At 45.1% G+C, this 127,488-nt stretch overlaps 4 protein-coding genes across 18 annotated transcripts; 1 reads left to right on the top strand and 3 right to left on the bottom strand.

Annotated features, from left to right (window-relative positions):
- Positions 1–6,926: 6,926 nt before the first annotated feature.
- On the bottom strand, positions 6,927–93,520 carry NHEJ1 (non-homologous end joining factor 1). 7 transcript variants are annotated; one of them, XR_008546694.2, is made up of 9 exons: positions 91,457–91,896; positions 89,645–89,821; positions 88,939–89,151; positions 79,126–79,264; positions 78,149–78,207; positions 26,919–27,000; positions 9,690–9,807; positions 8,848–8,966; positions 6,927–8,065 (listed from the first exon to the last, which is right to left on the bottom strand). XR_008546694.2 is itself a non-coding variant. In XM_063790792.1 (9 exons), exons 3-9 carry the CDS (start codon positions 89,819–89,821, stop codon positions 7,991–7,993), a joined length of 900 nt encoding a protein of 299 aa, XP_063646862.1. In that variant the 5' UTR covers positions 90,628–90,789; positions 92,109–92,214; the 3' UTR covers positions 6,927–7,990. The 7 variants fall into 7 exon arrangements, 6 of the variants coding, with proteins under 6 accessions (XP_063646862.1, XP_054535369.1, XP_009442621.1 ...); XM_063790792.1 differs by lacking the exons at positions 26,919–27,000; positions 91,457–91,896 and adding exons at positions 90,628–90,789; positions 92,109–92,214; XM_054679394.2 differs by lacking the exons at positions 26,919–27,000; positions 91,457–91,896 and adding exons at positions 90,628–90,789; positions 91,899–91,944.
- SLC23A3 (solute carrier family 23 member 3) lies at positions 93,170–101,685 on the bottom strand. 5 transcript variants are annotated; one of them, XM_016950548.4, is made up of 12 exons: positions 101,191–101,685; positions 100,889–101,046; positions 100,677–100,774; positions 100,397–100,470; positions 100,020–100,201; positions 99,563–99,686; positions 99,298–99,412; positions 96,550–96,803; positions 95,617–95,722; positions 94,783–94,950; positions 93,694–93,789; positions 93,170–93,599 (listed from the first exon to the last, which is right to left on the bottom strand). In XM_016950548.4, the coding sequence occupies exons 1-12, from the start codon at positions 101,551–101,553 to the stop codon at positions 93,304–93,306; spliced, it is 2,034 nt and encodes a 677-aa protein (XP_016806037.1). In that variant the 5' UTR covers positions 101,554–101,685; the 3' UTR covers positions 93,170–93,303. The 5 variants fall into 5 exon arrangements, with proteins under 5 accessions (XP_016806037.1, XP_003309538.2, XP_016806038.1 ...); XM_003309490.6 differs by having other exon boundaries at positions 100,653–100,774; XM_016950549.4 differs by having other exon boundaries at positions 99,298–99,686; positions 101,191–101,379; positions 101,526–101,630.
- Positions 101,686–103,262: 1,577 nt separating this feature from the next.
- CNPPD1 (cyclin Pas1/PHO80 domain containing 1) lies at positions 103,263–109,614 on the bottom strand. Of its 4 annotated transcripts, none has more exons than XM_009444350.4 (9): positions 109,491–109,614; positions 108,124–108,211; positions 107,587–107,695; positions 106,954–107,035; positions 106,349–106,469; positions 106,139–106,267; positions 105,508–105,569; positions 104,713–104,830; positions 103,263–104,494 (listed from the first exon to the last, which is right to left on the bottom strand). In XM_009444350.4, the coding sequence occupies exons 2-9, from the start codon at positions 108,190–108,192 to the stop codon at positions 103,952–103,954; spliced, it is 1,233 nt and encodes a 410-aa protein (XP_009442625.1). In that variant the 5' UTR covers positions 108,193–108,211; positions 109,491–109,614; the 3' UTR covers positions 103,263–103,951. The 4 variants fall into 4 exon arrangements, with proteins under 4 accessions (XP_009442625.1, XP_009442623.1, XP_001160526.1 ...); XM_009444348.5 differs by having other exon boundaries at positions 108,468–109,526; XM_001160526.6 differs by having other exon boundaries at positions 109,068–109,500.
- A 101-nt stretch (positions 109,615–109,715) lies between these two features.
- On the top strand, positions 109,716–114,851 carry RETREG2 (reticulophagy regulator family member 2). Of its 2 annotated transcripts, none has more exons than XM_516104.6 (9): positions 109,716–109,996; positions 110,285–110,391; positions 111,099–111,129; positions 111,476–111,611; positions 112,035–112,119; positions 112,426–112,569; positions 112,730–112,824; positions 113,001–113,136; positions 113,375–114,851. In XM_516104.6, the coding sequence occupies exons 1-9, from the start codon at positions 109,716–109,718 to the stop codon at positions 113,989–113,991; spliced, it is 1,632 nt and encodes a 543-aa protein (XP_516104.4). In that variant the 3' UTR covers positions 113,992–114,851. The 2 variants fall into 2 exon arrangements, with proteins under 2 accessions (XP_516104.4, XP_063646861.1); XM_063790791.1 differs by having other exon boundaries at positions 109,858–109,996; positions 111,564–111,611.
- Positions 114,852–127,488: the final 12,637 nt, after the last annotated feature.

A 127,488-nucleotide genomic window follows, 5' to 3' on the forward strand; every position in this document is an offset into this window, starting at 1 on the left:
AGGATTCTTTTAAACTTTAAAAAAGAGAGAGAGAGAGACCCTGTCATGGTTCTCACTTTCTCCTTTGTACACTTAATTTTTTTTTTTTTCTTCTGAGACAGAGTCTTGCTCTGTCGCCAGGCTGAAGTACAGTGGCACTATCTCCGCTCACTGCAACCTCCACCTCCTGGGTTCAAGTGATTCTCCTGCCTCAGCCTCCCGAGTAGCTGGGACTACAGGTGTGTGCCACCACACCCAGCTAATTTTTGTAATTTTAGTAAAAACGGGGTTTCACCATGTTGGCCAGGATGGTCTTGATCTCTTGACCTCATGATCCACCCGACTCAGCCTCCCAAAGTGCTGGAATTACAGGTGTGAGCCACCTCACCTAGCTCCCATACTTGAAAAATTTGAGAGGAATGCTGGGTGTGGAGGCACTCGCCTATTGTCCCAGCTACTCAGGAAGTTGAGGTAAGGAGATTGTTTGAGACCAGAAATGTGAGACCAGACCGGGCAACTTAGTGAGACCCCGTGGGGGAGAAAATAAAAAAAGAAACAATTTGGGGGAAAGAATCTATCTTTTAAATATCAACTTTGGGCTGGGCCTAATGGCTTTCCTTGAGCCCAGGAAGTTGAGGCTGCAGTAAGCCATGACTGTGCCACTGCACTACAGCCTGGGCAAATGAGTGAGATACCTCGAAAATAAATAAATGGAAAATTTAAAAATAAAGGGGAAATTTAACACAGTGATATTTTCAGCAAAAGGCAGAGAAGACTCCTCACTAGGACACCCAGCTTGTGAGGCGACTGACTTCGAGTTTGTACTTGGCTGTCATGCACCCGGGATGCACCAGGCACAAGTCACAGCCACACTGTTTTCGGAGGTGTCACCAGTCAACGAGGTGAAGTACAGTGAGGCCCCAGTTCCTGCACTATGGACTAGTGAACGGTCAAAGTGTGTGTGCATTTTTAGGGTTTGACAAATGAAAATAGCAGAACTGTGCCAAATGAAACTATTTAATCTGTTCATATAGGGTAGGGGTGGAGCAACAGCAGAGAACACTTCAGGGTTTCTCACCTAGGGTGCTCTGTGATGACTCAGGGACTGGCCTGGCTCCTTTGGGTCATTCATCAAAGCCATTTTGAAGCAAGGACTGCTTAGTAGGAGCTGAGCTTTCCACCAGAAAGACAACTTAGGAAATAGTTCCTGGCTGTGAGAACCTAAGAGGTATGCATGGTTCTGGATGGGAATCTCAAAGATGATGGCGGTCATCAAATGGAACTGAAGCAGGTAGAGAAAGTGGTTTCAAAAGGATCTAAAGATGACGGAAAACATTTCAACAGTTAAACCACTTAGATAACTAATAGGAAGAATTCACTGGGAAGAAAAATCCCCACGGGAAGCTCCAGAGAATGGGCTATATTGCTGACCAGGAAGGGAGATATAGGAAACCTATAAAGTTGGCTTAAACCTCATGTTGATTAAACCTCATGGTGTTCACAGACTTGAACTGCAAGTGAGAAAATCCGATGGGAAAACATTCCAGATCGCTATAAAGCAATTCAAGGGAATGGCACTGGCTTGTAGGAAATGTATTGGGAATGAGATAGAGAAATCCACATTCAACAAGAAACAGGAATCATTAAACATGCATTAACTCAAATTATATACTTATTGACTGCACTGAGTGCTTATTCACTATCACCACCAACAGGGGCATTATGCTCCTTGCTGAATGGCCACAAACTGCCTGTGTTCAATAAGCCCACAATCTGCCACAGCCTCTGGAGTACCTGGGACTACAGGCGCACATCACCACACTAATTTTTTTTTAATTTTTATTTTTGAGATGGAGTCTTGCTCTGTCGCCCAGGCTGGAGTGCAGTGGCACGATCTCAGCTCACTGCAGCCTCTGCCTCCCGGGTTCCAGCGATTCTCCTGCCTCAGCCTCCTGAGTAGACTAGCTGGGATTACAGGTGTGCGCCACCACATCCAGCTAATTTTTGTATTTTTAGTAGAGATGGGGTTTCACCATGTTGGCCAGGCTGGTCTCAAATTTCTGACCTCAGGTGATCCACCTGCCTCAGCCTCCCAAAGTGCTGGGATTACAGGCGTGAGCCACTGCGCCTGGCCCACCACGCTAGTTTTAAAAATGTTTTGCAAAGACAGGGTTTTGCCATGTTGCCTAGGCTGGTCTCAAACTCCTAGCCTCAAGCAATCCTCCCGCCTCAGCCTCCCAAAGTGCTGGGATTACAGGCGTAAGCCATGGAGCCCAGTCTTAAATTTCCCCTTTAGCACAATCCAGACACTCAATCTTTTCTTTTTTTTTTTAATTCAAAATACCATTGTACAGCTTATCCTTCTGAAATGATCTATTCCCTTTGTCTTGCTATTCTAACTATGTAAATTTTCCTGCCAGATTTAATTCACACCTATGAAAGAGGGCAGCACAACAGACATTACCACTATCAGAAAACCACTCAAGTAGGGCCATCAGTATCACCTTCAAATGTCATCACACCGTTATTAGTATTGCTGTTATCTATGAAACAAAATCTAAATTATTACCAGCTCTGCCTTCCACAACTAGTGCCTCCCCATTCCTCCCACGTGACAGGACGCCCTGAAATCCCCCCTAGGCAACAATGCTAAATGAAACTGGCAGTCTTCCCTTCTCATGTGGCATCAGGCTTTTTCTGTCTTGAGTAAGGGCTGTCTTTACCATGCATGATTCCCAACAGCACTGCTCTTGATCCCTGAGTGGAGACCCACACCCTGTGGGGCTTCCCTACCAGCTCCAACCCCTTTCACCATCCCCTGCTCAGCCTTCAAGGCCTGAGGTAGGAGGGAAAAGCCAGGATGAAGTGCCAGTCAAAAGGATCACCCTTCCCCTACTCCATTCTCCCCTCTCCTGTCACCCATTTCTGACTGGCCGTCAATCCTATCAGGGGTCCATAAAGCTAGGAGGACTCTGGCCCGGGAGAGGGGGGTAGGGGTTAGGCAAACAGGCCAGGGAGGCCGTTGGTTGAAATTTAACCACAATATTCTCGGTCTCTATTGTTTTGAGTGAGGCCCAATATTTCCACAGCAGGATTATAGGATCTGATTAACCATGTTAGACAACAATGCCGAGCTGGGATGGGCTTCCCCTTCCAGCTGCCAATATGAAAAAGTAAATACAACACATTTCAGAAGGGACTCCCAGCAGCCCCTGAACCCTACTCCCCAATTCTAACTCTGCTACTGTTTTGGGCCCCAGAGTAAGGGCAGAGAGGAAGAGTGTGGCACTGCATGCTCCTTTAACTACTGGCCCTTGGCCCAGCAGGACAAGTAATCCTAGCACAATCTTCCCAGGTGAGTCAATGGCTGTGTGCTCCCCACACCCTGGAGCTCTTCCAGTGCTTCTTCCGGGTTCCCCTGGTAGGCTGGCCCAGATTCTTGAGAACCCATAAGAGTTGGGTGCTGAGTGGGTGGAAGGATAGCAAAATCTGTTGGGCTCCAAATAGAGAAACTGAGTGGGGTGGGACTTAATAGCTCAGAAGAGTGATGAAGCCTTTGCTAGAATACTTGGGTGCTACCTAATGACTTCCTATGTGCTAGGACAGAGAACTGAGAGCCCAGAGCTGAGAGGATACATAAAAGGTCACCACAAAAAAAGTCTCAGAAGATGGGATGAAAGATCAAGAAAGATGGACTTCTAGATGTTCAAATAGAGAAGGATTCCCTATGGTCCCTCTTCCTCACATAAGACAAGCTACCTCATACCCTCCATGCACTGGATGTTCCGCTCATGGTGAGATCTTCTGAGGCCTTGGCCAAGAACACAAGGAAAAAACATAGAGCAACGAGCTGCCCTGGACAAGAGCACCCTGTAGCAGCTTCCAGGGCATCAATGCAGCTGGGAACCCCCCTCCTATAAAGTATGGGCTTCCTTCTCTTCCTGCATTCCCCTCTGTATCTAAGGGCCTAGTGTAATCCATTACAATTTTGCTAGCCCATACATTTATGGATATTAGTAACAGAGACGAGGAACCAAGGTTCTTGAGCTCTGAGTTTGGTGGCTTCCTTGCAGTATGTCATTTATTCCTTTCGAACAGTTTTTTCTTCAAGAAAAATTAGAAGACAGAAACTACTTCACAGTAGAGCTTAGAAAAACATATCCTGATTGTATCAAAACCTAGTTGACATAAAATTATATTTGTTAATGGTATAATACCCCTGAAGTGATATTTTCTGAGTTAGGGTTAAAACTGACCCTGTTCTCAAAGAGTATAACCTAATGAAAGGATGAAAACATAAAAGTGCACAGGAAATGTGTCTATTAACACAGTCTGCATTAACAGCATAAGCAGAACAGACAAAGTGAGCTTACCATATCATGAGGAAGGGCTATTAAGAGAATTTAGGCTTCCTCTATACTCTTTGGAGCGAATCTGTGTAGTTTTCTAAGTAGGAGAAAATGAGAGACAGAATAAACAGAGAGAGGAAAATGCTCCTAGTGACAATGTAAGGAACGAAACCAGGAGGAGCAGCACAGCCTTTTCCATTCCCCACTCCTCCCGCCAGCTTTGTACGGAGTACACAAGGGGCCCCTGCTTATCTCCCAACAAACGTGGGCTAAGGAGGAGGTAAGGGCTTGGGAAAATGGGAGGTCTAAGTGAAAAGGAAGGAAAGAAAACGGAGTCCAAATGTACCGCTGGATAAAAACGAGCAGCAGTAGGGCTGAGTATCAAGAGATGTGAGCATCTCTCCTTCCCCCAGTGCTCACTGTGGGTGCGCTGCACCAGGCCTGTGGAAGGATTTTGGTCTCAACAGGCTAGACTCTTTCCAGTTCAGAGCATAGAAGCACAGATCTCACTCTTCGCCACCTTACACCATAGGAATTCGCTTCTCAGGAGTCAGGGAAAGATGGAGACTAGAAGCTTTCTTCCTGCCTTCTCAATAACTTTACTATCCCTTGGAAATCCTCCTTGATCTGGGAGACTGGCTGCCTGGTGACAAGAGAAGAGAATGACCCTAGTGATATCTTTTAGGACCCAGCCTGAGCTCTGCTTTTAAGGGTTGCTGGGGAAGCCCCCACTGAGGCATGAGAAAAGGAGGTGCTACCCAGCTAGAGTGGAAAGGGATGAGGCTTTCTCTCCAAGCAGGGAGCATGCCTGTCCTAGCTAACTATGGGGGACCAGCCGGCAAGGCCAAGTAGGCCTTGCAATCTAGGTGGCGCTATTTCTCTACTTTTTAGGTCAAGTTCCTGCTGGAACTTCCTCGAGGTCCCAAGTCCTGCTCCTGGTTTGCTGGCTTGCTCGTGTAAACCACCTTATATTATTTTTTTTTCTAAAAATACTCCAAAGCAATTCAAAGAGTCCCTTCTCCCACCAGCCAGCCCTGGCCCCAGCCCCAGCCCCGGGGAGCGGGCGGGTAGGCGGGGAGGTGGGCCACTGCTTTATTAAACACAGGGAAAACTAATATTTACGGAATAAAATTTATGGAGCAGCCACGAGAATTCGACCCTTTTATGTGCATGTAGAGTGGGGGTTGGGCCAGGCTGGGGGCCTCAGGGAGGGGCCCAAGCCAGGGGGCAGGGCTGGAATACAGCCTGGCTAGGCCAATTTGTCAAAGCAGGGATTTCCCTGGAGTTGCCTTAGGATAATGATTCTCAACCACTACCCCTAGCTTTGGGGGGTAAGGGCTTCGGGGCAAGAATGCCTGTGGCAGGGCCTCTGGTAGCAATGTTTCTCTAACAACATATTTAAGCAATACCCCCATGGAGACAGCAACCTTTGGGGATGATGGGGGCAGTGGATGGAAGGTTACTAGCTATATTCTTACTTAACCTTTTTAGAAAGTCACACATTCTTTTTGAGAACATCAACAAAATTTTGCTCTTAAGATTTTACCTACAATTTTGAGGGATTCACAGGCCTCTGGCCCCACTGTGATGAAAAATGTCTTGAGTCTGTGCTCTTACAGTACAGGGAATGCCCAGGGTGAAGAACCGGTATTTTCTCCAAGCTTGCAGGGGAAGCCTTTCCATTTTCCATGTGCCTTGTAGATACTGAAATCTGACTATCTAAATTATGCTAAAAAGAAACGAAAGATCGGCCAGGCACGGTGGCTCAAACGTGTAATCCCAGCACTTTGGGAGGCCGAGGGAGGTAGATCACCTGAGGTCAGGAGTTCGAGACCAGCCTAGCCAACATGGTGAAACCCTGTCTCTACAAAAAATACAAAAATTAGCCGGGCTTGGTGGCGGGCATCTAATCCCAGCTACTCGGGAGGCTGAGGCAGGAGAATCACTTGAACACAGGAGGTGGAGTTTGCAGTGAGCCAAAATTGTGCGATTGTACTCCAGCCTGGGCAACAAGAGCAAGACTCCATTTAAAAAAAAAAAAGTAACGAAAGAGCAAAGTAAGCCAGCTGATAGGCTGTTTTTATATAGTTCCCAATTCACTTCGATGACAGTCACTACCACAGCACAGCACACTCTAGGGTCTGGGGGTAAAGAAAAGTTATCAGCAGTGACTGGGAATGAGCCTTGGTGGAGCTCTCAGACTCTGCTAGCAGGAAAAAGCATGAGGGTAAGTCCTGGAGTCCTCAAGAGCTCCTTCCCTGAAGAGCCCCTGGGGAGCAGACATCCTATTGAAAGGAGGCAAGGTCATGGGATAAGGAGGTTTACAGTGGGAGACTGGAAAGAAGAACCTAATGTCCTTTCTGGAAAATAAATGTTTTCATTAGTGTATATAATAATGCTGTTAAGAACTCAGCTGTCTGGGCTTAAATTCTGGCTGTCACTTACTAGCTGTATGACCTTTGATAAGTCACTTACTCACTTCAAGATCCAATTTCTTAATGGGTTAACAGCATCTTCCTCATATGATGCTATGAGGATCAATGTCAAGTGCTCATTAGAGTAGCTGGTATACATTAACTGCTCAATAAATGTTAGCTATTTATTATTGTTGTTCTTATTATAATTATTTTATTATTGTTTGATCATCTTCTCTCGAGACTTGACATCAGGACAGAAACACCAGTATATATACAGGATATTTGAATAAGGAGGCATTTAACCATCAAAAGTAAATAAACCAGAAATGGGATAGGCTTGGTAGCTCATGCCTGTAATCCCAGCACTTGGGGAGGTTGAGGTGGGCAGATCACTAGAGTCCAGGAGTTCAAGACCAGCCTGGGCAACATGGCAAAGCCTTGTCTCCACACACACAAAAATACAAAAATTAGCTAGGTGTGGTGGTGTGTGCCTTTAGTCCCAGTTATGCAGAAGGATGAGGCGGGAGGATCGATAAACTACCCCACGTGGTAGTTTAACCTGTTGCCTATACTTTGGAAACAAAGAGAAAAATGCATCCAAGTTTGGCAAAGGAAAGCAGCAATCATCTATCTGTCTTGTGCCCACCATCAAGAGAGTTCTTGAGATCGAAGTTTCCAAATGGAGACTTAGCTCTGGCAACTGCAGAAAAGTTTATGAAGAATCTGAAGGACCGGAGTGATGGCTAGACTTCATCCAGAGACAACAATGGGGTGGGACCCAGTGAAGGAAGTGAATTGGGTTATGAGTTCCACAGCATAAGTAATCCCAAAAGCAGGGACTGTGAGTCCTTTTTATTCCATGCAAAAGAGAGAAGTGGGTCTCTGAGGAGTATCTGGGGCTGGCTGGCTAGAGACGCTAGGGAAAGGTAGACAAGGCTTCCTGAGTGTGTGGTGCTTTCTTGCTGACTTGCCCTATATACCTAAAGTCCATGATAGAAACCTGAACCTACAGAACCTCCACCAAAAGAGAGGAGAGCACGGGATTCTCAGAGACTGGCTTCCACTTGAACAGGGAAGGCCAATTCCCTGTGGGCCTGTCAACATGAACTTCAGTTCTCTCGCCCTTACAGGAGGCCTCTGACTGTATCACTATTTTAGAAATATTGCTGCCACGTAAGCTTCTTTCAAGGTGAAGCTTGGAAGCTATTCTCCAAGTCCATCCTCAGCAGCTGAGGCCACAACAGATTAACTGAAGAGACCCCTTGGCTTCTTCCTCTTGACCTTTGACAGCTGAGGTCTCTGCAGAGGGCCTGAAGTACCCTAGAAAAAAGGGAACCCAAGTTAGTAGGGGTTTTGAAATAGTTCCACTGAAATTAGGAAAGGAACTTTCTTCCTCTCATGGCTCCTGGTTAGGATGAGGCCTTTTTTTTTTTTTTTCCACCCAGGCTGGAGTACATGGGCACAATCAGAGCTCACTGCAGCCTTGAACTCCTGGGCTCAAGCAATCCGCCTGTCTCAGCCTCCAAAGTAGCTGAGACCACAGGCACATGCTGCCATATCTGGCTAATTTTGTTTTTTGTAAAGATAGGGTTTCACTTTGTTGCCCAGGCTGGTATCAAACTCCTGGCTTCAAGTGATCCTCCTGCCTTGGCCTCCCACAGGTTGTGATAACAAGCATGAGCCACCATGCCCAGCTACAAAGAAGAGGCATTCAGGAAGTGTCTGACATAGGTATTTTGAAGTCTATGTCAGACAGCAAATGCGATATAAGACCCTAAGCAGGAGATGTAGATTCCCTTCTCCCCCAAGGAATAGCCTCGCTGACTATCACTGGTCATCACTGGCCATCACCGGAAGTGGGATAAGGTGAAAGAGGAGTCAAGGCACATCATTCGTACAAGACCTACAGAGAAGGGACACCAAGGGAAGATGTGCAAGACCATGACTCTCCATCTAGACACCTACAATTTGGAGCCTGGTCACAAATATCCCTCAATATTTTTGAGGCAGTGCCAATGAAGCAGCAATTCCAGGGACCACTGGCTTGGGGGCTATAGGTGCCAACTCTCAGAACACCATCCAGGAAGCTGCTCATGACTCACCGTGGACTCTTTCTCAGGTGCTGAGAGGGTTGGGGCTGAGGAGACCAGTTGTTCTGGCTGGTTTACACATTGGCTATCGATTCCTTGCAGGGAAGCACTGTTTGAGGTATGAGGATCTCCTGAAATCAGAAAGATCAAGAGAAGATAGTGATAAATGCCTTCTTCTTACCAGGAAGATATTAGCATTCACCAAGCATTCTGATAAAGGCTAGGGTTTGGTACAAATATATAAGCAGACAGAAGTAGCCACAAGTCCAACTTCCAGCTGACTTTCAGAAAGTCCTGTTTCTGCTATGAAGATTTCCCCAGGCCCACTTTCAGCAGGTAGGATGAGAGTTTCCTCGACTCAAAATAGCCAGCTGTTCTTCTACATATTCCCTGACATGTCTCAGGTATGGAGATTAATTTTTTTTTTTTAAAAGAGATGAGGTTTTTGCTGTGTTGTCCAGGCTGGTCTCAAACTCCTGGCCTTTCCCACCTCGGCCTCCTGAAGTGCTGAGGTTACTGGTGTGAGCCACTGCGCCCAGCCAGGGAAACTAATCTTTCTCCTGGTTCTTTTGCTAACCCTTCTAAGTACCTAGACCAGTGCCACCCAATCGAACTTTCTGCAATGATGGAAATGTTCTGTGTCTGCACTAACTTGGTAGCCACCAGCCACATGCGGCTACTAATCACTTGAAATGTGGCTACTGCAAAAGAGAAAATGCATTTTTAGTTTTATTTCATTTTTATTAATTTAAACTTAAAGAGTTATATGTGGCTAGAAAACTATCATATTGGACAGCATAAACCTAGATCCTAATTGTATCCTCACACAGACCGGGTACCTCTGGAGTGCTCACCAGTGCCTTGATGCTTCTGTCCCACTTGGACCTCTTGTTTGGTGACTGCCATATACAGATTCTGCAGATTCATGACAAAGGGCTTTCCATCACCAATGCTGCATGCCTCTGGCAGTTTCTGTAAGAGAGAGGAGATACTGTCATTGGTTACACTGTATTGCTAGAGAAGCGATCTAATACCCCACATGCAGAACTGGCATCAACCCCAAATGAATTAATATAAAGCAGTTAGATCCAATAGGGGGCGTCCATATCCAAGCCTGGTGGCAACCAATATAAAGATTTCTTGGGGCATCTCCTCTGAAGGGCAACTCCAAATGTATATCTTATTTCCCCTAATCCTTAGGTCTATTATGTTTTCCCATGAATACCCTATAGATTTCTAGGCTCTTTTTCCAAAGGGATGATTTCTTAGAAGGCTATTTTAGGAAATTATTTCCCCTAAATTTTCCCTGAGCTGAACAAATTACTATTTTCATTAAATTCATTCATAAACTAGAGAAAAATGATAAAATTCAGGATAAAGGAGAGAGAGCAAAATGGTAATGACAGACTGAGAGGCAAGAAACAATTATGGAGCTGTGATGTTCAGGCAGAGGAGACAGGAAAAACAAAGCTGACAAAGCTTTTGAGGCCCCCGGCCATTTTCCATTCCCCACTGCTGTCCCACCCTCCTTTACTATCACCCACATGCTCACAGTGGGCTGGCTGAGATTCCCCCAAGGGAGTGAAAACTGTTCTTGAGGGGTAAAAAAAACTGACTCTTTTAAAGTATAAAGCGTGTGCGTGCGCGCGCACACACACACACACACACACAGTACATAAATAGATTTTTTGGTATACCTGTGGCATTAAAACTTCCTGACAGGGAGTGATTAGGCAAAAAATGTCTTAAAAGGTTCCTTAGGGAAGTGATAATTTTTAAAAGGCTGAGAAACACTGCTATGATTACATTATATTTATCTGTTTCCTTCACTACAGAATGAACTGTGGACTTACATCCACAGCAAAATACTTTGCCTAGTTGTAGTTTCATACACTTGGCTGAACTGGGTTGAGGTAATGGCTGAAGACTGAACAAAGTGCGATAAAAATGAGATGAAAGAGTAGAGTGTCTAGTGGTCCCAAACCTGGCTGCACTTCGGAATCTTGGAAAGGGCCCAGAACTATTTCACCTGTCCTTAGGCGTGCAAATCACCATGGTTCCCAGCCAAGTTAGCAGGTCCCCAAGAGCAGCCATGCCAGCAGCTCACATGGGAACCAACCCAAGAATCCTGGATTGGCCCATACCTTGGGTCAAGGGCACCTTTTTGTGCTGTAAGGGCATTCATTTCTGAAAGCCCTCTCATGGGAGAAGAATAGAAAAGAGAAAGTGTGAGAAGCAGGAAAGCAGGTGCTGAACCAGTCAGGATAGCTGAAAACCTTGTTGATTACCAGGAAATGTCACATGCATTTCTACTCCAACCCTATCCCCATAAAGACTATATCAGGCCTGGACTTTCACTGGAAACCACAGGCAATGAATCAGAGCCCCGAGTCCAAACTTTGCCTCTAGCCAGTAATCACACTAGAGTCTAACAGCCCTCTGGCAGCATTCCCTGAGGAATGAACTGAAACAGGGAAGGTAAACTATCAGGCCACAGCACCTCTACCCTACCTCACTCTCCTTCCTAAGTTCAGCTCTCTAACTCCCAAGACACCGCCTTCAAAAGAGGGTTCTCTCCTCCACAGCCAGAGAGCCCTGATGGTGGGGAGGCAAACAGCTGCCCTCCTTCCTTATATATTGACCTCTAGCATCTCCCTTCATACTACCCAAGAAATGAAGCCTCTCTTAGGGTCACTCATACATGACTTGGTAGGCACTGTGCTGTCTACACAAATGGGTTAGGCAGAATGAGGCAGTCCAGAGTCATTTCCTCCTGCCCTTTCCATGGAATCAAACAGATTCATCAATTTTTCAGGGCGACCTTCACTCAGCTCAAGTATTTAACCTCAAAAAGAAGTGCCAGAAATGCTGCACCTGGGTCTAAATGTGGAACCTAATCTAAGCCCTTCCGCTGTCCTTCCCCTTCTCAGAGAGATCTGGTCCTGCAGTTGCTGGCAAAGTTATTCCACCTGACTATCTATTCTCAGAAAAGTCCTAGGAACAGCATATTGCTAGAATTGTCGAATACTTAATATATGCTAGACATGGCCGGGCATGGTGGCTCACACCTGTAATCCCAGCACTTTGGGAGGCCGAGGCGGGCGGATCACAACGTCAGGAGAACGAGACCACGGTGAAACCGCATCTCTACTAAAAAAGACAAAAAATTAGCCGGGCACGGTGGTGGGCGCCTGTAGTCCCAGCTGCTCGGGAGGCTGAGGCAGCAGAACGGCGTGAACCCGGCAGGCGGAGCTTGCGGTGAGCTGAGATTGCGCCACTGCACTCCAGCCTGGGCGACAGAGCAAGACTCTGTCTTAAAAAAAAAAAAAAAAAAATATATATATATATATATATATGCTTATATATATATGCTTATATATATATGCTTTTATATATGCTTATATGTATGCTTTTATATATACGCTTATATATATGCTTATATATATGCTTTTATATATGCTTATATATATGCTTTTATATATACGCTTATATATATGCTTATATATGCTTTTATATATATACGCTTATATACATATGCTTATATATATGCTAATATATATATATGCTAGACATTGCTCTAAGTACTTAAAATGTATTAAACCATTTTTGTGTTTTCTACTACTATTTCCCTGGCATCTAGAAGAACCCTGAGCTCACGGTAGAGGCTCAGTTCTATGTGTGAATGAATGAGCATGGTAGGCACTAGCATGACCCTGTTTGGCTGAGATGGTCCCAGCTAGTAAGTGGTGGCACAGGGTTAGAGGCTGGGCAGTCTGGCTTCAGGGCCCACACATATAATTACTATCCTATTTACTTCCCTGAACAGCAGAATTTTGGTCAAAAGAGCAATCCAGCTTCTCCCAGGATCACAACCTGCAAACATCCCAGATCACCTGCCATCCAGCTGAGGAACAAGCTCCCCAAGGTGACAAGAAAAGGGAGCAGATAAAAAGGAGACAGGTGGACCAGACTGGACCCCTTGGGGGCTGAGAGACCATACTCTTAATCCCATTCTAGCCATTCCCCATTATCACGGATTCCTTGGGCCTCATTCTCAGAATATACTAGGGAAGAGAGGTGGAGAGGCAGGAGCTTGGGAAAGAGAAACATTAGCTCCTGGGGCAGGACAATGGTAGTGGCTACCTGGGGCAGGCGGCAGAGATCAAAGGGAGAATGCTGGAGTCAGGAGTAAGTAAAGTAAATAGTGCCCCCTGCTATAAGTGCGACTGAGCCAGGAGCACGATGTACCGGCCACAATGCGGGTCACTGCCCAAAGTGGGGAGGGAAAGAAGAGTCAGGTCAGCCTACCTGTAGAACGTGTTCATCTGATTAACCCAGAATCAATTCTAGTAAGCAAAAAAGTTACTGAGAGTCTACTATGTGCCAGGCATTACAGGATTCAAGGCAGTGGAAACAGATGCATCAATCCTTCCCTCATAACAGGTCTGAGTTAATACAAAGATAGTAACTCAGAGTCCCTACTTCAAAGAGTTCATATTTGCATGTGGGAGATAGGCAGACATATGTTGTTTTGTTTTATTTTTCAAGTGATTTGCTCTAACAGAATTCTCAACAAAGGGTAATAGGGAACCAGAGAAGAAGAAAGGGATGAATTTTGACACAAGAGTTCTGCAAAAAGCATCAGAGGTGGTGACATCAAGACAAGCCTTGCAAAGTTAGACTTTGGATGTGCTGGAAGTAAGTGAAGCATAAAGGTGTGAAGACAGGGTATGTGGATGTGTCTCATGGGAAGCAAGACTAGAAGGCTAAGTTCACATTCACTAGTTTGCAAAGCACTTCATTTTCTGAATTAAATTAAGGTTATGCCCATGGGAATTTCTTTTTGTTTCATAAAGTGGCTTTCTCTACTCTACAACTGTTTGCCAAAGCTTCCTTGGCTCCAAACTAGTATTGATGGAACAATGAGGAATCCAGAGCTGCTTCCAGGCTTCCCTTTTTAGACTCTCTGTTACATTTACCTAAACTCTTAGTACTTCCTCATTACTTACTTATAGTAGTGTGATTTTTCAACAGCCACAAGAGCTATATTACTCTCCCATCTCCAATGCACTGGGACTTTGGACCCTGGTATACAGCCATATCAGAAACTTTAGGCAAACCAAAGTGACAGAAACCCTGTAGGGCATTTTATTTCCCCTTCTTGTCCCTACTGCCGCCCATCTTGGTTCTGAGGGTCCAACCTCCCCTCTTTAGAGGTAACTCTCATCTTCATGAGGTCTAAACTCACTCCCAGTGGTCCAGAAAGCCCAAGACTCTCTCAGGATTTGCTGGAGAGCTTCCAATCAGCATTTTCAACTACAAATACGTAATCTGCCTCTCCTCCCTGCCTCACCCCTCCTTTCCTCTGAGACTGTTTCAGAAAGGAAACTTCTAGAATCCTGGGTAAGAAAGGCTAGATCTGATCTACTGCTCACCCTATAAATATGGGCCCACAGTCTGAGGATACAGGTTTAATGAAGAAAAAGGGAAAATGAGCTAACTGGAGCTCTCCAGAGTCAGCCTTTGAGCATGTCTTTGGTTCTGGCACCCGCCCCAGAAACTGGCACAGCCCCAAGACCCTGGCACTGACCATCACAACATCACAAGGGCAGGGCCCACAACACGTGACTTCCCTAAGAGTAAGAATTCCGCTCCTCCCTCTTGCGATGTGGTAAACATTGCTGGTCTAGATACAAACTTCCTTCCCTCGGGAGCCCAGGTCTCCATTCAAAGGGAATCATGGCAATGTTCACCATCAGCTTCCCTTAGGAATAAGAGCATATTAGAAAACTCTTCTAAGGTCTCAAATGGCCAGGGGGTTTGCCAGAATAAAGAGAAAGGAACAAGAAACGTAATTTAGGAAGAAGACTCTAATGAGAAGGACTCTTCAAGAAACGTAACTCCCCCTTCGTCAATCCATTCATATTTAACAAATATTTGCTGATCATCTACTGTGGTGTTTGGGATTATTTAGATGCTGGGAATATGGTAGTGAACAAAAGAGATAAAATTCTCTGCCCTCTTGAAGTTTACATTCTAGAGGGGAGATCACCAACAAATATATAGCTAATTAAAATGTATACTCTGTGAAATGGTACTATTACCATCCAAATGAAATCCCTAAATCAAAGATAACCTGAAATGGCCCTGGGTCCATGACACAGACCCAACTGCAGTAGTAAAAGGCTGAGAGTCAGAAGGAAAGATGAACCCAACGTGCGAGGATAGTATCAAGGTTTAAAAAAGAAAGTCCAAAGTAGGTTCTCACTCAAAGAGGAAGAAGCAAGGCTATTCAGGAATTAGAAAAAAAATTACTAGAAAAAAAAAAAAAAAAGAAATACACTTTAAGTTCTGGCCTTAAGGTCTCAAAGATGCGGATTTGTACCTAAGGTGGTCTTCTATTTGCTAGCTGTGACACTGTGGGAAAGCCATCATACTTAACAGTTTATTTTAAGAGAGAGAGGAGGGAAAGGAGAGAGACACTGGGAGTCAGGCACTGAGGGATCAAGACTAACAACATTTACATCACAGAATGTGTGAAAGGATTAAATGAGAGAATCGAGTAAGTGCCCAAGAAATGTCTGTTCCTTCCCTTTGCAAGGCACACTGAGACTTCTCTTGCCTGACCCTACTCCAGTGAGTGCTAAGTGGACTCATGAAGTGCCCTAATGATAAAGTACATAGAGAAACTAGGTCTGATCTAATTACAGATGGTTCCTGACTTAGGATTTTTCTATTTTACTGATGATGTGAAAGTGACAGGCATTCAATACACTCCTTGACCTATGATGGGACTATCTCTGGATAGTCTCATAAGTCAAAAGCGCACTTTCAACTCAGGATATTTTCTTTCTTTGCTTTTTTTTTTTTGAGACTAAGTCTTGCTCTGTCTCCCAGGCTGGAGTGCAGTGGTACAGTCTCCGCTCACTGCAACCTCTCTCTCCCCGGTTCAAGCGATTCTCCTGCCTCAGCCTCCCGAGTAGCTGGGACCACAGGCACCTGCCACCACACCTGGCTAATTTTTGTATTTTTAGTAGAGATGGGGCTGCACCATGTTGGCCAGGATGGTCTCAAACTCCTGACCTCAGGTGATCCACCCGCCTTGGCCTCCCAAAGTGCTGGGGTTACAGGCATGAGCCACCACGCTCGGTTCTGCTATTTTCAACTTAGGATGGATTTATTGGGATGCGGCCCCATCATAAGTTGAGAAGCATCTGTATTAACTTCTCTTCACTGGCGTCCCAAAGCATACTATTATCTAGTAATACAGTGACCAGTCAAGGTCCAGATCAGGGAGACACAGAAATCTACCCAGTAACCTGTGGGTAATTCACTGTCCCCCATCACACTAGCCAACTCCTCGGTCTCTAGTAATGACTGAGGCAGCATGGCTTTTGCATCAGAAGGTCCTGGGTTTAAATCCTGGCTTTGCCAGTTACCAGGTGTGTTACTAACCCCTTTTAGCCTCTGTTCCCTTACCAGAAAAATGAGGAGACCAACAGCTACTTTGATGAGGCTGATGGAAGGATTCCATGGGATGATATGTTAAAGGGTGCCTACTCAGTTGGTATAGTCTTCCTACCTCCCCAAAATAGCCCCTGCTTCTCAAAGCTCTCCTTTACTCTCCAATTCTTCAGGACCTACCCAAGAAGCCAAGGTTTCATCTTCATTCTCTCCACCCTCTTTTTTGGGTGGCAAGTATAACAGTGAAGAGTAAAGCTGCTACTCTCTCCAGAAGCACACAAAGCACAAACAGCTTGCTTCCAACAACATTTTAGCAAGAGTATTCTGCACAGCCCAAATGATCCTGCAATGCTTGAACCAAGAACTCTCTCACCACCATTTCCTGCTTCCTAATGTGGCTTGTGCAAATGCTCTGCTATGTCATTTCCATTTTTAAGTAATATACACTCAATAAGGGCTATCTGGAAAACACAAAAATATGACCTGCAGATATAGGCCATAAAAATAGCTAACAGTCAAATGGTTTTTGATGGGATTAATTTCACAGTTTCCTCAGAGTCTGAGAGAAAAAACTACTAGGACAGAGAAAAGAGATAGGGTGGTGATATCTAGACTTTTAGAAGACAACTGTTTCATTCTCCTTTCTCCTCATTTCAAATTTTCCACAGCTGATCACTTGGATGAGCTACCTCTGAGTTTCAGGCAATATCCAACCCTGATACGGGGTCTCTCTCTTTGTCCTCACAGAATACCCCTCTATCAGTTCACTGATCAGAAACCTTGGTGATCTGGGAGAAAATATAGTACCTTAAATACACAAGGCACACTGCCCTTGAAGGTCCGAATGTGAAACTGAAGACAGAGCTAACACTGCCCTGTGTTTGGTCTGATTTAGCTTTGTTTGGGTCTGTGCCTGCAACAAGGTCTTCCCTGATCATTCTGCCCTGCTGCTGCCGACCTCGCCATGCTCTATGATTAGCCTCCAGCTCCTGAGCATCCACTCAGTGCTGGGCTATAAGGAAAAAGAACACAGAGAAACCCAAACTTAATCTTGTGTTTAGGGACCTTGCAAATTAATTAAATCATAGTCAACTCACCCCCACCCCCACCACCTTTTAAAACAAGATGGGAGAATAGATGCAGCCATACAGTCATACACGCAAACATCTATGTATGCAATCTAGTCAAGTTACTGAATCACTTTCTTTGTGGCCTCCCTTCAAAATGAGATAATTTTGCTGCCTCTCTCTCACGATGCTGGACATGCAATGGAATAAGATAGGTGCAGAGTTCAAAACAGTTTGAGACAAAAGTCCAGGTCCTACGTATACTATTCAGATTTTTCTGGTTCAGTCTGAGGTCTGGCTAGCTCTCTGGACTGCAGGGTCAGAAGAGGAGGGAGATGTGAAGAAAGACTATAAAAAGAGGTCCAAACAGAAGGCTTGAATAATATTAGTAAAATTAACTTTGTAAATGCTTTCTATGTGCTAGGTACTAGGCTATGCATTTTGACACATTACTGCAATTAACCTCCACTGTTACCCTATCAGTTGGGCTCTAAAATCATTCTCATTTTATTTATTTTGGGGTTTTTTTCTTATTTACTTGTCATGACTTGAAGCCCAATCTCATTTTATATATAAGAAAACAAAGGCTTGAAGAGATTAGGTAACTTGACTAAGGTCACAGCAGAATGGGGAAACAGAAGGCCCAGGAAGTTGAACTCTAGAACCTACACTTGAATCTCTACACTATAATGCCTCTTACCAATGAGACATCCATTTCTCCCTCCCATCTGCTTCCCCTGTAAGGAAGTTGGTCCCTGTTCTGAGGTCTAGTGGTACTAGAAGCTGGCTCTCACTTCCCTTCTTAAATCTCCAAAGAGCTCAAGAGGCTGAAAGAGGGAAAAGACAAAATGCCCTCTAGAAAAGGAAAGCCTTACTTCACCCCTTGAGTGTCCTCCAAGTATACTGGAAAATAGGAAAAATGAATCTCTGGTATGGGAAGTCTCTAGACTTGAATCTCCTTTTAAAATAAGTACAGCCCCTCAGAGTCATAGCAGGAAGGCCCCTCAGCTCTGCCCCCAAAGAAAAATAATGGTAAAGGGAGTGGAAGTGAAGGTGGGGGCGGGGCAGCTGCTCTCATAAGAGCCCTTTGTGGTGGCTGCCTCTGAAAGGAGGTTTTGCTAGACAAGGTGGAACTTCTCAAGGTGACAAGCAAATGGTACAGACTGAGCTGTGACCCTCTGCTTGCTCTATAACCACCCCTCCCCTTTGGAGGGCCAGAGCCTAAACTGTCCCTGGAGCCCCACCCAGCCCCAGCACAAACCACGGCTTTCTAGTCTGGAGGGCAACTAACGAGCAGCAGAGGGGCTCGGGGAACGCAAGTGGTTTCCTGGGGGGGACAGATCCTCAGAGCCCCTCAGAAAGTGTAGGAGCAACTCTCATTCCTTCTTTTCTCTACTCCCACTCCTCCAAGAAGAACAAGCAGCTCCTGTCAGCTCTGGCTCAGGGAAGGGGCTCCGACCAGCCTAGCAGGGGAACGAGCAGTTTGAACATTATTTTAGCACCTCTCTCAAATTCAGCCACCTCAACATCCTCTTCCCAAATCGAAGTGAAACAATGTGGTAGAAACTGGAAAGAACAAAAGCATCAGATTTAATAACAAAAAGAAAATCACAGCTATAAGGCAGATAGTCTGGCTCTGAAAGCTCTTCATCCCTGCCCTGTGCTACTAGCACTGTGCAGGAGTGCAGATTCCTTTTTTTTCCCCCTGACTTAGTGAGAAGAGAGGACAGTCAACGGGTGTGTAGGGCACAAAGTTGATTTAGAGTACCCTGCAGTATTCTCTGTAGGACCTCCACCACCAAAAGGATTCTCTTTCACTCCAGATTACACGCTTGACAGCTGGGAACACAGCCCACAGCAGTCAGGTTCTCATGGACTCCCTGCCCCCATCCCGCCTGCTGCCTGCCTCTCTGGAGGGTGACAGTGTCTTCTCTGCCCTGAGAAATCGTACTCTATAGGGTGATGCACCACCTCCCCCACCTGCCACACACACTGGAAATAAGGTACTGATCTTCATGACCTTGAGGAGGTAAAGATTTCTTAATAGGACACAAACCATAAAGGAAAACGTTGATAAATTGGACTAGATTAAAATTAAGAACTTCTGTTCATCTAAAGAGACACTTAAGAGAGCAAAAAAGCAAGCTATAATGTAGGAGAAAATACTTGCAATACATATAACCAACAAAGAACTCATTTCCAAAATATATTAAAAACTCTTAAAAATCAGTAAGAAAAAGACTTAGTCATACCTAAGGCTTAGTCATATTTAAATGACTGATAATTACATAAAAATGTACAGAATCTCATTGAGAAAATTAAAACCACAACCGGGTATCTCTCCATCTTCATCATAATGGCTAGAAGGAAAAAGGATGATAATATCAAGTGTTGACAAAGACACAGTACAACCAGAATTCTCCTAAACTGCTTGTGTGGTTATAAATTGATACAGTCATTTTGGAAAACAGTTTGGCAGTATCTATTAAATCTAAAAATATACACAACTATGACCTAGCCACTCCACTTCTATGTATTTCCCCAACACAAGTAGGTAAATAAGTTGTGGTATAGCTTTACAATAAAATATTATACAGAAGTGAAATAAAGTATGGCTACAAAGAGCAACATAGATGAATTTCATTAATATTTCGGGCCAGGTGAGTAGCTCACACCTCTAATCCCAGCACTGTGGGAGGCCGAGGCAGGAGGATTGCTTGAGCCCGGGAGTTCAAGGCTACAGTGAGCTCTGATCATGCCACTGCAAGCCAGCCTGGGCGACAGAGTGAGACCCTGTCTCAAGAAAAGAAAAAAAAAAAAATTAACATTTTATTGAGTAAAAGAAGTCATACACAAAAGAGTATATATTATTCCATTTCTATGAAGCTCAAAAACAAGCAAAATTAATGATCATATTAGAAGTCAGGATAGTGGTGTTACCCTTTGGAGGTGGTAGATATTGGTAGATAACAGGGGGGTACTTCTGAGTACTGGAAATTTTCTAGCTCTTGATTTGGGTGCTGGTTACACAGCTATGTTAATTTTGTAATAATTCTTCAAGCTGTACACTTCTGATATGGGCACTTTCCTACATGCATTTTATACTTCAGCTTTTTGTTTGTTTGTTTGTTTTTTGAGACAGAGTCTCACTCTGTTGCCCAGACTGGAGTGTGGTGGCGTGATCTCAGCTCACCACAAGCTCCGCCTCCCAGGTTCATGCCATTCTCCTGCCTCAGCCTCCCAAGTAGCTGGGACTACAGGCACCCACCACCACACCTGGCTAATTTTTTCTTTTTGTATTTTTTAGTAGAGATGGGGTTTCACTGTGTTAGCCAGGATGGTCTCGATCTCCTGACCTCGTGATCTGCCCGCCTCAGCCTCCCAAAGTGCTGGGATTAAAGGCATGAGCCATTGCGCCCAGCCTATACTTCAATTTTAAAAGTTTATTAATAAAAGATGAATCACTATGGAAAACAGCGAGGTAGTTACTAAAAATGTTAAGCATAGAGTTACTATTTGACCCAGCAATTCTACTCCTAGGTACATACCCAAGAGAACGGAAAACATAGTTAACACAAAAATGTGCACACAAATGTTCATAATAGCATTATTCATAAGAGCCAAAAAGTAGAGACAACCCAAAAGTCCACCAACAGATGAATGGATAAACAAAATGTGGTATATCTGTACAATGGTATATTGTTCTACCATAAGAAGGAATAAAGTACTGATATTCGCTTTAATACATGAACCTTGAGAACATAATGCTAAGTGAAAGAAGCCAGACACGAAAGACCACATACTGTATGATTCCATTTGTATGAAATATGCTGAATAGGCAAATCCATAAAGACAGAGAGTAGTGATTTCCAGGGGATAGGAGACAGGGTGAATGGAGAATGACTGCAAATAGGTATGGCATTTCTTTTTGGGGTGATGAAAATGTTCTGGAATTAGATAGTAGTTATGGTTGCATAACCTTGTGAATACACCAAAACCACTGAATTGTATATACTTTTGGTATATACTTTTTTGTATATTTCATGGTATGTGGATTATAGCTCTAATTTTAAAAACAAGTTTTAAAATAGATAAAGTCTCTATTCTCCCCATCTTTTTTGCCTATTCTCCACTCTATTTCCTCTTTCAGGAATAGATGCTTAGGCTCCCAAAAGGCTTGGACAACTTTTAAAGAACTTTAAGGCAGTCAGTGGAGCAGATACCTACCAGTGGCTGAGAGACTGGAGGTGGCATGGAATGTTGAAAGACCACAGGATCTAGAGTCAGACAGACCTGGTTTTGAAAATAAGTCCACCACTTACATGTTTGTTTTATGATCTTGATCTTGGCCAAGTGACTTAATTTTTTGAGCCTCAATTTTCTCTCCATGAAATGAGTAAAGGAATTCCTACTAATGAGGGCTGTCCAAGGATTGTTAAATGAGACAACGTAGGTAACATATTAATTCTGTTCCCTTGAGAGTTCCATGCACTCTCTACTGTTTGAAGGCAACTGGGAAAATCACTTTATTCCAGCAAAAACAGTGTGGGCTCTGGAGTTAAATTGCTTACACTCAAATCCCTGATCCACTACTTCATCTTCATCTCTAAGCCTTAGTTTCTTCAACTGTGGAATGGGAATGATATTACTGCCTGCACTATGGAGTTATTATGAGGATTAAATGAGATAATGCTTGTAAAGTTCTCCCTATAGTGCCTGGCACATAGGAAGGGCTCAATAAATATTAACTGTTATTATTAATTCAATCATTAAACAAAATTGCCAAGGATACGCTATAGCATGCTGTGTCCTAAGGATAAGACAGGGTTCACTGCCCTCAAGGAGCTCATAGTCTGGTTGAAGAGTGAGATACATAAACAAATAATTGTTCTTCACCTCTAGCCACACATGGGAGCCTTTGATTCCCAGTCAACAGCACTAGGTCTGAGGCCTTACTAAACAAAGCTGGATATGTAAGGAACAGCATGGGGTGGGGACAGCAGTTAACAGACTAACCGTGAATCAACAGTAGGCCCTTCTTTTCCCACAAATAGCCTACAAAAATCTAGATAGGCATAAAGACTTTCTCCTCTGAATTACTACTAAGGGGCCATCTGTGTCCCCCAACTTCTTCAAGTGACTGGTTTCTTCTCATCTTTCAAGTCTCAGTTTAAATGTCACTTCTTCTGGCCCCCTGACCATATCATCTGAAGTGCTTTTACAGCACTCTATTCATTTTCCTCAAGTGATTATACTTTTTAGTTATTCATTTACTCATTTCCTGTCTTCCCCATTAGGCTGTGAGCCCCTAGAGTTCAGGGACCATTCATCTAGCAAATATAAGTATCTACTATGTGCCAGGCACTGAAGTATGTGCTGGGAATTCAGTTTGGGGGTAGAGACATGGCCACTGCCCTCATAGAGCTTACAGTCTGTATCTGTGGAAAAAGTTTTGGGATGCAGGTTTATCCCAATTCCAGCTGAGGACTCTCTTAGGACTAGCCCAGTTAGATAGGAGCCTTTGGCTGCCAATCTCTCACTGAGTTCAAAAAGCCAGAAGCTGAAACTTGGGCGACTTCTCAGTTCTTTTTTCTGCAGTCCTAGATTCCTGTGGAGTTTAAGCTAGGGTAAACAGCATAACCTCAGAGCCATTTCTGCAAGTTCTTTCCTTATAAAGCTATTTCTATCAGCATTCTAAGGGCAAGCATGGTCGGTATCAGGCAAGAAACACATTGGCTGGGGTGGAGGGTGGGGTAGGGCATGGGGATAGGGAGGCAAGAGTCTCCCTAAGTCCTGTAGAGATGAAATGACTGAACTGGAGGGCTGAGCCCTCAGTGCCTTTCAAATTCTATGCCCTGAATTTCTCAGATGGCTGCTTCCCACAGTCTAAGCTTCTCTACCATTGAGTCTGACTTCGTCCTAAAGGCTACTTCCTGCTAAGCTAGCCTGAGGTCTAGCAATGTTGAATTCGACTCTAGGAAATACATTCTGCTGCAAACTCTCTGAGGAAACGCCAAGGGGACACTGTTTTCCAGGACTGGGAGATAAAAAAATTCAAAGGATTGTTGAAAAAGCTTCTTTAAATTTGTTATTAAATGAACAAGGGTATGTGTATATATGAAGTATGTGTGTATATAAAATTAATGAATAAATCTTTGCTTAATAGCAGGAGATAATGTCCTGAGAGCAGAATCCGGGACAAAGTTTCAAGCCACATAAGCAAACAGACCTATTCATTCAAGAACTATTTACTTGACACCCTCTCTGAGCCAGATTATTCTAGGTACAAAGAAATAAATGACTGATTGTGGGTTTAGCAAAATATGTTCAGTTCTATGATACAGGTCTATGTACAGTCTGCTTTGAGAGAAGAGCAGACCAGCCTGGGCAACATAGTAAGACTCTGTCTCTATAAAAAATGAAAACTTAGCCAGGTGTAGTGAGTGGCACATGCCTATGGTCCCAGCTACTCAGAGGCTAAGAAGGGAGGATTGCTTGAGCCTGGGAGCTCAAGGCTGCAGTGAGCTGTGATTGTGTCACTGCACTCCAGCCTGAGTGACAGAGTGAGACACTGCCTCAAAAAAAAAAAAAAAAAAAAATTATAGGATTACAAAGGAAACCAATTAACTGAAATGTTATTCAAATATTTTAAAACTAATCTGTAATATTATAACATATGAGCTTCTTTATTAACACATTAAATCATGAGATCTAGCAATGAGTCTAATAACCATAATTTCAAGTAGTAATCAGCAAAAGCTGTATTTCAAGATATCTGCAGCAGTATAAAATGATACGAAAGTATCTGTGATTTCTACTGGTGACAGATACTTCTAATATACAGTGTCTTTTGCTTACATTTACAATTGAAGGAAATGCTAAATTTCAGTTACAGGTTAATGAAATAAAGATGCAACTTTCCCTCTCGTTCCATTCACGAAACCCTGAACTCACGAACCCAGGGTAAAAACCCCTGCTGTAAAGATGTAAAGGCTCTCATTGGGTAACAGTGGATGCATAATCAGAAAGACCACGTAGAGCCAGTTCAGAGTTAGCAGTAAGGGGAGCCAAAGCCACATGCCAGTCAATGGTCTGCAGGAGTAGAAACAAATTGGCTGTGGGGGGCAGAGATAAGAGATCTTGAGATCCCAGAGAAAGAAGCTGCCTGTCCAGTTTCTGTGAGGCATGGGTAGCCATCTGAAATTAGGTACCAAGAGACCTCCCTGTGCCTATTCAGTAAAACCCGTTATTATTTAAGCTAATTAATGGGATTTTTCTGCCTTACAATTAATTGCTGAGATAATACTTTAAACAAAAGTGCTCACTGAAACATGTTTGTAATAGACTATGTATATGTGTGTATATTAACAGCCTTCCAGATGAGAAATTCCTTAATTTATAATCGGTTCAGGGTATGTATACTCTAGATTCTGTAAAGCCCACAGCTGCTGATTTCCATAAACCTGCTGTAGAAGGTACCACTGTCGAACACCTTAGGGAGGAGGGAAAGCCACCTGTCCTCTACCCTGGCAGGCAGGGCGACTAATCAACAGGTAGACAGTGAACTCGTAGGAGCCAGAGGAAATGGAGCAGGATGAACAATCAGTAAAGAAGTCAGGGCACTATCTGAAACTGTGCATCTTTAGGTTTAAGGAGGCAAGGACAAGAGGGATATATAAATGGCCAGAAGAAGAATCCTAAGCTATCAGAGGTCCTCTTGCAAAATGTGTCTTAAACAGATTTTCGATATTATTGGCAGGGGAAAATTGAGAGGGATAAACTGTGCCCTGAACACAGAATGGTCAGTGCCTAAACTCCCACAAGACAGATGTAGATCTGGGGCCACTTCTGTGGAGAAGGGAACAGAATGACCTTCCAGGCCTCTCCAGCTGCTCTTCCCACTGTTTTTAATACCACTAAGGGCAAACAGGAAAGGAGAAGTGACTGGGAAAGGAACTGAATGTTACTATTAATTAAATGTTTAAAAATGCAGTTGAATAGTGGGTATATAGTGTTTGTTTTATTATATGGTCTTTTGTGTGTATTAAATATTTTATAGTAAAAATATTTTTAAAAGACACAGTGAAACCAAATCAAACCAAACACACAAATGGAAAATGAAATTACTTAACACAACATCAGCAGTGACTACCGAAGTCCAAGCACGGAACGTGCGTGGAGGAAATCTCCAGCCTGTGTCAATGCCTGGTCCCACTAGACTCCAAGTTTAAAGATGGGCAAGGATTCTGAGGAGAGGCTCTAGAGAAAAATTAGTAAGTTCTGGATACAAAGTCACTTTCCAGGAAATCAAAACTGGCAGGTTTTGAGGTGAGGAAGTCGAAGGGACAGAAGGTCAACTGCTAGGCTTGAGTTATCGGCCACCAGTTTAACTTAAAAGACTCATTCTCAACAGGGTACCTGCCTAACCCATGGCTGGGGTGGTGATGGAGGGATCTGATCTGATCTAAAATGTTAGGATGACCCTAACATCCAGTGCCTGGGGAAAATTAAGCAGGACTTACTAGCCATTAAAAAGATCCCAGAAAAAGATGGAGGGTAGGGAGAAAAAAAGAACTGGAAATTAAGATATACTTCAATTCAGACCTCCCACTCAGAGCAGGAGTCTGGCAGTACTGTGGAAGCGGAGGTTGTGGCTGGGTGCTGGGAGAAGGGGACTGGAAAAAGAGAGAAGTATGAATCTGCAGAGGAGTCAAGATAGGCTTGATTTGGAAGAAGTTTTCCTAAATGGATATGATCAGGCTTGAGGCTAAGAGTTACTTCCTGAGACTTCTAGTTCCCCGGTTCAGAATTTCTTCATTCCTGTCCTCACTCCTGGCTATAGTCCAGGTACTCTAAAATGCCCAGATCATTTCTAGGTGTAGTACATCTCACACTCTTTTGGGTCTAGGTTTCACTAAGCAGGGGAGAATGCCCTGGTTACTTAATTTAGCATTTCCTAACTGATAATCTCTCCACTTCCTTGCAGGAAGTTATAGCTGTGGGTGTAGGATTCCCACTGAGTGTGCTAACCCCCTATCCTCAGGCTCACTTAGGAGGCACAAACAGGCAGCCCTGACACCGGGCTGACCCTACGCAACAGAACAGCACTCCAGGGTTCATCTCCAGGTGAGGCGATGAAGGAAAGACCAAATCTAGGCTCTGGTTACAGGGCATCTTGAACACCTGCTAATAATAAAACATCATCTGTCAAGGCCTTGACCCTCCAAACCACCAAAACAGAGGAAGAGGGTGGGAGAGGAATTTTAGTCCCTCTGATTTTCACCCCAGGTAATAACAACACCCCACTCCATCCCAAAGGCCACTAGCCAGAGTAGAAGAGCACCTAGGAGGATCTAAAGAAAAGACTGACCAAGGTATGTGGAAGACTGTATTGGTCCCATCCTAGAAGGTGGGCAGTGGGTGTGGCTAAGGAAACACTTGGCTAAATCAGCTTTCTTCCTTTCCCACTTCCATTCAGCCTAACTACCGAGGTGGCTTTTGTAAGATCTGTGAGACAGTATGTCAGGGAAGACAATGGAAACAAAAGCTTACCATGATAAAAAGAGACCAATGCAGCGTGTAGAGTTCTAGGCCAATATGCCGGGTCTCCAGTTTTGATGGGTATATCTTTTAACTAAGAGATGATAAATTATTTAGTTAGTAGTAGTCCTGACTGTTAAAAGATCTCACCATCAAGTTCTTAGCATGTGTTTCTGGGTGATATTGTACAATGCTTTAAACCTAATGGTCACTTAATAGCTGTCTCCTTCCCATATCATTCCCCATATAACTGAAACCTAAGTTAAAGACTCCTTAGCCTCTGCCAACTTCTTGTGGCCAGGCCTGGACTACTTCAAGGAAGCCCTTACCACAGGGATGAGAGCTCACAGCCAATGGGGAGAGCACCATCCATAGCAGGGATTAGTTTCTTGATTAAATTCTTAAGAGCCTAGGATCTAGTTCAGGGAGGAGGGGTATGGGTACTATTATAAATGCAATCAGAGAGCTAAGGGGCAGGTTTCAAAGTACACAGGAAATTCAAAACATTTTCCCGGAGGTAATGAGGAGGACTGAAAGCAGAAAACCAGATAAAAGCTGGCGAAGCAATAAATGTATCCATTTGACAACATCTGAATTGGGCCTAGGTAGAGAAGCTTTAAAAAAAAACTGGCAAAGGGTAAGAGGCTTGATAAACCAAAATTTAGATTCAGGGAAAGAGGTGGAGACTCATATTAAGGGGCTCCTAGATACAAAGCATTCTACATCATCAAGAAACATTTCCTAAAACTCAACATCAAAGCCCAGAAATCAAGGAATCAAACTTAGAGAGGGCCACTTGGAGAAAGGATACATGGTTTTCTAAGATTTCCTTCTTTCTAAATAATTCAAGGCAGGAGGAAAGTGAGAGGACCTATCTCTTGCTATTTACGTATTTTTTAATTCTTTGAATTTTTATTGTATAAAGTTGATAGAACTTTGCAAGACTAATCCTTCAGGAGAAGAATACTTGAGGACGCAGGAGAAAAAGAGTTGGCAATGACCTGGGAAAGATTCTGTAAACATAAAGTGCTGTAGAGATATATGAAATTACTACTCAATTGACTCAGATTTTCAGTCATTTTTGCTCCGCAATCATGCCTAAAAGTAGACAAGTATTAATTCAACAGGTATTTATTGAGGCCCTGCTATGTTCCAGGTACTGTTCTTGGCTACTGAGAAACAAAAGTCAACAGAACATACAAAAATCCCTGCCCTTGAGGAGCTTATATTATAGCAGTCAAACACCATCAATATTACAGTTATGTTAGGAAATGTTCAATGCAATGGGGGAAAAAAGAGTAGGGTAAAGGATTGGGAATGTAGGGATGAAAAGGTGGGATGCAATTTTAAATAAAGTGATCAGGGTAGGCTTTGATGAGATGACATTTAGCAAAGATTTGACAGTATGGGAATTAGCCTATGGATATCTGGGGCACAAGTGTTGGGAGCAGAGGGCATAAGACAGGAGTGTGCCCAGGGTGTTAAACAAAACAGTAAGATGACCAATGTAGCTAGAGTGAAGTGAGGGAGACAAAGGTGGTAAGAGATGAGGTCAGAAAGATTATAGGGATCAGATAAGAAGGGGCCTTGTGAGCCACTGTGACAACTGTTTTTACTTAGAGTAAAATGGAATCCCTTGCAGAGTTCTGAGCAAGGAAGTGGCATGAACTGACTCAGAACTTTAAAGAATCACTCCAGCTTCCAGGTTCAGAAGAGATTATAGACAGTTCCTGGCTTATGATTTTTTTGGCTTTACAATGGTGTGAAAGTGATATGCATTCAGTAGATATTCAGGGATATTCAACATTTCATTATAAAATAGGCTTTGTGTTAGATGATTCTGCCCAACAGAAGGCTAATATAAGTGTTCTGAGCATGCTTAAGATAGGCTAAGCTATAATGTTCCATAGGTTAAGTGTATTCAATACATTTTCAACTTATGATATTTTAAACTTACGATGGGTTTATCAGGATGTAACCCCATCATAAGTCAAGGGACATCTGTATAGGAGAACAAGGATGGAAACCCAGAGACAACTGCAGTCCCCTAAGCAAGAAATGATGGTGGCTCAGACCAAGGTATTAGAGCAGAGGCAGATTCTGTATTTATTTTGAAAGAAGGGCCAATAGAATCTCTTGATGGATTGGATGTGGGGTATGAGAGAAAGACAAGAGTCAAACATGACTCCAAGATTTATTTGTTTCAGACACAGAATCTTGCTATATTGTCCATGCTGGATTCAAACTCCTGGGCTCAAGAGATCCTCCTATCTTGGCCTTCCAAGTAACTGGGACTACCCATGTGCTCCACTATGTCTGGCACAACTCCAAGATTTTTAACCTGAGCAAGTCTGAAAGGGTGAAGTTGCCATTAACCAAGGAGAAGGCTATGGAATGAGCAGGCTTGATGTGGGGGTTGGGGGTAGGGGAGAAGAAATGAGAAGTTCAATATGAATATGTTGAGTTTGACCTATTAGACTTCCAGGTGGAAATGTTGAACAAGTAGTTGAATATACAAGTCTGGGGTTTGGGAGAAAGAACTGGGCTGAAGATACAGGGATAAAGATGATGTTTAAAGCCATGAGACTGAATGTGATCACCAACAGAGCAAATGTGGGTAGAGAATAGAAGAGGGCCAAGGACTGAGCCTTGGAGGTAGTGCAGAAGAAAAGAGATCAGCAAAGGAGATTGTGAAGAAGTAACTGATGAAGCAGAAAATAAAGCCAGGAAAGTGTATTGCTCTGGAAACCAAATGAAAGTATGTCGAGAAGGACTGGGCGACCAACTCTATCAAATGCTGTTTGACCAAATAAGATGAGAGATGAGAACTATTTACTGGATTTTGCAACGAAAAAGTCACTAGTAACCTTTTCAAGAACAATTTCAATGGAGTGATGGGACCCAAAACCCCATTTAAATGGTTTTAAGACAGAACTGGAAGAAAAGGAAGGTAAGATCACAGTAAAAATAGACAACACTTGTAAGGAGTTTTGTAGTGAAGGGGAGTGAAGATGTAGGGTGGTAACTGGTGGGCAAACTGGGGTGTCAGAAGGATTTTTAAGGTGGAAGAATAATAGTACATTTGAATACTAATATAACAATCTTATAGAAAACAAAAACTTAGGGAGAGGAGAATTACCAGAGCAATTTCCTTGATAGGTGAGATAGAATCTAATGCACAAATAGAGAGACAGCCTTTAGACAGAGGCATGGCTACTTTATCTTTGCACACAGGTGGAAAGGCAGTGTCTGAGGGTACATATGTTAGTAGGAAGTAGAAGTATGGTTTAAGTCTGCAAGAGTTCATTTCTGACTGATTCTTCTTTTTTAGGGAAATTTAATTGCCTGGCAGCATTAAGGCTGCATTTGAGAGGCAGGGTCAAGAACTTAAATTGAAACTAGGCAGGCTGGGTGCAGTGGCTCACTCCTGTAATTCCACCACTTTGAGAGGCCGAGGTAGGAGGATTGCTTAAGCCCAGAAGTTCGAGACTAGCCTGGGCAACACAGTGAGACTCTGTCTCTAAAAAATTTTTTTAAATAAATAAATAAAATGAAGAAACTAGTCAGCATGGTTTTATGTTTTGCTTTCTGACTACATTTGACTGCATAGGTATGGAGGAGGTAGAAAGTTGAGTTTAACTATACACAAGAAATGGGCAATAAAATCAGAAGTGTGTGCAAGGGAGTGATTACAATTGACCATAGATGCTGGGTAAGGAAGGGAGGCAGAATATCACAGGAGTCAGGACAATGAAAAGGAAGGTAAGGTCAATGGGCTGGAGCTCTCTGTAGGATTAAAGGAATGTTGAGTCAAGGTAGAGGAAGAAAGCCGGCAAAACAGGATGGGGATGTGCTCGGAAAGTGGGATGTTTAAAACTGAGAATATGGAGAAGTGCAATGATTGGTGATTACAAGGCCTAGAGCAGACTCTAGAACAGAGCTTCTCAACAGTGGCACTACTGCCACTTTGCGCTGGACAATTCCTCATGCTGGAGGGCTGTCCTGTGCACTACAGGATGTTGAACAGTGTCCCTGGACTCTACTCACTGCACCAGATGCCAGTAGCACTTCTCAAGTTATGAGACCCAAAAATGTCTCTGGACCTTGCCAAATGTTCCCTGTGGGCAAAACCTCCCCTTGTTGAGAACCACTGCTCTAGGGTATGTCCAGAGAAGTCACTGAATGAGATAGGGCAAGAGTCAACATAATTAGAGAAGTACTGGAGAAGGCAATAGTGAGTCAGGAGCTAAACTCCTCAAGAAATGAGTAGGAATTACTCAGAGTCAGTGCATTTCATAACAGTGAAGAGTCCTGGGTGATAGGTTCAGATGCATCAGACTCAAAGCTGGGCTTTTTAAAGAAGAGGGAGGAGACATGGTCAGAAACCAGCAATTAGAAATAAGGAAGACGTGCATCCCAGCTCCATACTCACTAGTAAGAGGACTATGAAAGAAGAAACAGCCACCGTGTCAGAGTGAGGCAGAAAAGACATGGGAAAAGGCAGAAAAGACATGGGAAAAGTCTTTAGGGGAAGGCCAGCTTTCTCATCAAGAAGGAGAAAGTAATGCTCGAGGAAGAGACTGAAGATAAAGAAGATTTTGCTGATTATAAACTATGAATTTCAGAAGGTACAATGGTAGGGCCCAGAAACCGGGGAAGGGTAGGAAAAGAGGACAGAATGGGGAAATGCAAGCTGTATTTCTGAAACTGGTAGGTGGCATCCGGTGGGAGGTCCACTGAGGGGAGGGGTGGTATAGTGGAGGCAGATCTTTAATACAGGAGAAGAAGGAAGCCTTCGGTTATTGTGGCAAGAAGGTGGACATAAAGTAAGAATCTTCTGGGAACATGGCACATGACATATTCACACAATAGTCAGGAATCACTCTGTAATTACCAACCCTAGGCTAGAACTAGTTTAGAACAAAAAGGATAGTTTTCTAACCTTCAACAGCTTTAATATGAGGAAGTCGACCAAACAGATACAAATCTATCAGGACGTGAGAACAGGGTCTTCGAAGGTCCAGGAGCTAAGGAAACCTTCAAGAATGGTGAAACTTGGCTGTGCATGGTGGCTCACACCTGTAATTTCAGCACTTTGGGAGTCTGAGGCAGGTGGATTGTTTGAGACCAGTTCGAGACCAGCTTAGCCAACATGGCAAAACTCGATCTCTACTAAAATGCAAAAAAAAAAAAAAATAGCTGGGGATGGTAGTGCACACCTGTAATCCCACCTACTTGGGAGACTGAGGCATGAGAATCACTTGAATCCAGGAGTCAGAGGTTGCAGCGAGCTGAGATTGTGCCACTGAACTCCAGCCTGGGCGACAGAATAAGACTGTCTTTGAAAAAAAAAAAAAGCAGCAATGAAATATGACTAAGAATCCAGAGAATCTGATCTAGTGCTTATACACGCTGGAAGAGAATTAGAATGCAGATTCCCACAGGAACCAAGAATCCCACCAAGCCAGACAGGTTGAGGAAAGTAATCTGGACCCACGAAGCTAACCAACTGAGCTAAGAAGTAGCAAAGAACTCTATCAAGATAAAGAATTGGTGCTGGGAAAATTCATCCATTCATATTTCTTCCTCTATGGGCATTTTACAAAATTATTTTTTAAATACTAATCAATGTAAACACTATAGATGTATATAAATAAAAGACTTCTACTCTTTAACTCCAATCCCCCCCTCAGAGGAAACCACTGTGAACAATTTGATGTGTATCCTCCCAGACTTTTTTTCTATTTGGTATAAACATCCCAAATGGGATCACATTACATATATTCTTATGCATTTTGCCTTTTTTGGGTAACAGTGTATCATGGCCATCTTTTCAAGGCTATTTATTTACTTATTTATTGGGGATGGAGTCTTGCTCTGTCGCCCAGGCTGGAGTGCAGTGGTACCATCTTGGCTCACTGCAACCTCTGCCTCCCGGGTTCAAGCAATTATCGTGCCTCAGCCTCCTGAGTAGCTGGGATTACAGGCGCGTACCACCACATCTAGCTAATTTTTGTATTTTTAGTAGAGATGGCATTTTGCCATGTTGGCCAGGCTGGTCTCAAACTCCTGACCTCAGGTGATCTGCTTGCCTTGGCCTCCCAAAGTGCTGGAATTACAGGGGTGAGCCACCGCGCCCGGCCTATTTATTTATTTTTGTGACAGGGTCTTGCTCAGCTGCCAGGCTGAAGTGCAGTGGTGGGATCATAGCTCACTGCAGCTTCAAACTCCTGGGCTCAAGCAATCCTCCCACCTCAGCCTCTTGAGTAGCTGGGACTACAGGAACTTGCCACTGTGCTTGGCTAACTTTTTAATTTTTTGTAGAGATGGAGTCTCGCTATGTTTCCCAGGCTGGTCTTGAACTCCGGGCCTCAAGTGATCTTCCTGCCTTGGCCTCCCAAAGTGCTGGGATTACAGGCCTCAGCCACCGCACTCGAACTACCTCATTCTTTTTTTTTTTTTTGAGACAGAGTCTTGCTCTGTCGCCAGGCTGGAGTGCAGTGGCGCAATCTCAGCTCACCGCAACTTCTGCCTCCCGGGTTCAAGCAATTCCCCTGCCTCAGCCTCCCAAGTAGCTGAGATTACAGGCATGTGCCACCACATCCAGCTAATTTTTTGTATTTTAGTGGAGATGGCGTTTCACCATGTTGGCCAAGATGGTCTCGATCTCCTGACCTCGTGATCCGCCCGCCTCAGCTTCCCAAAGTGCTGGAATTACAGGCGTAAGCCACCGCACCCGGCCCTCATTCTTTTTAATGGCTTCATTGTATTATATTATATGGATAAGCCGTAATTTAGTCATATTTCCATAATGATGGACTTTTAAACCATTTCCAATTTTCTGTATTATAAACAATGCTGCTGGTGTTTTTGCATGTTTAATAATTTTATAGAGTACATTCCCACTGGCTAGATTAAAGGATATATTTGACACTGCCAAAAAAACGCCCTCGAAAAATGTACCAATATACCTTCCAACCAAAATTGCATAAAGTACCCAATTCCTCATACTCTAGTCAAAGCTGTAATAATCTTCATTTTTGCCAACTAATAGGAGAAGATCAACTCATTCTTGTTTTAATGTGAACTCTTTTTTTGGTTTTCTATATTTTAGTGGCAGGGGATATTTCAGTTTAAGAATACTGAAAACTTGCTGGGTGCAGCGTGTGCCTGTAGTTCCAGATACCAGGAGGCTGAGGCAGGAGGATCGCTTGAGCCCAGGAGTTCTAGGCTGTAGTGCGCTATGCCAATCAGGTGTCCGCACTAAGTTCAGCATCAGTATGGTGACTCCTGGGAATGGGCGACCACCAGATTGCCTAAGGAGGGGTGAACCAACCCAGGCTGTTAACAGAGCAGGTCAAAACTCCCATGCTGATCAGTAGTAGGATTGTGCCTGTGAATAGCTACTGCACTCTAGCCTGGGCAACATAAAAAAAAAAAAGCTGGGCACAGTGGCTCATGCCTGTAATCCCAGCACTTTGGGAGGCCAACACAGGCAGATCACTTGAGGTCAGGAGTTCAAGATCAGCCTGGCCAACATGGTGAAACCCTGTCTCTACTAAAAATACAAAAATTAGCCAGGCGTGGTGGTGGGTGCCTGTAATCCCAGCTACTTGGGAGGATGAGGCAGGAGAATCTCTTGAACCTGGGAGGCAGAGTTTGCAATGAGCTGAGATCACACCATTGCACTCTTTATTAAAAAAAGCAAAAACGGGAAAAAAAAAACTGAAAACTGTTTTCAGATTAGGTTATATGCATAAACATTGAACCAAGAGGATACTATTTTCATTTATTTATTTTTAACTTTTTTCTTTTTTCTTTGAGACAGAGTCTTGCTCTGTCGCCCAGGCTGGAATGCAGTGGCGCCACGTAGGCTCACTGCAACCTCTGCCTCCCGGGTTCAAGCGATTCTCCTGTCTCAGACTCCCAAGTAGCTGGGACTACAGGCACACACCACAATACCTGGCTAATGTTTGTATTTTTAGTAGAGATGAGGTTTCACCATGTTGGCCAGGATGGTCTCCATCTCCTGACCTCAAGTGATCCGTCCGCCTCGGCCTCCCAAAGTGCTGGGATTACAGGCGTGAGCCACCGTGCCTGACCACCATTTTTTTTAAAAACAAAATGACTGCTAAATGGAAAGAAACCTAAGAATAACAACATTACACATATAACTAATACTTTCAAATGCTTCTAATGTGCCAGACACTATGAAAAGCACTCAAGTATATCTCATTGAGCTCTCACAACTCTAAAGAGAACATTATCCCTATTTTACACCAAAATAAACTGGAGCCAGGTAGGTTAAGTAAGTTTCTCAAAGTCACACAGCTAGTAACTAAGTAGAGCCAGGTTTCAACTCAGATCACCAGACTCTGGAGCCCCCATTTAGACCAAAGTCAGCTCAACTGAAGTCAAAGAGCTAGCAAGTGGTACAGTCAGGATTCAAACCCAGGTTTGCCTAACTCTAGAGCACATATATGTAAGGTGTTTAATAGAATTTATATTATCTGTATGAATAATGTTATGATGGTGTTGGGAAGAATTTATTCTTACCCAAACATTTTTTTTGGTTCTGGTTTTGTTTTTTTTTGGTTTGTTTGTTTTGTTTTGTCTCAGGTTTAAAAAACAAAATGACATTGCCTTGGTTGAACAAAGTCAGGGTCACTGCACTGCATGAATCCAGGAGCATCCTGCTTTATGAGAATGGAACTCATTGGAGCTGTGCCATGCACAACCTGCAGGGCCAAACATGGTGGCCCCAGGACCAGGTACAGACTGAAGGAAAAAGGGGATTTCTGCCTGCAACTATGCCAAAAGAGCTAAGGGAAACAGTGTGTCCCCTAGTGGTTGAGAACAGTATTGACAGCTGCAAATGTCTAGCTAGAGAGCTCCAGAACTGACAGAATTAGGGTAGTTGCTGCAGTGAGATCAGCACACATGAAAACTTTAATTGCTGCTCTCTCTACCCAGGGTGTTCCCTTACAAGAGGGTGCAAGATCTATCAAGGCTACTCTTTGAAGAATCAGAGGTTCCCTAGGAAACAAAGGGGAATAGAGGAGAAGTATCACCCAAAACTTAAGTCTCAAGAATAAGATGCCTACATAATAAACGAAGAGAACAACTTTTACTACATGACAGAAGGTGGTAGAGAAAGAGGGATATACATAAATAGACTCAAGACTAGATAATCAATGCTGGAAACTTCGCAGTAATCTTCCAAAAGGCACCCCCCCACACACAAAAAAGAAGAAACCACTAGAAAATTAAGAAAACCTTGAAAATGTTCTCAAGAGGGAAAATGATGCTAAAAGAAACCCAGATGTGGTGAATATAAAATGAATGGAATTTTGGAATCATTCCTACTGTCAGCCTCTCTTAGAATTGAGGCAAAGGCAATTGCAGACTTGGGAAGAAAGGCTTAACTTGACCAAATTAAAATGGCCTAAAGCCATGAAGAGACCATGGGTAAAACAGAAACACACATCAGCTGGGGTGGAAGGCAAGAACTCAGATGTATCACAGGAACTCAGGGAAATGAAGAGGATTCACCAAGGTAAACCTGATTATAGTTGAGTGCTGTCACTGCTTGATTGAGAGGGGGATATTCTGGTTAAACACATCTTCTACTTTAGTATTTACCATTTGTTCTGTAAGTAGATTACTAATTTTCAAATAATTAGAAAGTATATTATAAAATAAAAATAACACACCTCATAATCTTCCAGTAACATAGGGTGTTAATCAGAAGTATCAACTGTCACTATAGTCTAAGGTTTGTGCAGAATCTGGTCTGTTATTGACTTGTCAAAGATATTTCTAAGAAGAAATATCTAGAAAGATGTAGGTGGCACCAGATTTCCACTGGCCAGACAGGAAAGAGACTTTTTTTAGTTCAAAGAACTTGTACAGTAAGACATGTGGTTAATTATCACAGCAATGGGACAGAAGGGAAACCCTGCCACATCCATTTTGACAGCTCACTAGACTGCAAGCTCTATGAGAACAAGGACTTTGCTTTGGTCGCTGCTCTGCCACTGCCTCTAGAACAGTGACTGGCACACAGGAGGTGTTCACAAAGTATTTAAAGAAGAAATATTAACAAATGCTGTTCCATTTAATATGCCCTTTTCTCATTCTTTCAAAAAAACCTCTTGAAATAAAGAATGAATTCTGTTCATTCTGTCTAATACACTGTCTTCCTATCCTCTAATTAGGGAAATCTCATTTATGAAGGTCCAACTCAAATTTCTTCTCTTCCTTAAAGTCTTCCCTGATCCCTTTCTACTGCCTACAATCCTCCCTCCTTCAAATGGCCAGAATTAAATCTTCCTTATTCATTTTCCCATGGTACGTTACTTGGACCTATATTTGCTCTCATTTCGTTCTATACTGTATTTCAATTCAGTATTTACATGTCCAATTCTTCCATGGGGTTATAAGCTCCTTGAAGGCAAGGTTTCAGTTTCAGTTTTCCTTGAAGATCCATCTTCTAACATAATGCCTTGCAAATAGTAATTACTTAAATGTCTTTTAAGTTTAATAAAATAGAATTATATTCTTGGTGTTTAATAAGGCACCAGCATATACTAAGTGCTCACTAAACGTTCATTCCATGAATGAATGGAAAGAAAGGTAATACCAGCAAAACTAAGCTGCCTCAGATCCCAGGACTAGGAGGCATCATGCCTTGAAGACAGAGAAATGGTCTTTTTCTCTTGGGTCTAAGAAGACCTTGCCTGGCTCCTGCGCCCAATGTCAGGCACCCTGGCACCAAAACTGTAGAGATAAGTTTGAAGAAGTTCCAGGGAGGGTCACATAATTGACTTGGGGTGGGGGAGGAAAGGATAAAAAAGGAGCGATTAGGGGCTCAAGTTAGACAGATGGCCTAAGTGACGTCTGAGACTAGACATGATAACCTTCTGCTAACACTGGGAGAGTGTAAACACCCAAGAGGGGAGGAATTGTTTAGCCTGGTCCAGTGGGCTCAAAGTAGGAGAAAGGATGAGACAAGGGACGGGAGATCAAAGCCCTGTGACAGAAAGCCAAGCAAAAGAGACACTGCTCTCCTTGGACTCAGAGAAAACAAGGCCATATACATTTTCACAGATATCTACAAGTGTTATATCCTCATCTTCAGGCATAAAGGAGGCCTACAACAGATGGATTATTGAAACCTAATACAAAGAGCCTATGCTTGGAACAGAAAGCCCTTTTACCATTATGCAAAATGTAGCTCCATACTCAATGTTATTAAACAGTGCCCAAAAAACCCACAGATTCAGACTGTGCTCATCTTCAAGAGAAGATGAGAAAAGAAAAAGTACAGAGAGTCAGCAAAGCAGTGAACTGGAATCCCACAGTTTGGTAAAATGCATGAAATTTCTAACCTGTGTTCTCATTTGCTGTTTTCCATTTTACTCTAACAAAAACACCTCTCAAACTGGCATTTGCTGAAAAAATATTCATTTTTTCCTATTTCCCATTCTACTCCAAGTCGGCCTACCTGCCTTCTAGTACACTTGAGTGGGCTTCAATGGTGCCCACAACATTGATAGTGAGTGCTGAGAGAGCGATATAGAAGATATGGTGTCCTGCTTCAACAAGCTTCTAATCTACTTGAAGAGAAAAAAGGTAAGTATGTGAAAACAGCAAGAAAATAACTGCAAAGAAACATATGATATATGCAAGAGAAAGGAGGATAAATGAGCTATATAACTGCTAATGATCTGTCAAATCAGGGGAAGATAACTGAACTGATCATTCAGGGAGGGCTTCCCAGCAGAAGTGAAATTTTCTTCCTAAAGAGGAAAAATAGAAATCGATTGATTGAAACCAATTTATGGTTTACAAAAGCTAGAAGGAACCTCAGGGTGTATCTGATCAAAATTGCTCATCTGACAGATGAACCCCAGGGAGCATAATAATATGCCCAGGTGACAAATCAAAAAAGTGGAAGAACTGGAATTCAAATCAAAGTATTCTGATTTCAAAACCCAGGGCAGATGACAGGAACAAATGCAGAGAAGCAAGAAACAGCAATGTCTGTCAGGAAGAAGGTAAGCAGACTGGCATCGTGGGGACAGAGGAACTGTTTCACAGAGTAAGGAGAAATAAGAAGCCCCAGGCTGCTCCCAAATAATCTTAGTTGCTCCATATGGACCCCACTTCTCTCTCTCTCTTCAGGAACATCCACCATACCTTAAATTAGTGGCATGTGCCCTGCAGGACTTATGTATTTCCCATACCACATGCCCTGCTCTGGGGCCTAATCTCCCTCTAAGGGCCACAATTCTCACTCCCAGAGTCCATACTGGTTCTAAGGGCTCTAGAAGCTCCAAGATATACATATGGCAAAACTAACCAAGAAGTTACTCCACATACGAACTTCTTGTTCTGCTTACAGCCCCACCCTCCTCCCTTGCCCCACCAACACTAGGAAACCAGATGTACAAATGGTTAACAGAGAAAAAAAAAAATCCCACCCAGACCACTTGAAACGCGGCTAGTCTGGCTGGGCTTCGAGTCCGCTCAGCGACTGCGCCATGACTGCTATTTATAGCTTCTGGGTGCCCAGCCCAGCTTCCAGGTCACTAATTGTGGCCCAGCCCCGAGCCAACCCCCACACCTCCTCCCCTGCCCTGTAACACAGGGAACAAGAAGAAAATCTAGCTTTGTCCAGCCCAGGAAGAACAGCCAGGAGTGAGATCTGAATCCAAGACCCTGTATTATATGCCTTGTGAACAGTATCAAAACTGTCAGAAGGCTCTGCCCTCGTTCCACACATCTTGAAGAGCTGAGTGTCCCTCCTTCCACAGCAGCCTCCTTTCCTGAATTCTCTAAGTTCATCCAGAGTTGAATCCTGAGTTCAGTCTAATCCATCCAAATGCTAGAGAGTGAGAGATAGGTTTTGGCTATCAAGGACACCAGCCAACAGTTAAGTAAAGAGCATATGTCTTTGAGCAAGCATCTAAGCACCCTTGGATTCATGTGTTTGCCTTTTCCTAGGGTCTATTTGTTAGATTATCTGTCCATTTATTTGTGTTACTACTCTAGTCATCCACAAAAAAGTACCCAGGCAGGAGGCACGCTCAGAACTAAACTTCTAAAAATTCTTTTCTAGCATTTACCAAATACATTTTAAGTTCCACATATTCTTAGTTTCAGACAGAGGACCTGAATAAGATAGTTTTATGAGAGTGCTATAAATAATCCCTTCTGATTCCAAGATGCTATTATTTGAGTATTATTCTATAATACTGTTTTCCCCCTAGAGATACAGATTACTGAGATGGGCAATGACCCTTTTTTGGCATATGAGGCTTTGTGAAGTTATCCTGGGTGGAAAAAAAAAAAGGTTTTTCTAAGGTATAAGAGTTAATGGCAAAAAGACTCAGTGAAGCTTACTCTGTTAGTTCTATACCTGTGCTACAGTGGGGAAACCACCATGGGCCACATTCCCCTGTGAATTCTACATCTGAACCCTTGTTCCCATCCCAATTAAACTTAACCACTGTCAATGACATCTATATTCACAACAAAGGATTGGGACTAGAGATGAAAGAAGAGTTAAGAGACTTAGAATAAGAGTGAGATATCTCTTTCTTTTTCCAGTGCCCCAGCACCTAAACTATGGTTACCATTCTCAGACAGAACAACAAGCCCCCAACCCTCTACATCCTTGACTGATGCTGCCTAAGACTACACATCTCAATGCCAGTCTTTTCCTTCTCATTTTGGGGTTCATTTGGGCAACTGGATAATATGCCAGGGATTCTGGTTATTGGAGCCAGAACCAGAATGCTGCTGTGCTATCTCATCATCACCCACAAATACCAATTCCCAGCCCCAAATGGTCCCAAATCTTTCCTCCCAAGACCACAACGGATAAAAAAAAAGTTTCCAAATTAAAAAACTAAAACTGGCAACAAAGGTGCCCCATGGCAGTAACCTTTAAAACTGGCCATTAAAGTTTATAAGTCAGACGGGCACCAACGTGAAGGATCAAGAAGAGAAAAACAGCCCCCTCCCTTGGGGACCCGGAGCCACAGCCTTCCCCCTAAAGCCACAGAGCTGATGTCACAAGAAGCGCTTGCTGCATCAAGGGCTCTCTGTGTCCCAACTACAACCATTCACAATGCAGGCAGACTCTGCGTGCTGGAGGCGGGCTGGTGTCTGGCAGAGAATAAAGGAAAGGGGAGGGGCAAGGAGGCGTGGGTTGGGAGTATATATGAGGTAGGGAAAGGTGAGAAAGGAGAGAAAAACATCAAATCTCCTCCTAGCCCTCAGGACTGCCTGCAATTCACAGGCCAGGAGGAAACAGGCCCTGTCAGACTGCCTAAGATAGTGGTTCTCTTTTTCCACCTAACACATAAAAGGCATACCACAGATTTTCATCAGTAACGACAGTATATTATGCAATAATCCTTAACTATCTTGGGGTGGATAGTTTTTTGATATGTGCATATCAAAAATTTTTTGGTAAGGGTATGAATAGTTTGAAAAGGCTTCCAAATAATTCTAACCATCTCCCCGATTGGGTATGTACCCCCTATGAAGAATCATGAGCTTAAAGAGCCTACTTTTCCCTCCCTCCCTTCCTTCCTTCCATGTATTCAACAAATACATTTTGAGAGCTTACATGTGCCAAGCATTGTTCTATTGACACTGGAGAGACAGCAATGAACACACAGACAAAAATCCCTGCCCTCATTGAGAATCCATGTCTTCACATGGGGTAAAATCAACGTAATTAAAAAGCAGAATCTAAGGGGTGCCCACTGCACCCTGTAATCCCAGCACTTTGGGATGCCAAGGCAAGAGGACTGCTTGAGCCCAGGAGTTCAAAACCAGCCTGCGTAACATGGAAAAATCCCGTCTCTACAAAAAATATATATATATAAATTAGCCAGGTGTGGTAGGGTGCACCTGTAGTCCCAACTACTCGGGAGGCTAAGGTGAGAGGATCGCTTGAACCCCAGGAGGTTGAGGCTGCAGTGAGCTGTGTTTGCACCATTGCACTCCAGTCTGGGCAACAGAGTGAGATGCTGCCAAAAAAAAAAAAAAAGTAGAAATGTGTGGTATATTGGGTTATGGTAAGTGCTATGGAGAAAAGTACAGCAGAGACAGAGACAGAAAGTGCTGGTGGGGTGGGGGTGGAGGTGGGGCTGAAATTTTAGATGGGGTGGCCGGGAAGTCCTCAATTAGAAGGTATCACTTGAAAAAAGACCTGAAGGAAGTGAAGGAATGAATCATGCAGATATCTGGGAAAGACCATTCTTAGCAGAGGGAACGGCAAGTGAGAAGGTCCTGAGGTGGGGCACCGGTCTCAGATGTTCAAGAAACAGGAAGGAGGCGGCCACCGTGGATGGAGTCCATATGCTACTGTTCATCACAGCACTCCTCCTCCATTTCAGATCCTTTGGCTCTGAGGAGTCTGGGCTGACTGCATGTTGGACTGAACTGTCCAAGCCAGGAACATGCTCGCAAGCAGAAAGAACTTAAATAGCTTGGTGAAAAGGGACATGGGTAGATAAGATGAGCTTAGTTTTAAAGTATTTCTCTTTACTGAAACAGCTCAAAGTTCCTTTAAATAAAACATCACCCAACCTCACAAAATGCTTGTAAGGAACAAAGGTCATATTCCTTAACTAAGGACCAGAGGGGGGAAAATCATTTTAAAGATGATTTTAGAACTGGAATAGAATTTACTCGTGATACCCAGACCAATGCTCTATTATTCATAAAAGCATAGACTACTAAAAGGTGGAAGCCAGATTTATCTCACCCATTCTCCTCATTTACTCAAAAGGCAGCTGACAAAATTAGAACCCAGGTTTCTTGGATAAGGGGTTAACACTCCTTAAAAAGCAAAGTAGGGGGATGGTACAGCTTTTAAAAGAGGGGACCAGCTCTCAAATCCTGCATTCTAGAAACTCTCCTACAAGGGAAAGATATGGTGATGACATTAGCATTACAGAATACTAATAAACAGTCTTCTCTGTCCCCTGACCCCTAGAAAAAATCTAGTTATCCCACACGCTTGGCCCACTCCCCTTATCTAGATCCCTTTAGCCCCAAATGTCTTTCATGAGACAGTGTGGCCAAGCCAGTGGGCTGCAGGTTCTGAAGACCAGAATTAAGTCTACAGTGTGAATACAGACACACACACACACACACACACAGAGAGAGAGAGAGAGAGATACATACAGTCAGTGGGAAGGAAGGGGAAAGGAAAGCACACACAACACAACACACCAGGGCAGCTGCAGAAAACAACTGCTTGTTAAGTTAAAATTAAACTCTGTACAAATATTGACCTTTGGAGGGGACAGAAACCGGTCCCATATTTACCAGCTTTATAAATGGGACTGACCACAGCTGCCCCACGCGCTTGGCCAGCATCATGGCAGGATGGGGCGAGGCCATGCTTTAGGGGTGGGGGGATGAATGAGAGGGGCAGGAGACATTTTAAACACTCTCTTAAATGTAGTTACTACTGGTAGGTCAAAGTTCCCAAAAGCCTTAAAAGGGGAATTTCTAGGAAAGCAAATAAGGCAGTCTCTGAAAGTGGGGGTCAGAGAAATAGGAATAGGAAAAGCTTCGGCAAGGAAAAATTGCTAAAAAGAATGAGAAATACAACAGAGATTGTAACTAAATGGTGAAAGCACTGGGGAGCTTATCCTTTTGAACCCTGGCCCTTGGTCAAATCAAGAGTCATAAGGTAGAAGACCAGGTGACCAATTTAAGTAACCTAATGGAACAATTTAAACTGACCTGGTTTGAGTTTTGGCTCTGTTGCTTACTTGCTATGTTACCTTGGGAAACTCAAGGACCTCCAGTTTCCTCATCTATAAAATAGGGATAGTAATACAAAAATATTGTCCTAATTCACAAAGACTAGGACCAACCATAAATATCACGCATATATAAATCATCATTATAATTAATTCCATTCCAGCTAACTGTGCCTTTTACACTCCAAACTGGCCAAGAAACTGCAGTCTCTCCAGGAACAAAGTCAAGGGCTAGAAAGGAGAGCTTGACCTTGCCTTGAACTTGTAAAAGTCTCCTAGGGGCACACACCTAGACCCTTCTCTTGTTGCAGGATAACAGGGAGGCCAACCTGCTGAAACAGGCCCCAAAAGTCATACTCAGGTTGCAAAAGGTCCAGATATGAAGGAGGAGAAAGGACTCATCAATACTACTTCCCTGAAAGCTGATCTCTAGCAACCTGAAGTTTTTCAGGAACAAACATCACAGATGCTGGGCAACTTAGTTCTGTTCCAAACCCCTGAAACTTCGTCCTCTTTTACGCCCTCCTTTACACTCATGACTTTCACAATGAATAAGAGTAAGCAGAAAAAGACCGGATCCATCTCCATATGATAGGACATGAAACATGCACACACACACATACACGCACTGTGCCACCAAGAATCACAATTCTGAAAGTATTTCCAGTAAAAACACATGAAAAGATTTTGCTGAAATTAGTTGCCCAGATTTATAGAAAGCTCTTATGCCTTTATGTGGTATATTGTTTATGCTATACATCTTAAAATCATGGGGTAGGCAGGCAACTATCACGGCATATGAAAAAGGCAACGACTAAGTCAAAGTACTTTACCTCCTCAGTGCTAACCAAACATGTGTCACCAGCATCTCTCGACTCTGCTTCACTTGTTCAATGTTTTACCTTAATATATTACAGTTTATATTGTTAAACGTGTGTCATAAAATATAAACAATGTACAGCAGAACCAGGTCAGCAATTCAGGAAGAATTTCCAACGCTGCAGTCTCTGTGGTCACAGGGCAAGATGATTTGCATTTGGTGCACCAAATACGTGCTGAAGCACAAACTCAAAACAAATTGAGGAGGAAGAGATGGACAGGAATAGAAAAGGGGAGGAAAATGGAGAAACTATCCTCCAGGTAGGGACCAGCTTCCTTGAATTCTGATTCAATATATATATATATTTTTTGTAATCTGACATTTTTACCATCAAGAACTTATCTTAAAATGTAATCATTATTTATCTCTATAACCCGCTTTCTCTGGCTTTGTCCTTCTTCAGAGGCTCCAGATAAGTGATAAGCCTCCAAGTTTAGCCACTCAGAGCCTCCAAGGCTTTTGTTCTGACATAGAAAAGAGCCCTTACCTCAGTCCACTCTCATTTTTCTCCCCCTCCATAAGTCTTCGTGTCACCTTCTATAAACTATAGAGAAGTGGAGTTAGCTGGCCTTACCTGTATGAGCCTAAGATCCTTGGCAAACCTATTAAGCTACAGCCAGAACTGCTATCATTTCCAAGGTATTCCATACTTGGAATACCTTTCTAGAAAAGGGAGATTTATCATAATGATGACCATCACCCATTTAATACTCCAAAAAAAGTTCGTCCCTCTCATTCTCAGCAACAACGCTCACAGGAGAAGCCCGAAACAGAACTCAGTCTATCACTCTTCAGGATCCTCTTCCCACAATATTCTCATCCAAACAAAACCAATGCCTTAGACAGGGAGGTTTCTAGGCTAGGAAAGTGGGGCAGGGGCTGAAAACAAGCACCTTCCAAAGCAAAATATTCTTAGGGAGAAGTTCACGGCTTTGAGCATGTTAAGGAAATCTCTGAAAACACACACACACAAGCCCACAAGGGGACAAACAATTGTCATCCAGCAATTAGAAGTGACATGTCCAAGGACACTTTGCTTATGAAGGGGTCTCCTGACTCTCCACCCATAGCTCCATCTGTGAGACCCTGCTGATTACCTCCCAGACTAAATTCAGGCTGCCTACATTCAACTCGATTCAGCAAAATGCAACCCCACAGAGGATTTCTAGTTGAATATTGTTTGTTTCAGTGATCTCATAATCTCTCCTAGCCAAACTTGTATATCAATCTCAGAGAAGTCCCTAAGCAGATCATGTGCCTGGACTGATTCCTTTTAGAATGTCTTGGCCTAAGCAAGCAAAATGTCATTCTCAGGGGCTTCCAGACAGAAGGGCACTCCAACATTGAAGATGACAGCAGCGTAAGTACTCCATAGGCCTACAAGAGGTAATGCTTACACAGGCCTAAGAAATAGAAAATGGAAGCCAAGATCCCAGGAAAATGCTCTGATGCAGCCCAACAAGAAGGACGAGAAGGGGACTCTTACACAGAAACTGGGTAAGGCTGGGAGCAGACTGCAAGCACGAAGTGACCCACAGACCTGGAGACCAGTGCCCATCTAATTCTGTATCTGGGGCCCAGACATGGCAGAGGTTTCTGATTTTATAAGAACTATATCTGTAATCCAGAAACAACTAAATTTCAAGCATGCTAGGAAGCATCCCTCTACTGTAGTCTCTGAAGTCCCTAGAGAGGCAAATAAGGAAACATTGCTACCGGGTACCAGTGAGTGCTGCCGACTTACCAGGCCTAAGAAATGTCTGAACAGAGTCTTATTCAAGCCAAAGGAAAACGCTGTTAAAACACACAAAACTCCTTTGACTAATGTGAGAGGGGGAAAGAGCCTCTATAATTAACAGAAACTGTCACAGGCATTGGGGGCCTCCGACGTGTTCAATGCAAACCACTTGAGAAGACCCGGTCTTCTAGGAGGTTGGGGTTTGTGAGTGGGGCTCCAACAGACTGGGGACAGCTTTTCCAAAAGAATCCCACCGTATTTTTAAAAAAAAGAAGAAGAAGAAGAAGAAGAAGAAGAAGAAGAAGAAAGGGGGCAGGGGGAGGAAAAACCCAAACCTCAGCTTAATGTTTTTCCACCAGTGGAACTAAAAAGCAAAAAAGAAGAAGAAAAGTCCAAATGTAACCAGTTTTCAATTAGGGCCTAATTAGAAAGAAAAGTGGCCATGCTATTACAGATCTAGGAAGGAAGAAATGCAGTCAATGACTTTAGTTTGGGCTGAGCCATCCACTTGAAAGCTATGATGATTAGAGGGATAATTTATGGTGAGAGATGGTAGAGGGGAAGGGAGGAACAGAAGAAGAGAGCCTGGGGGGCTGACTGATCATGCAAGTCAAGAGCCTGAGCAAATAGTCAAAAATATGTATCGATCAGCCACAATCTGCAAAGCATTACACAAAGGGCTAGAAAGAGAAACAAAGATCACAACAGATATAACTGTGACCTAAAGAGGCTTATAAACACTGTCCCTGCAATAAGCACCCACCTCTTAACACTCAGCCACTGTATACACATGCACAAATCTTCAGAGAAAATTCAACCTCAACTTCTTTTCATACACAAAGTCCACTCCGACAACTCATGTGGGCTGTCTCCGCATTTTTCCCAGCTCCCTACTCGTTTGCAATTATGACATACAGAGACCCCATAAGAAAAAGATGTTATCACATCAAATATAATTCCTGGCCTGGCCCGGTGGCTCACACCTGTAATCCCAGCACTTTGGGAGGCCGAGGCGGGCAGATCATGAGGTCAAGAGATTGAGACCATGCTGGCCAACATGGTGAAACTCTGCCTCTACTAAAAATATAAAAATTCGCTGGGCGTGGGGGTGTGTGCCTGTAGTCCCAGCTACTCGGAGGGCTGAGGCAGGAGAATCACTTGAACCTGAGAGGCAGAGGTTGCAGTGAGCCCAGATCATACCATTGCACTCCAGCCTGGCAACAGAGCAAGACTCCAACTCAAACAACAACATCAAAAATATATAATTCCTGAATGAAGTGACTGGATTTGCCTCTGCCCTCAAAAGAAGCCAGTCAAGGCCTATGCCCTGGCTCAGGCAGGCTGAGACACTGCATGAAAACGGAGAATCTGAGAACAGCTGAAAGAGCATTTCTTGATTTCTTTTTTCTTTTTTTAATTAAAAATAAAAGAGATCCAAGTAAGGTTTACACATTGCAATTGGTGGATATATCTCTTAGGATTTTTTTTTTCTTTTTGAAACAGGGTCTCACTTTGTAGCCCAGGCTGGAGTGCAGTGACGTGAACACAGCTCACAGCAGCCTTGACCTCCCAGGCTCAAGCAATCCTTCCACCTCATCCTCCTCAGTAGCTGGGACTACAGACATGCACCACCACACCTGGCTAATTTTTGTCTTTTTTTGTAGAGATGGGGTTTCGCCATGTTGCCCAGGCTGTCTCGAACTACTGGGCTCAAGCGATCAACCTGACTTGGCCTCCCAAAGTACTGGGATTACAGGTGTAAGCTACCATACCCAGCCTTTCTGCTTTCTTTATGATCCCAAAGGATTCAGGTCCATTTTCTGTGTAAAGGCCATAATACATGAGAACAAGCAGAAAGAAACTGGGGATGGGCACTCTTGTATATGGCTATAGGAAGGAAAGGATCAGCTGGTTCCATTCCACATTTGCAATAAACAAACCAGTTTGATTGGGAGAGGCATGGAATACTTTCTACCCCTTGCTCTGGGGTACCCTCTCCTTTGTTGATTTAGTTCAGGCAACTTGGAGGAGGGACAGGAAGGGCTAGGGCAAACATGTCACAGCCTGCAGTGAATAGAGCCAACAGAAAGGAGAGGCAAAGAACAGAGCTGAGAGGAGAGGAAAAGAGGAGAGGCCTCTCTTCCCATCCCACAACCTGGGCTCCATCCAACACAAAGTTAATTCCTAACCTCGGCTTCACCACCCTGCCCACTGCTTGCATGATTTATCCCCCTATCTGCCTGCATCGCCTTTACAAGCCTCCCAGCCCTGCAGACCATTATAAAAGCTGTCTGTGCTACTGGCTCGACCTGGCCTGGCCCAGGCTCCTGCCACGGTAACCCTTCTCCACCCCTTCATTTTACAAGCCTTCCACCATCATGGAAATCTGAAATCCCACGAAAGAACAGTAAACATCGCAGGGAAAAGAAAATACCTAGCCAGGCTACTCTGGACAGCAGAGTCCCAAACAGACTGATGTCTCTAAGCCAGGGATGAAGGCCTCTAGGCAACAGTGAGCTACCTTCTTGCCTGGACTCACCTGGTCAGTAACAAAGAGATGCACACACAGATGCCAATTCTTCATGGGGCACAGCCAAGTATCCTGGTGCCCTGGGAGTTCCCAGGCTCAGAGAATCAGCCAGAATGTTGGGGAAACTCACAAGTAAACACAGGTGTCAGGTTCAGAGAACCATGTGGAAATGTGAAATTTTAAATAACAGAAAGAGACTAAACATTTTTCAAACCACGAACTCAGAATCAGCTCTGTCGCCTTCTTATGGGCTCCAAAGGGAAGTGACATGGTGTAGTGGAAAGAGCATAGGCTTTCAATTCAGCTGAATGGGTCTGAAAGCTGGCTTCATCACTTATTTATTAGCTGTGCGACTTTGGACAACTCATATTTTCTGAATCTCAGTTTTACTCTGTATCATAGAAAAATAACAACTTGTAAAAAGGTTGTGAAGATTAACAATAAGATTTATAGCCAGGATGCCTGGCATACAATAGGTACAAAAAGTTGTAGCTATTACTGATTACTGTTATTTGGGATGTTAGACATCCTAAAATGGGGGTGTGGTAAGGGTGGACAGGTCCTATTCCTTCTCCATGCAAATACAGCCTTTTTAATAGGTTTCCCCTTTATTCTATGCAGTTCCCTTTCTACACCAGATTCCACTGTTTGATCTCCTGGCCAGGGAAAGAGCCAAAGATAATTTCCTAGGGGAGTATTCTTTCCTACCCATTGCCATGAGGACCCCTGCCCCTTCATGACTTTGAACTCACATAACCTAGCTCTACTCCTGGCCCTTCTTACTAGGCCCGCATTGGCTTCTTCAGCCTCAGTTTATAAAGGCTCTTCTTCTTTCTCTTCAGACTCCTCAAGAGAACCTGCCAGCACCCAATGGATTTCATTCTTTTCACGAAATGTTGGGCTGCCCTATTACAACAGACCCTAAGCCAGAAGTGAGGGTTCATACCTTCCTGAACTAACATAGTGGAGAATGGACACTAAGGAATTCTCCAGTCTCTGGGGGTCCAAAATGCTCTGCCAAGGAGACTGAGTGCTCCCCAGAGCTCCGTTATTCACTTGGGGGTAGGCAGTGGGAAGATGGAGGGGGAGGGATGGGGAGGGCAGGAAGAGAAGAGAGCCTTGATTCAGGGGGCCAGACTGAGTCCGCTACAGGCCAGGCTCCGCTGAGGTTTCTCGGGTGAAACAGGCCTCTGTGATGGCTGTGTCTGTAAAGCGGATGGAAATGCCCATAAAGCCGTATCAAACCCTGTGCAGAGAAGGACAGGGATATATATAGAACCAGGAACCAAAGGGGCCACAGGGGATTCAGGCGGACAGCTCCGCCCAGCCCTTAAACCCGCCCCAGGGAAGGGGGAGGCCCAAGGAACAAGCTGAAGGAATGAAGGCTGGAGACAGCCCGGCGGGCTTATGAAGGGAGTGGGGAAATTAGGGGCGTCAGAGACAATGCTGGAAGAGAGCTAACGACTGAGCTGTGGGAATCAATGGCGGCTGGTGAGAGCTGGGGCCCGCTCCAGCACACAGACAGATGCTAAAGGGCAGACTCTGAGTTTCAGCAGATCCTGGGGGGACTTGAACCATCTGCTTTGGTGTCCCACAGTCTTGACAGTGCTCTGCTTCCTTCTCAGGACCAACAAACCTCTAACAAACCACTTTCCCTGTCTTCCTCTGCATCCCAACCAGTACCTGCAGTTTAAATTAGTCGAGGAGCCGATGTTCTCCATGCCTCACTCCCTTAACCCCACTCCCAGTCTCCCGGAGAAATAAGAGTTGGGGGCAAGTGAAAAAAAGAAACCTATCTGTAAAGAAGTGTCCTGAAGCAAGAAAAGTATTTCAAGACGGAAATCAGTCAAAAGACAGAAACAAATTCACAGAAAAGAAAAAGAGGCTCACAGAATGAGACAATAGTGTAGAAACTATGGCATCTGGTGGAATTGGCCCTAAAGGAGTCTTGCCAGGGACAGAAAGTGAACTGTCTTCCACTCTGGATTGCTGGGATCCCCCTCTCCCCATCAACCTTCCTGTCAAATCAAGACGTTAAGGGCAGAGATTCCAGTGATGGGGAGCTAGAAGACATAAAGCCCACAATAATTTCTTACCTGAGCAACAGCCAGGGTAACCAATCCCCCACTCCCCCATCCCTATTTCAGAAGAGAATCCCTCCCCCTCACAAACCTGAGTCCTCCCCGCCACCCTGCCCCTGGCCCAGCACAAGTAGGACAATGTTTTGGCGCCACCTGCTGTCCTTTCATGACAACTGAGTAGAACAGATCTTTGAATTGAGTGGACCTCAAGCTACCTTCCTTAATTCACCATAAATCCTAAAGGAATTTAATCTAAGAGAAGAGAAACCATAATTTCTATTAAAGAGAGTATTCCTGTGGAGCACACTGGAGAAATCCAGTGCTCCAATCTTCTCCTGTTTCCTTGGACCTTAACTAGCCAGAACATTCTCATAGGATTTTTATATCCAGTCCTACAGCTCTTTGTGACGTTCCTTCTCCAAGAGTCTGGCCGATTTGAGAAAGACAAATACTCAACAAACCCTTTCTCTACTTAATAGAGTCCACATATTTTGAAATTACTATATCACACTGTTTTGGCTTTCTTGGTTTGGCGCAGAAATTCGAATTTAGCACCGAGAGGACATGATCTAGTGTTTGTCATCAAACACTAATGAACGCAGTATCACCCAAAAAGCAATGACTTAGATATATTATGCTGCTGTACCATTCCTATGGTCTTCACTCTGGGCAAACATTCTAATATGTAGTAAGTTCATTGAGCAGTCACTTCATCTCACAAAGATACTTTTTCATTCATTTAACAATTTCTACAGCCCCTATTATATGCCAGCCACAAACTGGAGGTACAGTGGTGAGTGAGTCACACAAGGTCCATACTCTCAGAAAGGCTACATTCTAGGATCATTTATCTGACTCAATAAGGTAGTGTAGCAATTTCTCATTCATCTTAAAGAAAATCTAAGTGAATAGCAAAGATCAAGACAAAAATATAAACAGGCTTTGGAAAAAGGCAAAATGAAGAAATATAAGAAGAAGGAATCAGAATAGGGGGCAATGAATGAGTATATAAAAAAGTGTTAATATTATTCTTTCTGGCTATGTTTTTTCCCTAAACCCCATTCCTGGACCTAACTCTAGGAATTGCATGCCAGTGTCCAAGGTCAGCTTCCTCAGACCTCAAGATTTACAGGTCTTTGTAGACAGAATGAAGAAGAGGCGATATTTATTCAATACCTAGGATTGCTAGCTTAAATTATATGCAAGTATTTCCCCCAAATGTCAACTTGGGAAATATGTGGGGCTCCATCAAGTATACTGCCATTTGTAGAAGAGAGAAAAGTCTCTGATCGGCCCTAGTATGAGCCAGTAAATCTAGGGAAATAGAGAGCCACCAAATCTTAGGGCTAGCCATGTCCTCTCCTAACCTCGTCCTCTAATTGTTCCAAGCAGGACTCTACTATACCGATCATTATGTAAAGAATCTTAAGGAAACAGCTCAGGCACAGTGGCTCATGCCTGTAATCCCAGCACTCTGGGAGGCTGAGGTGGGTGGATCACTTGAGGTCAGGAGTTCGAGACCAGCCTGACCAACATGGTGAAACCCCATGTCTACTAAAAATACAAAATTAGCCAGGCATGGTGGTGCATGCCTATAATCCCAGCTACGTGGGAGGCTAAGGCACCAGAATCACTTGAACCCGGGAGGCTGAGGTTGCAGTGAGCCAAGAATGCGCCATTGCACTCCAGCCTGGGCAACAAGAGCAAAACTCCGTCTCCAAAAAAAAAAAAAAAGAAATCTAGGAAAGGAGTTCCCAAAGCTTCCCTAGTAACATAATCTAGTTAGGTAAAAATTCTCTCTACTTCAACTACATCCTTATAATTCAAGTTTATCCCTTCTTGTACTATCTTGAGCAAAATGCAGGAAAGCTATTTACTATCCTATATGTGTTAATTTCCCATATTTAAAAGAATGAACTACCATTCAATCTACTCTCTGAATTAAATAATTCCATTGTCCTTGGATTTTTCTTATTTATTCTATGTCCACCTCTTTTATTATTGTTCTGATTTTTTCTATGGGCATTAAGGCCCCCGTGCATCTTTCACACGTGACATCAAAACCTCAAGAGCAGCTGGACACAGTGGCTCATACCTATAATCCTGGCACTTCGGAAGGCTGAGGCAGGTGGATCACTTAAGTCCAGGAGTTTGAGACCAGCCTGGGCAACATGGTGAAACCCCATCTCTACTAAAAATACAAAAAATCAGCTGGACATGCTCCTAGCTACTTGAGAGGTTGAGGTGGAAGGATCAGTTGAGCCTGGGAGGTCGAGGCTGCAGTGAGCCCTGATTGCACCACCACACTCCAGCCTGGGCAACAGACCCTATCTTAAAAAAAAAAAAAAATTAAATTAATGAAAATTGTTTAAAAACCTGAAGAGCTCAACTAATGCTAAATACAATAGTAGGGTGGCTTGGGGTTTTCATGCTATTCTTTTAATTATAGTCTGGAATTATATTCATCTTTTTAAATACCCAAAATATACCAAGAACTATATCGCAACTGGGAGCTCTTACTAGTTAAATCTTTCAAGAAAAAAGGTGGGGCAATATCTCCCACCTAAGGAGTAGAAGACCACTTTATAAGCAAGAAGTTCTATTCAACAAGAGATTAGACCACAGGGGAACCATCTGACAGCAGGAGCAGCAGCCACGGCTGGTAAGTAGGGAGCCCAGGAGGGTATTTACAGCCTTGTGGAGGGTTATTCAAGAAGTCACAAAAATTTTACTTTACTTTCCTTAGATCCACGCACCTTTCAAGAGCTCCCTGGGGATCTTTCACTAATTTCCCCACCAGGGAATGACTTCCTCATCTGTCCTCACTGAGCACTTCATGTTTGTCTTTATTACAGCACTCTTACTTTGGTAAGATAAGTGTGTGTACACCTATCTATCTCCTTTTCTGAGCCATATGCTTCTTGGGGGCAGGAATCATGTTAGTTATCTCTGTACCCTTGGCACAGTAAGTACTTAAATATGCTAGTTTCCTATCCCCCATAGTACCGGTACAAGAACCTAAACCCAGTGGTATTCAATAAATGCTGGATAAGGATGATAACATTAATAACAGCCATTCAGCGCAACTCCACTAAGTTGTCAGACCAGTTTAGGATATTGGCATGAAAAATGCTTTTTCTCCTGGCCCAGACATTTACTCTTAAGATTTGCCTCCTCCTCAATAGACTCCAGGAAATAGGGTTAGTTTTAAGTTCTAGAAACTCTAATCATTCCTGTTTTCTCCAAACTAAGGGCCTGAAGGAAGACTGCAGATACCTCATGAATATTGATGAGCCTCTGCGGTCACATGAATATTAACAACACCCTGTGGCTTTCGGGAACAGCAGCCCAGCTAGAAGGTCTAATATTAACCTTGGCTAGGCCCAAAAAGTAGAAAGCGCATATGCCCATACATCCCCATGGGGAGTAAAGAGTGGATAGCGGAGGCCAGTTTGGAGCTTGGCCCCTATGCAAACACTGGGCACACAGGCAGTTAAGAAAGAACTAAACATTGTGTCCTACGTCCCTGGCACTGGGGGGCTCTGTTAGTAGCTACCCAGGCAGGAATCCCCAATTCTCAAGCTTTGGAGAAGTTAGGATGTAGAGGCTAAATCATACTCAATTCAGAAAAACACTGGTAGGGATACACTGACCTAGTTCAATAGCTACAATAGAGGGGTAGGAAAGGTTGACAGTCAGATCACATAGGACAAAAACCAGAATCAAATTACAAGGCTCAATTAGGCAACAAAGACATATTTTGTAGATCACACATTAACAGTAAGTAAAGTTCTATAAACTGGAGTTTCCAGCCCCATACCCTCCCATGAGACTAGTGGACACAGAGAACAATGACTGAGACTTAAGCGGAAAGCTATTCTACGATCGATGCAGTGAGAGACAGAAGGAGTCAGATTCTTTTTGCACCTACAGATCCTCAACCCAGGAAACATCAGAAAGAATGATGATCATTATTAAAAACAAACAAAAACAACAAAACAAAAAGTACTGTGAATCAGAGTTAACCAAAGAAACCCATGTACTCCTAGCCCTGGGTCTAAGTTCAAAATCTACTTCTATGTCACATGACAGAACTATTAAAAGGAAAGGCAGGTTAAGTAACCCCATGCAGTGGCTGGAATTAATGCTAATAAGATTCCTGCTGTACTCATCCACCAAGACAGACTACATTTAAAACTAGAAAAGTGCGTCTTTACTCCTCTAGCCTGATCCTACTCAAAGGCCTTCACCCCTTAGCTCTGCCTGAAAAGCTGATCCGACCCCCTTTACCCACACTCAAGAGGAACAGAGAGGCCTGTAGGCCTAGCCCAAGCTGAGGTGGTGAGAGGCCACACCTAGGAAGAGGGTGGGGGCTACTCTCAGGCGCTGTGTTCTGTCACACAATTACCATATTATGTAGCTCTAATAAAAAGAAATACTTGAAGTTTTATTAGTGCCATATAATAAAGTATTTATAGAATCCTGGCGGTGGGGGCAGAGGTAGAGAGAGGGAGAAGGAAATAGGAGGAATCGAAATTGTTAGCAATAACCCTAGCAATGGCAGCCCCCAGCATTCGCCACCCTAGGTAAACCTCAAAGACTTCAGCCTGGGACATCAGGCCAGCTGTCATCAACCCAGATCAGCATAGCTTACTGTTCACTCCCTCTACAACAGTCTGTCTCTGACTTCTTCCTGGTTAACAAAGAAAGAGGTGAGGAACTGGGAGGAGTAGGGAAGAGGAATAAAGAATTGATATCAGCAAAACTGTGGAGCCTAGGCCTGAAAAGGCTGGGAAGCAGAGGAAAGTGGGCATCAGTTGAAAGAATGAGTGGAATGTAAGCTTTAAAAGGTTCCATTCTGGAGCTAAATTTGAGTTCTCACCATCCAGCATATCTGACCGTTTTGAAATTTGCCCAAACAGGGTTTTCCATTACTGCACTGGCCCCTTCTGCACACCTCTCATACACCCACTCCAACCACACTCTCCACTCACCACCACCACCACGAGAGGAGTGCACCCCACACCTACTCCAACCACATGACACACACCCACACCTTCTCCCACACCGCCCCTCCTCACACATGGTCCTCACAGCCACAGTGCACACACATACAACACACTCACCACAGCACACTCCTTCTTAAGGCTACCGGCTGCCTGCATTTCCTGGGCATCTTCCCAACTTAAGACACATACTAGATAAAAACATTTTCGGAGTCTACAACACTCTTTAACATTTTAAAATTTTCTATTACCCAGAAAATCTCCCCAAAGAGAGAGAGAAGTGAGGGCTGTGACATTATTACAGAGAAGACTATAAACAGAACAAATATAGTGCTGCTTTATTACAAGGCAGTGTGGGGTTGGTGGCTGGCTGATTACAGGGCCACTCCCCAGAGCTCTCTGCAGTCCCAGACCTCAATAAAGGCCAGACTTGAGCTGCCTTCAACTGAGGGGCCCCCTAGAATCCCTTCAGATTCCAGCCCAGGATGTGCTATCTGCCTTGGTTGAAGATAAGGAGGAAAGCAAACACAATCTAAGAACAACCATGCTTGGCAAAGAGCCACTTGACCATCTTCTCAAAGGCAAACACAATTAAGATGGTTTGGGTTTCTTGGAATCAATAGATTCCAAACTTTGGAAATTAAAAAAAAAAAAACCTAGAGAGATCAAGAACTGATAGACTTAAAACCCCATACACATCATAGATAGTGCAGAGTAAGGGGGAGGAATGGATTAGAGGACAGAAAGAGAAGCAACGCAGCTTGAGTGACTAAAGCAACCCATATTACGCATAAAATCATAGAAGGAAAGAGTGGGAAATCCACAAGTCCTCTCTTCTGGGCTCTGGGCACACAGCGTCCCTTCTTGGGTGACTCACACTGGGATCACCTTCACCCCTGCTTCATGTGGTAAGGGCCTCTTTATAAGGAGACACACCACGAGCCTTCTCCTCCTCCACCCCTGCGAGCCAGGGCAATTGCGTCACTGACCTCCACACACACTCACTCCCTCCTCTTTCCAGCCGGCCACCACACAAGGGATCTTGTCTTGTGGTCCCTGCGATCCTTTCATCTGGGCTCCAAACCCACTGTCACCTTGGCCCTGAATCACTCCCCAGGAGACACTGGGAAAACAGAGCTGGACAAAGAGTGTCTGGGTCCTGTATGGCTAGAATTTACTGATCCCTGCCGGTGAGAGAACCCAGGCTATGCTCTTCTCTGCCCAAAGGCAGGGCGCAGGAGTAATTTTTAACTTGGCCTTGTGGCCAGCCCTGCCTACAGACTAGGTGTCCACTGATTTGGGTGATACCCAGCCCCCAACAGCTGAAGGATAAAAAGGGCTGAGAGGCAGTCCTAAAGGTTCTAGCTCCTCTGCCTTACTTGTTCCGTGGCTGAGGAATTGCTAGAGTTGGAAGAGTGCCAGCAAGTATCCCCCCAGTTCTGCTCTCATCCCACTTGGCTATTCTGTTCTGAGGGTAGCCCCAAGGAAAACATTTTGGCAGCTGAAAATGTCACTGTTTCTTAGATCCTTCTCCAAGATAGAGGATTCCCTCCAACTGTGTCTTAGCTCATTTCCATGTTTCATGGTCCTAACATTTTTCCTTGACCTTCTGTGTAATGATATTCCACTTTGGGACTTTGCCATTTTTCTGTAATTTCAGAACCTGTGGTTCAATGGGCAGATTTTAGGATGAGTTACAGGAACGCTATTTACTGAGTTTTCTCCCTTTTCAAATATATTTCATTACAACAAAGCCTCTAAGATAGCATGGGATAATGGGGAAAAGCTCTGCACTAGAAAGTCAAAGGACAAGGTTCTGTTTTCTACCTATTACTTGTGCAACTCGAGGCCATTCAATTTCTCTGAGCCAACCCATCGTACCTCCTCATCCTTAAGTTGCCCTAGTGGGCTTTCAAAACAAACAAACAAATCCTCAAAATAATAATTATGTCAATTTGGTCTTCTTTTTATCTGAGTAGGTGATCAATATATTTGTGTTGAACTTTACCCAAGGAAGCCTGCTCATTTTACCAGGCAGTTATGCGAATCAAATGAAATCAAAAAGGCAAAAGTTCTCTGCAGAATTCATAGTAGCACAAACATTTACTGAGTGTTTACAATGGATCAGACAAGTTAAACAAGACATCATATCCCTGCCCTTGGGGAACTTACCACCTAGTAGGAGGAGCCAGAAAAACCAGTAATTATAGTACAGTGTTGATATGGCCTACGATAGAGCAAACAGAATAGCATATAAGAAGGGCAAGTAAACTGAACTCAGAGGGCCAGGGAGAATTCCCTAGAGGAAGTAACATACTCACTGAAATCCAAACAATGAACAGGAGTTACCCAAGTGAAAAGGTGGAAGGGGGTTTCCAGAGGGAACGGCATGTGCCAAGGACTAGAGGTAACAGAATGACGGGCTCTAGCAACTGATAGCAGTTCACTGTGGCAGAAGTGTAGATCTAAGAAGCAAGGTGGAGAGTGTGGATGGGGTTGGGGAGGAGGGGGTTAGTGTGGCCTAGCAGAAGAGTAGCAGACGAAGCTGAAGATGTAAGTAGTGGCCAGATCATAAGGGCCTTAACGATCTTTTTAAGAAGTTTGGACTTTATCCTAAGGACAGCAGGAAGCCACTGAACAGTTTTAAGCAGGGACACATGACCAGATTTACGTTGATCAGCAGGTTCCATTTGGCTTCTTTTCCTGATTGTAGATCCCTGGGGCTAGGGAGGTGTCAAAAAGAAAAGAACCAGAGGTTCAGACGTGGCCTACTTCTTTTCTTTCCATGGAACCCAGCAGGTTCCCACTCCCTTCCTCATGGGACTCTCCAGTCCTTTAAGTGCTTAGCTTACTTTCCAGTCTTCCCTCTCAGTCAGTCCCCTTACTCCTCTCTCTTTCTCTGGCAAAGAAAAACCTTTTATGATGTGGCAAGTCCTTTCCAATCAGCTGTCCTATTGACCTGGGATATTAGCCTCTTTTCTTGAATATTATCCCCTCACCAGCAACCTCCAAAGAGGGCTGTCAAGTAACCCTGCCACTAATCCACATTTCTAATCCAAGGCCCATTTCTTATCTCTTACTTAAATTCCACCAACTCTGCCAATATTTACTTTTCTCCTCAATCCAAGATCTCTCAACCTCTAAAAACAATTTGGTGGCCTCCTAACAGAAGACCAAGATATGCTGACCAAACAGGTGATCAATCTGAAAGGCCTCATAAGAAAGACCTTATATCTAGATGATAATGATAAACTAGCAAATGAACTCTATGAAAACATGCATTCCTTTTCTTTCTTCCTTATCTCCTCTTAAACTGCAGTTTAAGGTTTAGAATCAATCCCATACAGGAAAATCATCATGGTCATTAATTTTATCTCTTGGCATTACCATTTAACCTTAGAATCAAAGAACCTTGGCACTGGAAAATAAACCTTTAGTCCAATCTTCTACCTCAGTGTCAGAGCTCTTTGGTATGACTTGGCAATTGAGATCAGATTGCTTTTTACTGCCTGAAATTTCCTGAGAATTCCTTTTCCTACTCATCCCCACTGAACAGGTTTAGAGCAAGACCTCTATATCCATTAGGAAATAGCTCAACTCATCAGGTCTTAAGGTTCTAGAACAATGCTATTCAAAGTATGATCAGCAAACTGGTGAGTGCTGGTCTGTGAACTCTTTGTAACTAGCCCATGATGCGATAAGTATAGAAATTGAGGGTAAGCATTTTAAAACTTTTAAAGCAACTTGACATTACCAGGACATCAAAACATGTATTCAGAGGACTTATCTCAATGAACAGCGTATCAAACAGTTTGAGTACTATTGAACTTGTATGGTAAGTCACATATGGTACATGCTGCATACTAGTTAGGCACATTAAGACCATATGTCAGATTACTTTGAAAAGCACTATTCTAGAAAGTTTTCAGAAGGGAAGAGGATAGGTCTGGTGGTAGGGGGGCTAGCTCTCTTCTTTTTTTCCCCCTTCTGGGTACAATAGACAGTGAATCTGCTACCTCGGATGAGGAACAGGAAGCTGCTCCCACCAAGCCACTGACTGTATGGGGTGAAGAGGAGGGCAGGAGTTGGTGGCCAGGTTATCAGGCAATAACAAACTCAGCATCCAAGCACGCGACTTCCAGCAATGCAAGGAGCTTCCTTTGTTTTGGGAAAACAAGAGCTGCAAGAAGCCTCTCCTTGACACGTTCTTGCCTGGCCTCAGGAGAAGCCCAACCACCCGACACACAAATAGGAGAGTCCTGGCCAATGACCGGCCAGCCAGAATCCTGACCACAACCCCTGTTTGCTTTTCCTTTTCCACCACTTCCTCAGTTCGAGGGCCACTGTGGGGCCATAGGTAGCTGCCAGCCTAGGTCACCCTTCAAGAACTTCACCCCCAATGACCCAGTACCTAGTCCATACAACTCTTCCAATGCACTTCCTATAGCCTACTTTCTATCCCCCATATGGTTTGGTCTAAAAGCAAGGGCTTTTGGCCCCTTCCCTAGAGTTGTAGGTAAAATTAAGTCTTGGAATACCACTCTAACAAAGGCCATGGTATGCTGTACCAAACTAAATCCGAGAAGATCATCATCTAACCAAGTGCCCAAGAAGAACAATATTTGAGGCTTCAATAGAATATTCTGAGCAACTATTTTTACCTAAACAGACTTACTTGATTGCATTAGATCCTCAACTTCAAGAATCCAGTTATCATCAAGACTAAAATATGTAAAACAGTGCACCTATGCATGATGCAGAATGTCAAAACTAAACTTCCAAGGAGTTAGCTAGGAAGTTTAGAACCAAAGACCAAAAATCCAACACCTGGGAGCCTAGTTCTTGGAGGTATAAACAGAGTAAGAGTCTCAACTCTCAGACTCACATGAAGGTGCCATCTAATCTAAGACGAAAGACTTTGGGACATTTTCTCCAAGAGCTCTGAGAAGTGGGACTAGCAAGTCCCACCTATGACTTTGCTCGGATAAATCAAGAACCTTGGGGACCAGCAAACCTTCCTCCCTCTCTGATTAATCAAGGAAGCTTACTCTTTATCCTGACGGTCCAAGAGCCCAAGTTTCTATGAAGACTAATTTGTCCTGTAAGGGGAGGGATGTGGGGGCGGGACTCCCCCCACTCCAGGCCTCCTTCATGCCAAAGAAGGAGGAAACAGAATAAGCAAAATAAAATTCATAAAGCGAAGCAGTAATTATGGTGTGGTCAACAAGAGGCTGCTCCTCAGGCCCATCATTATGTGGCTAAATTTAACGCCCTGCGCGGCCAGGGGAGCCGTGCGCCCCGGGCACCGTGTGTCCACACAGACGCCAGCTCCGCCACCTTCACCCGTTCGACAGCCGCCAGGGCTGCCAGAAAGCAGGTCACAATTTTTTTTATAGTCTGTTTACCAAGATGCTGTTTTTACTGCCGAGGTTTCTCTCATTTTATCTCTTTTTCCCTTTTCCCCAAACAGACTAGCCTGTATTTTCTGTCCTGTTTTTTTTTTTTCTTTCTCCCTCTCTCAGTTCTATTTTCAGAACTCTAATTTTATATGGTATGTCCCTTCTTTTTTTTTTTTTGGTAAATATTTGCCATAACTAAGCCAGGCACATCCAGTTTAAAAGGCTCCGTCCCACAAAACATCAGGCTTTTAATGATATGCATCTCATTAGCGTGTCCTATGAAAGGGGGTATAGAAAAAAAATGCAACTTACAGACTTTCTCACTTTTTATATCTAGAGAGACCTATATTTATATATGAGGACAAGCTGAAAACTGACATTCTGAGCCCCAATACAAGGCTAGTACAATGGTCATTTGATTCAGGCTTTGAGACCTCAGAAGCAGTTTCAGGAGAGAGGGGCTGTAATACTGCTGGTCCTCCCAGGTGGTTCTGACAAGGTAAGTACAGCTAGAACCAGTCCTCAGACCCAGAGGTATTAGGGCTCTCAAGATCAGAGGAACAAAACTCTGGGAAGTCCTCTGACACAAAATTTCCAAAAATGGCTGTAAGAAAACAGAGCGGTAATAGGGCATCAATATTTCCCTCCTTCTCTGGCTGATAAGTTAAAGAAAAGAAAGTTATGAGTTACAAGTGCTTGGAGAGATCCTTTCCAAGCTAGAACTTCCGCATCTCCCATTTACTGTCCAAAGGCTTCTCCAGCTGTGCAAAGCCCCAGAATTGAAGGGAAGATTTTTCTGTACATGTTAGGTTGGATGAAATGGGTTGTATGGTTGAGTCCACTTACGGTACTGAACAAAAGACACAGCATCAAATAAGCACTCTCCAAATACTAGTCTGTGATGTGCTTTTAAATCCAGTGTGAGGCTGGTTGCAGTGCCTCAGGTGTGTGTAATCCCAGCATTTTGGGAGGCTGAGGCAGGAGGATCGCTTGAGGCCAGGAGTTCAAGACCAGCCTGGGAAAAACAGTGAGACCCAGGATCTACTAAAAATAACAAAAACATCAGCTAGGCATGGTGGTACATGCCTATTGTCCCAGCTACTCGGGAGGCTGAGGTGGGAGGATCACTTGAGCCTGGAACATCAAGTCTGCAGTAAGCAATGATCACACCACTGCACTCCAGCTTGGGCAACAGAGCGAGACTCTGTCTCAAAAAGAAAAAAAACAAACAAACTGCAGCTTGACATTCTAAGATGGTGTTAGAGGAGCCCCCAGCATTCAGTGTTTTTGATAAGACATGTTGGGGGAGGGAAATAGATACATGAATTGAAAGACCCTGCATGGCTGTTCAGGTAGCACCTCCTGGGGACTCTATACATTGCGGGGGTCACCAAAGGTCCAGAGTCTCTAACTCAGTTTTTATTAGTTCATTTAGGGATGTTCAGAGTTTAGAAGACTGGCTGATGTTAACTAAAAATTATAAGAGACTAATTTCGAAATTAAAATGCCAATTTATTAGTTTACAAGGTGAAGTCTAGTCCAGTTACCAAAATATCTTCGGCTGCTTTTTCCTGGGAAGCTGAATAAATATTGAGAGTGCTACTTGTTAAACACAGGAAAAGGGCAAAAATCGGCAAATAGCTTTAGGGGGTAGTTTACATACATTGTGCAAGCTAGACATTCATCTTGTTCTACTGTATCACTGTTTTGGCATTGTGCTAGATAAATTAATAAACAGTTACTCCTTGGTTTTTCTTTTTTTGGATTCTATACAACTCTGTTCCTCTGTTAGTACATTTCCTCACACATCATTAATTAATTACATAAAAGTTTTTCTTTAATTGCTTGTAAGAGTCTAGAGGTGTACAAGACTAAAAGTGGCAAGAAAGGAATGTGGAATAAGAAAAGAGGCAGTACTTGGGGCAGAGCGCTCTAGCTTTGAACCATTTTCCTATATTTTAAGTTAGGTCTCTATACTGCTCACAAATTGGTCTCAATCTTGCCTACTGCCCACAAAACTTCCAACAGGTGTAACACGTGGCAAGGCAATCTGACGTGATGGAAGAATACTGGACCAGAAGGTCAGAGTCCTGGGCTCTGGTGCCAAATTTCACAATTGTTTGTCTATGTAGAGTTATTTTATCCTTATGGACCCCAATTTCCACATAAGTAAAAGAGAGTGGCTTGATACAGCCTTAGACTGATAAAGTCACTTCAAAATTCCGTGGCTCTAATCTGGACAAAATATTTCAGAGGCTATAATTTCCTTCATTGAGATACTGGCCCAGGCCCTTGAGATTTGTAATCTAGTTTCATGAGCAATGTATTTATAAACTGTTGGATAGATTACTCAGTAGATAGCTAATCTTATCCATTTTATATTGATTCTTCTTTATATCTCAGTATGAGAGGTTACACCAAATTTAGGGGGGGATACTCTGCTTAAGACTTGCATTTCCTATGTACTCACTAAACTCAGCAATTTCGCTATGCTCTTCCCCTAGCTGCTGGGGGCTGCAGAAAACAGAATGCAGTTGCCATCAACTATTCCTTCTTTAAACCAAGCAGTATTATCCCATCTCAAAATTTCTCTTCATTGTTAGCTTTACCCATATCAAATTAGAAGGGGTTCTCTGGAGTAAAAGATTCTAAGAGAGCAATCCATAGCATCAGAATTGCTCAGGCTTCAAGCATAAGATTAACAAAAGCCAAAGAGCTTTTAAAGGATTCCCTCAAACCATCACACTTCAGGAAAGCCCCTTAGATTGTGTAACTCAGTGAAAGATCTAGCTGTGTCTTTTCCTTCAGCAGCCGCTCTCCATACAATATTCCTCTGAACTCTTACCTCAAGAGTAACTTCTTCCAAAAATACTTTTCCCAAACTGGCCTGCTATGAACCCCAGATCCCATCCAAATGAATCCATTTCTTCCTCCTCTCAGGTACCATATATATAAATATATTATGTATTTAGAATATTCTTTGTAGATATGTAAATTCCAGCAGTTTAATCTCTATCAAAAGTCCATTTTTTAAGGGCAGAAAACATGTTTTAACTTTTCAGTATAATTCCATCAAGTTTCGTATCTTCAACGGGCTTAATAAGTACTGTCCATAAACAGTTTAAACTTCTAAATAGAAAAACAAATAGACCAAAGATCTCCCACACTGAATGAAAAAAATTCTTCTGGGACCTTCTGGCAATTTCTCCCTTCATAATTTCCTTATGGAAGATAACAAGGATGTCCGTGAATCCTGCAGTCTCATTTCCTAAATACTGGACAGCTAAGCTGCCAACCTACAGGACTCAGCCTTTATAGATCTCTCACTTTTCAATGTGGCCCACTATGCAAAAGAAATATCACCCGTAAGTGAAGGATATAAGAGAACGCTTTGGGTATATGGTTAAAATTATGAAGCCAACAGACCAGGTAAAACTTAGAGGTCAGTTGTTTGATACTTTCTTTTCTCCTAATTTCTATAACCAGAGACAACATGTCCCAATGTGAGAGAGTCCTCTCATGCCACGACCTTTAAAAAGGCTACAACCAGGTACCTCCTGTCTACAAGGCCCTGAGATAGAGTTAGAAGAAGAAACAAAATGAGCAAGACAGTTCTGCTCTTAAGAACTCTGTAAGCTAACAGGGAGAGAAGTATAGCAATTCTTAGAACACAAGGCAAAAGTGATAAGTGACACAGGAAAGAGAAAGCATTGAGAGTTCAGAAGAGGAAAATAATATAGCTTGTGCTTTTACTACTGTCCCTTTCACTATTTCTGTCATAACAGAAAGGTCATTGTAACCATCTGACTCTCTTTTTAAGTCAGGGAAATTAAATGCCCTTGGAAAAGACTTTAAAAATTATTGGATGAAAAGGCTGCATCTCCTGGGGGAAAGAAGCTGGAAGTATGCAGAAATCTACTAATCTATCTTCAAAATATCACCCATCCCTTCATGACATCCACAAATCCCACAGAAAGAACTAATCCTTCCCCTTGGTTCAACTCCACAGGTCCCTGCTTCCACACCATTCCTTTCCCTTCATCGGCATAAGTTTTTCCTTTTCCGCTGGTTTCTCCTTTGCCTTCAAACACATATGCATCTTTCCATCTTATTTCGTTTAAACTACTTCTAGCTCTCCAGCTATCTCATTTATTTCCTTCTCATTGTGAAACTTCTCTGGTGAAGAGTTCTATACTCATTGTCTCCATTGCCTTATCCATTGATCGTTCTTTAACAGCCTGCTTTCTTCTGATATTGCCCAAGACCATGAATTGCCTAATGGTCTTTCCTCTGTCAGTCAGTTACCCCTTCTCTTTGGCCTCTCTCCTGCACATGACTGTGGCCACCCTTGGTGACGGAAATAGCACAGGATTTGAGTCAAGACAAATATGGGTAAATCAACGGGATGGCCTTAGGCAAATTAGTTCACCACTGAGCCTCTACTTCTTTATCTTTCAAATGAAGATATCACCTAGCTCATAGGTTTGTTGTAAGGATTAAATTATAACTTAGATAAAGCACCTGTGTCTAGCACACACAGAGTATGGACTTTATATTTGTTAGTTACCCTTTCTTGGCTAATCTACTATGCTATTCTGATTATCTTCCTGTCTCACATTTCCATCACTGGCTATTACTCCTTCCAGTTATGACTATTCCCCATATCTCAATCTTTGGGCCTTTGTTCTTTTTTCCATACTCTTCCCAGCTAAAGATCCATCCATTCTCATGGCATCAAATATCATTTCTTTGTAGAAGATTCTCAAATCTATTTCCTGTAGACCCTTTTTTTCGACCTGAGCTTCAACCCTAGTTTTTCAACTCTTTCCTAGGCATTCTCACTTGTACGTCCCATAATCAATTTAAATTCAACATGTGGCCAGGCGCGGTGGCTCACGCCGGTAATCCCAGCACTTTGGGAGGCTGAGGTAGGTGGATCACGAGGTCAGGAGTTCGAGACCAGCCTGGCCAACATGGTGAAACCCCGTCTCTACTAAAAATACAAAAATTAGCCGGGTGTGGTGTGGTGGGCTCCTGTAATCCCAGCTACTCGGGATGCTGAGGCAGGAGAATTGCTTGAAACGGAAGGCGGAGGTTGCAGTGAGCCGAGATCATGCCATTGCACTCCAGCCGGGCAACAAGGGTGAAACTCCGTCTCAATTAAAAAAAAAAAAAAAAAAAAAAATTCAACATGTATGTGAAAAAAATCTTCATCTTATGTTTTTAAATTAACTCTAATTATAAATAAGCCACTGATTTTGTAAAAAATAGGCTAAGGCATTGTTAAATTACCATACTGTAACAAATGGATTTTTATGAAACCCTTCTTCTACTAGGGGAAAGAAGAGGGAGACTCAACTGTGTAAATCTTCACAAAAAGCTCTGGAGGTACATGAAGCTTATAGGTTAGGCCCAAAAGGGCTAGGTATTTGTCAGAAGTAAGACATCAAGGCCGGGCACAGTGGCTCACGCCTGTAATCCCAGCACTTTGGGAGGCCGAGGTGGGAGGATCACTCAAGGTCAGGAGTTTGAGACCAGCCTGGCCAACACGGTGAAACCTTGTCTCTACTAAAAATACAAAAAAATTAGCCAGGCGTGGTGGCAGGTGCCTGTAATCTTAGTAATTCGGGAGGCTGAGGCAGGAGAATTGCTTGAACCCAGGAGGCAGAGGTTGCAGTGAGCCGAGATCATCCCACTGCACTCCAGCCTACAGGACAGAGTGAGATTCCTTCTCAAAAGTAAAGAAGTAAGACATCAAATATCATCACTGCCTCACAAATCAAATCTGAACCAAATGGATTTCTTAGACTGGAGATTTAAAGCAAGTAAGTGTGGCTCATGCCTGTAATCCCAGCACTTTGGGAGGCTGTGGCAGGCAAATTGCTTGAGCCCAGGAGTTCAAGACCAGCCCTCGGCTACATAGTGAGATCCTGTCTCTTTTAGAAAACAAATAAATAAATAAATAAACCAAATGAGAGACTAATGGTGGATTTGATGGAGCAAAACAGAGGAAAAAATAGTTTTCACTTTGGCAGAGTTGGTAACTTCCTTTGAGTAAAGTAAGATATACAACCCCCTGGAGCGCAGTCTGTTAAACTGTGCTAGCCTATCCAGGTCTAGATACAGGGACATGCATGATTTCGTTTTCCACAGGCCCCTACAACTCTCTATTGTCTTCTATCCAGCCTGATATACATGTTTATGTAATATGACTGGCCCCTGTAGATATCTGATTTTGTAATATCTGGTTTTGAGATTTTTTAGGATAAGAGAATTTGAGATATGGGAAACTCCTTTGCTATTGGGATTCTTAGAATCAGAAACCCAAAATGGATAATTTTTACCCCCTTTGTATTCTTTCTTTCTTTTTCTGAGACAGTGTCTTTCTCATAATGTATTCCCACTTGGTTTCTTTTTTTTTTTTTTTTAGAGACAAGGTCTCGCTTTGTCGCTCAGGCTGGAGTGCAGTGATGCAATCTTGGCTGACTGCAACCTCAGCCTCCAGAGTTCAAGTGATTCTCCTGCCTCAGTCTCCCAAGTAGCTGGGATCACAAGCCTGTGCCACCAAGCCCGGCTAATTTTTGTATTTTTAGTAGAGATGGAGTTTCGCCATGTTAGCCAGGCTGGTCTCGAACTCCTGACCTCTGGTGATCCACCCACCTCAGCCTCCCAAACTGTGGGGATTATAGGCGTGAGCCACCACACGTAGCCCCTACTTGGTTTCTTTATTTGTTTGTTTCTTTGAGATGGAGTCTTGCTCCGTTGCCCAGGCTGGAGTGCAGTGGCACAATCTCGGCTCACTGCAACCTCTGCTTCCGAGATTCAAGCGATTCTCCTGCTTCAGCCTCCTGAGTAGCTGGGATTACAGGCACCCACCATTGCACCCAGCTAGTTTTCTTATCTTTAGTAGAGATGGGGTTTCGCCATGTTGGCCAGGCTGATCTCAAACTCCTGACCTCAACTGATCTGCCCGCCTCAGCCTCCCAAAGTGCTGGGATTACAGACCTGAGCCACCGCACCTGGCCCCATTTGTATTTTCTATATTGATTTCCTTTTTTTTCTCTCTCAAAATTTTAACAATTTTTTTAAAAAATTACTTTAAAATTTTTAATAAATTTCCTTTTGAAAACATAAGCCCTTATAAGCCTTTGCAAAAGGAAAATAAAGAAAGAGGTCTTTTTAGCTCTTCTTGAGAAAAAAAAAAAAAAAGAAGTGGTAACCCCTGGTTACTACAGGATTCACAGTGAGAAAACCCCAAAGAGAAGGTGAAATTCAGAAAAAACAAAATATAGTTGAGAAACATGCACAGCCATACCTTCCTCCCTGGAGATTTTCATTCCAGAGCTCAAATACTGGTACATTCATATTTTCAGTAAGGAAAACAATTCTTTTACATGCCCACGGTTAAACCGACCCCACCCATGATCTTCCTAGTCTATCAATGGCATCACTATTCTTCAAATCACATAAGCATATGACCAAGAGCCTAATATTCCTAAAGATCACCTTCATATGTCAATTCTCCAGTCAAAACTTTCAATGGCTTCCCACTATCTGCAACAGTAATTAATTAAGTGCAAGGAGAATGTGCCCCATCTCCTTCCTAGGAGATGTGTCCCCACTTGAGAATCACAGCACATAATGATAGTTGTTAACAATTGAACTAAATGGAGAAATAAATGTGTTACAGGCAAAAAAAAAAAAAAAAAAAAAAAAACTGAAAACCACCTTCAGAATAAAACACTAATCTGCCAGCCCAACATTTAAGGCCCCCACAATTTAGCCTCAAGTTATTATCTTGCTAACTTTATTTTCTACTAATCCTCATCCATTCTTATTCTTATTTTCCATCCTTTGCCCAAGTGCTTTCCACCTAAAATGTCTTCCACATAGTTTTCAATCAAAGCCTAAATCAAAGCCCAGTTCAAGTCCTGCCATTTATAGAAAGCTTTTTCTAATCACTCCACTACTATGGCCCTTATTATCATTCACTAAGCACTATAAGCTCTTTGATGGCAATATTATCATACCTTATATGCTCACAGAACCTCACTCAGCCCGCGTGCACCTGACCGAATACCGAAAGGATGAATTAACTGCAAGTTTTTCTAGGTCGGAGAACTGACACACATAATAGGAGGGAGGATATTCTCATGCATCTAGACTTATCCTTTTTTACGATGCCCACATGGACACTAAAAAAAAACCACCCTGAATCCTATGGCTTGCTCTACATATTGAACAACAGGTACATGGTAAAAGGGTAGCCCTTCTAACTATGGAAGTGGAGCCCTTGTGACTCTATGACTAATTTTCTTTCCAGGATTTTGTTAGGTACTTATTCTTTTGACTTTTGAGGTGTTAGTCTCTTAACTGGCTCTAAAAAAAGAGAGGTTCTGGGATTTCTCAATAATAAAAGATTCAACGTTTATATACACTTCATCCCGAAGTTGGGACTGCCTTTCAGAAAACATAAATGTCAAACAAATAAGGCAGGTGGTAGAATGGGAATATAGGCTACTCATCTATTTACATGTAAGGCTGCCTATGTCTAAGGCTACCAATAGGTGATTATTTGATGGCCTATTCATAAGAGGAGGAAAATAAAAAAGAGTGGGAAGATATGATTCCTTCATCTATTCAACAAATACTTATAGAGTGCCTACTATGTGTGGAGGCACTGTTCTAGGCACTTGGGCTAGACCAGTGCACAAAACATACATCTTTGTCCTTGTTGAGCTTACATTCTAACAGACAGGAGACAGACCATAAACAGTAAGTATAATAAAATAAGTAAATTTTATGGCAATATGTTGGAAACTAGGTGCTATGGAAAAAATAAAAAGTAGAGGATGGTAAGATGAAATGGGAGTGCTAAGGTGCAGGGGGGACAAATGGAGCTTACAACTTTAAATGAGTAGTCAGGGTAAACTCTATTGGGAAGGTAACATTTGAAAAAAGACATTGTTGTAGTCCATGTAGATGGATGTAGTCTATGTAGCTATGTCTCCAAATTCTTTGACACAGCTCCCCTTAAGAGGTGAAGTTTAATTAATTACCTTCCACTTAAGTGTGACCCAGACTTAGTGACTCATTTCTAATAAAAAGAATACAGTGAGATAGTGATAGAATGTAACTTCTGAAATTAGGTTATAAAAGGACTGCAGGTCCATTTGGTCTTGGTTTCGTTTCTCATTTTCTTTTCTTTTTCTTTTTTTTTTGAGACAGAGTCTCATTCTGTTGCCCAGGCTGGAGTGCAGTGGTGTGATCTCAGCTCACTGCAACCTCTGCCTCCCGGGTTCAAGCAATTCTCCCACCTCAGCCTCCTGAGTAGCTGGGATTACAGGTGCATGCCACCATGTCCAGCTAATTTTTGTATTTTTAGTAGAGACAAAGTTTCACCATGTTGGCCAGGCTGGTCTTGAACTCTTAACCTCAGGTGATCTGCCCGCCTCAGCCTCCAAAAGTGCTGGGATTACAGGCATGAGCCACCACACCTGGCCTTGGTCTTTATCTCTTGGATCACTGGCTCTGGAGGAAACCAGGTCCTGTGAGTAGCCCTATGGACAGGCCACATAGCAAGAAATGGCACCTCCTGCCAACAGCCACATGAGAAAGCTTGGATATGAATTATCCAGATGTTACAATGACTGCGTTACCAGCTGACATACTGACTGCAACTTCATGAGAGACACTGAGCCAGAATCACACCCACTAAGCTGCTCCCAGATTCCTGACCCTCAGAAACCATGCAAGATAATAAATGTGTTTTTGGTTTTTTTGGGTTTTTTGTTTTTGTTTTCTGAGACAGAGTCTCGCTCTTTCGCCCAGACTGGAGTGCAGTGGCACGATCTCGGCTCACTGCAAGCTCTGAGACCTCCCAGGTTCACGCCATTCTCCCGCCTCAGCCTCCCAAGTAGCTAGGACTACAGGCGGCTGCCACCACACCCGGCTAATTTTTTGTATTTTTATTAGAGACAGGGTTTCACCGTGTTAGCCAGGATGGTCTTGATTTCCTGACCTCATGATCCATCTGCCTTGGCCTCCCAAAGTGCTGTGATTACAGTCGTAAGCCACCGCACCCAGCCTGTTATTTTAAGCCATTACATTTTGGGACAATTTGTTACACAGCAATGGATAACTAATACAGACTTTAAGGAAGTGAGGAAGTTGGCCACACAAATATCTGAAGAAAGAACATTCCAGGCAGAGGGAACAGCCAATGTAAAGGCCTAAAGGCAGTGTTAGAGTGTTAGAAAAACACTTAGAGTGTTAGAAAAACACTTAAGAGTGTTAGAAAAACAGCAAGAGGCCAGTGTGGCTGCAGTGGAGTGAATGAGGGAGGAAGTTGTAGGAGATGAGGTCAGAAAGGTAAGAGAGTTCTATAAGATCATATAGGGTTTTATAGGCCATGGTAAAGTCTTTGGATTTTACTCTATAAATGAAGTGTTAAGCCAGTGAAGGGCTTTGAGCAGAAGAATATCATGATGTGCCTTGCAACTTAATAAGATAGCTTTGTTGATAATAGGCCAGGAGGGGGTAGGAGTAGCTGCAGGATACAAATAAGGAGGCTTTTGCCATAATGCAGGTAGGAGATGATGGTGGCTCCAGTATGGCAGCAGCAGAGGTGAGATTACCGGCATAGTTTTAAGGTAAAGCCAACAGGATTTCCTGATGGACTTTGGCTGTAGGAAGTGAGAGGACAGCAGTCAGGATGACTCCAAGGTTTTTTCACCCAACTAAAAGTGAAAGAATGAACCTTCCATCAACTTAGATGGGAGGGGGTTGTTGGAAAAGTAAATCTGGGCATACGACTGGAAGTTCAATTTTGGACGTGTTGAATTTAAGATATTTTTTAAACTTCTTCATGAAAATGTTAAACAAGCAGTCTGGAGTTTCAGGGTAAGACCTACAGTGAAGAATAAATATGAGATTCATCCACAAGGTGGTATTTAAAGATGCTATAGTGGAATGCCAGAGGAGCAGGCTGAAGATGTCAAAAGGATCAAATCATAAATGATCACGTGTGGCGTGCAAGGAGTTTGAACTTTATCCTGTAGGAAACCGGGAGCCACTAAAGGACCCTGAGCAAAAAGTATCATAATCAAGTTTCAGTTTCAAAGACATCACTCTGACAAAACTACAAATTCAACTGCAGGGGAATAAGAACTGACCAGGAGACAAGTTAGGAGGCTGTTGCATGGTCAAGCCAAAAAAGGGACAGAAAGGCCAGGAACAGTGGCTCACACCTGTAATCCCAACACTTTGGGAGGCCAAGGCAGGTGGATCACCTGAGGTCAGGAGTTCAAGACCAGCCTGGCCAACATGGTGAAACTCCATCTCTACAAAAAATGCAAAAATTAGCCGGGCATGGTGGCTCAAGCCTGTAGTCCCAGCTACTCAGGAGGCTGGGGCATGAGAATCTCTTGAACCCAGGAGGCAGAGGTTACAGTGAGCCGAGATCATGCCACTGCACTCTAGCCTGGGCAACAGAGTGAGACTTGGTCTCAAAAAAAAAAAAGCAGGGGGGGAGTGGGGGAAAAGGGAGAGAAAAATGGCTAATTTCAGACAACGGGAGGTGGAATAGAGAAGATAGGCAGATTCAAAAGACGGTCAATAAATTAGGCTTTGAAAGTAAGAACAAAGAGGAAAGTGAGTGACTCCCAAATTTCTAGCTTAGAAAACTGAATGGATGATGGTATAATTCCCCAAGATAAGGAATATAAGAGAAATAGTCTGGGGGAGTAGATAATTCATTTTGGACATGTTTAGGATGTGCTTTATGTGGGACATCCAGGTGGAAATGCCAAATATGCAGAAAGAAATATGGGCCTAAAACACAGTGGAGATATAAAATTGGTATTCAGCGATGTACCAACAATAGTTGACACTGGGGTCTAGATGAGATGACCCAGAGGAAGGAAAGTGAAGTCTCAGAGGATCAGGGACCTGATCCTGGGAAACACTAACCTTTAAGAGGCAGGCAGAAGATGGAGAGCCAGCCAAAGAAACCAATTAGAAGTGTGAACAAGCTTAACAAGATGGCAATTTTCAAGTTAAAGCATTGCCCATCTTCCCCAGGCGATATAAGCTCTAGCTTCATAAGAGCAGCAGTGACTCTCTTCATAGTTTAAAGTATCTGCTCTAGAATCAGGCTGCAACCAGACAGGAGCTGAAGACAGTAACTAAAACTAGGCAGAATATAACAACCATGGCTGCACTTAGGATGCTAAGTCAAATCAATGTTAACTATAGCCCCCTAATTTCTTAGCTAAGGTATTATACTGAACAGATTAAGACTTATAAGGCATTCAGAATGCAGCAGTAAGAACGACTGCAGGGAAGAGAAGAGAAGAGAAGAGAAGAGAAGAGAAGAGAAGAGGAGAGAATCGCAAAATCTCCATCTCTGCTAAGGGACCCCTACCAAAGGAAGCCAACTTCAAGCAACTGCCCAGGTGTTGGTGTCAAGGGCTGATTCCTAGCCAGGGGTTGCCAGCTGTAGAGGGCGGGGCTCTATTTTGGGCTGCCTGCTGTTCCTGAGCCTGGCCGCGTCTGGTTTGAGCAGCATGCAGCCCCAGTGACTCACACACCCATGCAAACTGCCTGTGGCTCAGTGGCATGGCCTTGGAATGCCAGCCTTAGGCCAGCTCCCTCCTCACCCCATTACACTGGGATAAATAAATAAAGAGCCCGCCAGCAGCCACACAGCCTGATGGCAACCAGATGGAAAGAGCGAGGCATGGACAGGGCCAGGGGAAGGAACTCCCTCCAGTGGACTAGACTGAGAGTGGGCTCTGCCCAGTCATCCTAAACTTCCTTTTTCATATAGTTCCTACTGCCGTGTAACAACAGTTCCTAAGTCCCTGACTCTTCTTTCACTCCTAAAGATGCCTCTCAACCCCCAGTCCTACAAAATGCCCTATATAGGGTTCTTGGCCTCCATGAAGATCATGCCAACAGGCATCCCACCCAGGCTTGACTTGAGTCAATATTGTCAGTATCACCCTCTAGTTAGGCCACTATCAATTGGCTCCTTGGGTTCCCCAGAATTGAGAAATCAGAGGCTCTTAGACAGAGTGGAAAAACAAAAGGACCAAATAGGGAGAAGTAACCCCTGTTCAATTCTTATTTTCCCGAGCCTTAGTATCCTAGCCACCTGCCTGGCCTACTGTCTCCTGTGCCTTATTGTCTATAGCCTCTTGCCTAGTAATAATCCCAATGAGAATTTTAAAAACTGACCCCAGGCAATGACCGCATGGCCCTCTGACACCAGCCCTGGCCCCCCTGCGCCTTCATCTTGAGCTCTCTCCCTGGTTTGTTTATCTTCCTATTCCATCTTGCTTATTTTGATGGCACATCCTTTCAGTTCAGTCTTGGGTGACCCCATGACCCTTCTGTGTCCTGTTTGTAGGACCCTGGGCAAGCAGAGTAACTAAAAAGATGCAGTAGTCATAAGAAGTTCTACAGCCCCAGTAGGAAACCTTTCAGTTCCAGCAGCTATACAGGACATTCTGAGGACAGTGCAATGACCCCAGAGGTCACAAGAATTCCATATTACCCCAGCCCTTATGTCTCCCCTAACAGGTGTGTACAACCAGTTAAACTAGCAAAACAAAACAGGGATAATCCTAGACTATGTGTCAAGAAATGTGAGAAGTCCTAAACATAAAGCTACAGCTATATGACCTTAGGCAAGTCACTTAACCTCTCTGAGGCTCAACTTCTTCATCTATAAAATAGAAAGCTGTAACTACAACTACCTATCTCTCACTTCCTTTCCAGATATAATAAAATTCTACAAGTCTATGAGGTTGATCCACCCAGAAACTACAGGACCAGTATTCTTGAAGTAGCTGGTTCCAAAACACTGATACTCTTCCTGTGCTGCCACCTAAATTCTGTATGCTTTCTCATTCAATTCCGCAGGGTTCCTCCCAACCCCATAGTATGAAAACGATGAGCCTCTAATTTTACAAATGAGAAGTGATTTATCCAAAGCTGCAAAATGAACCATGAGAATAACTGAAGACCCCAAATATAGGTCTAATAAGCAACACTGAGCCAGGTGCAGTGGCTCACGCCTGTAATCTCAGCACTTTGAGAGGCCAAGGTGGGCGGACCACATGAGGCCAGGCATTCAAAACCAGCCTGGCCAACATGGTAAAACCCTGTCTCTACTAAAACTACAAAAATTAGCCAGGTGTGGTGGTGCATACCTGTAATCCCAGCTACTCAGGAGGCTGAGGCACAAGAATCTCTTGAACCCGGGAGGCAGAGATTACAGTGAGCCGAGATCACCCCACTGCACTCCAGCCAAAAAAAAGCAACACTGTATCCACAGGCCACAGTGTCATAATCTGTATAAAATCCCCCTAGCATAGACTTATCAAAATATTAATCCAAACTTATTGAAGACTTACTACCTGTAGGCACCACGCACAGTGCTGGGGATATAGAAATGCATTCAGCATGGTCCTTGCCTCAAAGAGTCCACAGATCAGTGGAGGAGAAAGCCATAGTCTTGCAGGCATACAAACAGTAATATTACAATGTTATAAGTGGTAAAACAGAGGTATAATCCAAGGTACTATAGTAGCAGGGAAGAAGAATAGTCTTTACAAGCAGAGTACAGAACGGTCTCCCAAACAAGGTGAAGCTGACATCTAGAAGATTAATAGAAGTTTACAAGTTAGATAAGGCCAGAACATTGGACATTCTAGATCATGGGAAGAATGTGTATCTAAAGATAAGATGAAACAGCATTGGGGCAAATTAAAAGTCATTCCATATAGCTAAGGCATAAAGTACACAGAGAAAAATGTCAAGAAGTCAAGCTGGAGAGGTATGCAGGCACTAGATCAGGAAGAGACCTCTCTACTGAGCTAAGAACAAGCCTTGCATTGTTTAACTAAGGGGATGAGGCCGGGAACCAGCATGTTATCCCCAGCCTTGATACCTAAACTTATAGACAGGGGAAGCTATCTAAGAGAAAAACGGCCTAAGAAATCTCTCTTAGTCACAAGTTTAGGTTTAACGGTCTCTCTTTACCCATAAAAACTTGAAACCTTTTCTAGGCTAGGCATGGTGGCTCACATCTATAATTCCAGCACTTTGGGAGGTCAAGGAGGGTGGATCACTTGAGGCCAGGAGTTCAAGACCAGCCTGATCAACATGGCGAAAGCCCGTTTCTACTAAAAATACAAAAATTAGCTGGGTGTGGTGGTGCGCACCTGTAATCCCAGCTACTTGGAAGGCTGAGGCAGGAGAATTGCTTGAACCTGGGAAAGGGATGTTGCAGTGAGCCAAGATTGTGCCATGGCACTCCAGTCTGGGTGACAGAGCAAGTGAGGCTTCGTTTCAAAAACAACAACAACAACAACAAAAAGACTTGAAACCTTTTCTCTTTCACGACTTAGCAATACAAGTTTTCCTTCTTCTTCAGACTTACAATTGCTTCAGTACCTGGACTGAGCACCTACCTCACATTTTTTGCTTTTAGTGTTTAGACCCCAAGCATTGTAGCTCAGTCAATGCACAGAGGCAGAACAGGAGGTTCCAAATAAAGAATACCTGCTTTATGCCTAGCCCTTTAAAAAGTGCTAATTCAGGGTTCAAAAGAGGTATGGGACACAGACCCTGTCCACAAAGAGCTTACAAATTAATCTAGAAGACAATAAAGAAATACAAATAATCTATACATAATACCAGATTATAATAGCATTATTTACTTACATGATAAAGTACCAACTTGGGTAACACATATAATTAGAAAACGAGGCAATAGGCCGGGCGCAGTGGCTCACACTTGTAATCCCAGCACTTTGGGAGGCCGAGGTGGGTGGTCACCTGAGGTCGGGAGTTCCAGACCAGCCTGACCAACATGGAGAAATCCCATCTCTACTAAAAATACAAAATTAGCTGGGTGTGGTGGCACATGCCTGTAATCCCAGCTACTCAGGAGGTTGAGGCAGGATAATCGCTTGAACCCAGGAGGCGGAGGTTGCTGTGAGCCGAGATCGCACCATTGCACTCCAGCCTGGACAACAAGAGTGAAACTCCATCTCAAAAAAAAAATAAAAAAATAAAAAAGAAAATGGGGCAATAATACTAAGGTACTAACTGTACAACCAACAAGTCACAGAAGAGGGAGGGAAGGAGAAGATCAATATTGACTGGCATTATCAAAGGTCACTATTATTAATACTTTCCCTATTTGGCATTTAATAGATGTTTCTTTTGGCTGAGCTCAATCCTTAGAAGGGAAACCTAGGCAGGAGCTTCTGACAGGTCACAATTATCTACTCCCCATTCATTCCTTTGCCAGTCCCCTTGTATAAACACTGTGATTTTCCACAACCTACTGTGCCCACAAGACAGCCCCCAAATGGTAGCCCTAAGCTTTTTACCTTCCTCTCCTGCAGGATCCTGAAAGGGCCTAGACAAGTAATGACGCCTACCCTTCTCCTCCACAGTCCAGACCTTACGACCAGATCTCAACAAGCAAAAATTTAATAACTGATCAACCAACCTTTCCAAGGTTAGAGAATTCCAAATGAAATCCCTGGTACTTTAACAGAGATGTTTTATAAATATCAATCAGCCCACTTCCGCCTCTTATGTTCTTTCCCCGTTTTTTCCCTCATCCTCCCTAAGTACATCTCAAGCCTTATCAGACTTTCTATGGGCAACTTTTTCAGACAAAGGGCATTCCAACCACACAAGCCACCTAACACCCAAAACACAAATGGCCACTCAAGCACCTGGAAAGAGGAAGTAGGGTAAAGACACACAAGAAAATAACAAATACCTTACCTCTATCATAAATTGTTCCAAGAAGGAATTTTCTTCAAATGGTTCTGTCTTCAATCGATCTGTAATAAGAAGGATCAGAAAAAAGAAATATGAGTCATACAGGATGAGTTTCTTACCTGATGGAAAGGGAACAGAACAGGGCTACTTAGGAAAGAGGAGGAAGGTGCATCATGCAGAGACACCTAGTTCAGTGGGACAAGAAGGGCTGAGAGCATGTGGGCAAACAGTAGTGGGAGAGGGTGATTAGCAATAAATGGCAGGTTTGGTGGCAGCATCTGCTCTAGGAGTTTTTCCTGCCACAAAAACAAAGGCCAAACTGAATTTTTATTCTGAAGTTGGAGCCATGAAGCTTCCTAAACTCCCAAGTCCATGTTGCTCTGGTACAATTCTGTATAGCTATTGGCTCCTTTCCAAAGTCTTTCCCTGCCATTGCCTAGGGCATGTCTGGACTCGGTTACAGCTTCTATTGGCCACTTGGGCTCCAGCCAGGTACTCGAGGCAGAGAAAAGTGTCACCTAGGCCAGGCATGGTGGCTCACGCCTGTAATCCCAGCACTTTGGGAGGCCAAGGCAGGCAGATCACTTGAGGTCAGGAGTTCGAGACCAGCCTGACCAACATGGTGAAACCCCGTCTATATTAAAAATACAAAAAAATTAGCCAGGCATGGTGGCGTGTATCTACAATCCCAGCTACTCGGGAGGCTGAGGCAGGAGAATCGCTTGAGCCCACGAGGCGGAAGTTGCAGTAAGCTGAGATCATACCACTACACTCCAGCCTAGCTGACAGAGCGAGACTCCGTCTCCAAAACAAACAAACAAAAAAGAGTCACCTAATATCAAGACTCCAGTTTCTGGTTAGTATTCAGCACCCATCCTGGGGGAGGCACTTCTCTAATGCAAATGAGTCTCCCTCTTTGCTAAGACCCTCTGACTATTTTTAACACGCCCCACCCAACTCCTCCAAGAATGTCCTCTCACCTCGAATCAGCGTAGCCCCACTCTCCTGGTAGTCTTGGATCTCTAGGTCTTTCATATGAAGTAACGTTGCTAGCTCCCTCACTTGGCACTGTAATGCCAGACTCATGCCCATCAGAGGACGAATCAAATGTTGGGAGACCTTTGAGGGAACAGATATCAATTAGCCAAAAGACTCTTATAAAGTACTTTCCAATTCAGTATTAGGTACCAGAAAAAATACTGAAAAATAAATGTTCTTGCAGAAACTTATAGTTTCATAGGCAAGTAACCCATTTACATGAATGTAAACACAAATACAATAATTAAATATATTAAGAAGGTGGCTGGTGCAGTGGCTAACGTCTGTAATCCCAACACTTTGTAAGGCCAGGGCGGGTGGGTCGCTTGAGGTCAGGAGTTTGACACAAGCACGGCCAACATGGCCAAACCCTATCTCTACTAAAAATACAAAAATTAACTGGGCTTGGTGGCAGGCGCTTGTAATCCCAGCCACTCGAGAGGCTGAGGCACAAGAATTGTTTGAACCCAGGAGGCAGAGGTTGCAGTGAGCCAAGATTGCACCACTGCATTCTAGCCTGGGTGACAGAGTGAGACTCTTTCTCAAAAACAAGATCCCACCAGCTGAGATGGCTCATGCCTGTAATCCCAGCACTCTGGGAGGCTGAGGTAGGAACTCACTTAAGCCCAGGAGTTCAAGAGCAGCCTGAGAAACATAGTGAGACCCCATCTCTACCAAAAAAAATTTTTTTAACATTAGCCAGGCACAGTAGCATGCATCTGTAATCCCAACTACTCGGGAGGCTGAGGTGGGAGGATCACTTGAGCCAAGGAGGTCAAGGCTTCAGTGAGCTGTGATCATGCCACTGCATTCCAGCCTGGGCAACAGAGCAAGACTGCATCTCAAAACAACAAGAAGAAAACAAACAAACAAACAAACAAGAAAAGCCGAAGATCCAAGTAGCCCTCAAGAAAATAAGTGTGGCAAAAACAGAGTACACTAGCTAAAGTGTAACAGAAGACAAAAATCAACAGAAGGTAAAGACCCTTGAAGATCAAATTAGATCCAGACACTAAGAGCCATTTCAGGGCTCATGATAGCCCAGAAGGACCCTGGAGTTTCAATCTGTTCCCACAAATGCAGCATAGTCTAAGGTTATTGTTATAATAGAAGCAAGCCAGCTACCAAGAACTAGCCTAGGAAGGTATAAGCCAACGCACTCTACACACAACCCCCCCCTTTTTTTTTTTTGAGAAGGAGTTTCGCTCATGTTGCCCAGGCTACAGTACAATAGCACGATCTCAGCTCACTACAACCTCCACCTCCCAGGTTCAAGCGATTCTCCTGCCTCACCCTCCCGAGTAGCTGAGATTACAGGCATGCACCAGGATGCCCGGCTAATTTTTGTATTTTTAGTAGAGACGGGGTTTCACCATGTTGGTCAGGCTGGTCTTGAACTCCTGACCTCAGGTGATCTGCCTGCCTCGGCCTCCCAAAGTGCTGGGATTACAGGCGTGAGCCACCGTGCCCAGCCCACACATCCCATTTTTAACAAGAGGTAAGAAGAATACAAACGCAGCCATACTGCCGTACAAATAGGGTGATACTCTCATATGATAATGTATAGCTATATAGAATAATCATTTAATTCACCTACACAAGGTGTCCATTAACCTGTGAAAAAAAATAACTAGGCCGGCATGGTGGCTCATGCCTGTAATCCCAGCATTTTGGGAGGCCAACGTTGGAGGATTGCTTGAGTCCAAGAGTTCGAGTCCAGCCTGGGAAACGTGATGAAACCCAGTCTCTACAAAAAATACAAAAATTAGCCAGGCATGGTGGCACATGCCTGTAATCCCAGCTACTCGGGAGACTGAGGCACAAGAATCGCTTGAATCCGGGAGGCAGAAGTTGCGGTGAGCCAAGATCATGCCATTACACTCCAGCCTGGGTGACAGAACAAGATCCTGTCTCAAAATAAAATAAAATAATTCAAATTAATAATCTATCTGTGACTAAGGGAAGTTATCAGACTTCCTTTCCCTTTCCTTAAGGAGATGAACTAAAGAAGGCACTAAAAAGAAGAAATGCCCTAGATCAGAGGTCAGCAAACTTTTTCTATAAAGGGCCAGATAGTTAACATTTTTGGCTTTGTGGCCTATCCAGTCCCTGTTGCAACTACTTGACTCTCCTGTTGTAGCACAAAAGCAGCCACAGACAATATGTAAACAAATCAAGTGGCTGTGTTCTAACAGAGCTTTACAAAAACAGGCAGCAAGCCAGAATTGGCCCATGGCCATAGTATGCCAACCCCTGTCCTAGACCTGAAAAAGGAGTACTTTTAGACAAGATACCCCAACAGGCTTGAAATGAGGAAAAGGTACTAGAGTGTCCCATAATATGTGCAAGCCAGACTCATCGGGATCCAGATTAGATGTCTGGACTCTTTCAGACCTTTGTGTTTTCATTTCCCATTCATTTTCTAGGTAAAAGTTACTACTAAAAGTTCTAATTGTGCTTTGGCTCAAATTAAGAGGAAAAGACTTTTTTCCACATTTCTGCTAGATTAGAAGAGAAAAGACTGGATGTGGGGAGGTGGGAAGAAAGGAAGTTAGTGGCGGCAGCTTTTGTACCAAAACCAAGGACTAAGAAATGGAAGGGTTCTGGCACAGAGGGGAAAGCCAGAAATAAAGTCCAGCTATAGATACTAGAGTCTTCCTTCTACCACACAGCACATCCCAACCTGGCACTGACTCCCAACTGAGGTCCTTAGCAAAAACTTAACCCTCTAGGAAGTACGGTTCAGAATGTGGCAGAAGTTCAGCTTTGGAAAAATTTATCTGCTCTACACTCGATCTTCTTTCCTAGGAATTGTTTTGTTCAATTTGGTCCTGCTGGGCGGGCATGGTGGCTCATGCCTATAATCCCAGCATTTTGGGAGGCCAAGGCAGGCGGATCGCTTGAGCTTAGGAGTTTGAGACCAGCCTGGGAAACATGGTGAAACCTCATCTCTACTAAAAATACAAAAAATTGGCCGGACGCAGTGGCTCACACCTGTAATCCCAGCACTGTGGGAGGCCGAGGCAAGTGGATCACCTGAGGTCAGGAGCTCAAGATCAGCCTGGCCAACACGGTGAAACCCCGTCTCTACCAAAAATACAAAAATTAGCTGGGCATGGTGGCGGGTGCCTGTAATTCCAGCTACTCGGGAGGCTGAGACAGAAGAATCGCCTGAACCCAGGAGGCGGAGGTTGCAGTGAGCCGAGACTGCGCCATTGCACTCCAGCCTGGGTAACAGGGTGAGACTCCATCTCAAAAAAAACAGAAAAAAAAAAATTAGCCAGGTGTGCTGAGGCATGCCTATATTTTCAGCTACTTAGGAGGCTGAGGTGGGAGAACTGCTTGAGCCCAGGAGGTGGACGTTGCAGTGGGCTGAGATTGCACCACTGCACTCCAGACTGGGTGACAGAGTGAGACCTTATCTCAAAAAAAAAAAAAAAAAAAAAGAAAAGTTTGGTACTGTTTAAGGTAGATCAGGAGGAAAACAGGCAAATACTTGTATAAATGACAGTGAATATTTGATGAGTTGAATTGAAATAACTGTCATTACCACCCAAGCAGCAACACCATCCAATTGGCGGCAGCACTGAAACAACAGAAACTCCTAAATTAATAACCAGCTTCCCTCTGGATGGCTACCTCAATAGCAATTTCCTCGAGTGACAGTGAGTATTATATAAAAACATGAAACATGACAAGGAACAGCTTTTAATTAATGTCATGTCTAATTAAATATGATAATGCCACACCAGGCAACTGAAATTATCTATCAGACCCCAATGTCTATTTGGTTTAAAGAAAGTTTTTTTATCAGTAAATATTGTAACTGCTAAAATAATTTCATAGGATTGGGTTACAGCATTTTGAATTATTGAGGTATAATTCATTTCGAAGTTAGATGAACACCAAAATGATTTCTCTTAGACCAGATAGGCTTAAATTAATGCTCAGTAGAAATTTTGAAAATATGTGTTAAAGGGCATATGAGAGACTAGATAAAATGTGTAAAAAAGTCCCAGCACTTTGGGAGGCTGAGGTGGGCAGATGACCCGAAGCCAGGAATGCAAGATCAGCCTGGCCAACATGGTGAAACCCTGTCTCTACTAAAAACACAAAAAATTAGCCAGACATGGTGGCACGCACCTGTAGTCCCAGCTACTCAGGAGACTGAGGCACAAGAATCACTTGAACCTGAGAAGCAGAGGCTGCAGTGAGCTGAGATCATGCCACTGCACTCCAGCCTGGGTGACAGAGAGAGACTCCATCTCAAATAACAATAATAATAATAATAATAATGTGTAAATAGTTCAAAGCAAATCCACAGACACTATAAGGAAAAATCTTGAAGGGCTTTAGGATGTCAGGGACACTCCCCGTAATTTAGAGACAGCAATATATGAAGATATACAGTTCATCAGTCAATTCAACAGATATCTACTGGGTTCCTAATATGTACTCTGACCGTATGAGGCCTCTGCCATCAAAGAGCTTACAACAGTTAAGGAGGTTAGGAAGTGTAATAGATATACAAACAGGAGTTGCTAATCTTTTTCCGAGGAAAAGCTATTTATAATTTTCTCCAAAGTCTTCAGATTTTCCATAGAAATGTTCATAAGTCATGAGCAGGGGAGCAGAATGATAGGTCTCAATCTCAAGATGAATCAAGCTGGAGGCTAAAGAGGGAGAATCACTTAGGCCCAGGAGTTCAAGACCAGCCTGGGCAACATAGTAAGACCCCCATCTCATAAACAAACAAACAAATAAACAAAAAAGATCAAGATGAATCATATCAGGAGATCCAGTGAAGGCTGGAGCACAGTAGCACAATCACAGCTTACTGCAGCCTTGAACTGGGCTCAAGTGATTCTCCCACTTCAGCCTTCCAAGTAGCTAGGACTACAGGCACATGCCACCACACCCACCTATTTTTTTTATTTTTTTATTTTTTTGTAGCTATGGGTTTCACTGTGTTGCCCAGGCTGGTCCCAAACTCCTGGTCTCAAGCAATCCTCCTGTCTTGGCCTCCCAAACTGGTGGGACTACAGGCATGAGCCATCATCCCCGGGATCTCTTTCATTTATTTATTTATTTTTATTTATTTATTTATTTTGAGAGAGTCTCGCTGTGGCCAGGCTGGAGTGCAATGGCGCAATCTCAGCTCACTGCAACCTCCACCTCCCGGGTTCAAGCAATTCTCTTACCTCAGCCTCCTGAGCAGCTGAGATTACAGGCATGCACCACCATGCCCGGCTAATTTTTGTATTTTTAGTAGAGATAGGGTTTCGCTATGTTGACCAGGCTGGTCTCGAACTCCTGACCTCAGGTGATCCGCCCGCCTCGGCCTCCCAGTGTTAGGATTACAGGCGTGAGCCACTGTGCCTGGCCCCAGCATCTCTTTTAAAACGAAAAGTTATGGAGTTGAAATATTTGCCCTCACAGGTCCACTATAATGCTAAACATAAGTAATATTACATATGTTCTTTTATTTAATCCTTACGACTAGACAGTAAGGTTGTGGTTGATTTATTTTACAGATGAAGAAACTGAATCATAAAAATTCAGTACTTATCCAAATTAATACAAGTAGTCTCAAAGAGGTGGAGTTGAGTTACAAATTCAAGTCTGCTGGTTCCAAAACCTATCTCTTTCTGCCACTAAGAAACCTTTGGATATAGCTCCTAGGAATCATAAAATGTCCAAAGATATCACAAATCTGAAAGCTAAAATGTGGAGTATCAAGAATTATATTAGATATTAGAAAGAACAGACAACAGGAAAGAGTAAGAGATGAAGTCTGTCCTAAATGAAGATGGACTCAGTGTTAGAACCCAGAGACCTGGGGCCAAGCACGGAGGCTTACGCCTATAATTCCGACTCTTTGGGAAGCCAAAGTGAGAGGATCACTTGAGCTGAGGAATTCAAGACCAACCTGGGCAATATGATGAGACTTAATCTCAAAAGAAAAAGAAAGAAAAGGGGGGGGGGGGCGGAGAGAGAGAGAGAGCAAGCAAGCAAACAGAGACCCAAAACCTAATATATTCCATAATACCCTTGCAGACTTAGAAACCATTAGCTTGTTAATGTGAGTATGTTATGCTGGAGAAGTATGAGGAACAGGTATTCTCCTCTTTCCTGTACAGCTGGAAGGAGTTAAGCTGCATAATGTCTCTGAAAGACAATTTGGCATTATGTTATGTGGCAAGATTAAAAGATACAAATATTCCTTGACCCAGCCATTCCACTTAGGGGAATTTACTCACACATTTACATGCAGAAAAAGTAAATACAAGGATAGTAACTGTATACAACAACAAAAGACTTAGGTGTCTACTGACAGCAGATCAATTAAATATATGATACATTCATTAAATACAATGCTATATTGCAATTAAAAAACACAAAGGCAGGTCCTCTGAATGTGTTGATATGAATAATCTCTAAGTTTTTTTTTTAAGGCTCATCAAGTGAAGCAGTGGGTAAGTTCTACAATTAAGTGAAAAAAGGAAGGTACTAAACAGTGCGTACAGCATGATACTATTTGTCAAAAAATACACATATACATAGATATATATTTGGTCGTATGAAGATATATATACAATATATACATATATAGCTTTAAGAATTCACAAGAAGCTGATATTGGTAGTTGCTTTGCAAAAGGAAAAGGAGGGACTAGGGAACGGGGTAGAAAGATCTATTTTTTCACTGTATACACTTAAATGCTGTTTGAAATGTTTGCCTTTTTCAAGAATTACTCATTCAAAAAAATTAAATGAAAACGATCACAAGAATGAGTTACAAACAAAAATTATGACTGTGTGACCTTACAGACATACACACAAGCCTGAAATAGTATCCACCTACATCCTTACCCGTGTCCACTGGCTCTAACTTTTTCCATATAAAGCTCTCTCAGGTTCAGGCGTTTCCCTAGGAGGGCATTCTTCTTTTAATGATGAGTATTTTATTTTAACTTAAAGCACAATTGTTCATGAATTGCTCAAATCTAATTTCTTCCTATGGCAAACCAAGACTCATCCCTCCCTAAACACTGTTGTCTCTTTCCTTTAATGTAGTTCCCCAATTAGAGAAATTTGCCTAGAATAGCTAGTTTTTCTTTACATACTTTTATATTATATTGTATTATATATTATATATTATATAATATATAATACATTATATTATACCATTACATATTATATTAATATAGATTAATATAACATAATATATGTTAATATATATTATATATTACATATATTTATATATTAATCTATAATATAGATATACTATATAATTGTAATATCATTATATTAGTGTTCCTTACTGTATTTTGAAAGAAGAAACTATTAGAGCCCATCAGCCTCCAAGGAGAACTGTCTCCACAATCACACTACATATTCCGCATTTCTAGGTCCATGTAATGCAAAATGAGATTAGCTATTGCTAGGGATTCCCAAAGGCTGCCCAAATGGGTTGGTCCCAGAACAAACATTATTGAGGAAACACTGCCCCCTGGTGTTACTTAGAAAGTTGAAATGTTTTAAACGAAATAGATAAAGTATGGGATGGGGCCAGGGTCCTGCTTGTAATCCCAACACCTTGGGAGGCCAACGCAGGAGGATTGCTTGAGGTGAGGAATTCGAGACCACCCTGGTCAACAGAGAGACCCCCCCCATCTCTACAAAAAAATTTTTTTAATTTTATTTATTTTTTTAATTTTATTTTTTTATTTATTAAATTTTATTTATGTATTTTTATTTGCAAGATGGAAAAGTTCACAAGAAATTAATTTAAAATAAACAAATGTGAGTATATGTTAAGTACTGTTGATAGACCTTAGAAGTTAATAAATGAATAAGTAATTCTCTCAGCACTCAGTTCTAGTTTTACCGGGCTCCAGATCAAAAATAAACATCAGGGCCGGGCGCGGTGGCTCACGCCTGTAATCCCAGCACTTTGGGAGGCCGAGGTGAGCGGATCACAAGGTCAGGAAATTGAGACCATCCTGGCTAACACGATGAAACCCTGTCTCTACTAAAAAATACAACAAAAATTAGCCGGGCGTGGTGGTGTGCGCCTGTAGTCCCAGCTACGAGGGGCGCTGAGGCAGGAGAATGGCATGAATCCAGGAGGCGGAGCTTGTAGTGAGCTGAGATCACGCCACTGCACTCCAGCCTGGGCGACAGAGCAAGACTCCGTCTCAAAAAACACACAAAAAAATAAAATTAAAATAAAAATAAACATCAGCCCGGGTGCGGTGGCTCACACCTGTAATCCCAGCACTTTGGGAGGCCGAGGTGGGCGGATCACGAGGTCAGGAGATCGAGACCATCCTGGCTAACACGGTGAAACCTGTCTCTACTAAAAAATAGAAAAAATTAGCCGGGCACGGTGGCAGGCACCTGTAGTCTCAGCTACTCAGGAGGCTGAGGCAGGAGAACGGCATGAACCCGGGAGGCGGAGCTTGCAGTGAGCTGAGATCACACCACTGCACTCAAACCTGGGCGACAGAGTGAAACTCCGTCTCAAAAAAAATAAATAAAATAAAATAAAATAAACATCAGCAAACAGTTTCTCAAAAAGTCTTTCTATCCAGTCATCTATTGATGCCAAAGCATCATATCCCCTGTGGGAAACTGAAGAAGAGAGAAAAAAATGATGTCCTCTTGTCTTCAGATCCCTCTGCTAACAAATCTATACTTTTAGGCTTCCCAAAGAAGACCCTGTCCCCTAAGTGCTACTGACTAAAACTGTGTCTGTTATTCCAGAAAACTAGTCTTTAACATCCACTCTTAATTTCTAATAAAATCTCCTGGGAAATATAAAGCTATGAGTGAGTAGAGGATATTATCCCCCTAGTCTCTGAAAATGAGGCTTTGGACCAGACTAATCTGGGATTCAAATTCCAACTCATTTATTCATAAGCTGATGGCTTTGGACAAGTTATTTTCAATCTCAGTATTCTACTCTGAAAAACAAGGATAACAGTACTTATCCTGAAGGACAGTTGTGAGGATTAAATGATGAGATAATGTTTAGAAAGGTACCTAACACTGGTACATATTCTACCCTGTTGCCAGAATAATCTTGATAAACCATGAACTGGATCATGTTAAATTCCTGTTTAAAGTTTTTCAGTGAATCCTGTTGCCTTTGAGATAAAATCCAAACTCATTAGAATCCTTCAAGATCCACTGCCTCCCTCATTTCTCATGCCTTCCTATCTACACAGCAGTCATGAAGTTCCCGAACTTGCTCCTCACTTACACATCTCTACATCTCTTGCCTACAATGACTTTTCTATTTATTTTCTCCTACTCATCTTCAAAACTTAGCTCAGTAACAGTCTCTTCAAAGAGGTTTTCTCCAATCCTCAGCCATCCAGGGTCTACCTCAATCAAAGAACCTATCATACTTTATCATAATTTCCTGTTTGTCTGTCTTCTCACTAGATTATGAACTCCAGGAAGAGGCTATATTGTTTTAGGTCTGGATAACCAACAATTAGCCCATTGTAGATGCTTTTAAAATGCTGAATAAATTAATTAGTGAATAAAGACACTCAATACTCTGCTCCTTTTGCAAGGAAAGGATTTAACAGTCAAGAATCCTTTTTGCCTTCTGTTTAGTCAAGGAAAGTTTTCTGATTGGAGAAGAATTTCAAACAAGGTTTGCAAAAAAAATAAAAGCACCTAAAGCTTCCTCTCAAAGCAACTGGCATCCCTCCCCCAACCCCATATTCGAATTACACTTACCAGGGAAGGATTAGCTAGGATGCAGTGGAAATTCCAATAGAAGGGGAGGCCAGAGAGCTCACTTCGCACCCGTAGAATCAGTGCATCTGCCACACAATCACAGGAGAAGGTAGCTTCGCTAGGGTGAGCAGCGTCCTTCAACAATGGGCGAAGGAGATTATCCAAATGACAGAGGAAAGCTGCAGGAGGAGCAGTGAGCCGCTTGTTCAGCTCCTAAAGAGAGAGCAGTGGTACAGAGTAAGGGTGCTAAAAGGAAACTAATTCCCTCATAAGTAACAGCAAAGGAAAGCCCTGGTTAACACGAAGGCAATGGACATGAGAGGAAGGGGAGAGAAGATAAAAACATCACAAGGGGAAAGAAGAAAACAAAAAGAAGAGAGTCACAAAGACCAATTGGCCTACTTCACAATTCTGCCTTGGGCAAGATTAAATCACAAAAGGCCTATCTAGATCAAATAATATATTCATTATCATGCATCGGGTAGGGAAACTAACTTTCTTTCTCTCTCTCTCTCTCTCTCTCTCTCTCACACACACACACACACACACACACACACACACACACACACACAAAGATTCCAGGCAGAAGTACAGGACATTAACTGGAATTGTCTCAACCCGATTCAACCTTCCTTGGGAAACTACAGGCCAGCAAGCTGGTTGATGTTCACATCCCTGACACAGCAGTACTTCTCCTCATACTTACCTTGGCTCGCTGGCTGACCACACTAGTGTCCACCTGTTCATGCCACACCTGTTGAAGATCTGAAACCAACAAGGCATAGCCCTGCTTGGTGATAAAAACCTTGGCCAAGAGGGAGTTCTCTGCAAGCTGTAGCCACGCCCATGGCTGCATCAACAGGCCTTGCTCCAGTTCTTCCATCTGCAAAAAAGTCCTCATTTAGTAAAGAGCCTCAGGGTCATGCTGGCCTAGGGAGGGCACCACCCAAACCAGTCTGTATCAACTAAAATCTCATGAAAATCCTCCCTGATAAAATAGAAGGCATGGATTTACGTTCTCCCAGTATACAACCACCTGAGCACTGACTTTACTACCTCCTGGCCACTAAAAGTATATTTAAAATCTTGAGGGGTTTTTTTTTTCCCCATATTACATTCCTAGAGGACAGAAAATCTTTCTTCCATAGTGTTTAAGCCTCATCATATTGCTGTATTTCTGCTTTCTAATACTATAACATAACGTGGAAACCTAAACCCTTCTTGTTCCATCTTTATCACATTCCAAATAAATATGTCACTCCTATCCTTTCCCAGAACTAGAAGAGAAGGAATAGTTCTTGTCTTATAAAACATCGTAAGTCATAGTGTCAGGGCCAGGAAATTCGAAGTATTTGATCATTATCTAAAAACAAAGTTTAGGAAGCTCTCAGGATTTTTTAAAAAAATCCCTAAAACAGGTTCTTAATCTAGAGTCAATGCATGTGAATCCTCTAGAATTATATGAAAATGTTATGTGTACACGCATATATGCATGGGGAGGGGGAAGATGTCTACAGCTACCATCAAACTCTCAGGGATCGATGACACAAAAAAGAGCTAAGAACCTGTGTCTAGGAGCAACAGAAAAGACCTAAATTTCATTTCAACAAGAACCAGAATGACTAGGAAATCATGAATACAAGGCAGAGCACATCACAGAGGTAAAGACTGAATTAACTTCCACTTAACTCATCCTCCACATTCCCACTCCAGTGCACTGCCACCAATGACAACATGCCCAGCCTGGAACCCCTGCAAAACAACTTTTCTATCTCAGCAGCTAAAGTAGTAGGCTTAACCTAGTAGACAATCAGAACTACGGCTGCTTGACAGAGAATGTGATTGTTTTTCCTGTGGGGGAGAAAAAAAAGATGTCAATTTCCTTCATTATTCCAGTCTACAAATATAAAATGAACAGAAGTACCAGGAAGGAAAAATTTAGAATGTAAATAATGAAATTCCTTATTAAGTCTGATTAACACAGTCATTTCCCCTAGCTTTTGAAGTGTGCCCTTGTGACTTGTGACATAACTTTATATATATATATATATATGCATATATATACATATATGTGGTGATCTTTCTTTATGGCATCCTCAAAGCCTTGTGTTTGGAGGATGGTGTTTCCGTCACATTTCCCACATGCTGCTCTTATGGGGACAGAAGTGGTCATGGGATGATTAAGCTAGTCCTAGCCGGACAAGAGCTCCACAATGCCAAAGGTCACAAACGCAAATAAAGTCGCCACTTTCATCTCCCTTATAGGCACTCCCCAGTGTACTCTTAACAGTTGCCAAAATTGGGTTTACTATTCTAGCCCATTCCTTCGGAAAGCCCGGAAGCTCAGAACCCTCAAATTGATGGGTTTTGTTTGTCTGTTGGGTAAAGGGGGAGGAGTTTAAAATGTGGCCAGGAGTAACCGGCCCTATAAAATGGCCTGACACATTGGGCACCAGACCCCGGCTGCCTGCTCCCACCACACGCGTCCCGTTCTGCGTCCGAGGCTTCTACACTTCACCCTTTTCTTTTTTCCTTCAAGGCTGCCTTTAACATTCACATTAACGAGATTCGCGGGTTTATTTCTCTTGAGTGGAGGGGCGCTGAGCGGCATCCCGGCGGAGGGGTCCCTTGAGAACCTTTATCTGCACCGAGTTCCGCTCCTCAGCAGTGACCCCTCTGGGCAGTTCCTCCGACGCCCTGCAGAGGGCAGTAGAGGCCCAGAGAGCATCCCGGCTGGGCCCCGCCCGGTCCCCCTGGGACAGCGCGAACCCTAGGTCCCACAACCATAGCCCCACCCCAGGAGCCGCCAGGCGTCCCGCTTCCACCCGCCCCAGCTAGAACAGCCTTCGCCGTCCGCCTTCCCATTTCTACAGCACTGGCTGCACTGGGGCGCGGCTTCAAGGAGCAACAAAGCCGGCCACCAGCGGCTTCGTCGCACCAAACAGGCGACCAACGAGTACCTTCACTCGAGCCCTATCATCCACGCCGGGCAGCAGCCAGCGGACTGCGCACGCGCGGCCCCGCCCACCCCTCCCCCGGAGGCCTGCCCTGGACCCCGGCAGCGCGCGCTCCCTCCAGGGAGAAAAGGCCAGAGCCAGGGCCAACCCGCAGCGTCTGAGCAGCCCCTCGCTGGCTTGCTCCTGCCCGGACTCGAACGCGATTCCACCTACCGTCAGCGGCCGCGAGAGCGCCCACCCTCTTAGCCGCACGCACGCTTTCCTGCCCGCTCGCGCAAACCGAAAGGCCTAGAGTAAGAGGCCGCTTTCCCCCCACCGCAAGAGGAGGGAGGGTCTTGGGATACAGGGGCGGGGCCTATGCCTGGCGTGGGCGGGGCTTCTGGGCCTGGGACGCTGATGAGAGGAGCGCCGCAGTGGCCAGGGTAACTGGAGGAGAGGCCGGGCGGCCGGCTAGTAGAAGGGTAGTGGCGCGTCTTGGAGTCGCGCTGGCCGAGTAGAAAGAATAGCGGGCGAGGCGCAGGAGAGGGGAGCCCAGGTTTGGATTTGTCAAACTTGAGTCACTTCTCTTCCCTCCCCTACCTATCCGGTCTCTTTTTAACAAAATAAGGGATTGAACTTCTGTAGATGATCTCTCAGGTCCTCCACCAGCACTAGAGTTGTTGAAGGAAGGAGTCTCCCAGGCATAAGTCCCATAGTCCGACCTCATCAGGAGAGGTAAACTCTCCTGCTTCATTTCTCCATCATCCCCGTACTTATACTCCCTCACTACTGAGAAATTTGAAACTCCTCACCTATCTTGGACTTTGTACAACCCATGGCTTTGCTCAAGCTGGACCCCGAACCTGAAAACTTCTCTGCATCCATTTTCCAAAACCAAAAATCCTCATTTGTCAAGGCCATTCTCATTGCTTCTTGCATAAAGCCTTTCCCACTGTCCCCAATCAGAATTCATTATCCCTTCCTCTTTGCTCCCACGGCATTATTTTAATCTTTATTACAGACTGCTTTCTGCTTTGCATTTTCGTTAGTAATTACAACGGTCTTTTTAAACCGTAAATGCCTTGAGACGGCATGGACCCTGTCTTATCCCTGTAGTTCCAGGACCTTGCACATGGGAGATGTTCAGTAAGTATTAAAGTGAATGCTGGGGTTCAAGTGGCATTGATAGTACACAGGCAAAATCTCATTCATTCATGGTCCACTAAATCATGGCCTCTGCTCTGGAACAGTTAGGCCTAATTAAGACAAGGAAAGTCAACCCACCCTATTGGGAAATGGAACCTCTAGACAGTCCCATGTAATACACACACACATACCCTCTGCCTACAAGAAAGAACAGTTTGGGAGCTGACTCTCCAGCAGATGAGAGTTAGGGCTAAATTAACCAGGGCAGAAGTAGGCGTGCTAGTCATTTCTGGGACCTAAACCCTTCTCTGCTAGATTCAGGGCATGGCTCCCCTGAGCCAGGCAGCAAGTCTGCCATCTCTTCTGGCTCAGAGGAGCCTCCTTCCTCATCCCCAGGGTCTTCAGGCAGTGGGCAGAGGCAGCGGAGAGGCTGGGGGATGCAGGGACAGAGGTTTTGGATGGGGAAAGGAAGTCTGTACACTTGAGCAGCCTTCTCCCTGGGCTTCTGAGGCATTCGAGCCTCTTGGGCAGTGAAAGGAGATGGTAGCCCTTGACCTAGGCCTCGCTCAAGCTGTGTGCCTGCAAAAGAGAGGTTTGTCAGGCTATTGCCCATCCCAGGGAGGGATGGCTTCCTGGCCACTCCCCAGTCTGCTAGGGCCTAGCCTCAACTTACCAGGAATCGTGTTCTCTAGTAGGAAGCCTGAGAGTCCAGCCAGGAAGATGGGCTGTGTCAGCAGTGAGTGCAGTAATACATCCAAGGGGCTCCAGCCTATGAAGAGTTGGGGCCAGGCAGGAAGGGAACTCTGATCCTATATCCAAGCCCAGGAGTCTTACCCTCCCAGACCTAAACCTAAGCCTTGGACTAAGGACAGATCTTTCTGAATTGTCATTTCATCCCTCTCACCCTTTGTCTTTCTACTCTCCACTTTCCAAATCCAGGCCTTTCCCACAGGATTCCTGCTCAACACCCTGTGTTCTGATCATCCACACACCCTCCATATATGCTTTGACTATTCCAGGTTCCCTTTCTCTAGAAAGCATAATATTTAAGCCCCAACCTCATCTCCCATTTTTTACCCTCTATGCTCTATCCTGGGTTTTTCAACCTCAGTCCTACTGACATCTTGGACCAGATAATTCTTTGTTGGGGGTGGTGGTGCAGGGGGGATATCCTGTACAGTGTAGGATGTTTAGCAGCATCTTTCTAGCCACTAAACCCTAGTAACAACTCCCTCTTCCTCCATTTGTAACAGCCAACAATGTCTCCAGACATTGCCAAATGTCCCCATGGGGGCAAAATCACCCAGTTGAGAACTGGGTGAGACAAATTAAGCAATTTACTGCTCTCAGGACATATCCTAAGACTTCCCACTTCTGTGTCTTTGCATAAATGATGGTTCCTCCATCCGGAATGACCTTCTTCTCACCAAAGATGTTTAAAACTTACCATCCTTCAAGACCAGCTCTGTTACTGGATCACCTCAAACAGAAGCTATCTCTCTTGTCACTGAGCACTGTAGCTCTTTATCTGAACCTTTCCTGTTATTTTCCTACACATCTCATCTCTTGTACTACGCTGTAATAACGGAAGGCATCTTTGTATTCCAAATGGCTAGCATAGTGCTCAATAAATATCTGTTAAACAAATGGATGAAGTATTTACACCAAAGCCCAGAGAAGGCTGTGGGGCCAGGAGTCCAGGCAGCCTGAAGCCTCAACTTGCTTTCCTGCTACTGAGCAACGCCTCTTCCCTTCCACCTACCTGTGCTGAACAGGACTGGGGCTTCCCGAAACCATCTTGGCAGCAGCAAGGCCATGAAGATGGAGAAGCCCACAATGAAGATATTTCGCCCAGAGTCTATGTCAGCCAGGTAGAAGCTGGAGAATCCAGCAGACAAAACCACAGCCTGGGTCACCCCCAGCACCCCACCTGTCTCATACAGAAGAAATCAAGGGGGTCAGGAGGAGTCAAGGGGGCTCACATAGCATGGAGTATTGCAGGGCAAGCAGGTTGTAATGGGAAAAAAATAAAACCCAAGAGAATGATTTTTGTTTGTTTGTTTGTTTGTTTGTTTGTTTTGAGAGCAAGTCTCACTGTGACGCCCAGCCTGGAGTGCAGTGGTGCAATCTCCGCTCACTGCAACCTCTGCTTCCTACTCCCGGATTCAAGCGATTTCTCCTGCCTCAGCCTCCCGAGTAGCTGGGATTACAGGCATGTGCCACCACGCCCAGCTAATTTTTGCACTTTTAGTAGAGACAGGGTTTCATCATGTTGGCCAGGCTGATCTCGAACTCCTGACCTCAAGTGATCTGCCTGTGTTGGCCTCCCAAAGTGCTGGGATTACAGGTGTGAGCCACCATGCCCAGCCTGAGGCTGATTTCTGATTCTTCAGGAAGCCCAGAAGCCCAATCAAGAGAAGACCAAAATGTTGGGCTGAGAAATTGAGGCTGACACATGCTCATATCCATCCATCCATCCATCCACCCATCCATCCAGGAAAGCTATTTAGAAGGAAAGGGTGCCATCCTAAAGAACTGATCGGGCCACACTGGGGAGTAGCAGTTCAATACCAGCCCTGTTGATACATCCACTCACCAACCACAGGCAGTGGGATGGTGGTGAGGAGCTGAGCCAACCTGGGGGAGAGTCCAAGCCCCACGCAGAGTAGCCCCACTAAGTGAGCCACTTGCTGAGATCCAGCCTGCATGAAGAAAAGACACTGGAAAACACAGCCACTTCCTCAGACTGTCCCAGGTCTTTGCCTTACTGGTTTCTTCTCATCATTTGGATCCCAGCTCAAATGTTACTCTTCCAAGAAGCCTTCCTGGCCAGTCTATCTAAACGTGCCTCCTTTCCATCCCACTACCCTGATTTTTTTATATAGCACTTATTGCCTTCTGAAATTTTCTTCACTTTTCTTTTTTTAATTTTTAATTTTTTGAGATGGAGTCTCGCTCTGTCGCCCAGGCTGGAGTGCAGTGGTGCGGTCTCGGCTCACAGCAACCTCTGCCTCCCAGGCTCAAGCGATTCTCCTGCCTCAGCCTCCTGAGTAGCTGGAATTATAGGTGCACAACACCACGCCCAGATAATTTTTGTATTTTTAGTAGAGACAGGGTTTCACCATGTTGGCCAGGCTGGTCTTGAATTCCTAGCCTAAGTGATCTGCCTGCCTCAGCCTCCCCACGTGCTAGGATTACAGGTGTGAGCCACCATGCCTGGCCCACTTTTTTAAAAAGATACTTTTTCCTTCAACTGTCTGCCTCTCCCTCTATGAAGTCCCCAAGAGAGCAGAACTTTATGTGACTGGTTCTTTGCCCCAGCCTTGATACAGTGCCTCATGCACAGGAGTTCCGTGGTGATTTGTTCACTTCCCCACTCTCAGCCCAAAGTCTAATCTTAGGCACCTCCCCAAGTAAGATAGTTGATGTGAGGTGCTAGGCACACCTGGCAATCAATCGGTGTAAGTTCCTGTCCTTCTTCTTCCCCTCTAGCTCCATCCTACCCCACTCCCATCCCAGGTCCACGTACCTGGATAAGACCCACTTTGCCCACGTTGGGGAAGCTGGATGCAGTGCCCATGGGGCTTCCCAGCAGCCCGGCCAGCACACTGCCCAGCCCCTCCAGGCTCAGCCCTCGACTGCAGGCATGTGGAGGTGGGGGAGGCAAATGCAGCAGCCGGCCACACAGGGCATAGCAGCCCAGGGAACTGGTGGAGGCTGCCAAGGCCATGGAGATGCCTGCAGCCAGAGCTCTGGGCGTCAGCAAAGGCCAATTCCACTCACCTGGGGAGGGAGAAGAAGCCACTTTGGGGCCAGACTCAAGTCAGGAGTACCCCCTGCCTCCAACAGCCTGTGCCACAAGAATCCTAGATGCCTCAATGTCTTTGAAGATAATGTCTTGGGACAAAACTACTGAACTCTAAGGAGAAAGACCCATCCCTTTACCATGGTCTACAAGGTCCTCTTTGGTCTGGCCCTTCCCTCTCTCTGCAGCCTTATCTCCCAGCACACTCTGCCTCACTTCCTTCACTCCTGCCACACTGGCCTTGTTGTAGGCCTTTGTACATGCTGTGCTCCCAGCCACCACAGGGCCTTTACATATGCAGTTTCCTGCAACTAGAATGCGCTTCCCTCCTGCCTTTGTCTAGTTAGCTCCTACTCATCTCTTCCATCTCAACTCAGTGGCCACATCCTCAAGAATATCTTTACTTAGGCGGGGTGCAGTAGCTCACGCCTGTAATCCCAGCACTTTGGGAGGCCGAGGCAGGTGGCTCACCTGAGGTCAGGAGTTTGTGACCAGCCTGGCCAACATGGTGAAACCCCATCTCTACTAAAAATACAAAATTAGCCAGGCATGGTGGTGCACGCCTGTAATCCCAGCCACTTGGGAGGTGGAAGCAGGAGAATCACTTGAACCCGGAAGGCAGAGGTGCAGTTAGCCAAGATCACACCATTGCACTCCAGCCTGGGCGACAAGAATGAAACTCCATCTCAAAAAAAAAAAAAAATTTACTGACCTCCCTGATAAATTCAAATTCCCTATTGTAAGTTTTTTGGTTGGTTTGTTTGTTTTGAGACAGGTCCTTGCTCTGTTACCCAGGCTGAAGTGCAGTAATGCAATCATAGCTCACTGCAGCCTCAATCTCTTGGGCTCAAGCGATCCTCCCACCTTAGCCTCCGAAGTAACTGGGACTAAAGGTGCATGCCACCATATCTGGCTAATTTTTTATACTGTTAATAGAGACAAGGTCTCACTATGTTGCCCAGGCTGGTCTCTAACTCCTGAGCTCAAGCAATCCTCCCACCTCAGCCTCCCAAAGTGCTGGAATTTCAGGTGTGAGCCATGGTGCCTGGCTATTTTATTTTATTTTATTTTATTTATTTTAATTTATTTTATTTTTATAAACAAGGTCTCACTCTGTCGCCTGGGCTAGAATGCAGTGGTACAATCATAGCACACCACAGCCTCCAACTCCTGGGCTCAAGTGATCCTCCTGCCTCAGTCTCCTGAGTAGCTAGGCCTACAAGCATGTGCCACTAGGCCCAGCTAATTTTTTTATGTTTTGTAGAGTGGAGTCTTGCTTTATTACCCAGGCTGCTCTCGAAATCCTTGCCTCAAGCAGTCTTCCTGCTTCTGCCTCCCAAAGTGCTGGGATTATAGGTGTGAGCCACTGTGCCTGGCCTCCATTATAAGCTCTTAGGACACAATGTATCTCCCTTTGGTTACACTTCCCACAATGGCAATTTTATATTTCCTCGGGTGACTCTTTAATTAGTATCTGTATTCCCCAATAGACTGTAAGCTCCCCGAAGGCAAGTACTGTTTCTGTCATGTTCATCACTATGTCCTCTACCATGTGCCTAGCACATAATCAGCAGTCAGCAGATCCTTATTAAATTAATGAACAACCAGCCTGGACAACATGGCGAAATCCCGTCTCTACAAAACAACACAAAAATTAGCCAGGCATGGTGGTGCACGCTTGTAATCCCAGCTACTTGTGGGGCTGAGGCACAAGGATAGCTTGAGCCAAGGAGGTTGAGGCTGCAGTGAGCCATGTTTGCATCAATGCTCTCAGCCTGGGTAACACAGCAAGACCCTGTCCCAAAAAGTAAATTAAATAAATAAATAAATTGAAGAATGAGCAAATTTCACATACAATGCCTCAAAAGCAATCTTTATACATAGGTTGCCAAGTCAAATGCCCATAGGGGCTGGTAACATAAATGTGTTCATTGGGTAAGGAGTATTGGTAGTGAGTATCGGGGGTTACAGAAACAACAGATGTCTGTCTCCTAACACTGACCCAAATAAAACACCTGCAGTGGGATGGGGCACAGTGGCTCATGCCTGTAATCCCAGCATTTAATCAAGCAGATCACTTGAGCCCAGGAGTTTGAGACCAGCCTGGGCAACATGGTGAAACCCTGTCTCTACAAAAAAAAAAAAAAAAAAAGCACACCTGTAGTCCCAGCTACTCCGGAGGCTTAGGTGGGAGGATCACCTGGGCCTGGGAGGTTGAGGTTGCAGTGAGCCATGATCACGCCATGCACTCCACCCTGTATGACAGAGTGAGACCCTGTCTCAAACAAACAAACAAAAAAACACCTACAGTGAGGGGCTAGCATTGTCTGTCTCTCAGACTGATAATTTCTCTCTCCTATATGTTTTCAAAAAACACAGGATTTAACTCAGAAATAAAATCCATTAAGTTCTTTGAGTTCAAATAGATACCTTTATTTGAACAAGAGAATGGAGGACTAGGAGAAAACCTACCTGGGTGAGGCAGCCAAATCCATGGTGCCTTGGTGGGGGCAGACAGTTCCTGGGGGATAACACTGAATCCCACAAAGGCAGAAACAATCCACACACAGGCCACTGGGATCAGCACCTGAGGGGCGAGACTGAGAAAAGAACTCCTCCCCCAGAACCTTCTGAGCCAGCCTTGCAGGGGTAGACAGAAGCCAAAAGGTAGGGGATGGAGTGAGCACTCCAGGCCAGCCCTTCTGACCTCTACTGCCCTGCCCAGACCCACACATACCGAAAGGAGCCGGAAGACAGGGAGAGGAGTGTGAGTTGATGATGTTGAAGCTCGCCTCCAGGGGCACACATGAAACTGGCAGGAGCCCAGGTGCTGAGAACAGACCACCATGAGCAGGATAACCCTAGGAGACAGAAGGCTTTAGGAGCAAGAGGCAGTGGGTATCCTGAGGGATGGGAAAGGAGGTGGGAGTGGGCAGAATATCATAAAAGCGGGGGGTGATACCAGAGAAGGAAACTCCCATGGAAGGAATAGGAAGTGACCTTGGGGGACAGCAGAAAACAGTGTGAAATTCAAGGAGACCAGATGAATCAAGGAAAAGTCTTGGATTCCAAATATAAAATATGTCCCTATTCCAGTCGCTGCTGAATCTGATAGGACCAGCAGTTCTGCCCTCCCCTAGTCCCCCCATACACCCCCACTGGGCACCATCCCACGCCTCTCAGGACTCACGTACAGCAAGGCCAACCCCCAGTGTGTGAAGCAGAACTGGGCTACCTCCCTGTGGGCAGAGAGCCCTGCCACAACCAGGCTGGGAGCCAGCACCAGGGGCCCACAGTGGGGGAACACGCGGCCGGGACTCCCCAGCAGCCCCATCGTGCCCTGCAGCAGCCCAGATACTACCACTGCCCCGGACACCTGGTAGAAGAGAGGAGAGGATGGAGAGAAAACATTCTGCTCAATCAAACTGGCCTCAGCCTGGTCTTCCTAATTCTAGGTATGGGTTCCTCCCAAAACTCCTTTCCAGGAGCATCTCAGTCTCTGCATAATGGAAACAAGAGCCCCCCCCAAGCCTGGCACCACTCTTATCCCTTCTCACCTCCAGACACCCACCTCCTGGAGAGAAGTGTTCCAGTGCCCCAGGCCATGGCAGCTAGGTCCCCTACACAGTTGCAGCATGAGGGAGGCTAGGAAAAGTTTGGGGCATGGAGAAGAGAAGGGTGAATGGAATGGAGACCCATTGCTCTACAGTCCCACTCCTGGCACAGGTCCAAGCCCCCTACAGTGTCACAGTCTCACCACTGCCCAATCTCAATTCTGCACCCACCTACACCTGCACGCTCAGATGAGAACCCAGCCCCACCCTTACCCCTTGCCCTTGCTCTGTGCTCACAGTTTCCAGGTGTCTGGATGGCCAGGGGTAGCTTCTGGCTGGTCAGCACCAGAGCAGGGATAAGGAACTCTAAGGATGGAGCCTGGACAAGAGGCAGCCTGTAGGAACAGCAGCCCCAGCAGGTCTGGGACTATGTGGCAGCCAGCAAGCCTCCCCCAAACCTCTCCTACCCTCCAGGACTCTGCCCCTCTCTCCAGGGAGGTTCCTCTCACCTGCTGCCCATCCAAGTTTGCAGGATGGTAGACATACCACATGAAAAGAAGCTGGAGGCCAGGAGCTGAGAAGGGGAGTAAGAGAGTCCTCCTGGGGAGAGACTGCAAAGCAGGAGCAGGTGGGAGACACAGAGCAGAGAAGCCATGACCAAGACATGCTGCAGGTGGAGGAATGGGGAGGGCAGTCTTCAGAGAAGTGGAAATACCTACAATACTTCCAGAGGCTTTCACATGCCACATCTACACCTACTTCCCCACACGCACCATCAGGCAGCACCAACTCCTGCACCTCTGCCTCCTACCTGCAGAGCCAGAAGACAGCTGAGGCCCCAAGGCAGAGATCCACACAAAGGGTCCCAAGAGTGGGTGGAGGGATTCTGGGGAGCAGGTGGAGGCAAGGGGGCCAGGGCATCCTGGGAGCCCACTGATCGGAGTTGGCTGGGATTGAGGGGTGATCGGCTCATGCTGCCTTGCCTTTCGCTTTGTCTTGGCTGCCCGGGACCAGAGTTAAGTAGAGAGAGTAAGAGGTCAGAGTTTGGGTGAAGCCTGGGGTGGGGAGAAGGTGGGGAGAGGGTGGGGGTGTCAATGAAGCGGAGCAAAGGTATAAGGAATTTGGGGCAGGGCACCACCCTTTCACCTTTGCCCAGCTGTTGTGCAAATTCCATCAGCCATTAACTGGGGAGCTGAGTTCTGGGGCCCTCCCCCGAGAATCTTCTTCCAGATTTCCTGCCCCTAGACCAGGCTGTAGAAAGTAGGATAGGAGGGGTGGGGAGGAGAGGAGCTCTTCAAAATAATCTGGGGAAATTTTGCAGACTTTATTCCCTCCCATTTAAAACCATCACTATTTGATCCACAGTCCTCACCCCTTTCAGAACCAAGGCCCCTGGACTACTTCAAAATGAAACTTGTGGGCTCAGTATGGTGGCTCATGCCTGTAATCACAACACTTTGGGAGGCCGAACTGGGTGTATCACTTGAGGTGAGGAGTTCAAGACCAGCCTGGCAACATGGTGAAACCATCTCTACTAAAAATACAAAACTTAGCTGGATGTGGTGGCACATCCCTGTAATCCCACCTACTCGGGAGGCTGAGGCACAAGAATTGCTCGAACCCAGAAGGCGGAAGTTGTAGTGAGCTGAGACCATGCCACTGCACTCCAGCCTGGGTGACAGAGTGAGACTGTGTCAAAAAAAAAAAGAAAAAAGAAAAAAAGAAACTTGTGGACAATATATCCTACATCACGTGACAACCACAACTACCTGAAACATGCTCACTGTAAAGAATAAAATTTATAATAACATGTATTTCATTACGTGAGGGCTTAAGCACAACTAAACCAGAAGACAATAAAGTACAATGAAGTAGTCCAATCCCACACCCTATGAGAATTGCTGTGGTTGCAATAGCTGCAATGCCAGCTGATATCGGTGCTTTATCGGTGACTCTGATGTTGGTAACCCGATTTTCCAAAATGGCAAACAAACTCTTGGTTAAGGTGCCAAGCAAAACAAAGTCGTCTTAATTTACATGGGAATGAATTCCTAGCAAACTGAGTCTTTTCAAAACGCACAAACACTATTTCACATTTACATGTGCAAAGACAGTTCTAGGCTCAGATAAACAGGGTTTTCATATACATAAAGCTGGTCATTCAAAAGTTGTCTTGGGAATTCTTCACAGTAAGGGAGGTCTGAGCATTTCATGATGTCTAGCATCCCGCCCAGGTTGACGAAATGCCAGTAGCACCCCATCCCCTCGAATCCTTTTGACAATGAAAAAATAGCCCATAATTTCCAAAATGCCCCCTAGGGGGCAGAACCACTTCTTCCGTGAAGTATCCTCAGCAGTCCCAAATACCCTCAGCCAAGCTGCCCAGACTGTCTTCCTTCCTCCAGTGATGACCCAGCCTTGGAGTTCTTCAAGTTCTTGGAATTGTTAAGCACCATGTGACCATCACCATGTGTTAGACCAGTGAGGAGGTCAGGAGAGAGAAGCGTCCTCGTGGCTTGCCCTCAGGAGCTCACAAGGCTCTGCTGGTTACAAGGCCTGGCCCCTCTCCACGAGATGTGCTTTGGGATCCACAAGGAGAGTGCTTACCCAGAACAAGTGACAGACAGGGCCAACTCAGGGACAGGACAGTCACCGTGTGTGTCCCATGGCATCCCAAGTTGAGCAGTGCTAGGGCCCAGGGTCCTGGGAGCAGGAACAAAGTTGGAAATGGAAGCCTATGCCTATCAAACGATAGGAAAGTCCTGAGATGAGGCTGAGAAAACAGTTTGTGAGATGACAGGATCAGGAAGCAGGGAGGCTTGGAAGGCAGATACAGGGAGGAAAAATCTTCAAGGGCTGCCGCAGAAGGAAAAGTCCAGGCCATGCAACTGAAACTGTTTATTGAAACCTCAGTTCTACAAAAGCGTGAAAAACCCTGATACAAAGCAGTGGCCAGAGAGGCCTGGGAAGAGAATACCTGGGAGAAGAACCAGAAGAGAGGGAAACCTAGGAGCAGGGCACTAAGAGAAGACTGGAAGACAAAAGGTCAGGGTTGAAGGTCCCAGCAGTCCTTGGCTCCATTAGACTAAAGCTAAGGAATAGGAGTGAAAAGGGTTCCCTGCCTCACCCAGCAGCTCCCACCTGACCCCATCAGTCCCCGGCTCTTCTGCCTCAGGGACATCACACAGGCCCATGCCAACATTTCCTTTCTCCTCTCACCCCACTTCCCTTATCTCCCACCTATACTCTTCCATCCTAGGGAAATCAAAAGTAAAAGTCTAAAAAATCCCAGGGAGGCAGAGAGGGGCTTCTATGTCCATCTGAGACATGTCCCTGGTCACCAAGCGGAAGCTCTCCCTGGCGGCATCACTGTCCTGGCCAAGCAGCCAGCCACTGAGATCTAGGAGTGAATTACCTTCAGTCCTTCTGCCCCACCACCCCATAAGCTCCCACCCAGGAGGACAGGGGACCTGCCAAGGACCCAGCGAGGCAGACAGGATCTGAATCAAGCTTTGCTCCTCCAGGTTCTCAGAAACTCCCAAACCCTCTTAATGCATTCCTCGCAGCCCTACCTAGCCTGGGAAAATGAAAGACTTGAGGCGAGCCAGCTCCATGACACTGAAAAGGGAACATTGCTGAGGCTGAGGAAGTGAAAGGGGCACCGGGCTCCAAGGCCAGGGGGGAGCCAGGCCATAGGTATGGTACCAGGGGCTGGACAGCGCAGTGGGGACTGTACGGTTGGGGTGGAGGCAGGCATGGCAGGTTGGGGAGTCTCTCTGGAGCTTCTGGCAAAGGTGGCAGTTATGAAGAAGAGTGGGAGGGGCAGGGGGGTCTGGGGGAGGCAATGGTGGAGGAGTCAGTGAGGCCAGAAGACTGCCCCAGAGTGACCGCAGCCCCATGCTGCCTTCCAGGCAGCTGGAGACATTGGCGGGAGACGGTAGGCATTGTGGCACAGAAGGTATGCAGGGCTCCAGGAGGCAACGGGAGGTCAGTCCAAGGTCAGGCGGCCCAGGTGTAGGGGTGCAGGACAGCCCCAAAGACTGATGTATTACGGCCACCGATGCCACAACCAGGGCCACACTGCTCACATATGCCACAGCTAACAGGCAAGACAGCTGCAGGAGAGGAGGTAAGAAAGGATTCTGTCTTTAACACATTCACCCCTTGTCTCTAGAAATTTGTGTTCCAGTTGGAGGTCTCTATAGCCATTTACACCCCACTCTGCCCATCTATTCCCAACCCCATCTCCTGAGCTTTTCAGCCATCACTTCACACCATCCCACCCTACACACTGGCCTGCTCAAGCTCCCTATCCTTCCGAGTCCCTCCTCACCTTTACCAGCCGCTGGCAGAGGGAGCCCAAGGCCAACTGCCAGGTCGGCTGCTCCAGCAGCACACACAGGTCTGTGTAGGTGTACCAGCCTCGCCGCCGTCCCTGCTGCTCAGCCACACTGGGGGAGGTGGAGAAATGACAAGAGTATGCAACTGTCCTGTAGCCAGCCCAGTGGCACCCTCATACCACTCAGGACCCACCAGGAAACACTGGGAAGCCTGTTAAACCCAGATTCCTAGGCTATCTGCTGATCTAGAAACTAAAGGTGAGACCAAGACCTATATTTTATTTATTTTTATTTATTTATTTTGTTAAGACAGGATCTTGCTGTCTCCCAGGCTGAACTGCAGTAGTGCAATCATAGCTCACTGCAGACTCAACATCCTGGACTCAAATGATCCTCTTGTCTCAGCCTCCTGAGTAGCTGGGATTATGGGTGTACACCACTGCATCTGGCTAGTATTTTTTTCTGGTAGGGTCAGGCATTCTGCTATATTGCCCAGGCTGGTCTCGAACTCCTGGACTCAAGTAATCCTCCAGCCTCACCCTCCCAGAGTGCTAGGATTATAGACATAACTACCATACCCACCCAATACATGTATTTTAAATAAGCTGCTTCTCACCTTCCCAAAGGTGGTGAAGAAGAGGACAACGGGTCTGGGAACCACTATCTGGGCAATTCTCTTTCTTGTCTCCTCCCTCCCCTAGTTACACAGACTCTCATCTCTAGCTCCTATGGCTGAGGCCTCAGCCCCCAAATCCCTCGAGCCCTTCTTCCCAACTCCTAGAACCTACCAGCTCTCCAACCAGCTCAGCACCTCAAAGATCTCCCGAGGGTCAGTGTAGAGATGCCAATCCTGTGAGTACGGAGAGTGGACATCAAACCAGACATGGATGAGCCACAGTCATTTAATAATAAGAGCCACAGCAGCAACTGCAACCGCCCCTATGGCTAATGCATATTTGGCACTTACCATGTGCCAGATACTGTCTCAAAAGTTTTTACACATTAACTCATTGAATCACCACCTGCCTGGTTTCACATTATACTCTCCACTAAGCAAGAGGGGAGAAAATGACCCTGAGAATGGTCTGTGTCCACAGGGAGCTAAACATCTAGGGGCAGAGAAAGTATGGACACAAATATTCAGAACCCAATAGGATAAACTCTGACTCAGAGTGTACCCTGTGGGGCCCTGGAGGAATAGAGGAGGCGAGGAAATATTCCGCTCTTGGCCTCACTGCTCTACGAATCTCCAAAAACTGGTTAGTACTGAAGAGATAGGAAAGGAAGACACTAACACAAAGGCAGGAGGAGGACAGGAAGAGAAATGACGAACGAACAGAAGACTGAGAGAGAACAAAGGACTAAGGACGGTTAAAGATGGGCCAGGGAAACTGAGCAAGAGAGAGAACAGCTGCTCACCATGGCACTCAGGAAGCTCCTCTCCAAGGCATTGAGAGTGGGCACGGCCACACCCCCAGCAGCTCCCCATTCGTCATTGAAGACCTCCTCCTCCTCCCCTTCATCATAGAGGTACTTACTGGCCACCATCTGCAGAGGAACCAGAAGTGGTGGAGCAGAGCTCACAGCAGGCTCTTGGCTCTTTAGGGAGATGGGGAGGGGGTGTCTTACCATGGAGATCAGGAACAAGTCAGAGGATGACACATGCTGCAGGTAGTCTGGGTTTCGGTGCCGGAGCCGTTCAATGTACACCAGAGCCAGCATCATAGCACACGGGGAGATGCATGCCTCCCTGGGTGGTAGAAAGGATCACTAATTAAACCCAAGGGTCCTTCAGCTCTTGCAAGTCTTATGATGCTCGTTCCTGTCTTTACCTCTTATCTTCGGAAAAAAACTATTCCTGGCTGGGCACGGTGGCTCATGTCTGTAATCCCAGCACTTTGGAAGACCAAGGTGGGTGGACTGACACCAAGAGTTTGACACCAGCCTGGCCAACATGGTGAAACCCTGTCTTTACTAAAAATACAAAAATTAGCCAGGGGCGGTGGTGTGTGCCTGTAGTCCCAGCTACTGGGGAGGCTGAGGCACAAGAATCACTGGAACCCAGGAGGCGGAGGTTGCGGTGAGCCGAGATTGTGCCACTGCACTCCAGCCTGGGTGACAAAGCGAGACTGTCTCAAAAAAAAAAAAGAAAGAAAGAAAGAAAAGAAAGAAAAGACGATTCCCCTTTCTCTAGGGCCCAAACACTCTCATCCTATCCTCATTTCCAGGCTCACCGGGACACATGAGCTACGTATTTCTTCTGGAGTCGGCGAATAGGGCTGGGGGCTGCCTTCTGGAGCAGTTCGACAGCAATGTCTGCAAGGGACAGAAGGAAGGCCGAGTGAGCAAACAAGCACCCACACCCAACACACCAGTCCCCACTGCTAGCAGAAGACCCAGATCTGTATTTTCTGAGGACTTGGGGACAGGACCATAGTAACAAAATAGAGATCAAATTCTCGCACACTGAGACAAAAAGCCCATTCCAAGTTTGAATTTCAGCTCATTCTAACAGGAAAGCTTATTGCCCTGTCACGTCAAACTATCCAGATTTGTCTGTCACTGCTGTTCATCTGTGGCATAAACATGCCTTGTTTACTTGGAGAACATATGATGGATATCCTTCGAAAATTAACTTTTCAATATATAAATCAAGAGTGATTTGTATAGATATATGTGGCAGCAATGTTTTTTATTCATTTGGGCTAAAAGAATGGGAAATGCAAACTGCCCTTTTGAACCAAGTACCAACAAGCTAGCAATGAAGAGACAGTGCAGCCACGGGGCAAACCTCGAGCCATTTTAGTGCCTGATGACAATCCCATTTTCATGCTTCTCACTTGTCCAGTCACACAACACTGCCTAACCTGCCACCGGGCTGGAGAGCTCCTCCAGGCTACAGTCGGCTTCCCAGTCCCAGCCATAGTAGAGCCTCCTTCGGATCCGGGCACTCAGCTTCTGGTGTCCTGGGAGGAACTGAAACAGGGCAGGGGCAGCGGAGGGTGAAGGGCAGGGAAAGGTATGATGCAGATCCTGGCTCTGGGCTGGAAGGCGGGGCGGGGGACAGGCCGGCCTCGCTGCTAGGGGGCCCGTGCCTTACCCAGACCCGCGTTCTGTAAATCGCTTGCCAATGGCAGCCTGGTCCATAGAGGGAGGAATGCCCCCACCCCCATCGAGGGTTCCCCGGGAGAAGTTCTCCGAGAAGGGCCCTCGTGTGGCCACCCCTACGCCCATTCCTATACTCCGCGGCTCTCCCTCCCGGCCCAAGCAGCCGCGGCCTCAAGGAAGCACTGCTCGAGCAGCTGCCGCCCAGTCCCGGCACAGCAGTCAGGCGAGCTCGCAGCGCCGCTCAGGCCGGGAGGGGCGCGCCGGGAGGCTGGGGAGGGGGCGGGACCCCCACTCACCGTGAAGTCCTGGAAGCCGGCGAGGGAGAAGGTGCCTTCTTCGTCCAGCAGGAGCCCGGTCAGCTCCATCGCGCCGCCAGTCGCCGCCCTGCGAAGGTGAACGGAAGGAAACGAGTTGTAGGGGGCTCGCGGAGCTGTCCTTGCCCGCCTGTCTACCTGCCCGCCTGCCTCCCCGGGGCGGGCCGCCTTCCTCGCCCTCGCCCTCGCAGCTCCCTCCCCCCGGCTGCGGAAGGCGGGGCCCGGGCTGAACTGGGCGCCTCTTCCTGTTCCGCCCCGGGCTTGGCGCGGCGCGCGGGGGCCCTAGGCCCGGGAAGGGAGGTGTCAAACGTCCGTGCGACGCTCACCTCGCGGAGTAGAAAGGAGACGCGGCTGCGAGGCGCGTACGCCGCCTGTGCCGCGTCCGCCCGGCGTTTACAAGCCGCGGGGGTGCCGCCTGCAAGTCAGCGCCTGGCACTTCCTGCCGCCCGTCTAGCCCAGCCTCCCGCCCCGACCCGCGGGCAGGAACCGGACTCGAACTCCTGGTCTCACGGAACGTGGCCAAGCCCCAGGCGCCTCTGTCTGAGAAATGGGGACAATTCGTAGGGGGGGGGGGGACCACGCCGCACTGAGGATGAACAAGCCAGGCGTAGCAATGGAGAAGTTAATGTGAATAAGACGAAACGCACAACAGGAAGTTGTTCCCAGTTGCTTTTTAGGAGAGATATTATACATACTCAGCAATGCATACGAAAAGCGTCTGAAAGGACACACAGGAAATTTAGCAGTGGGTGAACTATGAAAAGGAAGAGAAACTCAGGGGTTTTTTTTTACTGTAATTTGAACTTTTAAACCTAAGGCTACTGAGGAAATTCTGTGATCTTAAGCGAATGTAATGCCTCAAAACGTGTCAACACGTCCACCCAAAAGTAAACTCCATCTACCCAAGGTTTTGTTTTGAAACCCACCTCCCGCCTCCGATCTCATGCTTGAATAGGCCGAGGTGGGAAGAAGCTCCGATATGTGGAAGTGGGAAAGTTTAAGGAGATAGGAAAGAAACAACTTTTCTGAGTAGATGTTGTTTTCGAGTCTGTCGAGTCAAGCGCTGATGTGTGTTTGTTTACCCACTGAGGGGAGGGAACTGGGAGGACCAGTGCGTTGAGGGTTGGTTGAGTAATGGGACGGCCAACGCCCTTCCCGAGCGAGCAGAAGCAGACCCTACCGGCGATACTGGGAATCTGGAAGCCCACTTCCTGCCCCACACGGGGATACCGGGGCAGCACCACACTCCCTAGCCGCCCTGCCTACTGTGGGATAAGAAAACGGGCTCGACTGCCTGGACCTAGACCCGGACTTGGAACCCGGGGTACTTCGTCAACCAGAAAACGAACCTGTGTAGGCGCAGGGTCAGCGGCAGCCGCCGGCGCGCATGCGCGGGCCGCCCTATCCGGGCGGTTAGGCCGCGTCACGTGACGGGCTCAGCGCTCCGCAGTCACGTGACGCTCGTCCGCAGCCTCTGCTGTCCTCCGCGGCGCCCCCTTCCGCCTGACGCGCCCCCGGCGGCGGCCGCGCAGCCCTGGCTCCTCGCGGGCTCGGGCGGCGGCTGCGGCGGGGCTATGGCGAGCGGCGGTGGCGGGGGTAACACCGGCGCGGGCGGGGGGCCGGGGATGGGCCTGAGCCTGGGCCTGGGTCTGGGTCTGAGCCTAGGCATGAGTGAGGCCACCAGTGAGGCAGAGGAGGAGGCGGCCGCGGCCGAGGCGGTGGGACGCCTGGCCACGACGCTGTGGCTGCGGCTCCGCGGCTGGGAGGCGGTGCTGGCGGCGGCGCAGCGGTTGCTGGTGTGGGAGAAGCCGCTGCACAGCCTGGTCACGGCGGCCGCGCTCAACGGCCTCTTCTGGTAACGGCCGCGGAGGAGGGGGCGGGGCCGGGATGAGCGGGGCAGGGAGGGGTCGAGAGCACCATTCCCCTTTCTGGGTTATCACTTGGCCTGGGGGCATGACCCATCCCCAGTTTTTGCAGGCTGACATCCGCTTGAATTGCCCGTTTTTTTCTATCTCTGAGTCGTGAGTCGCGAGTTAGGCCTGGAGGTGCCATTACCCCATCAGTAGGCGCCTTTCCACCTTCTGAGATGGATGCATGAGCCTGTCTCACCCACTCACTGCTGAGGTGCCTGTCTCTCCCTAAGGTTGCTGTCTTCCTCGTCCCTCCGGCCCTTCTTCCTACTCAGCGTCTCACTTTTGGCCTATTTTCTGCTGGATCTCTGGCAGCCTCGCTTTCTCCCTGACGTTTCAGGTGAGTGTTTCTTCATTCAGTAAGCACCCATTGGGTACTTGCTTGGTGCCTGATTCCGCTGGGTGGGGTTAAGTGGCGAGGGGAACGTACAGCAGGCCACCTGCCTCCCAGGCATGGCCCACTTCCTTTTTGTACGGAATTCCCTAAAATGAGAATTGCCCCCTTCCCAAACTAATACTACTGTAGATGCAGTGGTTAAGATGGTGAAGTCTGCAGCCATATTACCTGGGTTCCATTCTCTGTTCTGCCACTTACCATTGCTGTGACCTTGTAAAAGTAGCTCAATTTCTGTTTGTCTCAATTTCCTTATCTGTAAAACACAGATGATAGAACTTACTTCATAGAGAGGTGAGGAGAGGATTAATGAGTTAATACACATGCTATGCTTATGATAGTGCTTCACATATAAGCCTTATAAATAGAACGTCAGTGTTGTTTTTCTTGTTATCCATATAATTTACTTAGTAGGTGACAGGCTGTATGTGAGTTGCTTGGGAGATAAGCATGAGTAAAATCTAGTTCTTATGTTGGAGAAGGGTAATGTCTAAAGAAGGAGACAGACGCAAACAAAAACATGTAACAGCTCCCCCATTGACATCTGAAGAAGGTGCTCTGGGGCTGCAGAGGAGGGACAACTATTTCTGCCTTGGGGAGTGTCTCCCAGGGCCCCTACCACTCAATAATTTGCCCCCCTCCTCTCTCTCTAGCATCATCCCCAGAGGAGCCACACTCTGACAGGTGAGTACAGGCCACCTCTTGAAGACAAATGCCCACATCCTGTCCTGCTTGCTGGTGCCAGTGTCACCATGGAGCAGGGCAGTGCCCCAGCATTGTGAATGAACTGGTAACAAGCCATGGGTTTTTCATGGTCCTAGGCTCCTGTGTAGGTGTTTGCGTGCCTGCTCCTTTTGGGGCAGAGGGTTGGGTCCTCCTGGCTTTGCTTCTAAGACCAGGACAGCCTCCTTTTGAGAGGTGGGGTCATTTGCTTTTTTAGGCTAAAGATATCTTTGGCATTCTCAGAGGGATTTAAGTGTCTAGGAAGCTGGTATCTGAGGCCTCCAGGGGTCATGTCATGTCTCCCCAGTGAGGGTGCGGGGTCAGGCGCCCGGCCGCACCTGCTGAGTGTGCCTGAGTTGTGCAGATACCTGGCTGAGAGCTGGCTCACCTTCCAGATTCACCTGCAGGAGCTGCTGCAGTACAAGAGGCAGAATCCAGCTCAGGTAACCTCCCCTACATCATACAACAGTTCACTACACTGAAGGGGAATAGAGGTGGCGGGGTATGGGAGTGGAGTGATATAAACTCCCCGCTTGGAGACCCTGAAAGAAGAGGCCTGGGCGCCTTCTTGAGGCAACATTCACAGCTAATCCCTGGTGCAGGAGGCAGTCTCACCTCAGGAAATAAGCTTTTGATAGCCTGACACTTTCTCCTGCCAAGGCAGACCAGTGTGAATTACAGGTGGTGGGCATTATGTATTGCCAGCTTCCTGAATTGGTGGTCTTGAGCATCCTCTTAACCAAACTGGACCACCCCATTCCTTGAGTACATACCCATCCTTCTACCAGCTGAGCAGTAGTTTCTTACCCAGCTGAGCGGGGCACATATCTCAGCGTGATGTTCTAAGACTTTGCTCTTCTCTGCAGTTCTGCGTTCGAGTCTGCTCTGGCTGTGCTGTGTTGGCTGTGTTGGGACACTATGTTCCAGGGATTATGATTTCCTACATTGTCTGTGAGTAGGGTCTGTTCCTGCCCTATTTAAAGCCCTCTTCTTTCTTCTTTCCTGGACTGACCCAGAGGGAAGACTATGCTCTCTCTGCTCAGTTTCTGATTTGTGGAGATCTCCAGGGATGCTTTAGTATTAGTAACTGTGGAAGACTTACCTGGGGAGGAGGGCAGTGGATGTGGCAAGAAGAGGTTGGCACAGCCTTGGGAAAGGACCTTGCCTACCTTCAGCACTTCAGTTTAGGGACCAGTTGAATGGGAGCTCTTAGGAAATTGGCGTAGGGAGCTCTTAGTTCACGTTCTTAACCCATAGTGTTGAGTATCCTGCTGTGGCCCCTGGTGGTTTATCATGAGCTGATCCAGAGGATGTACACTCGCCTGGAGCCCCTGCTCATGCAGCTGGACTACAGCATGAAGGCAGAAGCCAATGCCCTGCATCACAAACACGACAAGAGGAGTAAGGGGCTGCCCTAATCCAGGAGGGTGAAAGAGCGGGAGGGCCTTGGCTTGGGGTTCATGAGATGCCCTAGAATTGAGATCTTCAGTTCTTTAACTGTGTTTGTCTCCCCTCCCATCATTCATGCTTGGTCATTGCTCTACTACTCTTGCTTTTCTAGAGCGTCAGGGGAAGAATGCACCCCCAGGAGGTGATGAGCCACTGGCAGAGACAGAGAGTGAAAGCGAGGCAGAGCTGGCTGGCTTCTCCCCAGTGGTGAGGTCCAGGGAAAGCGGGGGTGTCAAATAGAAAGCCAGAGGAAAAATCTTTCTGCTTTGGAGCTGCCACCTCCAAAGGAGGTGGAAGCCAGAGGTTTTGGGAGAGGGGATGCTCCTGATAAATTGTTTCTCTTATCCCCTCACATGTCGTGTTCATCCTGGTTCTCCTGCCAGGTGGATGTGAAGAAAACAGCATTGGCCTTGGCCATTACAGACTCAGAGCTGTCAGATGAGGAGGCTTCTATCTTGGAGAGTGGTGGCTTCTCCGTATCCCGGGCCACAACTCCGCAGCTGACTGATGTCTCCGAGGGTATGGGGAGCCCTTTGCTGCCCTGCTCCCCGCCACAATCTTTGTGTTCCCTACCATGGGTACTTACTGTGCTCTCTGGCCCACTCACTCTCTAATTCTACTCAGCTCCTAAAAGACCTTAACACCTAAGGCTTGGCCCAGCTTTCCATGTCTTGAGTTCTCATCCTTGAACTCATTGTCTGTTGTGGCTAATCAGAGCAGCAGCAGGCCCATTCTTAATTCTTTGTTCTCTGCACAGATTTGGACCAGCAGAGCCTGCCAAGTGAACCAGAGGAGACCCTAAACAGGGACCTAGGGGAGGGAGAGGAGGGAGAGCTGGCCCCTCCCGAAGACCTACTAGGCCGTCCTCAAGCTCTGTCAAGGCAAGCCCTGGACTCGGAGGAAGAGGAAGAAGATGTGGCAGCTAAGGAAACCTTGTTGCGGCTCTCATCCCCCCTCCACTTTGTGAACACGCACTTCAATGGGGCAGGGTCCCCCCCAGATGGAGTGAAATGCTCCCCTGGAGGACCAGTGGAGACACTGAGCCCCAAGACAGTGAGTGGTGGCCTCACTGCTCTGCCCGGCACCCTGTCACCTCCACTTTGCCTTGTTGGAAGTGACCCAGCCCCCTCCCCTTCCATTCTCCCACCTGTTCCCCAGGACTCACCCCAGCCCCTGCCTGCCCCTGAGGAAGAAGAGGCACTCACCACTGAGGCCTTTGAGTTGCTGGATCAGGGGGAGCTGGAGCAGCTGAATGCAGAGCTGGGCTTGGAGCCAGAGACACCGCCAAAACCCCCTGATGCTCCACCCCTGGGGCCCGACATCCATTCTCTGGTACAGTCAGACCAAGAAGCTCAGGCCGTGGCAGAGCCATGAGCCAGCCATTGGGGAAGGAGCTGCAGGCACAGTAGGGCTTCCTGGCTAGGAGTGTTGCTGTTTCCTCCTTTGCCTACCACTCTGGGGTGGGGCAGTGTGTGGGGAAGCTGGCTGTCGGATGGTAGCTATTCCACCCTCTGCCTGCCTGCCTGCCTGCTGTCCTGGGCATGGTGCAGTACCTGTGCCTAGGATTGGTTTTAAATTTGTAAATAATTTTCCATTTGGGTTAGTGGATGTGAACAGGGCTAGGGAAGTCCTTCCCACAGCCTGCGCTTGCCTCCCTGCCTCATCTCTATTCTCATTCCACTATGCCCCAAGCCCTGGTGGTCTGGCCCTTTTTTTCTCCTATCCTCAGGGACCTGTGCTGCTCTGCCCTCATGTCCCACTTGGTTGTTTAGTTGAGGCACTTTATAATTTTTCTCTTGTCTTGTGTTCCTTTCTGCTTTATTTCCCTGCTGTGTCCTGTCCTTAGCAGCTCAACCCCATCCTTTGCCAGCTCCTCGTATCCTGTGGGCACTGGCCAAGCTTTAGGGAGGCTCCTGGTCTGGGAAGTAAAGAGTAAACCTGGGGCAGTGGGTCAGGCCAGTAGTTACACTCTTAGGTCACTGTAGTCTGTGTAACCTTCACTGCATCCTTGCCCCATTCAGCCCGGCCTTTCATGATGCAGGAGAGCAGGGATCCCGCAGTGCATGGCGCCAGCACTGGAGTTGGTGAGCATGTGCTCTCTCTTGAGATTAGGAGCTTCCTTACTGCTCCTCTGGGTGATCCAAGTGTAGTGGGACCCCCTACTAGGGTCAGGAAGTGGACACTAACATCTGTGCAGGTGTTGACTTGAAAAATAAAGTGTTGATTGGCTAGAACTGCTGCCTCCCTGACTGTGAGCTGCCTTCCACACCCTGCACTGCACTGTGTTCTCTCCTCACCCTTAACCTGCTTCACTCCAGTCTGTTCTGGCTGTTTATTACCTTGTTGCAAACCAGGGCCGAAGCAAGGATTACCTTGACAACCCTAGCTTCTCCTTAGCCATCTTCCTTGACAGTGTGATCTGTTTAGTGAGATTTAGCATGTGTGAATAAAGTGTATGCAGGAGGAAATTGCTTTGTCTTCCCAATCGGTAGAAATTCGGGACCATAAAAATTGTGTTTTACCATGTGGCCTACAACCTTAACACTGCTGTCTTAAGAAGTCTTCACCCATCTACATGCTAACAACTCACTCAGCCTGGATTTATCTTTACTGGGGAAGCCAAACAAGCAATAGAGGACCTTTACCTGTGTTAGAAGTGAGTTGGAGCCAAGGAACACTGAAGAAATAGTATCTTAACAGTTACTGAGTCCATTGTATGTGCTTGGCTCTGCTCTGAGTGATTTATATGTGTTAAGATTTTTGCTCACAGCTCAGATATATACTGTTACTAACTTCATTTTATAGACAGGTTAAGTTTCCTGAAGGCCACAGGTCCCAGTAAATTGTGGGGCCAGAACCCAAACCCAAGAAGTTTTGGCTTCAGCAAATGTATCAAACAGCCCCCTGTCCATTAATAGGGCACAGGTAGGAAGATGCACAAGGATGTGGGAACTATAGAGAACCAATCTGATGCCTTGGCTTAACAAAGAGTGGACATGGCAAGCCTTCCTCTTCGGGGAAGAAAAGCCCAGAACTGAGCAGATGGCCTCCTTTATGAGTTCATGTCCTCCGCCTTCAGCTGGAGGTACCATATGGCGATGCTACCTGTCTTTCTGCTGGAGGTACCATATGGTAATGCTGCCTGTCTTTCTGAGGTTGACTTTTATGCCATGTCTTTCCTAAGTGTGTAAGAATTTTTCTGTTTGCTTCACATTTGAGAATCATTCTAGGGTTTGATTGAGCCCCTGTCCTGTGCCACTGAAGGAACTCGAACTTTTCATCACTTAGAGATTTGAGAGGGGAATGGAAAAACAGTTCTAATCAATAAGCAAGCAATTCAGGAAAAATAGAATTAATCAGGCAATGGCTGCAACATGTCCTATCTTTAATCCATTTTCTTATTAAGCTTGGACATCGACAATAGAACCAGAAGCTTGTAGCTGGATCAAAATATTCTCCATAGGCCTGGAGTTTCATGAGGGTCTATTGTTGATGTTTTGTTTTGTTTTGTTTTTGTGGGTTTTTTTTTTTTTTTGAGACGGAGTCTTGTTCTGTTGCCCAGGCTGGAGTGCAATGGTGCAATCTTGGCTCACTGCAACTTCTGCCTCCCAGGTTCAAACAATTCTCCTGCCTCAGCCATCCAAGTAGCTGGGATTACAGGTGCATGCCACGATGCCTGGCTATTTTTTGTATTTTTAGTAGAGGCGGGGTTTCACCATGTTGGCCAGGCTGGTCTTGAACTCCTGACCTCAGGTGATTCACCCACCTCGGCCTCCCAAAGTGCTGGGATTACAGGTGTGAGCCACGGCGCCCAGCCTCATGAGGGTCTATTCTTTACATTCACCATGGTCTGATGGTTGCTACATGTTTGTCTATGATTTTTTTTTTTTCTATTATCAGGTGTCTTGGCCGGTTCATGCCCCATGATGAAAGGGCCAGAGGTTTTCATATGAGTAAAAGAAAAAAGCAGAAATGTGAAACCTACAATTAGGCTAAACAAAAATCAATTGGAAAAGTACAGGCTGAAGGGAGAAGAGTTGGCTACATGTTTATGTTAGGGGAGGAGGCAGTACATTTTAGCTATGTATTCAAACAGCTAATAGTTTAATGTTGCTGCTTATAAACTTAATTTTAGGCTGCATTAATAAAAGTGTAGTCTCCAAAACAAGAAATGTGGTAATTCTAGTGTCCTGTGCACGAATATTCTAATACTTCCAGAGGATGGCTTGCTAGGCTTGTGGGCAAATTGTAGTATGTCCAGGAGATGACTGCTAGAAATGAAGGCTGAAAATCATCATAGGACAAACTGTTGGAGGAACTGGGAATCTCTAATCCAAGAAGAGAGCTGAGTTGGTTCACATCAGCTGGCTTCAAACTTCAAAGGTTTGTCTGCAGGGCAGATACGAGTTGAGTTTGGTTGATAATAGTGCTAGGTAGAATTTAATTTTCTAGTCAAGGGAATATTGCAAAGCAGATTTAAATGATCTTCAAAAGTATAATGATCAAGGGCGGTAATTCTAAGAATAATTCCATCATGGAAGGACAATATTATCACCATGTTTTGCTTTTAGTGTCCAACTAAAGTCAGCTTGGACTTCTCTTCCTCTGTCTGCTCCCTTAAAAGTTGGTATTTTGGACCGGGCGCGGTGGCTGACGCCTGTAATCCCAGCACTTTGGGAGGCCGAGGCAGGCGGATCACAAGGTCAGGAGTTTGAGACCAGCCTGGCCTACATGGTGAAACCCCATCTCTACTAAAGTACAAAAATTATCCGGGTGTGGTGGCGCATGCCTGTAATCCCAGTTACTGGGGAGGCTGAGGCAGGATAATTGCTTGAACCCGGGAGGCGGAGGTTGCAGTGAGCCGAGATTGTGCCACTGCACTCCAGCCTGGGCGACAGAGCGAAACTCTGCCCCTCACCCCACAACCTAAAAATGTTGGTATTTTGTTGGGTGTCAGTGGCTCACTTGTCTTTGCCCTCTGCTCACTCATCATGGACAATTTCATATATTCACCCATTTAGTTCCCACTCAGATGCGGATGCCTTCTAAATCTTAGTTCATTTCCTTTCCCAGAACTCCCAACTAGGCATCTCCACTTGAATGTCCCATGGGTACTGCTATGATTTGAATATTTGTCCCCTTCAAAACTCAGTTGAAATTTAATCCCTAATGTGGCAATATTGACAGATGGGCCTTTAAGAGGTGAATGGAGGCTGGATGCAGTGGCTCACACCTGAATCCCAGCACTTTGGGAGGCCAAGGTGGGCGGATCACTTGAGGTCAGGATTTCGAGACTAGCCTGGCCAAGATGGTGAAACCCCGTCTCTACTAAAAATACAAAAATAATCCGGGTGTGCTGGCACGTGCCTGTAATCCCAGCTACTTGGGAGGCTGAGGCAGGAGAATTGCTTGAACCAGGAAAGTGGAGGTTGCAGTGAGCCTAGATCATACCATTGCACTCCAGCCCAGGCGAAGAAGCAAGACTCCGTCTCAGAAAAAAAAAAAAAAAAAAAGTGAATGGATAAATCCGTTCATAAATTAATGGGGTGATGGAGTAATGAGTTATCATGGGAGTGGAACTCATGGCTATATAAAAAGAGGAAGAGAGATCTGAGCTAGCATGCTCAGCCCCCTCACCATGTGATCCTCTGTGCTACCTGAAGACTCTGCAGAGTCCCTGTCAGCAAGAAGACCCTCACCAGATGTGGCTCCTCGACCTTCGACTTCTCATTCCCCATCACTGTAAGAAATTATTTTCCTTTATGAATTACCCAGTTTCAGGTATTCTGTTACGATATAAACAACGGAAAATGGATGAAGACAGGTAACCTTCTGCTCATTATATCCAAAACTGAACACATCCTCTTTCCACTCTGCACTCCACTCCCCCACCTCCCCAAAACAGAAGTCTTTTTCTGTAATTTCCATCTCACTTGCTGGTATACCAACCACGAAGGACTCCTTCTCCCTCATCTCACACTCAGTTGATCACCAGTTGCTGCTGATTTCTTGACTGTCACCTCCATCACAGCCCTGACTCACATCCTCCTCATCTCATCTGGCCCAGTGGGACAGTTTCCCTGCCATATTCTTGTCCCCCCACCTGAAATTTGTGCCCAAGAAGGTGGCTGGATTATCTTAAAACACAAATCTGATGACCTACTACTTACTGTTAACTGAAGGCTCTCCTCTGAGACATAAATTCAACCTCCCTGATACAGTCAAGAAGTCTTCTGAGGCAGGGCACAGTGGCTCACGCCTGTAATCCCAGCACTTCGGGAGGCTGAGGCGGGCGGATCACCTGAGGTCAGGAGTTTGAGACCTGGCCAACATAATGAAACCCTGTGTCTACCAAAAATACAAACATTAGCCAAGAGTGGCGGTGCACACCTGTAATCCTAGCTACTGGAGAGGCTGAGGCCAGAGAATCGCTTGAACCTGAGAGGAAGAAGTTGCAGTGAGCCGAGATCATGCCATTGCACTCCAGGCTGGGTGACAGGAGCAAAACTCCCTCTTGGGGAAAAAAAAAAAGGGAAGTCTCTGAGGCTGGGTGCCAGGAGCAAAACTCCCTCTTGGGGGAAAAAAAAAAAAAAGGAAGTCTCTGAGGCTGGGTGCAGTGGCTCATGCCTGTAATCCCAGCACTTTGGGAGGTCAAGGTGGGCGGATCACCTGAGGTCAAGAATTTAAGACCAGCCTGGCGCCACAACATGGTGAAACCCCATCTCCACTAAAAATACAAAAACTAGCCAAGAGTGGTGGCGTGCTCCTGTAATCCCAGCTACTGGGGAGGTGGAGGCATGAGAATCACTTGAACCCAGGAGGTGGAGGTTGCAGTGAGCCAAGATCGCCCAACTGCACTCCAGCCTGGGCGACAAAGTGAGACTCTGTCTCAAAAACAAAACAAAAGTAATCCCAGCACTTTGAGAGGCCGAGGATGGCTCATTTGAGGTCAGGAGTTCAAGACCAGCCTGGCCAACATGGTGAAACCCCGTCTCTACTAAAAATACAAAAATTAGCCGGGTGTGGTGGCGCATGCCTGTAGTCCCAGCTACTCAGGAGGCTGAGGTGGGAGAATCGCTTGAACCCGGGAGGCAGAGGTTGCAGTGAGCCGAGATCATGCCACAGCACTCCAGCCTGGGCAGCAGAGCAAGACTCCATCTCAAAAAAAAAAAAAAAAAAGTATTCTGAGATTTGACCCTGGCCTGTCTTTACAGCAATAGCAAACCCCAAACAGCTTGTCCTCCCCACTGCTCAGTTGTGCTGCCCTCCCCCACCTCTGCTCTACACACACACCCCCTATCCCTTCACTTGGCAAATGTCTCACTTAACTTTTTATTTTATTTTATTGAGATGGAGTCTCGCTCTGTCGCCCAGGCTGGAGTGCAGTGGCATAATCTTCAGCTCACTGCAACCTCCACCTCCCGGGTTCAAGCGATTCTCCTGCCTCAGCCTCCCAAGTAGCTGGGACTACAGGCTCACACCACCATGCCCAGTTAATTTTTTTGTATTTTTAGTAGAGACATGGTTTCATCATGTTGGTCAGGCTGGTCTCAAACTCCTAACCTCAAATGATCCACCCGCCTCTGCCTCCCAAAGTGCTGGGATTACAATCGAGAGCTACCATGCCCAACTTTCACTTATCTTTTAAGATGCACTTCAGGCCACACCTCATCTACCAATGTCCCCTGATATCCCTCACCATGCCACCCCCCACCCCAATGTCAGTCCCGCTCTCCTAGTGCTTTTGTAGTCTATTGGGCATACTTCTGTTTTCCCACTTACCACAGGGAATCCTTATACCCTCTCTGAAAGTATGTGGATATAGAGTATATAGGTCTGTGTGTGTGTGTGTGTGTATACAGATACATATATATGTAAGTATACCCGCCACAATACTGCTTATTCTTGAAGGCAGAGACAATGTCTTATCATCTGAATATCCTCAAAGCCTAGCATAGTGTCTGGCACATAGTAGGTGCTCAAAAAATGCGTGTTAGACTAAACTGAACTAATACTAGAGTAACCAGTTATAGATTTTGAAGCAACTAGTGAAAAGAGTTTGGTGACTGATACGTGGCTATGTTATTGATGCATGCCTTTGCTTGTCCATTGCTGTTCTAGAGGGAATAGTAGCTAGGTTAAAATAATCGGCAGATAGACTTGTGAGTTCTTTTTCCCTGGACTAGGTTAAAGGCAATTCAAACAATCTAGAGCTGGAGATTCGTATTTGCTGGTTTGGGAGCGGGGTTTTCTGAGTTTAAGGTAAGATTGCCCAACTAGCTTGATCTTCTGTGATTGCATCAAATTATTATGTTATTTGGAAAACAATTTTGGATTTAGACTCTTTTTTGAGACAGAGTCTTGCTCTGTTGGCCAGGCTGGAGTGCAGCTGTAAGGTCATAGCTCACTGCAGCCTTAAACTCCTGGGCTCAAGTGACCCCTTTGCCCCAGCCTCCCGAGTAGCTGGGACTATAGGTGCCCACTACCATGCCCAGCTAATTTTTTGTTTGTTTTGAGACAGAATTTCACTCTTGTTGCATAGGCTGGAGTGAAATGGTGCAATCTCAGCTCACCGCAAACTCCACCTCCCGGGTTCAAGTGATTCTCCTGCCTCAGCCTCCCTAGTAGCTGGGATTACAGGCATGCACCACCACACCTGGCTAATTTTGTATTTTTAGTAGAGACAGGGTTTCTCCATGTTGGTAAGGCTGGTCTCAAACTCCCGACCTCAGGTGATCCACCTGCCTCGGCCTCCCAAAATGCTGGGATTACAGGTGTGAGCCACCGCACCTGGCCCAGCTAATTTTTAAAGTATCTTTTAGAGACAAGGTCTTGCTTTGTTGCCCAGGCTGGTCTCAAATTCTTGACTTCAAACAATCTTCCCACCACAGCCTCCTGAGAAGCTAGGATTACAGGCATGAGCCACTGCACCTGTGATATGGTTTGGTTGTGTCCTCACCCAAATCTCTCACCCTTTAGGAAATGACTAGATCATGAAAGCTCCACCCTCATAAATGGGATTAGTTGGCTAGGCATCGTGGCTCACCCCTGTAATCCCAGTACTTTGGGAGGCCAAGGCCAGTAGATCACTTGAGGTCAGGAATTCGAAACCAGCCTGGCCAACATGGTGAAACTTGGGAGGCAGAGGTTGCAGTGAGCTGAGATCACGCCATTGCACTCCAGCCTGGGCGACAAAGTGAGACTCTGTCTCAAAAAAAAAAAAAAAAAAAAAAAAAAAAAAAAAAAAGGCTGGGCACGGTGGCTCATGCCTGTAATCCCAGCACTTTGGGAGGCCGAGGCAGGTGGATCACCTGAAGTCAGGAGTTCGAGACCAGCCTGACCAACATGGTGAAAGCTTGTCTCTACTAAAAATACAAAAATTAGCCTGGCATGTTGGTGCACGCCTGTAGTCCCAGGTACTCAGGAGCCTGAGGCAGGATAATCACTTGAACCCAGGAGGCCGAGGTTGCAGTGAGCCAGGATAGTGCCACTGCACTCCAGCCTGGGTGACAGAGACAGACGGTGTCTCAAAAAAAAAAATTGGGGTTAGTGCCCTTATAAAAGGACTTGAGATAACCTAACCCTGTTTGCGCCTTCTACCATTTGAGGACACATAGAAGGTGCCATCTATGAGGATGGGCCCTCACTAGACACCAAAGCTGCTGGTGCCTTGATCTTGGACTTCCCAGCATCCAGAATTGTAAGCAATAAACTTTGATTGTTTATAAATTATCTAGTCTCAGGTATTTAGTTATAGCAGCCCAAATGGACTAAGACAACACTTCAGTAAAAAGTGTCAATACCAAAGTGTACTGATAATTTACTTCTGCATAACAAACTACTCTAAAGTTAGCAGCCTAAAACAACAAACATTATCTCACACTACTTCTGAGGATTAGGAATCTGGGTAGTTGGCCGGGTGTGGTGGCTCACGCCTGTAATCCCAGCACTTTGGGAGGCTGAGGTGGGCAGATCACGAGGTCAGGAGTTCGAGACCATCCTGGCCAACCTGGTGAAACCCTGTCTCTACTAAAATACAAAAATAAGCTGGGTGTGGTGGCATGTGCCTGTAATCCCAGCTACTCAGGAGGCTGAGACACAAGAATCACTTGAACCTAGGAGGCGGAGGTTGCAGTGAGCCGAGATCGTGCCACTGCACTCCAGCCTGGGCGACACAGCAAGACTCCGTCTCAAAAAAAAAAAAAAAAAAAAAATCCACCTCTTGAAGGGAGAAGTATCAAAGAAATTGTAGATATAGTTTTAAACTACCACACAAAATTTACTTGGAAATTATATCAAAGGATTTGGACTGACAATGTACTAATTTTTTAAAATTAAAAATACAATTTATCAACACATGAGAAATGAACAAATTTAGTAATAACTAAGAAATATACAAACAAGTCGGGCGTGGTGGCTCATGCTGAGGCGGTAGGATCACTTGAACCTAGGAATTCGAGGCTACAGTGAGCTATAATCGTGCCACTGCATTCCAGCCTGGGTAACAGAGTGAGGCCCCATCTTAATAAAAATAGGCTGGGTGCAATGGTTTACGCCTGTAATCCCAGCACTTTGGGAGGCCAAGAGTTCAAGACCAGCCTAGGCAACATAGTGAGACCCACCCCCCAATCTCTATAAAATATATATAATTAAAAAATTAGCCAGGTGAGGTGCTTGTGCCTATGATCTCAGCTACTCTGGAAGCTGAGGCAGGAGGATCGCTTGAGCCCATGAGGTTGAGGCTGCAGTGAGCCGTAACTGAGCTACTGCACTCCAACCTAGGCAACAGAGCAAGACCCTGTCTCATAAAAAAAAAAAAAGCACAAACAACTAATAATATACATTTGTTAATTATTGAGTATGTGTCAGTCACAGAATTCAGTGCTTTACATGCATCATTTTATTTAATCTTCATCACTCCACATCGATGTAGGAACTGATTTTTATAGATGAGGAACTGGAGGCTTATTGAGGTAAAATGACTTGGCCAAAGTCACGCAGCTGGTTGTGATCACAATACTGTTTTTCAGTATTCTGGTATTCCCACATATCCTCATATTTTAAAGTACCAAAACAGAACTTTAGTTGAGGCGAAATAATTCCTTTTATTTATTTATTTAGTTTTTTTGAGACGGAGTATCACTCTGTCACTCAGGCTGGAGTGCAGTGGCACAATCTGGGATCACTGCTACCTCCGCCTCCCGGGTTCAAGAGATTCTTCTGCCTCAGCCTCCCGAGTAGCTGGGACTATAGGTGCGCACCACCATGCCTGGCAAATTTTTGTATTTTTTTAGTAGGGACGGAGTTTCACTACGTTGGTCAGGCTGGTCTTGAACTCCTGACCTCCACCTGCCTCGGCCTCCCAAAGTGCTGGGATTACAGGCGTGAGCCACTGCGCCCGGCCCTAGGTGAAATAATTCTTTAAGCATTAAAAAAAGAGATCTGACTTCTAGATCATTTGTAAATGAGGTATAGCTGCATTAAAAATTTGAACACACAAGGGCTTATTTGTTTAGAAAGCATTGTTGCATTCCACAGACTTCAAAAGGAGAAAAAAATGTCAATGGACAAAACAAGCTTCTGTTGTGACAACAGTTATTCTAGTTCAAAGACTCTTTAAACAAGTAGACCTTAGAAACAGGACATTAAATTTTAAATGAGTTTTCTGCATCAGAATCTCAATCTATATTCAATGAAATTGAAAAAGATGGATATAGGGCTCTGCATGGTGGCTCATGCCTGTAATCCCAGCTTTTTGGGAGGCTGAGACAGAAGGATCCCTTGAGCCCAGAAGTTTGAGGCTGCAGTGAGCCATGATCATGCTATTGCACTCCAGAATGGGTGACAGAGTGAGACCCGATCTCTAAAAAATAAATAAATAAATAAAAAATAACTGAGAAAAGAAGATGGATTCAAACCAAAAATATGTCCTTCGAAGAAAAAACTAGAGCTCACCAGAATTTAAAACAAAAAAACACATCTATGCAAAGAAACAAAATAATTGTTCAAAAAGATCTCATCCAGCATCATGAGAGCTATTTTTTTAAAAAAAGGAAAAAAAATAAAACTCCTCAAAGTTACCAAACAAGAGATGAGATTATTTAAACAAGAAATAATGAAATAACTATGTGAAGTTAAATTATAACCATCTCTTTACCATTCTCCTGAGTAGTATAACACCAGAAAGAGCTTTTTAGAAGCTAGCAAAATTTGCACAAAAAATACATTTGCAACTTAACAGTAACACCTTTATATATTTTAAGAGATCTCTATTCTTTTTTTTTTTTTTGAGACAGAGTCTCACTCTGTTGCCCAGGCTGGAGCGCAATGGCGCCATCGTGGCTCACTGCAAGCTCCGCCTCCCGGGTTCACGCCATTCTCCCTCCTCAGCCTCCCGAGTAGCTGGGACTACAGGCGCCCGCCACCACGCCCGGCTATTTTTTTGTATTTTTAGTAGAGACAGGGTTTCACTGTGTTAGCCAGGATGGTCTCGATCTCCTGACCTCGTGATCCACCCGCCTCGGCCTCCCAAAGTGCTGGGATTACAGGTGTGAGCCACCACGCCCGGCCAAGAGATCTCTAGTCTTAAAAAAAAGCAGGCCAGGAATGGTGGCTCACACCTGTAATCCCAGCACTTTGGGAGGCCGAGGTGGGTGGATCATTTGAGGTTAGGAGTTCGAGACCAGCCTGACCAACATGGTGAAACCTCATCTCTACTAAAAATACAAAAATTAGCTGGGTGTGGTGGTGCGTGCTTGTAATACCAGCTACTCAGAAGGCTGAGGCAGGAGAGTTGCTTGAACCCGGGAGGCAGGGGTTGTGGTCAGTGGAGATCGCGCCACTGCACTCCAGCCTGGGCAACAGAGTGAGACTCCATCTCAAAAAATAAAAAAATAAAAAGAGCAAATAATTTTATTTTCAATTATTTATGATTACATTTTCATTTTTATTAGTTTAATTTTTTACTTTAACATGTTATTACTTCTGTTGATTTATATTAAAATAATTATATTTAAGTCATATTTTTACATTTAGTTATATATATATACATAAATGTTTGTCTTTCAAAGGTATTAAGCATTTTGTTTTTAATGCTGAACATTTTGCTTTAAAAATAAATTACCATTTTATATAAAATAAATACTGAAATACTAGTGAAGTCACTGTGCACTGGTCTTTCCATTTCTAACCGCTGGTAATTACTGGCACTGGGATTTGAACTCAGAATAGCTCCAGTTTTACATTTCGTCTAAATCAGGGTTTCTCAAAGACTGTACTACTGACATTTTGAGCCAGATAATTATTATTTGGTGGTAGGTGGGGCTGACTGTCTTATTCATTGTAGAATGTTTTTTGTTTGGTTGGTTTTGGGTTTTTTGTTTTGTTTTGTTTTTTGGTTTTGAGACAGGGTCTCACTTTGTTGCCCAGGCTGGAGTGCAGTGGCATGAACACAGCTCACCTGCAGCCTCAACCTCCTGGGCTCAAGTGATCCTCCCACTTCAGCCTCCCAAGTATATGGGGACTACAGTTGTGTGCCACCACACTCAGCTAATTAGAAATTTTTTTTTTTATTTTTAATGTGTGTGGGTACATTGTAGGTGTATATATTTATGGGGTACATGAGATATTTTGATACAGGCATGCAATGAGTAATAATGACACCAGGGCAAATGGGGGTATCCATCACCTCAAGCATTTATCCTTTGTGTTACAAACAATCCAATTATACTCTTTTAGTTATTTTTAAATGTACAATTAAATTATTTTTGACTATAGTCACTCTGTTGTGCTAGCAAATACTAGGTCTTATTCATTCTAATTTTTAAAATTTTTGTAGCGCCTGGGTCCCGCCATGTTGCCCAGGCGACGTAGAATGTTTAGTATCATCCTCGCTTGCTTGCCACCCATTTGATGCCAAAAGACACCCCCCTCCTACCTCCCCACCCCCCAAATATCCCCTGGAGGCAAAATTGCCCTGGTGGATCACCACTGATCTAACTGATAGTACCCTCTGGTTATATGGGAAAACTGCTAAACTTGGAAGCAGGAGGTGAGTTTGAACCCTAGTTTTTGCCACCTGAATATAGATGTTTATACACACACATTTCAAAACAATATAAAAATTATCTGGCTGTTCAGCTTCATATCTCTCCCCATTTCCTTCCTCTAATGGGATATTCCAACCCCAGAACAGCAGGTGTTTATAACCCTCCCTTCTCATTCCTCTCTTGTATTTGCATCTTTCAGTCAGGACCACTTTTCTGTCCATCTCACCTGGACAATCCTGAGTCACTCTTCAAGACTGAGCTCAGACAAGCTAAAGGCAGGCCCCTGAAAGGCAGAGGTGGCTAGCCCCATGGCAGGAGAGGGCTTAGAGGCTGTGATTAAAGATTCAAAGCCACTAGGACCTTGGTTTTAATGTTAAGGGACCACCTAAACTTTCCTGAAGATGAGGTTAATTCTGGCTGAGGGAAAACAAAAGAAGCCAGGAAGCTTCTCAGGAAGTAAAACTGAGGAACAGAGCTCGAATCTGACTCAAGAAACCAGATTTGAAGAGACAGAACACAAATAAGCCTTGCATTCCTTGAAAACAGATTCCCAACAAATGATAGGAGGTGGGGTTCAGGAGAAGGTCCAGACAGCCTCTCCAATTTTTTTTTCTTTGAGACAGAGTCTTGCTCTTGTTGCCCAGGCTCTAGTGCAGTGGCGCGATCTAGACTCACTGCAACCTCCACCTTCCAGTTTCAAGAGATTCTCCTGCCTCAGCCTCCCGAGTAGCTGGGATAACAGGCGCCTACCACCATGCCTGGCTAATTTCTGTATTTTTAGTAGAGACACGGTTTCACCATGTTGGCCAGGCAGGTCTCGAAC

The sequence above is a fragment of the Pan troglodytes genome, chromosome 13, assembly GCF_028858775.2.
Source record: "Pan troglodytes isolate AG18354 chromosome 13, NHGRI_mPanTro3-v2.0_pri, whole genome shotgun sequence".
In the NCBI taxonomy this organism is placed as follows: Eukaryota; Metazoa; Chordata; class Mammalia; order Primates; family Hominidae; genus Pan; species Pan troglodytes.

Coding starts and splice junctions, on each gene's coding strand:
- NHEJ1 (XM_054679393.2), bottom strand. CDS start 91,549: ATGCCGCTCAGCGCCCCTCCACTCAAGAGAAATAAACCCGCGAATCTC. Junction 78,208..79,125: donor TGGGGCTACGCTGATTCGAG/GTGAGAGGACAT, acceptor TTCTTATTACAG/ATCGATTGAAGACAGAACCA. Junction 8,066..8,847: donor CACCTGAGAAAGAGTCCACG/GTGAGTCATGAG, acceptor CCTTTTTTCTAG/GGTACTTCAGGCCCTCTGCA.
- SLC23A3 (XM_016950547.4), bottom strand. CDS start 101,553: ATGGAATTTGCACAACAGCTGGGCAAAGGTGAAAGGGTGGTGCCCTGC. Junction 100,202..100,396: donor GGAACACTTCTCTCCAGGAG/GTGGGTGTCTGG, acceptor CTCTTCTACCAG/GTGTCCGGGGCAGTGGTAGT. Junction 93,790..94,782: donor CCCAGTCCTGTTCAGCACAG/GTAGGTGGAAGG, acceptor AACTCTTCATAG/GCTGGAGCCCCTTGGATGTA.
- CNPPD1 (XM_009444350.4), bottom strand. CDS start 108,192: ATGGAGCTGACCGGGCTCCTGCTGGACGAAGAAGGCACCTTCTCCCTC. Junction 105,570..106,138: donor GGAGCTTCCTGAGTGCCATG/GTGAGCAGCTGT, acceptor CCGTACTCACAG/GATTGGCATCTCTACACTGA. Junction 104,831..105,507: donor CTGAGCTGGTTGGAGAGCTG/GTAGGTTCTAGG, acceptor CACCTCCCCCAG/TGTGGCTGAGCAGCAGGGAC.
- RETREG2 (XM_516104.6), top strand. CDS start 109,716: ATGGCGAGCGGCGGTGGCGGGGGTAACACCGGCGCGGGCGGGGGGCCG. Junction 112,570..112,729: donor TCACAAACACGACAAGAGGA/GTAAGGGGCTGC, acceptor TTGCTTTTCTAG/AGCGTCAGGGGAAGAATGCA. Junction 113,137..113,374: donor GCTGACTGATGTCTCCGAGG/GTATGGGGAGCC, acceptor TTCTCTGCACAG/ATTTGGACCAGCAGAGCCTG.